This window comes from Rhipicephalus sanguineus, chromosome 10 (genome assembly GCF_013339695.2).
Source record: "Rhipicephalus sanguineus isolate Rsan-2018 chromosome 10, BIME_Rsan_1.4, whole genome shotgun sequence".
Taxonomy (NCBI): Eukaryota; Metazoa; Arthropoda; class Arachnida; order Ixodida; family Ixodidae; genus Rhipicephalus; species Rhipicephalus sanguineus.
This window is the reverse complement of record NC_051185.1, coordinates 13,863,700-13,978,470: the sequence shown is the minus strand read 5'-3', so window position 1 is coordinate 13,978,470 and position 114,771 is coordinate 13,863,700. Positions and strand designations below refer to the sequence as shown.

At 44.9% G+C, this 114,771-nt stretch overlaps 1 protein-coding gene and 2 long non-coding RNA genes across 4 annotated transcripts; all 3 read right to left on the bottom strand.

Annotated features, from left to right (window-relative positions):
• Positions 1-44,503: 44,503 nt before the first annotated feature.
• LOC119372609 (uncharacterized) lies at positions 44,504-47,272 on the bottom strand. Its single transcript, XR_005179592.1, has 3 exons — positions 47,186-47,272; positions 45,854-45,905; positions 44,504-44,671 (listed from the first exon to the last, which is right to left on the bottom strand). It is a non-coding gene; the product is annotated as an uncharacterized LOC119372609 (long non-coding RNA).
• A 15,219-nt stretch (positions 47,273-62,491) lies between these two features.
• LOC119372468 (uncharacterized) lies at positions 62,492-72,695 on the bottom strand. Its single transcript, XR_007417733.1, has 3 exons — positions 72,579-72,695; positions 66,925-66,976; positions 62,492-62,871 (listed from the first exon to the last, which is right to left on the bottom strand). It is a non-coding gene; the product is annotated as an uncharacterized LOC119372468 (long non-coding RNA).
• Positions 72,696-86,887: 14,192 nt separating this feature from the next.
• LOC119372467 (uncharacterized) lies at positions 86,888-114,551 on the bottom strand. Of its 2 annotated transcripts, XM_049419798.1 has the most exons (5): positions 114,355-114,551; positions 112,761-112,834; positions 111,536-111,581; positions 92,910-92,946; positions 86,888-87,030 (listed from the first exon to the last, which is right to left on the bottom strand). In XM_049419798.1, the coding sequence occupies exons 1-5, from the start codon at positions 114,490-114,492 to the stop codon at positions 86,975-86,977; spliced, it is 351 nt and encodes a 116-aa protein (XP_049275755.1). In that variant the 5' UTR covers positions 114,493-114,551; the 3' UTR covers positions 86,888-86,974. The 2 variants fall into 2 exon arrangements, 1 of the variants encoding a protein (XP_049275755.1); XR_005179543.2 differs by lacking the exons at positions 86,888-87,030; positions 92,910-92,946 and adding an exon at positions 109,179-109,349 and having other exon boundaries at positions 114,355-114,548.
• Between the last annotated feature and the right edge of the window lie 220 nt (positions 114,552-114,771).

The following is a 114,771-nucleotide window of genomic DNA, read 5'->3' as shown; positions in this document are numbered from 1 at the left end:
CACTGTGCAGATGTATATTTTCGTCACCTGCGCTTCGCAATCATTGTTCAACTGCAAATAGAAACATCAATGTCAGTCCTTATACACTGCGATTGCTGCTCAGAATGATGATAGAGTTGCGTATGACTTGACGTATGTTGTGCGCGTTGATATTCTGACACAGCTGACATATTTAGCTCAGGCAGATGAGCATTTAGGGATGGGGCATTTTGTTACCAACGTTGTCTTTCTGTCCTCGTTCGCTAGAGCTCAATATATTACGCCTTATGACGTGTTTTTTTTTTTTTCATATAAATGTGTGGCTGTGAATAGCGAGATTGATAGGTGCCCGCTCCGAAACTCTATATGGTTCTTCAAGGTTGTCATTGAAAATTATTTCGACCTATTATGTATTTATTCCGAAAGCGGTATCCACAGTCACTGGTGCTTAATTTTCTTCAGAAGCCTATTCTTGCCCCTATATTAAAGTGGGATGAACACTTTAGTGAAATCACGTATGTGCACATACGAATTGTTCATGTTATGGAGCCTACTGCGTGTGCATGACCATCTCCGTGTCATTTATTCTGAACTGCGCACACTTTGACCGTCTCTTTAAGTTACAGGGTGTATCATTAGTATGGCAGATTGTTGATCGGAGGCTTAGTTTTACACGTTCCGGTGGGATACGCGAGATATTAACAAAATATTGCGCCGCAGGTCCGTGGTTAGCACGTACAATTTCCAAGGTCAGAATGCAGCAGTGACATAGAGTTCTGCTTTCCTTTGCGCCGTCTTTGTCAACGGCGAATAACCTTTGGCGAAAAAAAAAAGACGCCCGAAGCGACCGCGGTTGTCGTCAGCGTAACGTATTATGTAATAAAGGTAATGGTTCGGGGTTGATGTCCCAAAAACGATTATATGATTATGAGGGACGCCGTAGTAGGAGGCGCAGATACGCGCACCAAAACATAAGCACACATCTAACATTATGTCCCCATCGCCATACGGCTGCCGCGGCCGGGATTCGATACCGCGTCCTTAGGGTCAGCAGTAAAACACCATAGCCACTACACAACTGCGGTGGGTCAGCATAACGTATTGGACGAGTGGCACGGAAAATGAAAACGCAGTTTCCAGATTTTAGCTACGTTAGTGGTGAAATCGTGCCTCTTTTTCTGTTGCAAAATGATCAAGATACATGGTGATGACTAACCGGAGCGCTTCCTCTAAAGATGGGTTATGACGAGCATTTCGTGACGCGTTTGTTCCATATATAATGTGTTGGCGTCATAGTTATAGGCGTAGAGGCTCCTCGATCACTTATTTGCTCTGGCGTGTGTGCGAGGTTTATTAGTCATCGCCGCAGAATTATGGCTCCTAGCAAAAACACATTTCTTAGAAACGCAAGGCGCGAAAACAAAAAAAAAAATATTTGCAGTGGCTTAGCTCGGCTATGCCAGGATACACGTAGAGTTAGCAAAGGTTCAGCTGATTATTCTTAGCTTTCCAGATTCTCTAGGGTTATTAGCCTTCTTTTGTTCATTCTTCTTACGCTGAACCGCTAATTGCCAGGCAACTACTTCGAGATCCGATGAGATAAGCTTCTCGGCTCTTCTGCGCCGTCGAGCAGCATTTGCGCTCTCCTTCTCCATGGCGTTACTCACCTGCAAATGCCAGTCAGAGGCGCTATCAAGCGGCCCCAGCGCAGTGTCAGACGGTGAATGCACAGCGAAGGCCAATAGCTGCGCGCGCGCTGGCGCCACTGTGTCTACGACGTCACTCCTCTCGAATGCGGCGCAGACCAGCAGCGGCGAGCCGCGCGCGGCGGTGTCGGATTGCGCGTGAGATGCCAGCTCCAGTGACCCAGCTCTGTGACACCACTGATCCTCGCGCATGCGCAGCACGGCTCATGACGCTCCACGCAAAATCGGCTCCAGCTAGGAAAGTGTAGCTAACGCTACAAAACGCCGACATTAGCCACATGATGAGGCCACTCGTCCTGATTTAACACGCAAGTGTTTTATGTCGGGGTCCACCACGGCTCCACTGACGCATTTCCGTAACGGATATGACGTTGTAAAATATAAATACTGACGTATGGCAAAGAAAAAAGCTAGCAGAACAAGTTCTGTCACCGGGAATCGAACTTACGACTTCTCGATCCCCAGCGCGCAGCGCGAAATGACTCCGCCACAGACGGCACTTTTTGTTTTCTTTTTCTTGGTCATACTAACGTCGTGCTATTTATATACACCATTTGTCAGTGGCGGTACTCAGAGATCGGGGTACATCAGCGTGTTTTCGTTATCGCTAGCGAGATGGCGCGAACGGCTCGAAGAGCGCGCTTTAAAGGTTGTCGCCCCACGCGTTGAGATGAGCGTGTGCCTCTACAGGGCTTGGTCGCTCCTGCACGCGCGCTTATCTTGTACGTCTTGCGCTCTCACCGCAAGTTTGCGTTCAAGTGAAAGAGAGCACGAAGGTCACTTCGCTCACTGCAGCGGCCGCTTTTGCGAAAGGAGCGCTATGCTCACAAACAAATGAGTTACGACTGTGACAGTTCGGGCTCATCCTGTGTATACATGTGCGTTCGTTTCGTTCGTCCTCCTTTGTATTTGATCAGCGCCCTTTAACTGTCGAGCTGTGACAGTTAGTTCGCGGTCATCCTGTGTATGTTCGTTTCCTGCGTCCTTCCTGCTTGGGCAGCGTGTTGCAAGTTTCGAGCTGCTTGCCGTTCATTGCGTGACATTACAACTTGTTGCTATAGCAGTCATTCCTTCGCCCTAGGGGCGAAACAATGCGCAACAAACGCTCAACTACGTCTGTGAAGACACGTTTTACTTTCGTGTTATACCGATTCCTCTGACAGAGGGATCGAGCAAGCTTTTTCTTGTCTGTGTTTTTTGTCGTGTCTTCCTTATCTCAGAATTGTGTACCAGCTTGTCCAGGAGTACATTTTAGCAGAAAGACAAGCTTCAGTTTAATTTCAATGCTACCATCCACAATATGAAGCTGTACTTATCTGACAGCTTGGAGAACATCACTTGTTATTGTTATTCACGTCGGACCTTCGAGGTTGATTTATTGCGCCAAATGTTTAGGAATTAGGCCAATTAAAAACGTGAAAGCGCACTGCACGTATCCGTATTTTTTTGTTTCTTAAGAAATAGTATCGCTCAGTGCTTCTAACACTTCACGCTACGCACAGTCTGTACATTTTCCCTGGCCCGCAATGCCGATCGTACCGCTGACCTTTGCTCGCCAGTGTCGACTAGTATTGACTAATGTTGACAAATTTCTGCGAAATTATGGATAATTCCAGCTAGTGCTGGTGAATGTTGGCTAAATGATCGTTAAATATTAGAATTCTACGGACGCTTAGACATTATCTCGCAATTTCGCCCTAGTGAAAAATTGTGGTGGAACTAGGAATGTGACTGAAAGCAACGTCTTGACAAGCGGATTGTCTTCGTCAAGCTAGCTCTGATGAAGACAATCCGATTGTCATGACTTTGGCTCCAGTGAGATTCTTAGTTCAACGATTTTTGATTAATTCAGCCCTCCACCTTCCCCTGAAATTCTGTCTTGTTTAAATTTTCCGCTTCAGGCCACTGGTACAACGATTTGAATAGCTCTGGTTTCGGTGTTAGATACTATAGATTAGAGACTAAAATAAACTCTTTGAACTTTGAGTGTACTGCTTGCAGTCACAGCCTTGTGAATCAAAGTGATGCAGCATCACGAGTTATGAAATTTTCTACTTACTATTATCAGCGTCGTTTCCTCTTCATGACCAGAAGAAACAAAAGAAAAAAAAATGAATAAAGGGAACATGAAACAAAGAATATGAAGTGGAAAGTTCATACGATTGATTCCGAAACCGTGTTGTCATTTCCTTAACTACGGCTGCCTCTGGTGGCGGCTTCTGGAATTACTAAAGTTCTCGGCAAGTGTACCGGCACAGGAATGTAACGCGAATAACGCAAAGATAAATATCACGACCCGACTTTAGTAACATTTTAAACAACGGCGTACGAAAAATGTTAGTAGTGAGCTCCTAGCTGCGTCCATACCCCTACATAGACAGTTGCTTACGTTAAAAGAACAATGTAAGCAGACAGCACTAGGATAGTGTTCGGTGCGTTACGTGCTGTTCTTACCGGGCTACTATTCCTGTAACACATGGCTACTTCAACTAGTACGGTCAGCTAGCATTCCAAGCTGATGTTCGCACAGAACGAACATCAGCTAGTCAGGCGAACGGCACGAAGAACCTGTCCTCTTTATTATAAGGTGAGCGGAAGCACAATATAGCTTGTCGGCTGCACAGGTGGTGCCACGCAGCAAGGGAACCATTTCTTTCAGAGGCGCATTGTCTGGGGGCGTTTAAGGACATCTAAGGTACTGTGGAATGTACGCAGCGTTTCTGGTTCTAAGATTGGCAGCTTCGCCACGCCTACGCCCACAGTTGAGTCACCATCGGAACTATTGTTAATGTGGAGCATTTTAGATACCCGGGCTGTCGTAACGCAGCAAAACTACGTACAGCGTAGCCATCTTATGTCGCTGCTTGGCGTCACGCACGCATTACAATGTATAGCATAGCCATGTATAGCAAGGGGGACGGGAAACAGAAGTGAGAGTGAGGAGAATGCAAAGGAGGAAGAAAGAGAGCGAGTAAAGCATAGCAGAGCCATGTGTGGTGTCACACAGGCAAAACCGTATATACATAGCCATGTATAGCATAGCCATGTGTAGCAAGAGTGTGGGAAGGGAAATGAGGGAGAGGATAATGGAAAACAGAATGGGGAGGGTAAAGCGTGCCATCTTCGTCTATGATGTCACTCAGGCGAAACCATGTAAAGCACAGCCATCCATAGCAAGGTGGCGGGAAAGCAAATTCAGGTTAAAGAAGATGGAAAGGAGGAAGTGACAGGGTGAAGGGTAGCCTAATCATATTGAGTGGATTCAGCGCGATACGACGAGGACCGAGGTATAGAAGGGACACGAACACCAGCGCTGTTCTCACAACTAAGTTTATTAGCGCAGAAACACATATTTCAAAGCACAACCTCTAACCACGCAACCACACACCAATGACGTCAAGCTGAGAATATATGCAAAAGATTAAAGGTGCACTAACCATGACTAACCATGAACAAACTGTATCAGGTGGCAAAACCATTCAAGGAAGAAATTTCTCTGCTATGCGGGGCTATAGAAAGCACGCTTACACAACAAGGGCCTTTTTTGTGTATGTAAAAAGCTTCCATAATTTCTCTGGTAGCCTGATCTGCATGCGGAAATATAGACACAGTTTCTGCGAATATCGCTGTACACCCATGTTCATTACATTGTCCAGACAGATGTGAATAAAGATTGCCTACTATAGTGAGCGTTTATTTTCCAGTAATCTAATATTCAAATAGCGGCCCATTTTGTCTATGTAAACGTGGCCGCACGAGAAAGGCACCTGGTAAACAAAGCCCACTCTGCATGGAACTATCACGGACATATATTTTACCTTGCAACTTCTCTTATTTACACCTCTTCTTTTTCAAACAACTTTCTATAAAGTATTCCACAAATTTCTTTCATTTTATTTGGGGCTGACGAGAGAATTTTAACATTAAATCTTCCTGCAACATTTCTTAGCCAATGTGACAGTTTATGTGCATAAGGTAAGACGACAAATTTACCTTTTTTCCGTTGAAACTGAATTAGTCTCATGGTGCATGGTGTTACCTTAATTCGTTTAATGAGCTTCTGTACGTTCATCCTAATGACATATTCTGAAAACCCTGCCGATCTGAAACTCTCACTGTGTTGTAAAAAAACTTTCCATGATTAAATGAATACACGTTTTAAACCAAGCCTAGACAAGCAGGAAAAAAGCAATACCATTTTTTAAAACCTCTTGAAAGTGCAGAGTTGACATTAAATATTGGTGAGGTCATTCGGAGATTACTTGGGAAACTGTTGCACGGACCCTTCAAGAAGGAAGGACAAGCCCCGTACAGATGACCAAAAAGCTAGAAACGGTTGCCACCATGACTAAACAAACAAGTACAGCCCGTGCGCTCCGACAGTTTGGCTCGATCATGTCACTAGGTCACCGGCTGTCAGGCTAACGACATCAGTGCAGAGCGCACACCCATTTTTGCCGGGTCGTATTCATCGGCCTTTGAGGTGATGCTACAGCCTTCTAAGTTTGTACTGACTATACATGGAATGAACATCTTACTCGGAGAAAGAAGGAAGAAAACAATTTTTGTAGATATTAAAACTTAGTCAACCTATTGTACAATACTTACGGATTGAAACTCATAAAAGTTAGGGTTAAGTAATGCACGCACTTTCGTTTCCAGGGTAACGTTCGAGTGTTTGCAGCATCAATTTGAAATCGGCATAACGGTGACTGGAAGACTTGCATCAGTGCCAACATTAAATTTAGTGCCCAGATTTGCAGAGACCAGACGCGATTATCACGAGGAATTACTCATAGCAGCCGTTATACCGAAAAAAAAAAGATTTCGTGTTTCAATCCGTGAGTACTGCACATATGTTGAGCTTCAAAACGAACGCTTCTCGCCTGAAACCGCCATGTCGGCGTGATAAGAAGTCGCGTACTAAGCACAATGGCTTGCTATCCAAATGATACCGTAGCCACTGCATTGCGATGTTGATGCAATGGGAAAACAGTTATTTCCCGCAAATCCCGTTCACGGCAATGAAACCCGGGTACCCTGAATTTTTTCCTTCTACCGCACTACGGCGTAACCTAATAATTGCATTGTCGCATCGGCCAGTAAAACCGTACAATTCAACCTATTTTTTCAACGCCTTGACTGCACCTGCGGACGAAGAATTCACACGGACTTTTTTTGAAAAGAGATAGTTAATTTTATTTTGCGTAGATTGTCCTGTAGGTAAGGTTATGCCATCCTACAGTTTAGGTTCATCGTCCCCAGTCATTGACTAGGGCACAGTGAAGTCCTCTCCTGGTTTGGATGCATTGGCACTGGGGATGGCACCTGGGGTCGCCTACTCCACGGCAAGGCTAGAAACGTAGTAAGAAAAATGTTTAGTATTGGTATCAATGCTTAATAATGCCATTGTATTGTTTCCTCAGTTCTTCATTTCACCTTAACAGGCGTAGTTTAATAACTTATCCTTTCAAGCTCTTTCAATACAGCTGTATTTGCATAACAAAAGGTTTTGATATACAATTATTTGGTTCGTGTTAAATTTTTCCGACCATTTTGCATCTCTAATATGTCCCAAATATATTTGCGTTTGGTCGTAATATTGGGGCCAAATTTCTTTCGTGTAATTTGTGATGTCACGTTTATGAAGGCTATGTCGGCGCTACCCTCCACGAGACTTAATTTCGAGCGAATCATGGCCCACTGAGGCTCTTTCCTTGGCTAGCTTGCAAATGCTAACGGGTGTGAGGAAGACGCGCAGCAACCACAGGAAATAACTGAGAGCAAAGGAACGTTATTTTCTCTCCTCTTCATTCTCGGCCTGTTTGCCCTTTTTTCACGCTTGTTCGAGTAAAATATTGGTGCAAGTATTTGAAAGCGGTCTAGCATTATTACGCATAATGCTTTTAATGATCTGAAACAGTTCCATGTAGCGTAGCATTCACGTTTACTGTAAATGTCGGTATGCGGCACCTCATGGCTAATATTTTATATGCAAGGCATTCCTAATCAATCTCTATGCAATGTTCCATGAGCTCTCGAGTTGTATTTTTAAGTCTCGTCAGGTGATTGAAAGTTGATCAGATTTTCTTGTTAACCTTATAGAACCATACTTTGCACAATAATCCGGTAAACTATCATTTCATTGGTTTAGTTAGTTTGTTTGTTAGCTAGTTAGTAAATTAGTTACTTATTTATTTATTCATTTATACGTCCGCACTCTGAGCACTTTCCGGACTGTCGCATGGAGATAATATTAGACAACAATGCAGAGACATGCGCAAAAAAAATTATTCGTTCACACAAACACTTTTTAAAGAAAGTACAGGACCTGCATACCCTTCAACTATGCGAAACAACAATTCCAACTTTCTTTCAAAGGAAATGCACTGAGCAGTTTCAAACACCTCTGAACTGAGTTTCTTCCGACAATGGAGAAATGGGGAGTGAAGACAGCATAAGCATGAAAGGAAGAATGCAGTATAGGCAAGACATAATCGACGGCTTTTTCACACCACAAAAACCGGGGATGGTAGCGCAGGCCAGCCGCCAGTCCAGATATGAAACAACAAATATCCCTTTCTTCACAACCAAATGCAGTAGCGTACAATGAACTTTGAGGATGCTCGCCGCATATATTTTTTTTTTCTACCTAGAAGTGGACTTTTTCTGGAGGTCTGTGCCTGTTACTGGAAATGGCGTGCTTTCTACATTCCCAAACCAAATTCGCTTTATAGACAGTGCATGCTCCGTAGTGGATATTTGTCGTTCATTGTTCTTGTGAGCGATTGACCGACCCCCTTATGAGATGTATGATATTGTAAGGAGCATGAAAACCTTAAACTTCAATTAAAACCATAACAGAAAATACTAACAGGGGTATATGACTCTAATTAAAAATATTTTGTAACTTACTCGACCAATACAAGCTACGCCACGAATGGGGTGGATTTTCACACTTGCCATATTCCTGGAAATGAGTCAGAACAAGTGGTAAACTTTGATGAGCATCGCATGCATTGTTGAGCTTTGGTGGTGCGTTAGGAGAATTCAAACTGTCGAATACAGGCAAGCTCACGATAACCCTGTAGAGCAGGGGTCTCAAACACGCGGCCCGCGGACGTTTCGCTTGCTGCCCGCGGCTTCGCAAGGAATAAAATGTTTGTAACTTTGCTAAATGATACTCCCATTATTTACTCGCATGTTGTGAATAAAAACGCTTTGTCCAGGTAAGCTAGAGAGACGACACTGTTCCCAAGGATTTTTTTAACACGAAGGTGTTTTATGCCGGGTCCACCAAGACTTCAGTGACGTATTTCCGTCACGGAAATGACGTCGAAAAAAATTACACAATCAGATGGAAAAGAAAATGTTCCGTCAATGGGCATCGAACCCACGACCGCTCGGTCCGCAACAACAGATGCAGGGTACGGTATCCACTGCGCCACCGTCACTATTTTTTTTCTTTCATAATATTTATTATAATGCGTATTTGAAATTACTCTAGAGGCTTTACAAACGCACCTTTTATATCTACCCCTCTCCCAGTCGGCGGGGTGGTGTTGCCCTCAGGAGAGGTAAAGTAATTCGTCATTACTGTGGCCTCCGCGATTAGCACCTGCAACGCGTTACACGTCCCTCCCTTTCGGCGCGTTTTCAACAGAAGCTTTTTGTGAATGCCTTAACACATCGCGAGGTGGCGACCTTAGCCAAGCGTCGTAAAAGCGTTGGCCTCGCTCATAGCTCTGCGACGCTCGCCTGCCTCACATGGCTGTAACACCGCGTTCCCCGCTCACGCGCTCGCCCCTAGAAAAATCGCGGCCGGGCTACCGGGACGGCACGACGCGCTTTGCGTTTCTCTCTAGTCCGGCCGTGGTTTTCAATCACATTTTACATGCCGCGGGATGGAGACCAAGTTCTGCATCCAATATGCGACGCTATTCTGGTTATCACACCTAGTCTTCTGATTACGCTTTCACAGTTAACTAGTACAGCTACCACAAGGGTTTGTTTAATCATTTAGCAGTGACGTTAGTCATCGAGATGGAGATGTGCCACCAATCATCAAAGTGGGCACATCCACGTTAAACGGTGCTATAGCTGCCAGACGTCAATACACATCGTGCAAACTCTCTTATATCAATGTACAGTAAACATTGTTACTTCTGTAAGGGCACGCATTACTTACGTGTTATTCCGATTCCTATGACAGAGGGATCAACCATGTTTTTTTTTTGTGACGCACCGCACGCGGTCACCATGTGTTGAAACATAACCACAGAACAAAAAAAAAAAAGAAAAAAAAACGCCAGGCCCGCTTCAACGAGATCACCCGCGACGCAGCGCGCGCGCATACCGACCGTGCCGTCACAGGGAAACCTCATCTTGCTGAGTTAGAGGCCAACCGGGATGCATCCATTACGTATAACGACACCACAAAACACGTTTACCTTGGATGCCGCATTTTTCCACTCCCGCATACTAAACTTAACAGGCCGCAGGCCCTAGCCCTACGATTACTGCAAACGCACACATATCCAAACCTCGCCAAGCTTCACGTTTTCTATCCCGACGCCTACCCCAGCGACACGTGCCCCTCGTGCGGATACACGGCGACACACACGTGCTCAGGAAGTGTAGAAACGCTCATCCCGGTTCTACCTCAGACAAGTGGGAGACGTCCCTCAGAAGCTCGCTTCTCGTCGACCAGCAATGGGCTGTCCAGTAGGCCTATGAGACGGCCGCCAGGTATTCTCTGTCGGTCCCTGCGTGGGAGACGCCCGCTACGCGCTAAGCGCGTCCTGCGGGACATGAATAAAGTTTTTCCAATCCAATCCACGCCTGCGCGGAGCGCGCAGCACTCACAGCGAAAGCTGATAGAGTGACCTTTCTATAGGCCGCTCTAAACTCTCCTGGCGAACTAATACGAATACACTTACATGGTATGCATTGCGCCACAAGTGGGGAAGCGCCCACTATGCCGTTATTCGTCTTTCTGCGGATAAGCGAGGTGGCCACTACACAAATGTAAGGCAATATGCGCACTTCGTTGATGCTGCACCTGGCTGATGACGATGAAGAATTATGTTTGAGTCCTTTGTAGTGGGTGGGAAGCTTTAAAAACACAGACTTATTGCGCAATTAGCGTTTTGTGACGCCTGGTTGTAATTTAACTCTTCTTCCACGCTATATTACACATGTTAACGCTACTTCTTGCCCGATATGACGCCTGAATAGGGTATTTTTCAAAGGAGTTTCAAGCACCAGCGTGGCTCTAGCTGTGGTACAATACTCAACTGTCGCGCAGAGGGCACGGGTTCAAATCCCTTCCGATCCTCAATATTTTTTATCCGTTTCATTCTTTTTTTTTTCTTTTTTCGCGCGATAGTGTTTACGGACATCGGCGGTGGCGGTGGCGGACAACTACCCCAGGGCCATTGTGATCTGGTAACAGCTTTCGCTGTAAAAAAATCTATATTTTACAATCGGCGTGCACGTGAAGTGGACGATTGGGCCAGTTGGCGATTCCTCATCGAGGTACGCTGCGCGGAAGAAAACAAAGACGACAAGCAGACGGGGACAAGCGCAGTATACCTGAGCTTGTCCCCGTCTGCTTGTCGTCTTTGTTTTCTTCCGCGCAGTGTACCTTGGTCATGCAGATTTCAGTCATTTTGGAGATCAGTATCGGCATGTTTCTCGACCCCTGACGCCATAACAAATCCACTTGAGGAATGATTTGTATATGGTATATGGGAAATACCTTCTTTTAGTTTGCAGCGTTAGGTGACCAAATCACCAAAAGTGTTGAATCGCGCAAACAGTACCACGACTGAAGGAAGAGTCAACGACACACAGAGCTCAAACTACCAATAGAAGTTTATTTCTTTGAATACGCCGTTTATGTACAACAGCACAGCACCAGCACACACGTGTACTAACAATCAACTTCTTAGGAAAGCAAGATCTTTGCTAGATAAGTTAACAGACGGTTGTGATACATTGTTGAACCCCCTTCGGAAAGAAACATATCTGTGGAAGTGATGGAGTCGCTGGTGCTTGTTCTGGTTGCTCATAGTTGTATTGTGAAGCAACGTTTAGGTCGCAAAGCAACTATTCTTTTTATTCACCGAGCGAGAGCCCCACAACCCAGGCCAGAGTAGTGATGATGAGTATATACAGATGAGAAGATGAAGCGCATGAATAATGCTCCCACTAATTTTCCTCCCCGCGCGCGAGCGGCCAGCCCGGCCGCGGCTTAGATGGAAAAGGGACGTCGAACGAATGGCTTCAAACGCGAAACAGCGCAAAGGGCGAGGACGTGTTCGATGTACGAAGTGTACGACTCACCAGACTGTTGGACACGCTCAGCAAGCTTCCGTTTAGCGGTGTCTGAACGGACAGAAGGGTTCGCAAAGATCTGACGGAGCTGCTGCCTAAAGGTGGTCCAGTTTGCGAAATCCAGTTCGTGGTTGAAAAACCAAGTCTTGGCAACCCCTGTCAGATAGAAAGGGACGCGGGACAGTTTCGCAGAAGCGTCCCAGTGGTTAAGCGCACTCACGCGGTCGTACTGCTCCAACCAGTCCTCAACATCTTCCCCGCGAAGGCCAGCGAACATCGGTGGATCCTTTTGAGGGGTGGTGACAGTCCAAGAAGGGATTCCCACGGGCGCAGGCGGTGTTGATGGAGTCGCGTTGGTCGGGTCGTCTCGAGACATGGCCGAGTGCTGGTTGTATAGGCGGCGACCCGAACGTAGCTCCAGGGATGTTTTCTAGCTGAAGGTGACGAGGAACCGCTGGAGGGAGAGGACTAGGGGACCGGACAGCACTCTCCACCACTTGTGAAGCAACGTTTAGGTCGCACAGCAACTCTTCTTTTTATTCACCGAGTGAGAGCCCCACAACCCAGGCCAGAGTAGTGATGATGAGTATATACAGATGAGAAGATGAAGCGCATGAATAATGCTCACAGTATCATACTCATGTAGCGCTGCCCTAAGAACTCTCTTCCCCCTTTCCTAACACGCTTAATTTATAGTGAGGCTGTCTTGTGCAGTTCGAGGACCGACATTCAGGAAGCCATCCTGGAGTGGGCTGTGAGGGTAGAGGAGACCTACTTCAAGTAGTTCCTCGCCCCACGCTCTGTCCCATTGCCCCCTTCCCGTTAACTAGGGACAAATAAAGTTGTGCATTCATTCATTCCGTATACAGGAAGGAAGAAAGGAAGGAGGAAGAAATAGACGGAAAGGCCGGTTACTTAACCAGACTGGCTGGCTAACATGTGATGGACAAATGTGTTTAAGTAAATAATATTAAAGAAAGTTGCAAAAGAAAGTAAATGAGAAAGAAGGAAAGAAAAACGGAAAGAGAAAACGACACTTGAAATCCGTCTCTAATGTCACCTGCCCGTATAATGAGCGCAACAACGTTTTCAACGCCCGTTGAGCTTAGGACGGTCTGAGTCGGTGTCTCATGACGTTTTTCTTCGACAAGGGGCGATCCTAGAGTATGTGTAAACGACTGTCCACACAAACGGCCCATCGTATGAAGTGAATTTGGTTGATGTACTGAAATCTAAAAAAAAATAAGAACCCTTCCCCTATCGGGAAAATGGGAGCAAACGAAGCTTGGAGTCTGAATGCCTTTCTTTCTTTTTTTCTTTCTTTCTTTCTTTCTTTCTTTCTTTCTTTCTTTCTTTCTTTCTTTCTTTCTTTCTTTCTTTCTTTCTTTCTTTCTTTCTTTCTTTTCTACTTTCTTTCTTTCAATACTGCCGTCAACTTCTTCCTTCTTCTATTCCAGGAATCGGACCTTCACCCACGTGCATTACAGCGCAGCAGTTCTGTTGATACAGGGAATGAAGATGGTCGCGCGGCTCCGCCACGATGGTCTAGTGGTTATGGCGCTCGACTGCTGACCCGAAGGTCGCGGGATCGAATCCCGGCCGCGGCGGCTGCGTTTTCGATGGAGGCGAAAATGTCCGAGGCCCGTGTACTTAGATTTAGGTGCACGTTAAAGAACCCCTGGTGGTCGAAATTTCCGGAGCCCTCCACTACGGCGTCTCTCATAATCATATCCTGGTTTTGGGACGTTGAACCCCAGATATTAATTAAATTAAGATGGTCGCGCGTTAAACGATGAAATACAACGACGAAAGGCAACATTGAAATGTGGTCACGTTACATTGCCACATTCCACTGAAAACAGTGGATGTGGCAACCTGAAATGACGAGCAACCTCGATAAATCATCAGATTTCCATATCAGATGCGGCTAATCGATTACAAGCCCACTATCCAGAGAGCATGATTTATCGGAAAACGGCACATAAAAGTACGCAAGTGACCGGCGCATCTTCGAGGGCTGTTTGTGTACACCCAGATTTCTGTACACTCGCCGGGGCCGGATTTTTTGCGAATTATTCCACCCCCGCCACCGTAAGCTGTTACTCATAGAAGCGTCGTTTAAAATCCACTGTACTGAAACCTCTACAAAAGAAAAAAAAAACGCCAGGCCTGCGCGGAAAACGCAGCAAAGCCACAGCGAAAGCTGGAAGAGTGGCATATTTTTAGAGCCCGTTGTAAAATCTCTCGGGGCTACTAATGCAAGTACACTTGCGAGGAACCCCCAAGGAATTTTTATGAAATAGGGAAGCAGCCACTATGCCATTTTTCTTCATTCTGCGGAGAACCATGGTACAGGCTAAACACCTCTAAGGTGTTATGTGCACTTTGTTGATGCTGTGCCTGATGACGATGAAGAATCATGGCAGAACCCTCTGTAATGGGTTGGAAGCATTCAGCAAGCCTCTCGCTGCGCAATTCGCATTGTGTGACACCTGGTTACAGAATTCACATTGTGTCACGGCTAATTGTTTTTTTACTCTTCTACCACGCTATATTGCATATGTTAATGTGGTTCCTTCCCGACATGAAGCCTGTGTAGGTTCGGCAGCGGCGGCAGCGGCCGTGGCAGCGGCGGCGGCGGCGGACAACTACGGCGCCAAAAACGGCCGTTGTAAAAGCCATTAAAGCAGGAACAGCTTCGAGCCTGGCCTCAAGGCAATGAATAATAAATCACATTTCAAAGAAAGTCTGTATGCAAAATCGCAATAAAAGAACAGCCATTAGGAAAAGTGGACTTGAGATGAGAATAAAGTAGAGGAAATACTTAGGAAGGTATACGAAATTAAAAAGTTACTTACTCCACCATGACTGTCAGTGCGAGCACTAGGACAAGTGTGAACTTCACGGCAGACATCTTATTCCTGTAATGCTTCACGGCTGTAATTCTAATATCTTCGATTGAAATCTTAATATAACGCAGATATTCTATCCATATATACATGCAAACTGTTGTGCAAGGATCACAATTGATATCATAGATCTCTTCTGAGTGCCCTGATAGTACGCCAAAAAAATAAAAAATAAGAGACAGCCTAGTATTTCGCATCACTTCCTCAGGGATGTAATTGTGTTTAAATACATAAGACCATCAAACATCCGTATTTAAGCATAAAGTGCAGTGGAAGCTTGTTGAGCCTTTAAAAATAGAGAGAAAAAATTGGAATAACATTAAGATTTCGAAATGAATGTTAATCATTATGTATACCCTTGACCATCAAATAAAGGTCGTCATACCTGTCAATCATTCGCATTAATGAGGTCGATTTGATTCACACTTGGTCATAAATTATTTTTGGATGGTGTCGTACTTTTCAGGAAGTGACGATACCTCTTCAGAGGCTTCATTGTTCTCAGTTTTGGTTGTCAATGTTTGTAGCTTTATTAAATGCGTGAACGTCGTAGAATAATGAATTATATGAAGATTTCGAGAGACTCGACACTTTTTCCTTACGTGCTTATAAATGTGTTTGTGGCGGCACAACTTAGATGATTTCGGATATGCACGCATTTGCAATGATCAGAAACGCTTGTATTGGGATTTTCAGAAGTGCTTATGTGAAAATTCAACGAGATTTATGCTCGCCAGCGAGCGTCAGAATTTTTATGCTTTTCTTTGTTTACCTTTGCGCTTCCAAGCTGTTTAATGTCTTAAGGTATTTTGATGTTTAATGGGGACTCTTTGTAAGTCTTGCTGCTTTACATTTAGTTGTAATTTTGTTTCGCTATCGCGCTGAACTTACACTGAGGCCAGAGTAATGTTTTGGTAAATTCCGTCGAACATATTTATTATTTGCATCATTCAGCTAGACGATGGCACCTCGGGAACACGGCCTTCGTTTTCATCGTATTGGGAAATTACTGGCTATGTTAAGCAATGATTGGCTGGACGTAGTGGGGCAGTTTGAAGATAGCTTGCTCTTTCATACTCGGCTGTTCTGATTGAACCGGCTGAACAGTGATAAGCTCTGACGCGAAATGTTCTTCAACAAAAGTCAAAAAGGGAAAAGACGCTTTGTCACTAAAAAGAATTGAGCAAAATCACTCTGTATAGTGACTCGCCAAGTCGTACGAATTTTCTGAGATGCCATATAGGTTATATGGCATTACCGTTGCGTATTATAGCTGTACTAATGACGCGGTTCATTATTCTTGGGGTTTTGTAGCGACCACCTGATTCTTATTTTGAGAGTAAAGCAGAAGAGAGCATCCTCTATTTTGATTATTTGTGAAATTTCTTGTGATCACTGTCACGTGCATTTCTGTGAAAATGCCTGCATTGTCTTCGACAAATAGTCATTGTACGCGACGAATGAACAAAGAAATAACAAGTTGTGCGGTTAGCTCTACCAAGTTACCTTGCCGAAACTCCTAGCGCAGAAAGTTCAATTGATCGAGAGTTCTGCATTTCTTTAGGCACTCGAAAAGCAGAAGCTTTGACCTCCACGACGGCATGATGGCCATTTAAGATAAGAGGTCGGTGATGAGAACGGTATCAGTCGTCATAACGGATTTCACAGAAGGAAAGGGCATGACTAATCCAATTTCAAGCGCCTAACTTGTGTTCTCTTAAAGCAATGCCTGTCTCTTCGTTAGCGAGTGATCGAGATGCAAGACGAAAAGGAATTATTCATCTAAGAAATGCGTTTTGCGACTACTTTGTGACTTGTGTATGCCAGACATAACGTGGTTACGCTGTAAAAATATCGATACAGGCTGCTCAATTACTATAACCCACTCTGCCAAATGCCTCCGGTTTAACAGTGATCACAAGAGGAACATGGCTGCATATACAATATATTCGGCTTCGTTAAGGACTCCGCTTAGTGATTCGAAGCCTATTAGTTACGCGGCTGCATTAACAGGGTAGCTCGGAGAGTATGATATTTAATTGTTTGTGTATGCGTAGCACTTTGGAGGGCGCCTTCGCTTTGTTTCGTAGTTCTTACGTATAGCGCCTAAAAATATTACACCAAAGAACATGCATGTTAATACGGAATGCGTGCACACGATGAGTAAGACATTTTTTATGTTGCAGATATGGTTGGAAGCATGCAAATGTAACTTACTGTAACACAAAGAACAAGAAGCAATTAGACCCGGCATCCTGTCACCCGCTTTTTAATGCTAAATTGCCCACATGCGAAAGCGTATGCTTGTCGAGGCACGCTGAGTCCATTTGACGTCATTCAATTGTTTCATTGCAATGTAGTTTCATTTGCTTTATTATTTTAAAGTTGAATCTCTCGGTTTTCTTTAATGTGGGTTGATTCATTCAAGATTCCCTTTAGTATACGTAGAATAACATTTAATTCAGCCTTGATTCCCTGTTTCGCTCTATGATAGGGGAATAATTGACAACCACCCACTTATAGCACGAAGTTACAAGAGAATCGGTAGGAATTTCTTGAAATGGTAAGCTTCTTAGTTGTAGAAAAATTAGTCGTGGCAAGGGCATCGAACTTCGCACCAAAGCCTTTCCAGGACAGGCGCACTAAAGATTGAGCTAACCAGAATGCTAGCTATTGGCAGCGCGAGGGTGAATTAGTGAACAACTCGAAGCACATGGGCGCAAATTATTGCAAATGAGTTTAACGGAATCCCGCAAGGCGGCGAACGGGTGCTTCAAATGGGTGGTTGTCAATTCTCCCTATCATAACTCAACCCTTCCGGCATCTTGCGGGATTCAGCAGAACTTATTTCCAATACTTTAATTAGCTCTAATTCACGTTAGTTGACTATGTGTTCACTTTTATGGCCGTTGACTCACCCTTCGTCCACTTTAATCTTCGGTAATTCAGTTTAAATGCACTTTGAATTCACTTTAATTCAGTCATAATCAGTTGCAATATTACATCCGCATTCAACGTCACAAAAGCTTTGTTGGTGTCGGCGTTCTGCGTGCGGGCGGCCCCAGATTTTCCCACTCATGAGCCACATACGGCTGTGCCCTTATATACACATTTTGGGCCAAACTAGGCGCTGGAAATATGTGGCAGCATGCTTGACAGGCTCTAAGATTGAATACTGCTAGAGAAAGGGTAAGAAATTTTATAGCTAGGGTGAAATGCTGTTATAATTATTTACAGCTCTTATCATAATCTTTCTCACCATATTCCATGTACACTGCAGGTCTTAAAGCATCTCCCTATCACCTCCGATTTGCTCAGTCTTCAGGAAGCTGATTCCATTTTATACCTGCAAACTTCTTAATTTCATCTTTATAACTAGCTCTCGGCATTTCTTGGCTGGGTCTCTCCTCACTTCGTATTTATTCCGTTGCTTTACTGGACTACCGGAGTTTTGTACTGCGCATTAGGTAGCCGGCCCAGTACATATTGTATGGTTGATGTTAAATAGAGTATATTCTACTCCAGTTTGTCCTTTACTCATTCTGCTGCCTTACTATCTCTTATGTAAGGCCACGGCGTGGTTCTTAGAATTTTTCAAGTTCGTTGGTCATCCCGCAAGTTTCAGCTGCCTATGTTAGTGATGGCAATCAGCAAAGAGTGTACACTTTTCGCTTTACGGACAGTGGTAGATTGCCTGCGCGTGGTTCAGGAATGTTTGCCGCACGCCCTCCATCTCAACCGTTTTCTGCAGTCAGGAGAAGAGTCCGCGCGTGAAGTAGGTGCCATGGGCGGACTTTTGTTCTATGTCAAATAAACGCCTACGATACATGTTTGTGCTGAGCTTCTGGCTACGTCAACTATTCGGTACATATAGTGGCACACGTTAAAATTATTAAGTTAGGAAACAGCTTCAAAGCATCATTTAACATCTTATGCACTGTATTCGTCGTTTGACATCTTATGCACTGTATTCATTGACATGTGCATTCATGCACATGTCTATTTAATCTAGTGCACCCAGCATACATTCTATTCTGGTTACCTGAGCCTGCAATGGGCACCGTCCATTCAGTTGCAATGAAGGACGAGGAACACCATATAATTGTGCCAACTGGTAGAATGCCATCTCGCTAAAATTATGAGACTGGGTAAACCACAAAACTCGGCCTGTCGGCATAATGACTAACAAGTTGCGTAAATAAGGAATATGATCTGGAGCTTGATTCCCACCCCAGCGAACGCTTCTAAATACGGGTTGACTTCGAAAACTATCATTTTCTGTGCCTTGGGTGCACGATAATAAAACCAACGTCACCATAATTATTCCTGCCTATCGCATACTGAGTCATTATTGCGCGCCCGGTAATCGTATCCTGACATCGTGCAGAAAAAGCCTACAATTCCGTCTACTTGTCCAATGCCTTGGCGGCTGTTGAGCTCGAAGAAATAACACGAACCTTTCCAGACGAGGGATAGTAAATTTTATTAAGCCTAGCTCTCCTTCGTAGAAGGGCCATCTCATCGTACGGAGTAGGGTGCAGTTACGCTTGCCCCCCGAACAATACATGAACGCATTTGCGGGCAGGGCTGCATCGGCAACGTACATCGCACCTAGGGTCATTTGGTCGCCTGCAACGCTGGACAGGCAGGAGAAAAAAAAACGTTACGTTTGCCGTATCTAGCTTCTTCAGCTACATTTGCTAAATTTTGCGACACCGCCATATTTAATGAACCTATGTTTTCAAAATCATTCGAGCCTTTAAGCTTGCGTATATCGACCGTCCGTTACACGTTTACACGTTCGAGTTGAATTGTTCTGAACATAGTGTATCTTTAATTTTTAGTATACTGACGCTGCTTGATTTTCTCTCTCCTGTTCTGGCACAATGGCGTTAACATCTCAGCCGACCAGTTTCAAGAACATTAGGAAACAGGCAACAGTATTTCAATGGAATGCCTGCAGCCTCCGCTGTCGTCTCTCCGACTTCAGACAGTTTGTATATAAGCACCGGTTTCCGGTGATCGCCATCTCAGAGTCCCGAGTGCGCACCGGCATTCGTCTTTCAGGATACACCATCACAGTTTCTTCGACGGGAATGGATACCAGCAGAGTTCTCTTGGCTGTTCGTAATGATTTAACTTTCAATGTTCACCACATATCAGCCGATGCATCCAATGAATATGCTGCAGCGACAGTGAAGTGGGACACTTTGGCCTTTACGGTGATTGCGGCATACATACCACCTCGTGCTACATTTGATGTGGACAGGCTGCAGGACATAATAGATGGCACACCTGGGCCTCACATACTAACCGGGGACTTCAACGCGCATCACCCTGCCTGGGGCGGTCGAAAGACTTCAGTCCGCGGTAGACGCCTTTTTGATATCGCACATCGAAACAACCTGGCGATTCTTAACGATGGACAGCCAGCCTTCTTCAAGAATGACCGGTGCAGCGCCCTAGATGTCACCATGATCTCCGCGCACCTCATGTCCACGGCAACCTGGTTTGCTGACATCGAAAGTCATGGTAGTGACCACGTGCCAACCTACATCTCCTTGGGCTGTCCTAAGCAGTACACGCAACGGAGGGTGGTTCGTTGCACTAACTGGGAGTTATACAACGCTACAATCGAAGATTCAGACCCATCTGGAATGACGTATGAGGAGTTTGTGGCTGTGCTCAATCAAGCAAAACAAAGTAGCACCAAACGCCTAGAACCACCTCGAACTCATTCAACGGTTGACGTTGAGTATGAGAGGCTCCGGGCCATTCGCCGCCGATCTGAAAGACGTGCTCGTAGGACATTGTCTGCAGATGACATTCGCGATGCCAGGCGAATGCAAAAACAAATCCAACGTCACCTGGATAAGCTAGACAGGAGGCAATGGCGGGCCTTCTGTTCTAAACTGGACCCAAGAAAGCCGCTGTCAAGAATATGGGGTATCGTCCGCAGCCTAAAAACCACACCGACTCAACTGCATCCCTTCAGTTCAGTTGCTTTATCTCGTAACAGCAGCGAGTTGGACGTGGCGGAGGCTTTCTGCTCTAAGATAACTGCAGTAGCGGCGCAAGCAACCTTGCCTCGTGTAGCACAAGAGGTTTTAGCGATGACGAGCACCACAGAGGCGGATGAACCTTTTTCGATCATGGAACTGCTTGGAGCATTGGCACTGGTGAACAAGGCATCATCTCCCGGACCTGACTGCGTTAGCTACGCTGAGTTAACGCATTTAGGCGACAAGGCGAAGATGCACCTTCTTGCCATATTCAATGCCAGCTGGGAGAGTGGGCGTCTTGAACCTTGCTGGAAACGAGCTCGTGTCATCCCTATTCTCAAGCCTGGCAAGTCTCCATTGGACCTTAACTCCTATCGTCCCATTGCTCTTCTCAGTTGCGTAGGAAAGCTTATGGAGAAGATGGTATTGATGCGCCTGGACTGGTTGCTGATGAACATGAATGCATACCCTCCACAAATGTCAGGGTTTCGAAAGGGCCGCAGTAGCATCGACAATGTGATTCGTCTCATTAACTGCGTAAAACTCAACAAAGCTACGGGCAACATCACTATCGGCGTATTCCTCGACATCAAGGGAGCGTTCGATAACGTGACTCACGAGTCCATCCTATACGCCCTGAAGTCTGTCGGAGTTGGCGGTCGTATGTACCGCTGGATCTTGGACTACCTTACTGATCGGTCAGTCTACATGTCCACAAGAGAAGGTGACACAGCCCCGCACACAGTGCATCGAGGAGTTCCCCAGGGCGGTGTTCTAAGTCCAACCTTATTCAACATCTCTCTCATTGGACTGGAGAAGTGCATCCCTGCATCGGTCGAAATCTCTCTCTATGCAGATGACATTTGTATATGGAGCAGTGGTCGCAACAGACGTGTCCTACGAGCAAGACTACAAAAAGCTCTCAATTCAATCGAAAAATTCTTACTCGGGCGAGATCTAATGATGTCACCAGAAAAATGTGCCGCCGTTGCTTTTACGAGGCGTGATGTTTCGCGCTATACGTTAAAGGTAGCGAATTCTCCCATTCGGTATGTGCAAAGTCATAAGTTTCTGGGAGTTACAATCGACAGGCTAATGACATGGACGCCCCAAGTTCGAATACTAAAGGAAAAAGTTGCATCATACGCGAGCATCTTCCGCATGTTATCGAGCAACGCCGGGGGCTGCTCCGTAAGTGCCCTGCTGCGAATGTATACGGCTCTCTGTGAAGGTCTTCTAAGATACAGCCTTCCTGCGTTACATGGCATTTCACAAACCAACATACAAGCGCTGACTGGAGCTCAAGCGAAAGCCCTGAGAGTGTGCCTTGGCCTACCAAAAAACACATCAAGTATTGGAACCCTTGCCGAAAGCAGACGCCTATCAGCTGCAGTGCTTCTGCAGCAGGAGTTTCTTCAAGTTCACTTGCGTTATGCCACCAGAGTGCCGGGTCATCCGCTTGCTTCAGACAGCGGTCTTGTGGTGCGGAGCTTGCTTCCGCTGCATTATCAAAGCGCATCAATGCCTACGGAGCCATCGTGGAAAATTCCTTCGTGGTCAATAATCACTTTTGTGCCTGGGTTCAAGAACAAGAGACGTACATCCGGACCAGCACTAACATATTTCACCCTACAGCACGTGGAAAATAATTACAGGGCTCACCGTCATATTTACACTGATGGCTCTGTTACACCTACATCGTCTGCAATTGGTGTCTGGATTCCATCTGCCAATGTCACCATCTCTGCCACTCTTAGTCACCGCACTTCATCTACAGCGACTGAACTGGCTGCACTACGGGCTGCTTTTATTTACATTGTAGATCAGACAGCTGAGTCTTGGGTCATCTTCACCGACTCAAGAGCGGCGCTGCAGTCTCTGAAGTCTCCACGCACGCAAGACCAACTCGTCATGGAGATCAAATATCTATGCAACAAAGCCTGTGACCTCCATCACCGCATTGCTCTGCAGTGGATACCTGCCCACTGTGGAATGCAAGGCAACGTCCAGGCTGATGACGCTGCCAAAGCTGGACATGACGCCTCGAGAGAAATCATCAAGATACCAGTCTCGAGAAAAGATGCCGCGACAATCGTATCGGCACACGCTTGGCGGCTCCAGCGATCCCTCTGGACAGATGCTAATTACCAATATGGACCACTTTACAAGATTGACCCATCGTGTAACTTTGACATGCCGCGAGACCTAAACAGGCAAGATGAAAAAGGCTTGCACCGCATCAGACTGAACGTCGCATACACCAACTACTTCAGGAGCAAGATTAAGCTGTCGGACTCACCAATGTGCGTCCAATGCAACGTCCAAGAAGATCTACATCATGTTCTTTGTGAATGTAAGCGATACGGATCAGAGAGACAGTCTCTGAAGGCAGCCTTGCATCTTCAACGGGGATCGTGCTTAGAGTTGCGACATGTTCTAGGCCCATGGCAAAGCAGCACCTGTGCGCTACGTGCCACGAAAGCGCTGTTGAATTTCTTGCGGGCCACGAGCCTGAACAAAACTTTGTAAACTTGTGTGACTGTATGCGTTATGTGGTTATCACTGTATATATCATAATCGTCACCCAGCACCTGGAGTTAGCATGTCAGGCGAACAGCCAGGCAAACATCTCCAGCTTCATTAAAATGTTTATCTCTCTCTCTCTTTAATATACAAAAAAGGCAATCTTAATATCGTGTCCAGATTTCACTAATAAATAATCTGACGCCTCTTTTGTTTTAGCAAAGGTATGCAGTATGCAGTTCGGGGTCTCCAAACTTATATACGCAGGCAATCGATAAACAGGCACAGCAGTTATGTGGCTTCACTGGTCATCCTTTTCGTTGTATCTTTCAAAACAACATCGCGCTTCGCTTAACATTTTCTATTTTTCGCACGAGGAGCGCCTGGATACTGCCAGATAATTAGTACCTGAAGTGTCGTAAAAGGACGTTAAGTGGAAACCGAAACTATATTTCCCAGTCAGAAAAGGAACGAAACGATCTAGTGTGCTCTAAATAGCTAAATAATGCGAAGTGATTCTCTTTATCTGCTGTCTGAAGGCAATTCTTATACGTTTTTGGAATCATCGTGACAGCAGGATGAATAAGATGCATAGCTAATGCTCCATTTGGATGGTCGCTTTCCAACGTTTCAAACTGCTCTGCCGGCGCACGTCACGTTGAAATGAAACGCTAAACAAGTTATCTGCTCATCACCCAGCGTCCACCGGGCATCTGACGATCATCCCATGTCCACCCAGCATCCGCACGACATCTAAAGTCCACCCGGATTCTGGCTATCACCTAATATCCACCCGCCATCTGATCATCACCCAACATCCACCTGCTGGTGCCCATCATCCAACGTCCACCCATCATCTGCCCATCACCAAACATACACCTGAGTGGCGCCCATCGCCCCTTGTCTACCCATCGTCTGCCCATTACCTGATATTCACCCATCACCCACCTTTCACCCATCACTACTCACTACCATAAGCCAGCATTATGATGGGTGATGGGTCCCATCATGCCCATCATTGGGCAAATTTTCAGAAGGGTGGTTCTTTTAGAGCACCGCGCTCTTGCTGAGAACGCCTTGAACAGGTCTCACCACGAAACCTCGGAGGGTGACAGAGGCGTGATCACGTGCGTGCTTCAGGTTTTTAATATTACTTCTTGGGGTTTAACGTTCCGCAAACGCAATATAGTTATGGAGGACGCGGTAGTGAAAGGCTCTGGAAATTTCGACCACCTGAGGTTTCTTATCATGCAACTAAATCGAAGTACTCCGCGGCATGTTTCGTCTTGGCAGGGCGTCAGCCGCGGCTGCGCGTGAGGTTGTTCCTCGGAGCCGTCGTGCCTTCTTTGTTTGCAAAAGAGGATGAGGTAAGTGTTTACTTTTCCTGCCTCCAAATGTTCTGGCGAGTACGTTCGTCTCGGACACGCTTTCCTTGGCTCGTATCAAGATCGGGCTCGGCACTGTCGCCAGAGCGCGGTGGTGACCAGCCAAATGTGCCTTAAGTTCCTCAATAAGTCGCTCATGAGAAAGGTCACATGGCGAGAAGCCGGCGTGTAGTACAAAAAAAAGCACACGAACAAAGAAGACTTGAGGGGCTTGCCTAAAAAATTCTAGGAATGTGAAGGTGAAAACCTTGTCGGGCCTGTAATGATGGAGAAAAGAACCTCTGAACCCACGCGGTGACACAAAGGCGCAGCGATATTAAGTTTTTTTAATGCAACAGCTGCGCACGAACCCATAGCCTAGCGAGCAGAAGCAGCGAAGTTGGGCTGCTGCCCTTGCAAAAGGTGCAAATATGAAATGGACGCGCAGATGGCACTGTCACGTTTTGTCGTTTATTTTTTCACGTTTTTTCCTCACGAGAACACCGGAAAGATAAAGTGGACAAAGTGCATTCGGAGTTGCAGGACCAGACTGCTACAAGACCTGATGCATTGCGCTGCTGATGCAATGCGAAACCCCCGAGGCCATGTGATTTTTCGCCGCGCACTGGATGCACGGCAAAAAACTCACATGGCCAAAATCATTGCTGCGCACCGCACTACAGCGCACATAATAATTGAATCCTGACAAAGCCAACATATTCCTATAATTCCCGTCGATATACTCAACATCTTGCCTGTGTCTCGCGTGAAATAATTCGCATGAATATGTTCTGAAGAGTTGTGGTAACTTTTATTTTGCTACGTTTTCGTGCTCAAATGGGCAATGCCATCATGTGGTGCTGAGTCGAGTTGCCCATGCCTAGGTATGCACACGTCTTCTTGGAAGACATACAGATCCAACGCAGTTGCAGTGATATCCGCACTTTACATCGCCTGGTTGCCTGCAAGGCTAGAAGAATGGGAAGGAAAACATGTATTATTCAATTCAATGGTTGACTATGCTGTTCTGCCGTTTCTGGAGTTCTTGAATTTGCCTTTATCAGCGCACTGAAATAAACCGTGTTTTTACGGTACCTTTAAGACTTCTAAATTTACGTAGGTAAAGTGTCCGTTATCAGTAAAAATTAACAAAAATTCACAAAAAGACATAACAAACTATAGGCGTATATCTATCCTTTGTCACTAATATGAAGCTAATATGTCACCAATATTTTCACGAAGCGCATAGTACAGTACTTAACATATCTTAATATCAAAAACTCCTGATACTTTGGTTTCAGCCGAGTACGCTCCGCTGAAGCGCATCCATTTGTGAATTTATTCTCCGCCCATCGTTTTTTCAGCGTTGCGCACCTACATCATACCAATGATATTCTAAGGAGCATACTAACTATATATATATATATATATATATATTTAATTGGAAACTGAAAGAGAAATGCAAAGGAGCCGTGCGGAATTCATTTCATATGACAAAGCATGACAGATTCCAAATGCTGAATGAACTGCTATAAAACAAGCACTTTTTACTCACTCTATAAGCACAATATAAAAAACAGGGGTTCCCAGTACCACTTAAGGTATACCTGCGTTGAAGTAAAGAACAAGTAGTAAGCTTAAATTAGCACACGTGCCTTTTTGCCCATTAGCGCTGCGATCCAGCAAATCATACTGTCGAAGATCTTCAAGCCCACAACGTTCATAGGGAATTCATGTTTGGTCATGTTTGGCGAATGCATAATGCATTCGCCGAACCTGACTTGGAAGCAAAAGCAATCCGATGTGGCTATATCACTGTGCCATTTATATCGACGTCCACCATTTTCTGAAAAACTATCACTAATTAGTGAAAGAAGGTAGTAATGAGGGCTCGTATCTTTGTTTGGCACAACACTAATGAAAACCAGCAGATAATGAAGCCAAATGAGGTATAGGGGACGTTAACTGTGCTGTTTTAAGTGTGTTGTAGTGATTGTGATATAGATGTGAGTAAAGCAAAGAGGACGAAAAGACAATGCCGCCAGCAGGGACCGAATCTGCAACCTTCGGATTACGAGTCCGGTGCTCTTACCCAGTGAGCTACAGCGTCGGTCGTCCCTTCAGCCACATTATCGGGTATTTATGTGCGTGAAACTTGGGGGTTTTAGTCAGCGCCACTCGTAGCCATGAAGGAGAGTGTGTAACACTCTTTCTTTTTGCCAGATTGCATAACGTAGGACGTGAACCTTTAACGAGCGGAGTGCTGACTACTAAGCAATCGCATACTACCTGAAGGCATCAAGTCTGCCGGAACGAGACCCTCGCTAATACTCCCAGGTTTAATGCACACACGTAAATACGCGATAATGTGGACGACGGGACGACAGCCGCCTTAGCTCAATTTGTAAGAACATCGGGTGCATAGTCCGAAGGTTGCAGGTTCGGTCCCTGCCCGTGGCAAGTTGTCTTTTCGTCCCCTTTACTTTCTTCGCATCTTTATGCCGATTACTACAATACATTTAAAACAGTAGAATTAACGTGCCCAATACCTTCCTTTGCTTCATTATCTCCCGGTTTTCATTAATGTTGTATCACTGATTAACTCTCACTAATATCGCTTTGATTAATTAACTCATGATTGACTTAATTTGTTTTGATAATCATCATATTTATGCGCAGATATACTGTCACCCGCTCAGTTATCGTTTTCGCTCACAGGTGTCAGCAGGGCGAATCACGCGAACGCGGCTTTTTTAATACTCCCCCTAGTTGATGCTACGCGGGAACTTTGCATGACATCTTCTGCGCCAGGAATCGTCTTCCTTATTGCCTCGGTATCTCGCTTTCACAAAAATGAAGTGATCGAAAGTCACGCGATCGCCATTTTTCATATATTTATTGCAATTGGAATTATAGGGACACACTAGGCACAATATTGCCGTTGCCATGAGATTCTGTTTAAAGTCCGGATCGATAACATCACCCCTCACATCGTATATTTTATGTGCGAGTGAACTCCTGTGATAGACAGTCTAGGGTGTTCCTACGCTATATAGGATAATTTAGAAATACTTTACTAATAAATTACGTTGAAGCATAACACCTATCAATATTTAAAAGTGATTTTGAAGTGTTTAGAAGAGTTGTGTTTGCTTCAGTTTTTTATGCGTTTACGCCGTAAATTTGCAGTGAACGGTGAAGCCCACCCATGTTGAAAAAGCTTAACTGCGAAAAAGAGAAATTCAGGTGGTGTTCTTTCTGTTATAACGTAATGATCATTCCTTGATTTTTTTTTTCTTCAGATAGTTCTGGACTTTCAATACTCAAGTGAATGTTTTTACTGGTTTCTACATACACTGAACGGCTGCAACCGGTCATCTATTGGACGCATTCGGTTATTGACTGGAAGAAGAGGTCATTATACAACAATGTCCAAAGTATTCCGATAATAGCAATAAATTAGTCAGTACCAGCAATGCGAAGCCCGCTATCGATACGCAAGGAAAACGAACACTAAATTATTTTTGGCAAAAGGTTTCAATGTAACATCGCTGCAAAGAAACAGACACTGGAAACAAAGAGAAATGAGGACGGGAGAAATAACGCAGGAAGTTTAAGTGATGGAAGCAATGATAACATTACTTACTCCACCATGACTGTAAGTACGAGGATTAGGACGAGTTGAAACGTCGCACCTAGCACTGCAATGCTAGTTGCTGCTCACGTTACCTCGTTGAGATGACAATCATTCTGTAAAATATTCATTCTCTGATTCAAAGAAACAAGCGTAAAGATGACAAACAATCCTACACATCTCTTCAGTTGCACGATATTGCAAAATAAGAACAACCGAGTAATTCATATCGGTTTACTAGAGGGTAACGTTGTGTATTACATTAAAGCTTCCAGTTCGTGTATCTTTGAAGCAATTTGGCATTGAGAAGCAAATCTTGAGAAAACAAAATAGAAAACACTTTTATAATATACAAACGACTCTTAATCACTACATAGACCCTTGAGCGTCAAAGAAATAGAAGCAAAACTGTGAGTTATTTCCTTTCGTCATGTACTTCTGATTGAAAAAGAGCAACAAGTCACTTTAAATGAAGTAGTACTTTGCAACAGTTCGCTGAAGCATAAATATGGCATCATTGTTCTCAAGTTTAAATGCCATGATGATCCGACTTTATAATTACTTGAATATAGTGGAATAGTGTATGATATGGAGAATTGGAGGAAGAAGAGAATTTCAGTGGAATATTGCTTAGGTGGTTGTAAGCGTGTTTGTGTACAAAACGGATTTTTATTAGCGACACAACCTAGTTAGTTGAGCCGCTGTCTTTTTACCGTAATCCTTTTCAATGTTTTCTGGTAATGAGTTTCATTCATATATAATGCGGGCGGATTTCACACTCCCAAAGAGGCACATATGTAAAATTTATTTTAACAGCGAAGCTGATTAGCAAATCGTTCCTTTTGAGTAGATCGCGGAAAACTATCATCATCATCACGGGTATGTGTCACCGTGCGGCTACCTGAGAACGAGTACCTGAGAAAGAGAAGAAAGAAAGAGGAAGAAACAGAGACGAAAGAAAGATATGAAGAAAGAGAAATTCCTGCCAAAAAATTCTTCACGTGGCAGGATTCACACCCGCGTATCCTCGACCCGAAGGCGAGCGTCGTAACCGCTCGGCTATCTAGGCACGCTAGCGGAGCATAGCATAGCCTCGTATAGTATAGTGTAGCAAGGGGATGAGAAAGGGAGGTGAGCGTGAGCAGGAGGGAAAGAAGGAGGGGAGAGAGTAAGCCCTTAGCACAGAAAGAATGAGAAATAAATAAGTAGAAAGAAACGCAGAAAGAAAAAGAAAGAGAGACAGAGAGAACATGAACGAAAGAGCGAGAAAGAAGTAGAGAGAGAAAAAAATATATAGAAAGAAAGAGGAAGCAAGCATTGCGTTGTCTAGCGGCCAGATACCGCACCACTTGGCCAAGCCGAGCATGCGCAGTAGCTAAGCCACTCCTGCTGACGAAGACCTCGCGCGCAACGTCCACTCTATATTGCATGGCCTGGCTGCGTACTCTCGAGGACGAAGCCGCGGATCTCGAAGTTAGACTTGTCAGTCGACGGGGAGTACGGGCGGCGACAGGTCGTTGCTGCGCTGTGCCAAGCTTTGCGCGACTTAGTGCAAACTGCCGTCAATTTTTTTAGTCACTATTGTGTAAATTTGAAGACCGTTATATCCGGCATCCAACGGCAAAAATCTGAACGCTTTCGAGCTTTCAGCGTATCCTTCTTTTATTCAAAGCTAACCAACGTCTTAATATGCCGTAAAGATGCGTTCAGGATATTGACAAATCAATGTGCGTCCCGATCGTTTTAGCATTTCTGTTATCATGGCGAACTTATCTTGCGGCTGGAAGTACCGTTTTAAGAAGCTGCGTGGAACATTATTTATCTGGAACAATATTTAGGCAACGATTGATGGGACATGGTGAGCGAGTTGAAAAACTAGCTTGCTCTTTCATGCTGAGCTGCTATCATAGTAGAGGCTCGACAATGATAAGCTGTGACGCAAAATAATCTTCAACGGCTTTCGAAACAAATAAATAAATAAAATAAATAGGTAAAATACAATAAATAAAAGCACGAAGCCACAAAGAAACCGCACACGGGTTTCTGAGAAAGAAAACGTCCTGGTCTGAGGATCAAACCAGGCGCCAACGCCTTTCCGGGGCGGTCGCTCTACCAATTGAACTAACCATGCAAGAAGCCAGAAATTTGCAGGACCAGGGCGAATTGATCGACAACTCAAAGTACATGGTCACGTATAATTGAAAATTACTCCTGCGGAATCCCGCAAGGTGGCGAAAGGGTTGAGACTGGGTAATTGACAACTGCCCATTTTTCGCCCGTTTGTGTTTTTTCTTGTCGCTTCGCACTACAAACGGGTGATTGTCAACTCCCCTTTCTTAACCCTTTCGCCACCTTGCAGGATTCTGCAGAACTGATTTGCAGTTGTAAGTAACTGGGTTGAGCAAAATGCCTTTTTGTATAAGGTCACAAAGTCATGAGAATATTCAGAGCTACTATATGTGCATTAAAAGATATGTGGTACAATTATACTGGTATTCCAGCAGCCGCGTGATTCCAAGTGCAGAGTATATTACGAGCACTTGTCGGATTTAGGCATATGATTTAGGTTATTATGTATATTTCTGAGGAGCTTATAACACTTTTAAAGAGAAAGGTTTATTGTATGCAAGAAACGAAGAGCACGGACCATGGTTGTGCGTTTAGCTCACCCACGTTATCTTGCCCAAGTTCGTGAAGCGACAACTTGCAGCGATCGACACTGTTACTTTTCTTTACACAATCGCAGTGACGAATTTTTGAGTGCCAGGACGGCATGGTGACGAGAAAAGTAGTCGATGGCGTCAGCAGCATTCATCAGCGTAATGATTTCGACAGACGGAAAGGGTACGAGGAATTCGCTTTTAAGCACTTCTCCTTTTTAAAGCAACGCGTGTATGCTTGTTAAAGAACGGAAGAGATGAACTGCGGTAACTAACCAGAACAAATGCTTTCTTTGACATAAGCCTTTCACGATGATTTGAGGCCGCCTTAATTTGTTGTACATTGTGATAGGCCGTAATATATATTCTCCCTAGAGAGCACTCGATTCCTCTTGACTCTATCCGGCAAGCGTTCCAGATTTATTAGTCAGCACTTTGGGAGTATAGCTCTGTAGAGAAAAAAGATTTGCCTCTTTGGTGTTTTCTTTTTTCATATTTCTGCGCAGACTTGTACCTTATGCTGCTATATTTGTAGTGTAACTCGGAGATTAGCACCTCTAATCTTGCTTATTTTGAGCGCAGAACTCTTAGTTTAAATTGTGCTGCATAATAAAGCGTTCAGTGATTACAAAATCTCATTCAGAAAGGCATCAATGTAAAAAAAAAGATGAGTGAATAGATGCATTAGGCGATTGATCTGATGTTCGCGCACGTTAGAATACGTAGCTATGGTAACTGTAGGGGCAAACTATGTACTATCCAGTACGAACTCAGAAGCCAAAAATGGTTTGCAGTCTAGTCCGTAGAATTTATCAGTCGGTGCTCAACCAGGCAGAAGCGGTCGCTCACCCAAACTCCATCCCGATCGCCTGATGCACTGGGGAGGTATTGATTAAATAAATTTGAACCTACACCTTCTACGCATGACCTGTCTCTAAAAAATATTATGAATCTCCAAAAGTTCAGCGTCGGCAGCATCACTTCTTAATCTTATGAGCCAATCATAATAGCTTTTTTGTTGTCAGGAAAATCTCGATTGGCCGGCACTGATAACTGCGGAGGAGGATGAGAATGTCTTGCGAATAAGATTATCGATGACTTGTGTATCCACAACAAATGCAGGTACAGGATCGTTACGTACCATCTCACCATTCCCAGTAAGAAATAACCACACTTCGTGCAAACTCCACGGGTATGTGTGCAGCTAAGTTTTTCTTCCGCTTGAACCATGTGCCAACTGAAAATTTTGTAAGGACGTTACTTGCATGCATTGGGTTTTTTTATGCCGCTACATGCGTTTTTTACCCTTACGTGTACTCCCTGTACACTGAAAAAGATATATCGTGTTTCAACGTCAGAACAGACCGTAAGAAACACAGAGTATGATTTGTTTCTTGAAAAATGGCGGAAGTGGACGTTTAGAGCACAAACTGTGCTGCGTCTTTTACGAAACAGCGGGACTGGACGTAAAGGAGTAGTCGACGTTTCCGTTCCGTCGCTCTTTCCGTAAAACATCAGAAAAACGTGTCTTCTGTAATTCAAGAACACGCATGTAGTGTGCTTCCGTAATTTGTATGCATGGCGGACACACTGTCTGAACTTGGACCATCGACTCCGTTCGACAATGATACATCGAGCTAGAACAGTTAAGCAACAGCCGTGTGCAGCGCCTTGAGAGAGCTGTCGCGGCGCGTGGCAAACGTATAGTGGCAGCACTGTAGTCGCCGACTACGCTGAGGTGTCCCGCATAGGGTTAGGGTTCCGCCTTAGGAAACTCTAAGGCGGAAAAGTGGGGAAAAAGGACAATTAAATGGCATGAAAACCAGGGAGCTGTACCGTGAAACGCCTTTTTTTTTCCACAGAAACAAAATTTTTCCTTAGGTATACACAAATAATTAGACAGAATTAAAAAAAAAACTTATGGCTAACAGGTCAGCGTGTCTGTTACAAAGGGGACGCTTATAATATCCATCCATACATGCATCCTGAATTCCATCCAACACCATGCACCCCTTGACAATTAAGCGCAAGAGATTTGGTGTGAGCAATATGTTTCAGTGATTAGGTATCTTGCATGGAAATGCAACTAGCATACTTACACGAGAGAATTATAGAAAGCGATTGTTCCAAACATGCCACTCGGGAAAGATGGTACACGTAATTTTAGCCTCTAAATAGCAGCGGATACATCGTTCAGAAGAGGTAAAACCCGCACTACATCTAGATCTATGGTCTTCGTCGAAGGACTGCACTTCGCAGACACCTGCAAGATTGAAAACGAACAGGTACTTGTACTGCGTCTACGAGCCCTTATTGACAAAAAAAAAACAAAACAAAACAAAAAAAAAACATACCCGTCCGAGGATCCCCGCATATGTGAATCTCGATTGTGCGTATAATAGTTTACGTTTTTTTTCTTCATGACATCGTGAGAATGCACGACCCACAGGAGAACAGACAGTGTACGCGTTCTCCTGTTTTCATCCCTTTTATCCGTGCTAGCACGCCTTTACTTCTTTTGTGAAAACGTTCTTAACATCGCAGGTGCGTTGCGTATTTAGCACACTAATCAACACGCCATCAATGAAACACAGTAACGAAGGCACGCGCGATTAACTTACGTAAGTTAGTACAATAATGAAATACTCTGAACTATAAGGCGAGAACAATATTCTTCTGAAGGCTCGTGCAAATGTTTGTTCTTTTATGTATTAATCAGTCTGCTCGGTGAACGTCCACGAGGAATACACTTCTTCACCGAAGAATTCGTTGGTTGTTAAAATGTTCTCACTACCTGCGATAAGAACATCCATTCTTGAGAACTATTTACCATTCTACCGCTTCCCCTGAATAACCAATAAAGTTTTTCCACCACCATAACTCTTCGCAACAGGCAAAAAGAAAAAAGCGCGCAGATGGCCACACATAATACGCTTGAAAAATTCATCATCGTACCCTAGAAATGCGTAATAAACGGTAAGATGCGTGTTTCTGTTATAATGGTTGTTTTATTCTTACCTGTCCATTGTGCAGATTTGTAACGACATATCAATTAATACGACTGCTGTGGTGTGTACGGCCGTCAACGCCCCATAGAATTGGTGCATCGCAGTATAGGCTAGAACACAGAAATAGTGAAAGGCAGGCGCTAAAGAAGTTAGTTTGACTTACGTAGTGCGTCGCGAGTGCGATTAAAAGCCGCGCCGCCGGTGCCGCCTTCGCTGCGCGCTTCCCATCGCCGCCGATCACAGCGCCGCCGTGACTTTCGCCACCGCAATGGTAGTGATGGTAGCTCGGTTATGGCTCGAGCTCGGTCGCAACTTTCAAAATCGACATAGAAAACGTGTGCGTCTGAGGGGACGCTGATTACTTTGCTTACGTGAACTTTTCGTCCATCCATCGGTTTAGTACGTGCTTCGCATACCACCACAGGGGCGCGCACTGCGTAAAGGTTGTTGGCGCGCTGTTCACCGTGTTCACATTGTTGTTCGTGTTCTCCGGCACCGTACGTGGTTTTCGTCAGCGCTCTCGCAACTGCCTGCCAAGTCTGTCACCTCGCACACATCACAATCAGGTAAGCAATACTTCACTGTTTCGATCATTACCTACTCACCAATAGTCTCATGAGCAGCTAGTTATAAGGCGCACTCGCATGCCGCAGGTCATAAAGATTAAACACGTGTTTGCCATGCTTACTAGGGATAAGATTAAACACGTGTTCGCCATGCATGCATTGCTCATACATATCTTATTACTAAATTAGGTGCAGGAAACGGTAGAGGCAGTAGCTGTAATTTTACTGTGCGTAGGCATATTTCAATGCATTCTGTTGATTCGGAGTGACTGCCTTGAGGCACGACCATTGTGCTCGCACGCTGTGTTGCGTCTTCTTTATTGAGCTGCACATTCAGGAAGGAGTGTAGCGAGCAGTTGAATTTTTCTGAATTCAATGACGCGTTGCTTGCGCTCAGCAATAACGTGATTTCACACGTCACGTAACCGTTTTACACAAACGTATTGCGGTGAAGCCTGATGCTGGGCTGCATCTCTGTAGTTTGAGAATGTCACAGCTCAGTTTTGGCACGCAGTCATTAGTAATTTCACCAATACCCAAACATATGGCTGTTATAAGGTGCACTCGCAAGCCTGAACCGCAAGTCACATGCACCAAGCTTGTACCTGTCTTTGTTGTCTTATCGAGGGCAGACAATGCTTTCCATGCTTGCATAGCTTGCAAGTCGTACGTACTGTACTACAAAATAAGGTGAAGGAGACCGCAGGGGCAGCAACTGTCACGTGGCTTTGTTCATGCATGATCAGGACTATTAAGTATATTTCTGGTTGTTGTCAAAACATACTCCTATTATTTCACAAGAGTCGACACATGAAGGCGAAGTTTTTGTTCTACTCTCAATCGAGATACTGTGTATTGCGCGAAGGATATAGCATGAAGTGAAAAGAGAAAAATTGAAAGTTCGACCTTAATTTTCTCCTAGTAATCAATCTCACTGATGCTTATGTTACATGGGGTTGGGAAATTCATCCACCTAATCAGGGGCGTAGGCAGAAAATTTTTAGGGGGGGGGGGGGCTCCTTGATCTGAAGGTGGGTCCGGGCAGGCAAATGGTCATTTTGCGCTATGTATGCATGTCATGGAGAAAAAAAAATTTCGACGGGCCCGGTGTGCCACCCCTTAGATTCGCTACTGATCTAAACCACTAAGTGTAGTCTATATTCACATATGTTTCTTAGTTGAGGTCAAGCTTTTTCAGTTTTTAAAGGGTTCCTCAAACACCCCTCCGGCATAACGAAAAACACATTCTATGATCAATGAACACTGCTAAGCAAAGCTCAGCCATATTTTGTAGCAGTGTGTGGCACATAGAGCTTAACAGCCGAACGTACAGTTGGAGATCAGTATATATAGTATTTCTGAAAATCTTGCTGCTCACTCTGAGCGTGATCAGAGCCAGTTGGGAAATGTCTTAAGTGCACTGCCCCTACTTTTTGGATATGCGCATCAAAGGCCATATACACGTGCAGAGAAGGAATTATAAAGAGTGTACGTTGTTGCTTCTCGGATGTGTTTTGATCACTTGTTTTTAACATTCCTTTCAGACATAAACAACGTGCTGAAATGGCAGTCTGTGGAAATGTCACTAGCTGGTTTGTTACACTTGTAAATAAATTTTGTGTAAATAAATTCATCCATGTTTTGTTAAAGGTGCATTATTATTCATATGGCATTCTGCAGCAGAGGTGGTGCACGCATGCACAGTACATGAAGACAGCACTAGTGTAGGTTAAAATAGTGCTGTCAAATGTACACGCATGTGGTGTAGAAATAGTGATGTGTAATTGAATATGATAAAACACCCTACTGTGAGAATTTAAGCAGCTCCATAAACATTCCTATGAAACGTCGGCTTTTTTACAGTGTACTGACGTTTCACACCTCTCCACAATTCAACAAGGGCTTGTGTTAATTTTTCACAAACTAAGTTACTACCGAACCTAAGTTTACTTAATGCTCAGTGAAACAACTCTTTCCTTCAAGCTAAAACTTAATCCTTCAGGACACAAAACCTTAATCAAGCACAGAAAAGCCATTAAATTGAACCAACCGTTTTACGAGAGCTTCAGTTTTCGTTCACAATAACAGAATAATTCACTGGCAGACCGTTATACGGCAACCTTCGTTTTTCTCTTTTATGAATACCGCAAATGCTGTATTCCTAGTAACAGGGTCATGGTGTGTTTGAAGTAACAGATTTGCTGTATTCCTAGTTACAGGGTCATGGTGTGTTTGGGATGACAGATTTGCCGTGTTTGGGATGACAGATTTGCTGTGTTTGGGATGACAGATTTGCTGTGTTTGAGATGACAGATCTGCAGTGTTTCGGATGACAGATCTGCAGTGTTTCGGATGACAGAGATATGTCGTGCACTGTGAACGAGGATACAGAAAAATGAATAACGGAGTCTCTGTGATACGGAGCCTGCTGTTCCTTATTAACAGAATGCCTCTGGCACCGATTTACCAGCAGCTTCTGCCGTGAACTGAGATATTTTTTTTAGAGTGTATATTGAGAAGCGAGAAACAAAGATTTCATTTGATTTAATATCTATCTGAGGGTTTTGCCTGCTGTGACACTATATAAAGCGTCTAAATTTTCAGCTCCTGGTCTTCAAGCTGTTACATCCCCGCAATGGTTGACCGAAAACACTGGCCATGTGGCTTCATTGGTTGTCCTTTTCGTTGTACATGTGAAAGCAACATCGTGTTTCGCGAAAGGTTATCTATTGTTGGCAAAGGGACCTGGGATTGCCAACCTAAAAAAAACGAGTTTGTTCAAGATAGCGCATCAATTCCAAGTGATTATTTTTATATTGTGGATCAAGGCAATACTCATACTTTTACGGACCCGTCGTGTCGACATGGCGCATAGCACGTTGTGTGAGTAAGCAAGAACTTCTGGGACCTGATTCCTACAGCAGTTGACGCATCGCAATGCGGATGAAATGTAAGCAGCAGCCTTTTCAGCGCATTGGCTACACGATAATTTAACCCACGTGACCAAAATGCTCTTCTAAACAATTCTGCTAAACCAAAAGCATTTTTACGCACCACACTGCAACGCGCAGCATAATCGTATCCTGACATCGGCCAGTAAAACCCTGCAATTCTGTCTACTCCTTTGACAGCGTGGTCACAGGTAAGCTTGGTGGGCTGGTTGTATCACATTCTCATATAAAACTTGGGGCGCAAATAGACGACGCAGCAGGAAGAAGGGAAACACAGACCACGAGCCCTCACTCGCATATGTATGTATGTATGTATGTATGTATGTATGTATGTATGTATGTATGTATGTATGTATGTATGTATGTATGTATGTATGTATGTATGTATGTATGTATGTATGTATGTATGTATGTATTGTCACGTGATCGTGACGTCGACGAAGAAAGCAGTCGGCGTTTGCAGAATGAAACTGTTTATTTGGCCGAACTTGTGGCCGGGAAAATGAGAACTAGAACTACAGCAATACACGCTGTACAATGATAGCGGCGAACAGGGCGTCGTCCGTCGATCAACTGACAAGCGGTGAAGCGCGTCGGCATTTAAACATGTGCCGTCGAATATTCCAGCATTATCGCTGGCTGTCGTGCAAATTCTAGAATAAGCTCGAGTGTGCGCGTCTTGCGCGCAATCTTAACAAAACGATCTACAATGATCGCGAAGCCTCTCGAACAATGAGGCGCGGTTTGCGCTGAGCGTTGTTGACAGTCTTTGTGGGCGAGAAACGAATAAACCAAAAGTGATAATAAGAAACGCCCGTGGCAATGCCCCCCTCTGAAAAAGCATCGTCCCGATGCTTAAAACAGAACAGGCCAATGCGTGCAACAATAAATAACAAGAATAAAGCAACAAAGTACAATAAACAATAAGCACAAGCAAGAAAGTACAATAATAAAGCAAAATGACAGTCCTCAGATTCGCTAACGCGTGTAATATGGTTTGAGGCGCACGACATGGACGACTTCAGGTCGTGCACGGCGCCGCTGAGAGTTCGTAATGCCGTCAGGGACAACCTCGTAGTCGAGTGCGCCGAGGCGGCGAAGTACCCTGTACGGTCCGAAGTATCGTCGAAGAAGCTTCTCACTAAGTCCCCGTCGGCGTATTGGCGTCCATACCCAGACACGGTCGCCGGGCTGGTACTCGACGAAGCGTCGTCGAAGATTGTAGCGACGACTGTCGGTGCGCTGCTGGGTCTTGATGCGCAGGCGGGCCAGCTGTCGAGCTTCTTCGGCACGTTGTAAGTAAGCGGCGGCGTCAACATTTTCTTCGTCGGTGACGTTGGGTAGCATGGCGTCCAGCGTCGTCGCCGGGCTCCTTCCGTAGACCAACTTGTACGGCGTCATCTGCGTCGTTTCTTGGACGGCCGTGTTGTAAGCGAAGGTCACGTACGGAAGGACGGCGTCCCACGTCTTGTGCTCAACGTCGACGTACATGGCCAGCATGTCGGCGATGGTCTTATTTAGACGTTCGGTGAGGCCATTGGTCTGCGGGTGGTAGGCGGTGGTGCGGCGGTGGCTCGTCTCGCTGTATTTGAAGATCGCCTGAGTTAAGTCCGCAGTAAAGGCGGTACCTCTGTCTGTGATGAGGACCTCTGGGGCGCCATGACGCAAGACGATGTTCTCCACGAAGAACTTGGCTACCTCGGCGGCACTGCCTTTGGGCAAGGCCTTTGTCTCGGCGTAGCGGGTGAGGTAGTCAGTTGCTACGACGATCCACTTGTTGCCTGAAGTCGACGTGGGGAACGGCCCCAGTAGATCCATCCCAATTTGCTGGAACGGCCGGTGAGGTGGTTCGATTGGCTGCAGAAGTCCCGCTGGCCTAGTCGGCGGTGTCTTCCGTCGCTGGCAATCTCGGCAAGTCTTAACGTAGTGGGCTACGTCGGCAGCAAGGCGTGGCCAGTAGTATTTTTCCTGTATTCTGGCGAGCGTGCGGGAAACACCGAGGTGTCCAGCCGTCGGGTCGTCGTGTAGGGCCTGGAAGACTTCTGGTCGCAATGATGAGGGCACGACGAGAAGGTAGTCAGTTCGAAGTGGCGAGAAGTTCTTCTTCAGGAGAACGCCGTTCCGTAAGAAAAACGACGGCAGTCCTCGCTTGAATACCTTCGGAACAACGGCGGTCTTGCACTCGAGGTACTCAATAAGGCCCCCCAGTTCCGCGTCGGCCCGTTGCCTTTCGGCGAAGTCGTCGGCACTTATGGTTCCGAGGAAGCAGTCATCGTCGTCGTCTTGCGGCGGCGCATCGACGGGGGCACGAGACAAGCAGTCGGCGTCAGAGTGTTTTCGTCCGGACTTGTACACGACGGTAATATCGAATTCTTGAAGCCTCAGACTCCATCGTGCGAGACGACCTGAAGGGTCCTTCAAGTTAGCTAGCCAGCATAAGGCGTGATGGTCACTGACAACTTTGAAGGGCCTGCCATAGAGGTAGGGGCGAAACTTTGACGTAGCCCAGAGGATGGCAAGGCATTCCTTTTCTGTTGTGGAATAGTTTGCTTCTGCCTTGGATAGTGACCGGCTAGCATAACTGATAACCCTTTCAAGCCCGTCAGTCTTTTGCACAAGGACGGCACCGAGTCCTACGCTGCTTGCGTCGGTGTGTATTTCCGTATCGGCGCAATCGTCGAAATGCGCAAGTATGGGTGGCGTCTGCAGGCGTCGTTTAAGTTCTTGAAAGGCTTGCACTTGCGCCGTTTCCCACCTGAATTCCACGTTATTCTTCGTGAGAAGCGTCAGTGGTTCGGCGATCCGTGAAAAGTTTTTGACGAAGCGTCTATAATAGGCGCATAAGCCGAGAAATCGGCGCACGGCCTTCTTGTCAGTGGGTGGCGCGAAGTCGGCGATGGCAGCTGTTTTCCGCGGGTCTGGGCGCACTCCAGACTTGCTGATCACATGACCCAGAAACAAGAGCTCGTCGTACGCAATCGGCACTTTTCTGGCTTCAGGGTCAGTCCAGAGGCCTTGATTGCTTGGAGTACTGCCTCAAGCCGCCGGAGATGCTCGTCGAAGGTTGAGGAAAACACGACGACGTCGTCCAAATACACAAGGCACGTCTGCCACTTCAATCCGGCCAGTACGGTGTCCATGACACGCTGGAACGTCGCAGGTGCCGAGCAAAGACCGAAAGGCATGACCTTGAACTCAAAGAGGCCATCGGGTGTTATAAAGGCAGTCTTTTCTCGGTCTCTCTCGTCGACTTCGATTTGCCAGTAGCCGGTCTTGAGGTCCATCGACGAAAAGTACGTCGCGTTGTGAAGTCGATCCAGGGTGTCGTCTATTCGTGGGAGGGGGTACACGTCCTTCTTCGTGATTTTGTTCAGGCGCCGATAATCAACGCAGAAGCGCAGTGTCCCGTCCTTCTTCTTCACTAACACCACGGGTGACGCCCACGGACTCTTGGACGGCTGGATGATGTTGTCGCGTAGCATCTCGTCGACTTGTTTCTTTATCGCGTCGCGCTCTCGAGTAGAAACTCTGTAGGGGCTCTGACGGAGTGGTCGAGAATGTTCTTCTGTTATAATGCGGTGCTTCGCAAGGGGTGTTTGTCGGACCCGCGATGACGACGAGAAACAGTCCTTGTATTGCAGGAGAAGGGTTTTCAGCTGGTCTTGCTTGGCCTTCGGAAGGCTCGGATTGACGTCAAAATCCGGTTCGGGAACTCTATTCGTCGAAGCAGGTTCGGCAGCATCGAAGAGGGCGAAAGCATCGCTGGCGGCTAGACATTCGTAGATGTAGGCAACCGTCGTACCAAAGTTGAGGTGCCTATATTCGTGGCTGAAGTTTGTCAGCACCACCTTTGCTTTACCGTCACGCAGCTCGGCTATACCTCGTGCGACGCAAATTTGACGGTTCAGGAGTAGGTGCTGATCACCCTCGATGACGCCTTCAAGGTTCGCAGGTTTTTCGGTGCCGACGGAAATAATGACGCTGGAGCGCGGCGGAATGGTCACCTGCTCTTCTATCACATTCAATACATGGTTACCTGGCATCGCGTGGGGCGGGAGCGCTTTGTCTGAGGTCAGTGTTATCGACTCAGACCTCAGGTCGATGACGGCGCCGTGGTCACTTAAGAAGTCCATTCCGAGTATCACATCCCTGGAGCAGTTTTGTAGGATTACAAAGCTCGCAGGATAAGTCCGGTTATTGATGGTGACTCGCGCCGTGCAGACACCAATCGGCGTTATCAGATGGCCTCCAGCGGTCCGGATCTCGGGGCCTTCCCAAGCAGTCCTAACTTTCTTCAACTGTGCTGCGAACGGCCCACTGATGACGGAATAGTCGGCTCCAGTATCGACGAGAGCAGTGACGTTGTGGCCGTCGATCAGAACGTCGAGGTCGCTAGTCCGCCGTCTTGCGTTGCGGTTAGGTCGCGGCGTCGGGTCACGGCTACGTCGGTTTGCACCGCTGCTTCCGCGTTGCGTCGTCAGGTCTGCTTCCGGTCGCAAAGTTTCGTCTTCAGGGCGTCGTTCGGCGTGCGGCGGGGGCTCGGAACTTCGTCGCGGCGTGGTCGTCGACGGCGGAGGATCTTCAGCATTTCGTCGTTCAGCAACCGCACCTCCATCGGTTGCTGCCCTTAGTTTTCCGGATACGGGCTAGGCGACCGGCCCCGGTTTGGGCCAGTGTACTGCCGGCGGTGCGGTGACATGTAACGGCCGGGCGACGGCGAGCGGGAAGGTCGTCGTTCTTGCCGCTGTGCTCCGGTGAGATAGTCGTCGATGTCGCGAGGCCGTTCGCCTGGCTGCGGGCGCGGCGCGTTGACGGCGAATCCGCGTAGCCCCATCTGTCGGTACTGGCAGCGGCGGTACGTGTGGCCGGCCTCCCCGCAGTGGTAGCAGAGCGGGCGGTTGTCAGGGGCGCGCCAAACGTCGGTCTTTCGGGGGGCGCAGCGTTGTCCTGTCGGCGGGCGGTATGGCGTCGGTGGTGGTGGCGGCGGTGCCTGGCGGCGGAACTGCTGCGGCGACGCGGCGTCTTGACGTGGGCGAGGGGGTGGGGCGTTGCGTCGGGCTGCAGCAGCATAGCTCATTCCTTCCGGCTGAGCCTGCGGTGCTTCGGGAATTCCAAGCGATTGCCGGACTTCCTCGCGGACAACGTCGGCGATTGAATGCACTTGATGCTGCGGCGAAGGTAACAGTTTGCGCAGCTCTTCCCGCACAATCGCTCTGATGGTGTCACGCAGGTCATCAGACTGCAGCGCCTGAACCTCCCCGTAGGTCGTCGTAGGAATGCGGCGGTTGTACTGCCTAGTGCGGATTTCTAGTGCCTTTTCGATTGTGGTGGCCTCTGAAAGGAATTCCGAGACCGTCTTCGGCGGGTTGCGCACAAGTCCGGCGAAGAGTTCTTCCTTCACTCCCCGCATCAGGAAGCGAACTTTCTTTTCTTCGGACATGGCTGGATCGGCATGGCGGAATAGTCGAGTCATTTCTTCGGTGTACAGCCCGACGTTTTCATTGGGGAGCTGTACACGGGTCTCGAGAAGGGTTTCAGCCCTTTCTTTCCGGATGACGCTCGTGAAGGTGTTGAGAAATCCGGTGCGGAAGAGGTCCCATGATGTTAGCGTGGACTCTCGATTCTCGAACCAGGTCCTTGCGCCATCTTGAAGGGCGAAGTAGACATGGCGTAGCTTCTCGTCGCAGTCCCAGTTGTTGAACGTGGAGACTCGGTCGTATGCCTCCAGCCAGCTTTCTGGATCCTCGCATGGTGATCCGCGGAATGTCGGCGGCTCCCTCGGTTGATGCATGACGACCGTTGTAGGCGCCACAGCGGTTGTCATTGTGGCTGTTGTCTTCTTCGTTGTGATCCTGGTCTTGTCCGGTAGGGGTCCGTATTGTGGGGGTAGTCCTTCCAGTCTGCGGCTGGCTCGACTGCCGCTGATGGTGTCGGTGTCTTCTTCGCGACGTGGGCTGGGTTCAAGGCTTGTCGGGGGCGTCCGGAACATGAACGAGCAGCACCTCCACCAGATGTCACGTGATCGTGACGTCGACGAAGAAAGCAGTCGGCGTTTGCAGAATGAAACTGTTTATTTGGCCGAACTTGTGGCCGGGAAAATGAGAACTAGAACTACAGCAATACACGCTGTACAATGATAGCGGCGAACAGGGCGTCGTCCGTCGATCAACTGACAAGCGGTGAAGCGCGTCGGCATTTAAACATGTGCCGTCGAATATTCCAGCATTATCGCTGGCTGTCGTGCAAATTCTAGAATAAGCTCGAGTGTGCGCGTCTTGCGCGCAATCTTAACAAAACGATCTACAATGATCGCGAAGCCTCTCGAACAATGAGGCGCGGTTTGCGCTGAGCGTTGTTGACAGTCTTTGTGGGCGAGAAACGAATAAACCAAAAGTGATAATAAGAAACGCCCGTGGCAGTATGTATGTATGTATGTATGTATGTATGTATGTATGTATGTAGTAATTGCGACATAGATGTCAAGGAACTAAAGTAGACGATGAGACAACTTGCCGCTCGCAGGGACCGAACCTGCGACCTTCGTATCCGTCCACTTTACTTTCACATCTACATTACAATTACTCCAATACACTTAAAACAGTATAATTAACGTTCCCCATCCTCTCTTTGGCTTATTATCTGCTGGCTTTAATTAAGGTTGTAAAAAAACAAAGAAACTAGTCCTCGAAAATTCCTTTCCTTCATTGTATGTATTTTCTTCCGTTTATAAAGCTACAGTTGCGAGTGACCGCTTGTGGTGTGTGTTTCTCATGTTCGTCCCTCGTCGGCTACTTGCGTTCAAAGTTTTCTATGAGGCTGTGGTCACCAATGAACCTAAATAATTGACACGAACTTTTTTTGAAGGGTGGCGTTAAATTTTATTTAGCTGGATTTTTCTTTGCAGAATAGTCATACAATCGCACGGTGCAGAGTCTTTATCCTTTCCTCCAGAACAATACTCGGACGCATCTATAGGCGGGGCTGCATCTGCACTCTGGAAAGCATACACGGTCACGTGGTCCACGGCAGGGCTAGTTAGGTGGGAGGGAAAATATATATTGTTAACGATAATCGTCGGGTTTGTGGCTGTATTCTTTCTTAGTTCCTTATTTTATCGCCACCGCCGACGTTAAAAAGCTGGTCTTTCAAGATTATTTAACGCTTCAAAATTCGCGTAAATCAATCTTCCGTTACAAAATTATACTAAACGTATCGTGTTCTCAATGTCTTAATATCCAGAATATTCAATCTTAATATTCTGTTCAAATTTCAGTTATAAAAACCTGTAATATAGCATTTTTGTGGTTACTTATATTTCTCACGTTCTCACATTGTATCACCAAGTAAATTTTTGTTGCGCTCGTAGAGTTTGCATATCCTTTATCCTTTCATAAATGTCGTCCGGCTTCATATCCAGCTTTCCAACACTCTGCAAAGTTATTTCACTTTTTCTGCGGCTTCATTGATATATTCTTTGGATTCTACACTCCATTGTGCTATTCATATCTTCATAACGAACGAATTACGTATAGAATGTTATGTAAGCTGTATTGGTTTCAATTCCTTTTCAGGAGTGTCACTTATGCTCAGGGATGAAAGAGACGTCTATCTCACATGTAAATAAAAAGTATAGAAATAAAAGAACATCGTTTCCGTCTTTACAGTAATATGCCTGAAGGCGCCTATCTGATGCTTATAAATATTTCTGTGTCCGTGTCTTCCAGCGTAGTACTCCGCCATTTGGTATTCTCGCCGTTCTCCGTGAATGCAACAGCCGCGTTGTGGCCGCATATGCAACGCAGAGCCCAAGATTTATTCTACAGATTTGGGAGGAAAAGGCGCCGATGTGGACCAGTGCAGAATGTGGTATGGTGTGGTATCTTGTCGTGTGGTGTGGTGTGGCCTTTGGGGTGCGCTTTTGTGTGCCTGTACTGCACGAATTTTAAGATTGTACCTAGTATCAACATCAACCAATTTGCTTTGCCAGTAGCCATTTCATGCTTACATCTACTCTCAGTTAGAGCAGCGCTAGTCATTTTGAATAGCACTCAACAAATCATATTATCAGCCTGACGATATTTCAGAACTACACAAGCTTGTTGAATTACATTGAAACCATGACAGATCTACAAATAGGCTGCACGTACAACTGGCACCACTTGAAAGATTCCATTTGCTCAAATGACTGCAGTTAGGAATATTTTGTTACTTACTAGACCAGGACAAGCTGGGTGAAAGGGGTTACATTTCACACTTGAGATATTCCTGCAAGAAGGTTCATATGAAATGGTAAACATTGATTATCGCCTTGTGCACTGTTACACATTAGCTGTAAAATTAGAAAGCACGAAGCGACCTTCGTGCTGTCTCTGGCTTCAACGCGAAATTTAGAATGAGAACACAACGTGCACTAAGGTGACAGCCATCTTCTCATTAGTGTGAAGTTACAGCCCTCGCGACTGCAGGCGACCACATCCGCCCATTCAATATACGCAGTTCCTGCAGGAGCCACGCAGGCTCCTCTCCGGGACACCTTCTTGCGCCTCTCGTACGACGGAGACAGCCAGTGCGTTGTACCTCGCTTCAGAGGCGATCGGCTACCCTCGTTCACAGAACATACGACGCTCAAGGCGACGTTAGCGATTTGGACTTTATACGGGACCTCACGGCGGCACCGGCACCGACGGCAAAAGTTAGCCGACAGTGTCCCTACAATTTCTGTTACAATAAAAGTTACGAAGATCATTTTTGAATAAAGGTTGCTTAGACGCTGTTTGAAATTACTCACTCGCAGGGAAAGGATCCCTATTGGAGCAATCAGCTGAACATTCACCAACGGAATTAGCATTTTAACTTTAAATACTGATGTATCCGAACATTGCCTTTAAAACATGTACTTTACATGCGAACCGGTGAGATAATCTTAAAATAAATGTCGATTTTTCTATCATGCGCACGGGGTGCGCACGGCAGAGAAGCAGCCAGATCGGTGCAGTGTCGATGAATGTGTAAAGAAAATACACGGTATCGCAAATGCGGGGAAGTTGTTTTCATTTACCGGATCTAAAACAAATTTCCGCGAAGATAGCATAACAGATCCTAGCATACTATACATTATTTATTGCTGTGCTCAAATATCTGTCACGCGTACATGTTCTTTAAATATAGTTGCCAATCTATACATTGTGGTACTGACATAACAATGCTTTTAGGCGCTCTCTCGCACATCTTTTGGAATCTAGTTTGTAAACACACCTTTATGGACACATATGCTCACAAGTCTTGTTATATTAAATGGAACTGAAATAAAAACTATGAAATATAGCTGCGCTTTCTCAAACATTGCGATCAAGAGAATGAGCTACGGTAAGTGGCATGAGTATGAATCGTGATCTCCATAGGCAAACAACATTAAATTATTTCGGATAAAAAGTCTTAATGTGAAATCGCTCAAAAGAAACGAGAATTAGAAGAAATGGAATGGGAGAACACAAGAAACCACGTAGGAACGTAAGAAATGGAAGCAACGTCAACCCTGTACTTACTCCATCAAGACTACAAGCGCAGCCATTACAACTGCAAATTTCACAGTCGACATTATAATGGCAGTTACTGCTCGAGTTGGCTCGTGAATATTGCAACATGGCGTTGGAATTCCCGCGTATATATGAGACAGGCTCTTGATTAACGTTACATAACCTGTCTACCCGAAACAATTGCTGACGCAGGGCTGTTCTTAACCACTTCAAGACTCCCTGTAACAAAGAACCACGCATCGTGAAGAGAACACACATCAGCTAGGCAGGCTTTGATAGCTCTTGAAGCGGGCATGAAGTGAGACCTTTGTAAGGGAACTATTTGCATATCGATTTCGCCGTGTTACCCGGTACGACACAATTGAAGATGAACATTTGCAATCCAGTGCCTTCACGCTCATGCATGCACGCTATGTTTGAACAGCCCAACGCCAACGTGATTTTATTCGGTGTCCTTTTCGTTTTGGCTTTGGAAGCAACATCGTGTTTCACGGATGGTTTTCTATTGTTATCACACAGGACGCCTGGAGAATGCATGAAGTTTCCTGAGTGAATCACTGCAAAAGTGATGGAACTGTATAGGCACAAAATATCTTCACCTATATACTCCAAAAAGAAGAAAGCGAGTTTCTGCTACGTAATTAAACAATGCGAAATTTTACTTATCTTGATTCTCCAGATAAGTATATTCATTCGTTTATGAACACGTTCTGTCAGCATGATGAATCAGATATTTGGCAACTAAGAACAATGTTGGGAATTCTAACTCCAGCTGTGGCGAAAACATCGCGATGCGGTTGAAACGTAACCACAATTTTCCATGTATTAGGCGCTCCTTATTGAAGGTGAGGCGGCTAGAATTACGGGGTTGTGCACTGCGAAACGGCGTGCCTCAGAGCCTTTCAATAAAACTCACAGGGTGCATTCCCTTATGCCTTCGCCTAAGACGACTTGAAGGCGAAAGCAGTCTTCTTTTTCTTTTCAGTCGATGTATTCATCCTCTCCCGCCCCCTTCCGAATGCTTTCTGTACCTTGACGTGGCTTGGCACTGACTCCAGGATCGAAGGCGTTGCAAGCTTTCTGCACCTCACCTGCTTCCACATTTTCTTCTGAGCGGCCGAGCTTTGACCAAGCAATTATGTCATTAGGTGGTGTCACGTTATTGAATATCACGATGACGTCAAAAATTTTAAAGATTTATGGCGTCACGATGACGTATTATGTTGACGCCATCACGGGATTATTTTTTTTGCGCCACTCGTGTTGACGCCGCCGACGCGGGCCACGGACCGTCAATTTTCACGTTTGACGAGGCATCCAAGGCTTGCGGCTTAATATATTACAATTCCACCTGTTTGTTGAACGCCGTGGCCTTCGGAGAGGTCGTAGAATACGCACCATCTTTTTTATGACGTGTGGTAGTGAATTTTATTTCGCTTCGTTTTGCTGGGTCGAACGCCATAATCCATCATGGCCCCGGCATCCAAGTGAATCGTAGGACACAGCGCAGCCGGAAGCATTCGCAGTGCACTCCGCAGATTGGGTCATTCGGTCCTCTGCAAGGCTAGAAATGTTGAAGGAAAATACTTATATTGGTTATCCATGCTCAAGGATGCCTTTATATCATTTCATCAGTGCTTAATTCCGCCTTCACCGGGCCACAAACGGTATATTATGGTCCGCCGATTTACTGTTTGTAGTCCGTGTCGTAAGGAAACGAACGACTATGCGCGTAACGTTATCCGTTTCAAACTATCTTAGAATGCCTACTGCAAGTACAGTTGTTTAGTGCCCATTACGCCATAATTCTTCCTTTTGCTAATCAGCGAAGAGCACACTACGGGTCCGTAAGGGAACATGCGAACCTACGCAGCTGCTCACTTTGTTGATGCTTTCGCAGCTGATGATGATTAAATATGTATGAGCGCGTTATAATAGGCGGGCCTTTAAAACACCCACTCGTTGCGCAATTCACATGTTCTTCCGCCAGGCGCGATTCTACCCTTCTGCCACGCAATGCTACATGCGTTAAGGGGACTACTTCCACTACATGAGATTCATATAGTGTTTTTTTTTTTCGATGTGATTTTGAGAAATAGCGTGGCTCCGTGGTCGAACACTTACGTGCCACCAAGACGGCCTGGGTTCGATTCTCACTCGAACCGAAGTTTTTTGTTATTCATTTTATTTGCATGTTTCTCGAATTTCCGCTTACGGACAAGGTGATGATTTTTCGCTTACGAACAACAGCGCCGACACTCACGCCGACACTCACGCCGGGATTTCTGAAGAAAAAGAGCGAAAAAAAATGAACAGGAAAGAACGTACCAATATTTTGCGCAGATACAGGTTAGGAATTACATCACGCTCCCTACAGGTGGCATTTGATGTCTCGCTGTCGGCCGAGCCAACGCGACTTTCGTGCATATGTTTCAGTCATCATTGTATCGGCCTGAAGGTCGATGCATTGAAGACTGAAGTGTACCCTGAAAATGTCCGACAAGCCGTTTGCATCGTCGTGCCTAATTTCTTTCTTGTCGAGCCTCCTCCGTGCATTCGATACTTTTACAGCCTGCTACATAATCCACTTGGCCCTGGCTCATTGCATTTCATCGCGTGCCCTTTCCGCGTTCCTACTCTGCCGTCAGTAAGCCGAGGCACGCGAACGCCGTTTTTTTTTAACCCTCTAAGCGGCCGGCGCCACTCCGCGGAAGCCTTCTATGACACTTGCTCTGCCACGGGATCGTCTTCCTTATCTTCTTTTGTATCGCCTTGGTGCCCCGCTTTCACAAAGAGGAACTTACCGCGCAGCTCGTCTCTGTAAAGCGCTCAGTTATTCGCATGAATTGTATAAAGCTTTTGCTTAATGAAGCATGAAGGCGTTGTCTAGGCATGAAAGCAAGAATGCAGCATGATCATGACATAATCGAAGAGTATTAGCTACATTAGAAGAAAAGGGGATGGTAGCGTCATTCAACCACCACTCCAGTTGTGCAGGGCATCGGATACGAATTTTTGATCGGGACGGGCGGCATGCGTATGATAAAAAGCTTCTATGGTGCGCAGCGCATATGTTTTTTGTCCGAAAGTGAGCTACTTCTACGGCCTGCCATCTCGTTGTCTCTCCAAAGTAAAATTCTGTCTATTGTAAGCGTCTGCATCCGTGTATTTATTATTTACCCATTTCCCTCTTTTCGGGAGCTGCAAAAACGAGATTATGAGACCTATGATACTGCAATGGGCTTAAAAGCTTCAAAGTTAAATAGCAGAAGTACAAATAGGTGATTCAGAGGACTTCCACTAACAGCGCACAAGATTCTAAATTCCAAAGTAACTCCAATCAGCAATATTTTAATACCTACTCGACCAACACAGAAACGGTGGCCGACTCTCCCACTTGATATAATGCTGAAAGGAAATGAAAAACAAGTGATCATATTTGATGCGCTACCGGCATTTTTGTGCAGTAGTGGGGCTATTTAAGAATTCCAACTGTCGATGACAGCCCAGCTCGCACTAAGCCTCTAGAAGAAGTTTGATGGAGGTGTACCTGCACCTACATTTACTAATGGTCACACGTGGTTGTTCTGGTTCCTCATAGTTTTCTCATACCTACTGCGGAGGTTGAAGGGGAAGAAAAGGAAAAAAGATATGTAGTAAAACAGTCACAGTTTCGCCGCAAGGCCGAAGCAATGAATGCGATAGCAAGAAACTAATGCTATAAGAAGTGAGGCTCGCCAATGGATACTCTTAGTTTGAACAGCACTCCCATTACTCCCGTTGCAAAGGCGGCCGAAGCAGCGAAGGAAACTAGCGTGCTTCAAGTGTCGAGCTGTGACACTTGATAGTTCGCGCTCACCTTCTGTTTGTTCGTTTAGCGGCGTCCCTTGAGCTCGAGTGACCTTCGTACGCTCCGTAACATGAGCGCGGACATCACGGTGAAAGATCGGAACATCCCTCTTCCCCTCACCACGAGAAAACCGCGCGAGCAGACAGCGGAAGGGCAAGGTTCTCCCTGCGCAAATATAAGAAGAAGCGAGCGAGCTCGCCGACGACCTAAATGCTCCCGTAGCGCTCCTAGCGCCATCTCGCTGGTAATGAAGAAACGCTTATACGCGCCTGCCGTCTCTGAGTCCGTCCAGCGGTAAAAGGTGTGTATATAACGCTCGCCCTCAGCTACGTGGAGGATCTGCGTTTCGTGGCGCAGTGGTTAGCGCCACTCGCTGCGTAGCAAGAGGTCCCTGGTTCGATTCCGCGCTTCGGAAGCATTTTTCTGAATTATTTTTCTTTGGGGATTTTACACACACACACACACACACACACACACACACACACACACACAGAGACATATATATATATATATATATATATATATATATGGTGCATGACGGCGGCTACGGTGACGGCGACGGCAAAATCCAGCCGAGGCTGTCCATATAATTGCTATCGCAATAAAAGCAAATAGAATTGCGGCATTGTCGGAATCTGTTTCATGCGAAGCACTCAGAGAGGAGCGGTGTATACGCGCATTTTCTGCTTTGACTCGGGTCTTGCAAAATGGATCGACGTCTTTGGTAAGTTGAGCAGCTGTGTCCACTTCATGCGTTTAAAAGACACGTCCATTACACTGGGTGTAACGGGTACCTTTTGATCAGACGTAACGTGGGCACTCTCACTGCAGCACAGACAACACTTTTGTGAAAAGCAAGTGTAAGCAGCGTTCGCTGCCATATTCTTGCGGGGACGAGCAGCGCTATAATATAACGTTCCGAGTGAGATAGATATGTATCATTGATTACATTGCTATAAAGCGGATAGCCCGCACTGAACTCACAATTGTCGTTAAAGAAGCACCGGACCACAAATGCTTCTAGGCAACTCTTGATGGAACGCATTTATTCACGCTCTGCCCCGCGTGGTTGCTGGCTAAATGACGTTGCAGCGTGCTTCTCAGAGTTTGCTGCGTTAAAATTGCGAGCTATAGCAAACTATATGCCGTTCTTCTTTAGCCTCCGCAAAGTATATTATAAGGTTTTGAAAGTCTATTTTCGCTATTCCTAGGTTGATATAGTCTGTGAGTCCCGTGTGACGTATATCCGCACAACACTGATCGTGGTTGGCGGGATGGGCTGCTCGTGATAGTGTGAAAGGGTTTCTTGACGTACGCAGCAGACGCCACCCCACGGGCGGCGGAAAAGAGCCTGCTAAGCTCGAAATATTTCTGACGGAAGACGGAGCTACAGATTCGGATGAAATCTATGGAGACGAGCGTTAGTGAGTTCCGTATAGTTCCAATGCGTAAATATAACTTCCCGTGCTTGAAATGTTGCCTTCTTGCTGCTTTGGTTCTAAATAACAGCATAGCTATCTGGTGGATGCTGTCATTCGCAGACCAGCTGGCCTCATCTGCATGGTTTGGACTGTAGATACCGCAACGGCGTGGTATCCACTAATACAGGTGGATGCAATGGACTCGCGTCTTGCGCATTTGTTGGAGGCTAAAAAATCGCTGGTTGAGAGATGGCGCACACAGAAGCTCAATAGGAGGCTGCGTAAGCGCATAGCGCTTCTCAATAAAGAAATCGAGGACTACAGTCAGGAGTTATCTAGGCAGCAGTGGAATGAAATTTGCTCAAAAGTAGACGGGCAGATGCGCACAGGAGGCAAATGGAACCTCTTGAAGGTACTCCTCAATGAAACTAACTCGAAAAGTAATCAGAGGTTGGCAATTGACCGATTAGTACAAGCACAGAGGAGCAGTGGAGTCGATGACACGACTGTACTTAAGGAATTGGCAGAACGATACCTTCCGATTGGCCCCTCCGGGGACTGGGACTACCCGGACTACCGGGGAGGGCCGCTGGAAGAAATCGACTCGCCCTTTACGAAACTTGAGATCGAAGAGGTGCTTCATGCGCTTAATAGTCGCTCAGCCCCGGGTCCTGACGGAATTACGAACAGGCTGCTGCGTAATCTCGATGATAGGTCCATCGATAAGTTAACCGAGGAGGTCAATCTCCTATGGGCAGAAGGCCGAGTGCCGGAGGCCTGGAAGACCGCCTCGGTGGTACTCATTCCCAAGCCGGGCAAGGCACTCGCCAAGGAGAACCTACGTCCCATCTCCCTAACATCTTGCGTAGGGAAAGTGATGGAGCATGCGGTACACAACAGGGTCTCTCGGTATGTCGAGGATAAAGAGCTCTTTCCACACAACATGGTAGGCTTCAGGCCGGGTTTGTCCACTCAGGATGTGATGCTTCTGATTAAGAGGCAAATTATCGACCGACGAACCCTAGATATTCGAGGAATATTGGCCCTAGATCTCGCCAAAGCGTTTGATACTATTTCACATAAGTTCATCCTGGAGGCGGTCGAGAGCATGGGGTTAGGACCAAGGTTCCACGCCTATGTTCGCGCCTTCCTCAGGGACCGCAAAGCAACCATAAAGATTGGGCAGTCAAAATCAGGAACCTTCACCCTGGGTGCGAGGGGCACGCCGCAGGGTGCGGTAATTTCGCCTCTCTTGTTCAACATAGCCATGAAAGGCCTCTCGGAGCGTCTTTCCACTGTAGCCAATACAAACCACGCCCTATATGCCGACGACATTACTGTCTGGTGCATGGGAGGTTCGGATGCTGAGGTGGAGGAAGCGCTCCAGATGGCGCTGTCTATCACAGAAAGTTTTTTGGAGGGCACGGGGCTTCGGCTTTCACCCTCCAAATCGGAGTTGCTTCTCTACAGACCTGTTAGCCGTGGGAGGAGGCCCCACTCACCGCTTGATCAGGTACAGATTGCGCTAACCACAAGGGACGGGCAAGCGATTCCCAGAGTGAACTGCATTCGGATATTAGGTTTCCTTCTTGAATGCAACGGCAGAAACACACAGGTTCTGGCCCGCATCACCTCCAAGACGGAGAACATGATTCGGCTTATTTTACGGGTTTCAAACCGCAGGGGAGGGCTGAGGGAAAGTAATCTCCTTCGGCTCTACCACGCGTTCCTCATGAGCCATATTATTTACGTCGCATCATCTCTAAATTGGTCTAAACGCGAGGAGAATAAACTCGACACTTTAATGCGGAAAAGTATTAAAAGGGTGCTAGGACTCCCCATGAGTACCGGCACGGACAGGCTCATGAACCTGGGCATGCACAACACCCTCTCGGAGGTGATTGAGGCACAGCAACTAGCTCAGGTCGCGCGGCTCTCCTCCACCAAGGCTGGGCAGCGTCTCCTACAGTCGCTTGGATGTCATCATACGGGCAGTGCGGAACAGAAGATATTTTTATCACAAACAATGAAGGGTACTTATGAGGTGGAACCCTTCCCGCGTAATGTACATCCGCGGTACAATGTTGGCCGGCGAACGGCACGGGCCAAGTCTCTGCTTGACTTCGTAGGTAAATCCCCGGGAAAGGTGGCTTTCGTCGATGCGGCGCAGTATGGCCGCTCGGACAGCTTTGCGGCCGTGGTTGTTGATCATCGCGGTCGCGTACTAAACTCAGCTTCCGTTAGGAAGGTGTCTGCCTCCGTAGCAGAGCAGGTAGCGATAGCTCTAGCTATGAAGGACCCTTCGCGTCCTGAGATATTCACCGACTCTAGGGCTGCCCTCCGGGCCTTCGCTTCGGGTGTGGTCTCAAGAGAGGCTGCCGCTATTCTCAGTTCGAGGGCTGTAGGAGGCTTTCACACAATTACCTGGTTCCCGGCCCACATGGGCTCAGGGGTTCATCCGACAGTTCCCAACGTCAACGAACTTGCCCATAACCGTGCGCGAGAAATCACGTGCCGCGGCGGTGCGGGCGGGTCCGGAGGCGGCTTCACGGAGAGCTTCAGGGATCCACTTGGCACCTTCAACGAAGTTACTTCGCACTATCAACTGTCAAGGCGGCGATACCCCCTCCCGCATTCCAAGCTTACTAGGCCGCAGTCGTCGGTTCTCCGGATGCTGCAGGCAGGTTCCTTCCCGTCTCGCAGCACGTTTAGCCACTTTGCTGAAGGCATAAATCCAGGATGTCCTAGCTGTGGGGCGGATAATTGCACACTCGCTCATATGCTCTGGCAGTGCCCGGCGTTACTTAGCGCAAAGTTCAGCACAGAAGAGGACTGGGAGAGGGCTCTTAAAAGCAACGAGCTCTCAGTCCAGCTGTCGGCAGTCCAGGAGGCCTGCGAACGGGCGGAGGGCCACGGTCTTCCAGTACCGGCGTGGGCGCGGCCAGCAACTGCGGCGGACCCCCCTTCGGGGGTTGTCTGATCGGGGTTCTCCAGGACCAAATAAAGTTCATTTCATCATCATCATCCACTAATACGTGTGGTGGTTTTTTTCTATAGTGTAGGGCAAGGACGTACTTTTTTGTTAGCAACTCATTCTTCAGTATGTCAAGTACAACATGGGGATATAAGACGCTGGACAGCTCGAACAGGATTGACCATGCCTGTTAGGGTTGTTTCAATAAGGACTCAAGTGTAGCTCCGATTGCGTTGAGTTTAATTCCTTGAATTTTAAATGCGAAGAATTTCTTAGTGACCCAAGTGCACGTTCACCATTTCTATCTATCTATCTATCTATCTATCTATCTATCTATCTATCTATCTATCTATCTATCTATCTATCTATCTATCTATCTATCTATCTATCTATCTATCTATCTATCTATCTATCTATCTGTCTGTCTGTCTGTCTGTCTGTCTGTCTGTCTGTCTGTCTGTCTGTCTGTCTGTCTGTCTGTCTATCTATCTATCTATCTATCTATCTATCCATCTATCTATCTATCTATCTATCTATCTATCTATCTATCTATCTATCTATCTATCTATCTATCTATCTATCTATCTATCTATCTATCTATCTATCTATCTATCTATCTATCTATCTATCTATCTATCTATCTATCTATCTATCTAACGTAGTTGCCTATATCTGGGGAAATGCGACATGGTCATCGACTCGCTAAATACTCCTTAAGTCAACTCACGCATTGCGTGAAATCGGCCAAGAGATTTCCTTTTTTTCTTATTCTTGTACACTTTATATACATAAATGAAGTCTCTGCAGTCGTTGCTGTGCCTACATCAGCCAGCAAAACCATACCGCTTCCACACGCGGCTACACAACACGCTCAATGGACAGTGCCTAATAGACAAATTTGGTTCATGCTTTAGAACCATACGACAGGCCATTGTACTATGCTCTGCAACATATACAGATCATGGCTAAAAACTGCAGCAAGTAGCAACACTTTTCATACCAGTCTTCATAGACAAGGTAGATTGTGTTTGATCTAAGGTCTAAATGCGATGTCGGTACAAAGAAACAAAAAGTTTGAAAATCAAGAGAAGTGAGGATTGAGGAAACCGTGTTAAAAGCTTAAAAAGTAGAATCGTTGAGATCACGACTTACTCCACCATGACCGTGAGTGTGAGAATTACTACGAGTCCAAACTTTAAGGCCGACATATTGGTGCTGCTTTCTGCACAAAATCTTACATTGAGATAACAAAGTTGCGCGGAAACTTCCATATATAAATTTACACGCATGATGTGGTGTAGGAATTACAAAGAATGACATACATCTTTTTTCAGTGATGGGATATTTCCCAAAATAGAGCTGTCATAAAACACGTATTGGTGTCTGCGGGACGTAATCATATTTAAATACAACAAAAGTGTCAAGTTTATGTACATTTTAAACACTGCACACCGCAATGGTAGCTATAGTTAGTTATTCATTGCGAAGTAAAGATAAAAACAAAAAAGAACTTTCATGTATGGAAATGAATAATGACCATTTCATAGAACCTTGGACATGAAAGACTGATTGGCAAAGATGTCAATTATTCGTTTCACTCATATCCACCTGATTAAACGAGGCCAATAAGTCATGTTTAATGACATTGGTATTTTCATCAATTAGCTGATGCCCAAATATATGCTTACTGTTATTAACTTTAATTATCATAATGATCCGCTATAATAGTTACTTGAATATCACAGGGTAATGCAGGATAGCAAGAAATTGAGAAACAAGAAAGCTTTAGTAAAATATTTATTAGATGGTTGTAAATGTGTTTCATAGAGAAACTGGTTTTATTAGCGACAGAACATGGTAAAATAGTAAAAAAGTCGATGACGACAGCGGCCTTGATAAGCATGACGAATTTTTACGGAAAAGGAGCGCACGGCAAATCCACTTTCAAGCGCTTAACTCAATTGTATCAGTTTAGAGGAAAGCTTATGTCGGGTTTAGAATACGGCCGGGATCCACGGCGACTACCAGCCATTACGAATGCTGCCTTTAACAAATCTGTTTCGCGATTGCTTCATGGCGCGTTTATGTCAGATGAAATGCGATTACTCCTTAAAGATATCTGTAAGAACTGATCATTCACTGTAATTCACACTGGTGAAGGTTCGGTATGCACATACCGAATTTTAATCGTCTCGGTCATAAGAAAGCATGCGGCCCAGCGCAGGAGCGAGATTATTGAGACCTTCACCATGATCAAGCGGGTCCCTTCATGCGTTAGTTCATCGTCCATCCAGTTGCTTGACAAAGAAATAAAATATCTGCGCTGTTTGAAAAACTACAAAGTACAAGTACACATGAGAAGTATCCACTACGCCACAAATAATAACTTTTGTGACGTAGGGATACACCCACTATGCAATTATTCGTCTTTCTGCGGGTAAGCGAGGTACCCGCTGCACTTCTGTAAGGCAATACTATGTGCACTTTGCTGATGCTGAATTTGGCTGATCACGATAAAGAATTATGGTTGGGCACTTTGTAGTGGGCGGGAAGATTTAAACCACACCCTTGGTGCGCAATTCACCTTTTCCAGAGCGGTGGCGCGCCTCTAGCGGTGACTGCCAGAATCACGACTTGTGGCTCTCTCACCTTCCTCCGTCCGCGTTTCCCGGCTGTGAATGCGTGTTTGCGCGCTGGCGTGACTAGCCGTGTGTCGCATGGGAAGTGTAAAAGAAAAATAGGAGTGAACTTGTAGTGTGCTGTTCGGTCGTAAGTGCAGCGAAGCATGAGTAGCAGCTTTTCTGCGGACGAGTTGAAGAAATTTTTATTGATTGACCTTTCAAAACGCCCAACAGCATCACGGCGGCTCGCAGGCTTGTGCTTGAACACAGATGGGACGTTGTCGGGGTGGTCTGGAAACCTCGATGGTTCTCCTGCAAGTAGTGGGAAAAGAAAGTGTTCTTATATTGTTCAACATTTTCCCCCTTTGGTTGACAATCGCGGCAGCTTATCACACATGCAGAGAGATTACCTAGCTTTATATCCGGGCTAACCCAAGTAGTTGCTGAACTAAAACCATTCAGAGCATTTACATGAAACGTAAATAAGTGGGTCGAGTGGGTTTGTCGGGCAGAAATGTCTGTCGAGTTCATGTAAACGCCAGTCGGTCGGGCTGGGCCAGCCTGATTGCAGGGGTTAGGATGATCCAGCACGACTGACTAGCGTTTCCATGAACTCGACAGACATTCCTGCCCGACAAACGACCCAGCCGACCCGTTTACAGCATGCGTGTAAATGCGGATTGGTCGGGCCCGCCAGCGCCGAGGCTTTTGGAAACGGCAGCGGGGACCGGAAGCCCAGTTCGAATGTGCTGATGTCTCTGCTGGACACTGCGTGTCGTTTTTTCTAGAGTCGTCAGAAGCGAGTTCATGTAAACGCGGTCACATCGGGATCGGTCAGCCAGATTTCTGACTCGACTCGCTCACGACGTGAGCGGGTCGTTCATGCAAACGTAGCCACTGCAATGATGTAAACGATTTCACTACATATCTCGCCGCTCGCGCTTCGTCATTCGCATTCGCTGTGATCGCACCCCGCCCGCGTTATCGTTAACACCGTGCTGTCGTCTTAGCGGCTGTACGCCACTCTTATCAGGCATCCGATCCCACTGATGTGACGAAGCTCGAAATGGAACAGCATAGGAAAAGCATCGCTGCAAAACGCGGCGATGGTCAACGCTGCGCACCGTTTCCTCAACGTGAATGCCATCAAGCAGAGAACCTTACCTGATATGAAATGCTCGCTGCAAACGCGCGAGTTGGCTGTAGGCGTCCACGTAGACCCGTCGACGTTCATTCGGCGCATCGCCTGAATCCACCTTTTCCTTTTGCTGCGTGTAAAGATGCTGCAGGGAAGCAAAAAAACCTAACCTTGGGGAGCTTATTGCTGGCATTTGTGCAACCTACAGCGGCGCACCTCTGCAGCATAACTAAACCCGGACACGAACGCTTGCCAGTGGGGCGACGCACAAAAGCTAGTGCAAGCCAGCAGGAGAGCCTCAAAAAAACATGGCGCCCGCATATTTCCCGTCGTACTCCGCGCGGCGCTCGCCGCGCATGCGTAGAGGACCCCCTTGGAAAAGGCGAATTATCATTGTGGGACGCCCAATTGTTATTTTACTCTTCTGCCACGCTATATTACACATGTTGACGCGATTGCTTGCCTGACACGACGCCTGTATAGGGTCTTTTTGCAAAGCCATTTCAAGTACCAGCTTGGCTCTAAGGTTAAAATACTCGAATACCACGCAGTCACTCCGGGTTCATATTCCATTCGATGCAGTATATTTTTTATTTATTTCATTTTTCTTATTTCGTGCGATAGCGGTTCCGGACACCGGCGGCAGTGGCGGTGGCGGCGGACAGCTACCCCACTGCAGCTGTGATCTAATCAGAGCTTTAGCTGTTAAACAAGAAGATACATTTCGCCTTGGAGTTGTCTTAGGAGAATGCCTAAGGGACCCTGTGAGTTCTTTGATTGCGCAGTGATTGTGTAAACCTTTGGTGGCGGCTTAACTTTGATGTATAGTTCTGTCGTACACTGCTTAAAACATATTACTCCCAGATTCCTGAGTGTTAAAAGTAAATGTGTGCACGTGACACATAAGGCGTGGTTTTCATGCTCCAGACTTCGTTGGAAACGTGTAGTTGTAAATAACTATGGGCGCAAAAAAAAAATTTCATCGGCTCCCTTTAGCTAACGCTAATTTCCTATTTTCCTTAACGCTTTATTCCTATTTCAATTGAATGATTCGGTGCTTTACTTTCCCACACTTTGATTCACAATTGTGTCAATTGGTTCAATATTGGCGCAAACATATAGGTCGTTTCATTTACTTTTCGTTTACTTAAATCGCTCTTGATTACTAGATCCATTTTAATCTACGTTTATTCGCACTTGCCACTTAATTCTTGTCACTTGAAAAAGAAGGCGAATTGTGTTCTGGTAGCACATAGTTCCAAGTGATTATACTTACTTATAGACTGAAGGCGGATCCTGAACCTCTTATATGAGCCCTTTGCGACGGAATGCTGAATAACATGCGTTACTAATTGTACATTCGGCTGTTTGTTTGCGATCGCTTTGGAGTGCTCTGCCGACACGTTCGCCACATTGGACGGGACGAAATTGTGCACTCTCGACCTGTTCCTATAGTGCTTTCAGAACACTATGCTCCAGCTTGAAAGCCTCTTAGACGCTCTCTCCTGCGAACTCTGAGAGTGAGAGAAGTATGATCACGTGACTGCTGCAGGTTTCGTTCTGGTTTGACGTGAGCCTCGGCTGCATGCACGGTGGTTGTTTGGCGCCTTCGCGCCTTTTTTTTTTTTCAACTGAAGACGCGGTAACATGTTGCGCCTTCTTGCCTTCGATTGTTCTGGTGAACGGCTGCACGTTCGGCTCAGACACGTTTTTTGTCGCTTCTATCAAGATCTGGCTCTGAATTGTTGAAGTCCGAGTAACAGGAGGGGCATGAAACTTCGCGGTTTTTCTGCCCCGTGACCGCAGCGATCCTAATGTTTGGGGGCTGTACTACCTACGAGCACAAATGAACGTTGTTGTTCTATTTTATATTTATTACCAGGTCACTTATTAACTCCGGAGTTTTAAATACGCAAGTGAACCTAAAGGTTGCAGTTCGATACTGCGAAAATACGAGTGCCAACCGGAATGGAAAACGGGAACTTCGCCGTCCTACCTCTCACGGCGAAAAAGGGGAGTTTCTTCTCGCGCACCCATGTATGCTACGGCCTACGGTGTCCCAAAGGCCCCTTTCATCACTGTCAAGTTTGGTTCAGCGAAACCCTTGCAAGCTTCAGCGAAACAGATGCATGAATGAATTCGCACCGTCATCACAATTGTGCTGTGCTGTGTGGTGCCGAAATTCTACACGCCCCACCGGCATAAAATTCTTTCGGATTCCGGCGGACGAAAGGTACGATCTGCGTGCTGCTCGTTTTGATTTTCTATACTTGCACGGCATATCAGGATGCGACTTTTTTATGCGACTAAAAACGTAAAATATTCAAGTTGTGTTTTTACTGTATGAATGGTAAGCTTAGGCAATAAAAAACATTCAAACCAACTCTGCTCTTTATTCTTGTCTAATTTATGTGTACACGTAAAGAAAAACAGTCGTACTTAGAATAAGCGGTGCGAAAATAGGGGGATGGGCAAACCTTCATCAATCAAAACGCAATGCCTGCTGTTTTGATCATGTGGCGGGTTGCGTAACAGGAAAAAGGTCGCGCGCTTGCCATCTGAATACCTTCCACTCTCTCGCTCAATTTGGCTTGCTGGTGCATCCCAATTGAATTTGATGCTAAGTCGCGGACCCCCCCTCCCCCCCCCCCCACGATTCGAATCCTGAGTCCTCATTAAGATGGCGAACCCCAGTGCGTGTCTGCGATGCGCCGCCATTTTTTAGTGCCGCCCCCAAACACCAGGCGTTCGTCCGGCGCGGCGAGCGAATATCGTGTTCCATGGATGGTATAGGAAATTTCACTCCCCTGGTAACAGTGTGGTAGCGACCAGCCGATTGTACAATAAGCACGATGTTGCAGGATGATTTTGCTCCAAGACCGCGTGCACTTCGACTGTAGAGGAACGCAAAAATTAGCGCACCTTGCACTAAGTCGCGCCAGGTTGGGTCACAGAAGAGCTGCTGGGCACTTTTCAGCTTCTGTTGTCATTAATCTGTACCAAATGCTTGGGCGGTAATTGAGAGCGTGCCGCTTCTTGAAGATGATGATTTTCTATCCATGGTTCACGCAAAACCAAGACCATAACAGCTCTGCTATAAAAGCACTGTTTACCGCGGATTGAGTGCACGATAATAAAATTCACGTGGCCAAAATCATTCGCAGCACTGCATTATATAGCATACAGTGCGCTTCATAATCCCCCTACTGACCTCGGCGTGCGATACAATTGAATCAAATATAATAGTTCTACGTCTTAGTCGTGGCTGACCTCGAAGAAGCGACACCAACTTTTACTGAAGAGTAGCAGTAAACTTTATTTTTCTTATTTTTTCAGCAAAAACAGGCCATAGCATCACTAGCTATCGGCTCTAATTACACGTGCTTCAACATTCCCTATAGCACGAAGGCACCAATACCCGTTGCCTCTATTTGCCAAGAAACCCGTACGATTCCATGTACTCATTCAACGCCATGGCGACCATTGAGCTGTGTAAATTGACACGAACTTTTTTCTGACTGGAGCTTGTAAATTTTAATTTGGTCAGTTTTGTAAGCGCATGGACATGCAATCATACGGTGTATTTTCGAGTTACCCGTCACCTGGTTAATACACGTCGTCTTCCCAGGCAAAAAATTCCAATGCAATCGCACATTACTCCGCACATCTTGTCCCCTGGTTTCGTGCAGCGCTAGAGGAACGGAATGGAAAGGAATATATGTATTATTGAAGTGGCTGGATAGGCCGTTGTACGGTTTGTTCAGTTCATTTTCTATTCATAAGCGCAGTGAAACAACTTATTTTTTACGATTACCTAAGAGTTCCCGATTTTGCGTGAATAAACCGTGCTTTTAACGCTTGTTTGGTTCAATTTGTTCTGTTAAATTATTTTCAATTTCGATACTGTTGATTAAGTTGTGCACTAAGTATCATCATTGCGTTTAGCGCGACTAAACGATAGAAGATGACCGGACACAGCGTTTCTGTCTTTCTTGTGTCGTTCTGCTGCGCTAGAAGTTACTATAGGCAAGCACCAACAAGTTCTTCAATAAAACGGAAAGGCGGGCTAGTTGGTTTGGCTGCATAATGATAATATTGCGCACGCAACACGAAGACACAGACGAAAAGTTCACAAGGACCAGCGCAGACTATCAACTGGCCTTTATTCAATAAGAAACAACAATATATACTCGCTACACGCACCTCATGATCACTGCGCATGAGCAAAACGGGATAGCGTATTCTTTTACATTAAGAACAATAAAACATTTAACAGACACGTTGCGCTATCACATCTTGTTTAGCAAGTCAATTTCGCTATCATTCAACGCTACGGATGGATGACTGACACACATGTCTTGAAGTCTAGAGATATGCCAAGCTTCTACAATCTCTCTTGTTGTCTGATTAGGATGAGTATACAGAACATCAGTTTGGTTAAACAAAGGACTACACGAACCCGAAGAACAACCTGCACAATGCATTGCTAAATGTGTTAAATGTTTTATTGTTCTTAATGTAAAGTAATACGCTATGCCGTTTTGCTCATGCGCAGTGATCATGAGGTGCGTGTAGTGAGTATATATATTGTTGTTTCTTATTGAATAAAGGTCAGTTGATAGTCTGCGCTGGTCCTTGTGAACTTTTCGTCTGTGTCTTCATGTTGCGTGCGCAATATTATCATTATGAAGTTCTTCAAGGCATTGTGTTAAGATTGTACGTTTTTAAGCTCCTTCCTATATTTTTCATAGTTACACTTTATGTTTTAGCCAACAAAGTTTTATTGCGCACGTAATATTCACAACTCATTTATCGCCTCCTAAATATCATTGTAGCTGTGCAGCACTTCCCCCAATAATTTCACTTTTTCTTCGGCTTTCTTGGTTTGTCCGTACTTGCTCTGATTTCGTCCCACTATACGCTGCCAGCAATCCAGTGTTTGTGCGTAAATTTGTTGACTATCTGGTGTTTATAAATATCTGTATCGCCATTGCTTCCCCGCGTAACACAACGTTGGTTGGTAGTCAAAATGTCCTACGCGAACTCTGTGGGGTAACCAGAATCTGTGTTGAGTCGCGCAAGGCTGTGTCAAAGCAGAGCTGGTGGGCACCCAGCTGGTCCTGAATTGGTTAGGATCTTACTTTATGACCTGTCTCTTTCCCCCCATCCCTTGTTGCACCAAGCGATACATGGCTATGCTCCTCTTTTTTTTTATCTTTTTCTGAGTGTGTGTTTTTCTCTCTTTCTCTTTCTGTAAATTTAATTCTCTGTCTTTCTATCCCTTTTTCTGTATTTGTTTCCTTTCTTTCTCTTTCTTTCAACGCTTTTCTTTCTCTCTCTCTGCAGTCGTTCTCTCGCGTTCTATTTTTTACTCTTTTTTTTTTCATTCTCTCTTTCTCTTTCTTTCAGTGCCATGCTCTACTCTCTCTGCTTCTCCTTTTCTTCCTTCTCACCCTCACTTCTATTTCCTACCCCCTTGCTAACTGTACTATTGAAGGATATAATATGCTCTGCTAGCGTGCCACGATAGCCGAGTGGTTACGACGCTCGCCGTCAGAGCGTGGGGACGCGGGCTCTAGTACTGCCTCACCAGGAAACTTTCCATCTGCCCCACACGACGAACCACGACCATAACAACTATGCTGTAAATCTTCTAATGCGTGTATGTGCCACAAAAAAATGTTCAGTTACCGCTGCTCACCACACAGGTGCAACAAAAGGCGCCAAAACATCTATTAAGATTTCTGTACAGACGCAGGCAATAACTGAGGGAGACTTAAACAAACCGACGGGATTAAACCAGCGATAAACACCGCGGTCGCAGGATTCGGCCTCTCTCGTTAAACATCTCTAGTGTGTGCTTGGGCGGCGTTCATCGTGTGCCGGTTCATGATGACAATTTTGTATCTTCGACACACAGGGAACATGGACCAAGACAGCTCTGCTGTAAAGTGAACTGGCATTGGGTTTAGTAAAACTTGTTGTTGGGCTAGTTGGTGCATGTTACAAGAAAATTCGACGACGCAAATTCCACGACGACGAAAATTCGACGCTCTTTCCTTTCGCCTTCTTTTCTCGGTGGTTTGCGTGCTCGAATTTTCTTGTGGCATTGGGTTACGTGTTGGCATGGCGTAACGTTTGCAGGTTCGCTACAATTCGACAGTAAGGAGTGCACGAGTACGAGCACAGAAGAGGATTAAAAGGGAGCTGGGCCAACCATGTCGAGAGCTGGCTGATCCAAAAAGCTACAGGAACTGGCCGAGCCCAAATTTTCCTAAAATAGTGTAGTATAATTTCTTAAATCTAGAGCAAGTAGTTTTTGAGGTGCTTGAAAGAGATATTGCGTCAGTATACGCTGTGTTTTCAATTGTCTGACAGAAGGGAATATGATGCGAGCTTAAGTTTTCTGGAAAAGCTGGATCGGGAGCACATGAAGGGTTATATGTTTTATGTATCTATTCTATGCGAATCGATGCAAGGTCAGGCGAGCTCTCTTTGTGGTTTGCCAGGCCATTCAATCTTGCCTAGATTTTCGGGCCAGCTTAAAAACCAAATACGGCAAACTATTTTTTAGACTTTTGAACTGCGTCATGTGATGTATTACAGGTGAAGACGATGCGCTACATCTAGTATTTATTAGCGACAATTAAAGTAATATTCACAATGATTTTGAATTACAGTTTTATTAGTATTGTGTGCCGGTAGACTAACTTAGCTTTTTATAATAGTACATCTGCAAATTATGTGACGTGGATAACTGTTTCTCATGAAGAGTTCCCGACTATCTTTAAAGATGCGCCAGGCGAGGTATCTGACAAAGTTTCGCAATAAGTTTAGCCGCAGGGGCAACCACACTAGAATGAGTCAGAATAATATTTAAAGAAATAAACAAAAAATATCAATTAATTTATATTTTAATGATTACAGACGTAGGACCACGCCTAATGCACGAACGGAAGTCCTTCATGCAAGAATGCACGCGCTCTTCAAGGTTAGCTCTTCAAGGTTAGCGCAATTCCGACGCAGCTAATTTTCACGTGGTTGTAATGTCCGGCTTAATTCGTGCTGAAAACCGAAACTTAAATGTCAACATGCCCAATTGCCCTGTCATTTGGTGATGGTCATTGTGACACCTTTGTGTCCTTCGGATTTCGATGCGATGATAAGCAGTCATAATTATACTACGCCGACCGCTGTCATATTGTTGCCGCGCCTGGTGCTTGCAGGGATTGCATACGTGAAATGCAGGAACTGCTTTGTCTCCTGGTGTTGTGTTATCTGTGTTTCCATCCTGATTCTTGCGGAAGGTTATTTTCAGGGCTCACTAACCGCTGCAAATGCCTTGTCCTCTGCTAATAAAGATAATTAATCAATAACAAACAGTGGACATATATTTGCCCTTCATTGGTAAGCAAACTAAATGATAATTTCATGCGAGGTACGTAGTATCGTACGCAAGAAAAGTTTGTATTAAAAATCACGACAATTTGCTTTCAGCCGAGCATACTCCGTTGCAGTGCATGTCCGTGTGATGTTTTCTTTCACACATCGTCTTTTGTTTTCAGGGCTGCAAAAGCATGTGAACGTCACGCGAAGGGTGCTATTGTAACAATTAAATTAACTTTAGAGTTATATGGGAGCCAAAATAGAAATACGAAGGACTCGTAGAGGGGAACACCAGTGACAGTACGTGAAAGATTTCATGTGCAGAAATAACTGCATTAACAAATACGTTGTTACTTACTCGACCTTCACAATAGAGACGGAGGGGAGTCTGACTCACACTTGAGATATTCCTGCAAAGGAGTGGAGAACAATTGGTAAGCTTTGATTAGCACTGCGTGCATTGCTTCGTATTAGCACGGCGATCGAAGGCATCACAGTGTCGAAGATATTCAAGCTCGCAACAACTCTGGGGGGCAAGTGTGCGCACCTACACGCGCAGATGCATCTGCAGCAACCTTCATCAACTCTTGCACGGGCCTGTTTAGTTTCTTCATAGATGGCTCAAACTCGCTGCGGGAGATTGCAAGACAAGTAGAATGTTTTAATAGCGGAACTGTTCTAGAGCTGAGCCTGACGAGAGATCAGTGTCCGCGTCGCATGGCACGCTTCCGTTTCCAGATACACGCATAGATTGCGTAACAACCTAAGTAGTAGTAGTACAACTTTATTCATAAGGGTTGGGATAAGGAGTCATGAGCTCGGTGGGTGGGGCCCCCAGTAAAGGGCTCCACTGGCTACTGCTGTCTGCTTGACGTGACCCAGAAGCGCAAGCTGTACCTCCGGGTCAGAGCTGGCGAGCTGGGCCTCCCATTGCTCGAAAGTATTAGATAGGTTGTACTGGCCTAAAAAGGCATCTAAAGTTGGTGGTCGGTTTAGGCATGCCCACGAAATGTGATATAGAGATGGCGAGCCGCCACACCACGGACAGGCGTGCCCATACAGCGTTGGGAAAATTTTGTTCAATCTTTGTAGATTGGTAAGACCCCCGTTTGAATCCTACGGAGGTCAATCGCGTCCTCCCCTTCTAATGATTTGTGGGGGGCGCTGTATTTTTGTCGAGTGCCTCGTTGGTGAGCCAGAATTTCGCGAGGGGCCATTCTGGATGGGTCGTTGTCCTCCTCGTTAGTATCCTCCTGAAGTGTTTGAGGTGATTGAAAGTGCGCTCGAGGCTCTGCTCGGTTCGTGAGCCCTCGAGCAAGAGCGTCTGCACTCTCGTTTCCCTCCAGGCCTGTGTGTCCCGGACACCAGATCAGCCTGTAGTTGTTTTTAAATCTCCCGCCTAGGAATTTCCTTAGCTTTATCGGGAAGCGGCCTTTTAAAAATAAACGGCACGCTTCCTGTGAGTCGGAGATGATAATGGTCTGTGGTTCCTCCCTTCGTTCTTGCTCTTTGATCGCAAGGGTAATTGCAAAGCATTCCGCCTTGGCGATCGAGGACGTGTACAGGGATGCAGATGTCATCATTCTATTGTCGCTGCTAAGTACTGTTGCAACGGACCGTTTAAAGTTATATGCGGAAGCGTCCACATACAAAACATTTGTTTTGTTTTTTAATGTTTTACGGAGTCATCGCACTCTCTCCTCTCTGCGCTTTTTGTTTGTATTTACGTCCATGTGCTTGGGCAGGGGAGCGATCGAGATCTTGCCGCGGGCGGGTTCCGGGATGTCTACAAGAACGTCGTCCAGGTTCTGGGGGTACAGTGGGAAGCCCACCCTAGCGAGTATCTCTCTCCCGGCTTTCGTCTCACTTAGACGATTTCTCTGCGCGGTCAGTACCGCTGTCTTTAGCTCAGGATATGTGTTATATATTCCGAGTTCTAATAACTTTTGGGTTGGTGTGCTTACCGGTAGTCTTAGGGCTACTTTGTAGGCACTCCTGATTATAGACTCGATGTTCTCTTCTTCAGATTTGTTTAGTGTGTGGAAAGGTAGACTCTACGTTATCTTACTCAGTACGAGTGCCTGTACTAATCTAATTGTGTCTCCTTCCTTCATTCCCTTTTTGTGGTATAAAGGCACCCCTCAAGGAGCCATCATCTCCCCCCTGCTCTTCAATATCGCCATGATAGGACTCGCGCGAGTCCTGGATGACGTACCGCAGTTGAGATACGCCCTATACGCGGATGATATCACCCTATGGGCAACGCGTGGATCCCTGGCTAGCAAAGAGCAGACACTTCAAGAGGCTGCAACAGCAGTTGAAAATTTTGCCAGGGCCAGCGGGCTCAGCTGCGCCCCAGAGAAGTCTGAAATCATCAGGATACATGGAAAAAGATACAGAAGCAATGGAAACATAGATATACACATTGAAGGCGTAACAACCTAAGTCGCGGAAGAAAGCTTAGCCACACAGTGCAACGGGAAAGGCGGTGTGCGCATCAATATGCCCTAAAGTCTTCTCCAAGAGAACGGTTTCCAGGTACACCCATTGATGGCATAACTGCCTCCGTTGCGGAAGAAGCGGTAGCCGCTTGCACAGTGAAACTTGGAAGGCAGATCGAACGTGAATAGGGCCTAATGCACGGAGCAAGAATTCTTGAGGAGGCGAAACTGCACCTGCTCGAGCGTCCTAATAAAGTCACGGAATAGGGCACTGCACTGACGCGCCCTCTGTCGTGAGAGTCCGCTAGCGGAGAGGGCAAAAACACGCGCGTCGCGCTCTCCAACGAAGCTCGCCGGTTCAGGGCTATTCGGTGCCGATTCGCCGTTCGCGCTTTACGCCCAAGTGGGTGTGTTTTTAAGTGTTCTCGCCGGCTCCGTATTTTTCGGTAAATTAACGGAAAAAATGGCGTCACATACAAGAAAATTACCTGAATGAGATATCTTCTAGGACGCGCAATCTATAATTTTTGGTAACGTGAACTCGATAGGTTAGGTATAATTTTTACGGAGTAAGCCATAGATGCCTCATCAAACGTTAAAATTGACCATCGGTGACGTCAGCATGAGTGATGCAAAAATCATCCCGCGATAACATCACCACATGACATTATCATGACGTCAGAGATCGCAAAAATTTGTGACATCACATGACGTGACGTCATGACATGATATCGTTGCTTTGCCCTAGCGGCCTCTGTGATCGGACCACCGATCATGGAGGCAATGCAAAATCAGGTGACGTGCAGAAAGCTTGTAATGCCTCCGATCCTGGAGGCACTGCAAAACGACGTTAGATGCAGAAAAGCTTTTGCACAGGGGTGGGGCAGGATAGAAGCATCGACTGAAGGAAAAGCAGAAGAAGAAGATGGCTTCCGCCTTCGAGTCGTCTTAGCCTAATGTAAAAGGGACCCTGTCAGTTTTTTCAACGAATGATGCGACTTGCTCTCCGAGAAGTGCTTCTCGCAAACATAGTAACGAGGCGTGAGCTCTTGATCTTTCCTTGGTAAAGCACGAGCCAACGCTTCCAACCTCGCCGTGTCACTAGGAACATTGTAGGTTGCGTATCGACTCCTTGCAGCATGCGTACCCACTGTTGCAGTTCGGCACGACACATTTCCGCCCCATCCTAAAGGAGCACTGGTGTAAATCTGCAAAGTGCGCTCCTTTGTTCCCGGAGCGATACTTCTTTCTACGTGCCTTTGTTGCACCGTGTAAAGTGCGAGCAATGTTCAAGAACAAAGCGCCGCCTGCGCAACGCGGAAGCCACTGAGCGCGCTGAAGTGGCAGAAAGCCTGCAAACCGCGAAGGATTGCGCGACAGCTTGCGCGCGCGAATTGGGAACTTTCCCTTCCAAGACCATCTGCGCAAGTATGCGCACAACATGCGAACGAGAAGTGAGGGGCCATGCATGCAGCAGACGTCGTCTGCTCAGGGGCCACAACTAGCAGCTCGTTTCAAGCGCTGTACGACCTATGATTCGGGCAGTATCTATTATTAACTGCAGCTAAAATATCGGTCACATCGATCACTTGATATCAGAGGCAAAAATTTGAGAAGTCTTACAATGTACGAGGTGGTATAACGATCTTTATGCGTCGCGTCCATAGAAGAGCATGTAAACGATGCCAACACGCCGGAAGCGTCGTTTGTCGCGTTACGGCGAAAACCGCATTTCCTGCGTGACGCTACAGCGCTGACCTCGCGCGCTGCGGCGGCCGAGCAGTTTCTCCTCCTCAAGTAATTCTTCCTCCGCAGCCTAATGTCACTGTAGCAGGGGCAGGTGTGGCAGGGGCTGCCATATGTCCTTTGTCGGGAATCTCTACTCTACAAATAACGTGATCGCAGACACCTATACAATATCACAAAACATCACAGATGGTTACAGAAAATAATGAGAGAAGTACAGGAAAACCACAGCTCAACTGTTCCCGCGGTTTTCACGCTGGGTGACACATTGGATAAGTTTATTTTTTGTATTTGAAATCAGTGACAATGGGCATTCGTTTGTTTTCTCAGCACATGTGGCTCATTGTCACTGTAGTGGACTGCCCACGAAAAGGAGGGAAGTTTAAATTACATTTTGTTCTAAATAAATGGCACCTGATACAGAAAACGTTGGCAAAAATAAAGGCATAAAAGTGTAGTACCACCAGTTTTGGTATGTATTGTGGCGAAGGCCTTACAATTTCTACGAAGCCTCAGCAAGCATGCCTGTCGCAGTGACCAAATGCGGCGGAAGCGAGTGAACGAAGGTCTGCAATTGAGAAATTCGTTACTGTTTGTCAGAAGGTTTTTGGGGGGTCAATTTTTATACGAACTGGGGGCGAAATCTTAAGAAGGTATTTAATAACTGTCTAGTCACCACCAAATTATCGCCACGTACAGTAAGCTATGTCATTCCTGGGCTGAAAAGCCCAGGAAGTCTTATATCACAGACGTGTGAGAGTTGTATAATTCCTTTAAAATGAAATTTCTGCCCTTAGGAAGGACCCGAGGACACCGGCAATGAAGGAAACGAGGTGACTGCGCCTTGACTTTCCCTTTCTGAGTAGTCGTCTACTGTACATGCATTAGCGAACACTTTGTCTGTTCTTACGATCCCTCAGCAGAATGCGTAGCGCAGAAACGAACACATGAGAAGAAGACGACAGGACGAGCGCTAACTTGCAATAAAACTTTATTGCCGATCGTGCGCATATTTAAGCACAATAACTTAATATGCAAAAAAAAAAAAGAAAAGTAGAGGCTGCAGAAGAAACAAAGAGAAGTGCCGCACGTGCAATACGCCAAAATTCAAGTTCCTTTTTTGATAATGCTACTGACGGCATACTCCCACACTCATCTCCGGCCCGAGCTATTTCAAACGCTTCGACTATCTTCCTGATTAAACTGTCAGACTGTTGGAAGTTACCGCTTGTCCCGTCGTCTTCTTATCCTATGTTCGTTTCGGCGCTCGTAATCTGCTTAGCGGTGACCAACCAACAAGCCCAAACCCTATCCCTTCTGGGTTGCATGTCCGCTGAATGTGTGATGGCACTAAACGTCTACCTCAGAGCGGCATGCTACAAGATGTATTCAGATGAGTTCTGGAGATCTGAATAAAATTTTCCTTTCTTGGATTGTTGGACTATTTACATGTCATATACATAAATGAATTATTTGCACTTGTTGCGATGTTCACTAACGCACAACGCCTACCCAACTCGGCTACAGCGCTCGGTTACCTGGATACCAAACCGCGCCCTTCGCACCAATTCGGCTGATGACATGAAATCTCTTTAAAGGGTCATTATGCTGCTCTTTCCATATAATATCGTTCATGCCAATTAGTTACAGTAAGCACCTATGGTTAATAGCCTACGCTCGATATGCCGAGGACGTTAAATTATGTTTCAATGAAGCTTTGAATGCGATATTGCTAGAAAGAAACAATGAATAGGAAAAGTGGTAGTGAGGACAGAAGAAGCCAGGTGAATAACGCAGGATGCAAAATCGTGAGAGCATTACTTACTCCACCATGACTGCGAGTGCGAGGATTAGGACGAGTCCAAACTTCACGGCCGACATATTGCTGGCTGTTGCTGGACAAGGTCTTCCATTCAGATCGCAATATGGCGCTGAAATTTGCGTATCTATATATACGCACAGAACGGGGTGTACGGATTATAAATTATGTCATACGTTTTTTTCGTAGGGTGATATCGACAAAAAGAACAGTCGAGAATGGCGTAGCGGTTCTTCTCGATTGCAATTATCTATCAATGCATTCAAGTAGCAAAATATATTTCACATATACTGCAGCGTAACCTTGTTTATCCCTTGGAAATAGATATAGAGAAAAAACGCCAGGCCTGCGGGAAAGCGCAGCACAGTCACAGCGAAAGCTGGAGGAGCGGCATTTCTAGAGTCCGTTGTAAACTCTCTTGGGGCTACTAATACAAGTACACTAGCAAGGTACACACTACGTCATAAATCACAATATTTGTGAAGTTGGGAAGCACCTATTATTCGTCATTGTGCGCAGAATCGAGATTCTAGCTACACATATGTAAGACATTATGTGCACTTTGTTTACGTGACGACTGATGACGATGAAGAATTGTGGCTCAGCACTTTGTAATGGGTTGGAAACTTTAAACGGCCCACCAGTTACGTAATTCGCATTGTGTGACGCCCGGTCGCTTTTTCACTCTCCCGCCATCCAATATAACATGCGTTGACGTGAGAAAGAGAGACATAGACAGGGGGAATGAACTTTATTGAGACCCTGAGGAAATGGATGATGGGCTTATGGGCTTCCTTAGCAACCTGTGCAAGTGCACTTGCGAGGAACCCACTAAGCTATAAATCATCATAATTTCTGTGAAGTAGAGAAGCGGCAACTATGCGATTTTTCATCATTCAACGGAGAGCCGTGGTAACCGCTAAAAACATGTAAGGCATTATGCGCACTTTGTAGGTGTTGTGCCTGATGACGATGAAGAATTATTGCCCCTTGTAATGGGTTGGAAGCATCCAACAGCCCACTCGTTGCGCAATTCGCATTGTGTGACGCCTGGTTACAGAATTCGCGTTGCGTGGTGCGTGGTGGTTATTTCACACTTCTACCACACTAAATTACATATGTTAATGTGGTTCCTTCCGAACGTGAAGCCTGTATAGCGTCTTTTTGCATGGCAATTCCAAGCACCGGCATGGCTCTGAGGTACAACACTGGGCTCCCACGCAGAGGGCCCAGGTTCGAACCCTGTTGCATCCTGGAAATTTTTTCTTATTTCGTTTTTTTTCTTATTTCGAGCGATAGTGGTTACGAACACCTGCGGCGGCGGACAACTGCGGCGCCAAAAACGGCCGTTGAAATGATCTCATAACAGCTTTAGCTGTAAAAACGGGAAATAATATGTAGATATGCAAATGACAATTATTTATACGTATATGCTAAGCGTGAATGAAAGCCCAGCACAGCTGTCAATTACTTACTTTCGTGGTGTTCGTCTGATTGAAGTATGGCAATAATTCTTTATGAATGACGTCGCACTTTTCAGCATGTGGCTGTTACCTAAATATAGTCCAAGTGTACTCAACTTTGACTGCCACGACGATTAGCTTTACGTGAATATCATAGAGTAATGTTTGATAGGAAGAATTCAGGAAATGATAAAGTTTCAGTGAAATTTTTATGAGCTGGTTGTAGATGTGGTCGGGCATAAAAACCCTTCAATTAGTGACACTACTTGAAAATGTGATTTCTAGTAATGACGGGTTTCCAATTCTCAGAAACGGTAGTATATTAGATTTTAGTTTAAGCTGAATATCTAAATTTAAACAGCGCTTTTTTTTCAAATCAAATCTTTATTTTGCATATTATGGTTACAGCGTTAAGGATATACAGAAGAGGGTCCCAAGGTCAGAAAACCGTACCGGAACCCTCTGTGCATGATCATTAGAAAAAAATTACAAAATAAGCACGAAAAATGAACAAATGAAATATCAAGTCAACCTAAAAACAAGAGTACAATAGTTATACAGAAGAAATGCTACGATAATCGGAGACATCATCATTTTTAAGCGCACAGATGAAAACATATAAATGAATACAGAATGAACTGTAACAATGGATTTCACGTAATGTTCACTTATAAATATAGAGGAAAGGGAGAAAAAAAAAACAGTACACGCTTTGAATATTTAGTATAATTATTGGTTCAGGAAATGAGCTTTGAGTGTTTTTTTTCAATGCAGTAAGAGATGGCGATGTTTTGATGGGGTGAGGAAGAGAATTCTATGCTTTGATAGCACAGAACGATGCTGTCATTTTACCATAATTAGTATAAACTTTAGGCAGCAAGAAGTTATTTTTTTGAGCAAAACGAGTAGGGTTATTATTCTTCAAGGAATCTAAGGAAGTAAACTCGTGGGTGAGATCTTTATTAATTAACCTGAAAAGCAAGGTAATTAAGTTAAGTGCAAATATATCATTAGTGGTGAGCACTTTATTCTCCATGCGCACGATACTAATGTTATCGCGACTAAAGTTAGAAATAATGCGCAGAGCTTGATTTTGTATATGTTGAATGGATGAGAAATGACACTGATATGTGTTGCCGTAGGCAGCGATACCGTAATTGATATGACTATGAATGAATGCGTGATAAAGTGAAAACAGAGCAGGAGTAGACAGACAATGTCTAGCTTTTATTAATGCTCTTATGCCGAAAGAAGTTGTTTTCTTAACTTGTGAAATGTGATTGTGAAATTTTAGTTGTTCATCGAGATAGACACCGAGAAATGAAACAGTCGTTAGTCGAAATGAAGTGGGATTCGAGGGTCACCCGAGGTGAAAATTTTAGTCGTCTTTGAGGAGAACGGAAAACCATGAATTTAGTTTTGTTTGGATTTAAAATCAAGTGATTATTCTGGCACCAGGTGGCAATGTTAGCCAATGCACTGTTTAATTTATTAGCTAACGTTGTTAAACATACATCTGAGTCTGAGACAGTAGTGTCATCAGCGTATAACATGCACTGTGAGGGTGAAGCGTGCGGGGGAAGATCATTTATGTAGAGAATGAATAATAATGGTCCCAAGATGGAGCCCTGTGGCACCCCCTGATTAATTGTTTTAGTGTCTGAAAACTTGTCAGATAAATAAACTGTTAGCTTTCTGTCACACAAGTAGTTTTCCAGAAGGATTAACGCTGGCCCTGTTATTCCATAGGCTTCTAATTTTTTTAGTAACATACGTGATTAATTGTATCAAAAGCCTGGGAAAAATCTAATACGGAACCAACAATAAGTCCTTTGTCTATGGAACTCTTAATGTAGTCAGTTAATGTGATTACCGCCAAGTCGGTTGAACTACCATAACGGAAACCGAATTGGCAGTTGTTCAAGAGATTAAACTTTTTTAGGTAACTATTCAGGCGACTAACAAATAATTTCTCAAATATTTGGCTGACGGATGATAAGATAGAAATAGGTCGGTAAATAGAAATAATTGACCTAGCCCCTTTCTTAAAAATGGGTATGACTTGTGTTCTTAAGGGTGCGCGGAAAAATTCCAGTTATAAAGATGCTGTTAATTATGATGGCTAGTGTTGGAGAGATTAAATGACCTACCATTTTTAGGTGGCGCGCATGAATATCATCTAATCCAGGAGAGGTATCTTTAAGGTTCTTAATCGTGGTGAAAGCTTCTTCTGATGTTACAGGGAAACGAAAAAAACGAAAAATTAACTCGACTCATGCTACATTCAGCTCCCGTGTGATCCTGATTGTAAATTTCGAAAAAGAAGTCACTGAAAGCATTAGCGATTTCAAGGGCTTCATCGTGCGTAGTCATTATACATGATTTTTGAGATTGAAGTGCGACACGTTGTTCTGTTTAGGAATGTATTGAGCAACTCCCATTTTCTTTTAGAATTGTTCTGGCAACTTACAAATTCTTTTTCATAATAATTTTTCTTAGCTTTCTTGAGCAAAGAATTTAAGACGTTGCAGTACTTTTTGTATCTTGATGCCAATGTTAGATTGAAAGGTCGCTTCTTTGTTTTTTTTGTATAAGTTTTCTTTTTTACGCATACTTTTATGAAGACCCTTAGTTATCCAAGGACATCGAGGTGAATTGTAACGCCGTTTATATTTGCTAATAGTTGTATTCCGAGACACGGCTTCCCGAAAAAGATCGCAGAAACTTTTGAGTGCATATTCAGGGTCTTGCACCTGATCAATTTCAGACCACTCAATATTGCTCACATCTTCTATAAAGCTGTTCTTATCGAATACTTTGGTTAAGCATCGTGTACTGTCCGAGCTGTTCGACGAGCTAAAGATGACGAAAATAGGATAATGATCGCTAATATCAGTTTTAATGACCCCAGAGTTAGGTGCAGGAGTGATGTTAGTTAATGCATGGTGTAGAAGCGTTTCTGTTTCATAAAGAGTACATCTTGTTGGCGACGTTATGAGTTGCTCGTAACCAAATCCACTAAAGCAATCAGTATAATTTACACACAGCCTTTTGTCGATATCTAACAAATTGATATTCATATCACCCACTATGAGAACATGTTTGTTCTCTGAAGCTAATATGTTGAAAATGCGATCCATGTGAATCATAAATTCAGAGGAACATGATGATGGCGAACGGTATATACAGCCCAAAACAAATTTTTTTTTAATCAACGGACAAGAACGAATGATCAAGTTCAATCCATACCGACTCACACTGCGCAATAGGTATACTAATGTCACGCCTTCTAGTGTAGGGGATGGCCAACATGGCAAAAACTTTTATGCTTTAGGTTGGTTTATGGGATCTAACGTCTCAGAGTAACCGAGGCCATGAAAGACGCCGTAGTGGAGGGCTTCAGATAATTTCGACCGCCTTGGGTTCGTTGACGCGCACTGACAGTACATATGCCTCTGGCATTTGACCTCCACGAAATGCCGCAGCGGTGACCGGGGTTGAATCCGCGTCTGTTGGGTCCACAGCTGAGCGCCGTAACCTCACGGCCACTGCAGTAGCTTTGAAGAGCGGAGCTGTTTGAAGGAGCAGCGACATCAACTTTACGCATGTCGCGTTTTTTGCGTCCACGTCTAGTTATCGACCCCCTAGTACCGATTCACCACTGATAATGCCAAGGGGGCTGAATAAATATCTGTAATATTGGTTAGTATGACCGGTAACGAGCGCGCTTCAAAAAGAGTGCCAAGCCCGCCACTTTGCGGAGCTGGCAGCGCTGCCACACAGTCAACACGGCGGTCACGCGCCGAAACGGCCACCAGCTGACCGCATGGCCACACAAAACGGTGACACCAGCTTCAGCTGTCATTCCGTCTGCTAGGCGCACACGTGTAGTCATGTCTTCGTCACCACTGCCGTCGTCACCGCCGTCATCAGAAAATACTGAGGGATTGGAAATCCCTGCGATTCGCGACGCCGCGAATCATTCTCGCTTCGATCCTCTGCAAGGAAGCGACTGAAATCGACGCCGGTCCGAGCAGCGACGAGTAGGCACCTGGAGACGCACGCTTAGGCCGTGCTGCCTGGCAAGAACACAGAACAGAAAGAAACGTTTTGGACAGGACAGGTGCTCCTATCCCTTGAATCAACGTAGAGCACAGCTGCGCCTCTAGCGGGAGCAATGAGAACTAGCGTACACGACAGGAGGGACGAGAGACAACCCCCAAGCAAAAGAATCAAGCTCCTAAAATGTAATGCCTGACTCAAGAAGCGAATGAGGAGCCTGCATTTCTAAGGCAGCTTATTTCTTATAGTTAGGCAAGACAACTAAAACACCGTTAGCCGTCACGGTAATACAGTGGTTACGTGCTCGGCTGCTGACCCGAAAGTCGCGGGTTCGAACCCGGCTGCGGCGGTCGCACTTCGAAGGATGCGAAAAGCTAAGCCCGTAGAGTTAGTCTTAAGTGCACGTTAAAGAAACCAAAAGTGGACGAAATTTCCGGAACCCTGCACTACGGTGTGCCTGATAATCATGTCGTGGTTTTGGCACGTAATACCCCAGTTATTGTTATTAGTGCTATAGACACCGTTCTTGTGCAGACAAGGATGTACACTTGGACTCCTCTCGAATAGAAAGTAGAGTTGGGCCTTTATGAGTGCAAAACTTTCATGCCATTCCCAGCGCGTTACCTTCTGTTACGCACTATATGTGACTACCCGATTCAGGGTGCACAAGCATAAAGTAGTACGCCAGCTATACGACTTCATTGGTCGTCCTTTTCGTTGTAAATAGCTTTAAAAGCAGCATCGAGTCTGAAAAAAGGTTATCTATTTTGTGGCACAACCAGTCTAAATGCTACCTGATGTCCGGGAAATACCGCAAAGGGACCTGGGGTGCTATGCAGGATGGCCCGAGCTTCTCGGGCACACGAGTTTGCTCCGAGCCCGCCCTACGACAGTCATGATAGGAAGACAGTGCGGAGAGCGCGATAGAAGCGTTGATAAAAACGGCTAAAAGAACGAGGATGGCGTCGCAAACGCATGCGGGGCATTTGCGGCGGTTTTCAAAGGAATACCGCGTGCGAACGCGTCAGCGCCGCCACTCAGTCAACATTTTGACAGTGCAGCGACGTCAGCGTGATTGTCGCGCTATCTTTTTGCCAACTGATGATCGCGCCTCCCACGGGCGTGTTCGTGGGCGTTTGTCCTCTTTCGGAAAATTCTTTCTTTCCACCTAGTGCATGGAAATTTCCACTCTCGAAGGCAACAAGGGCGACCACGCAGCACTCTGGTGCACCTCGTTTCGCTTCTCTGGAATATTACAGATAAATAAATGGACAGGCTACTGCTATACTTACATTACACGTATGAACATTTTTTTGTATTAGCGAATCGGTAGAAATAGTGTCTCCGCAAACAAGTAATAGTAACATTTCTCGCCGCAAATCCCACCAGGGGCACTTGCTTCATAGCTGTGAGTGGTACGTCGTGAGAGCGGTGAAATTGAATGCGATCGAGGCACCGTAGCCACGTGATGATATAACCTTTAGTTCTTCGTGCGTGTGTGCATAGTCTGTGCGATTAAGCTCATAGATGAATCGTGCCGCTCGCTGGCGTTGTTGCGTGAGCACTGCTCCTCGGCATGAGGCATTAGTCACAGCAAAATGACTTACTGCAGCGGGATTATAAGTATGACCAAGACGACTAGTGCAACCTTCAAAGCCGTCATTGTAGTGTTCATTAATGCTCGGGTTACCTAGTTTATTTGCCATACCGCGCTGCACTATACGTGCATTTATACAAGGAAATAAGTGCAAAGAATACAAATGATCTCATTCCTCTTTCTTTATTGACGGGGTGTTGCTAAAAAAAGAAAAGTCGAGAAATGCCTGTCCGTTTATCTTGGACGTACTCGTGTTTAGATACATTAAAGCAACAAACATAGGTATATTGGAAAACAGTTTAGCACTGGGAAGTAAATGTTCTGAAAATATACAAAACAACACAACGTTAAGCTCTTTTAATACTAATCAAGTGTACAAATGACTATTAGTTATTACATGGATCCTTGAGCATAGAAGAAAGGCCAGCGAAGCAGTCAATTACATGCTTTCATAATGTCCGCTCGATTCAAGCAGTGCAATATTTCATTTTGAATGACGTCGTACTTTTCAGCAGTTGGCTGATACCTAAGTATAGGCTACTGGTTCTCAACATGAATTGCATAGATGATTAGCTTGTATGCCTACGTGAATATTTAGTATAACGAAGGATATGAAAAATTCGAGAAAAGAGAACATTTTTGGGAAATAATTATCAAGTGCCATAATGTGCGCTTTAACGGCGGAGCCGCTTAAGCGGAGCATTGATCCGTCACGTGTGAACAGAAATGATCATCACGAACGTTCACGTGCTCACTTCGTCCTTTTAGTCCTCTTCTTCATCCTCCCTCCCGTAGCACGCGCCCCGATTTGTCCGGCGAGTGATGCAAAAACTGTGATGAGTGAGAGAACGCGTACAAAGAGAGCGAACGAAAGAAAGAGTGAGAGATAGAGTAAAAAAAACCAGAAGAATTCTTGACGAAGCGGGATTCTTGACGAAGCCGGGGTCCACCAAACTTTCAGTGACGTATTTCCGTCACGGAAATGAGGTCGAAAAAAATTACACTATCAGATGGCAAAGAAAAAAGTTCCATCAACGGGCATCGAACCCACGACCGCTCGGTCCGCAACAACAGATGCCGGGCACGCTATCCACTGCGCAACGGTCACAGACTTCAGCGGCTTTACAAACGCGTCTTTTATATCTACCACTCTCCCGGTCGGCGGGGTGGTGTTGCCCTCTGGGAGCGGTAATATAAAGCAATTCTTCATTACTGTGGCCTCCACGATTAGCACCTGCAACACGTTACACGTCCGTCCCATTCGGCGCGTTTTCGAGAGAAGTTCCATTTTATCAAGGCTTTAACACACCGCGAGGTGGCTATCTTAGCGCAAGCGTCGTAAAAGCGTTGGCCTCGCTTGTAGCGTCACGCTAATCCAAACCAAAAATAGGTGTGCGACGCGCGCCTGCCTCACCTGGCTGTAACACCGCGTTCCCCGCTCAAGCGTTCGCCCCCGAGAAATATCGCGGCCGGGCTACCGGGGCAGCACGACGCGCTTTGCGTTTCCCTCTAGTCCGGCCGCGGTGTTCAATCACATTTTAACATGCCGCGGGATGGCGACCAAGTTCTGCGTCCAATATGCGACGCTCTTCTGGCTATCACACCTCGTTCTCTGATTACGCTTTCACCGTTAACTACTACAGCTACCGCAAGGGTTTATTAATAATTTAACATGGACATTAGTCGGAGGGATGGAGATGTACGGCCAACCATCAAAGTGGGTGCATCCACGTTAAACGGTGCTGTAACTGCCAGACATCAATTTACATTGTACAAACTACACTCTTATATCAATGTACAATAAACATTAGCTACTTCTGTAAGTGCACGCTTTACTTTCGAGTTATTCCGATTCCTATGACGGAGGGATCAACCAGCTTTTTTAGCAGCACGCTGCAAGTATCGACTATGCACAACGAACTGTCCCTAGTTCGGCGCTATTACCTAGCAGTTCCCTCCTATTGCAAACGCGGCCGCTGCGGCGAGCGAAGTCAACTTCGTGCGCTCTGTTTTTTTTTATTAAATGTGTTTAAGGAGAGGTTGGTGGCTATACATGGCTCCGGCTACTCCTCTTCCCTTGCTTATTAATTAGCGTCACGAACTTATAAATAAAAGTACACTCACTCACGGCAGTGAGTTACTCACGGCAGTCTGTTACTTCAACGCAAACTTTGCGGTGAAAGCACAAGACGGGCAAATCGCCCCCCTCACGGGATACAGGTGGTGCAGGTAGTAGGCGCACACGCATTGCAACTCCGGCGAATACCGAGCGGGGCGACGACCTTTAAAGCGCGCCCTTCGCGCCATCTTCCTGGTGATGAACAAAACACGCTGAAGCAGCTCCGCGCTCTGTGTAGCGCCAACGGGAAATGTTGTATATAAATAGCTCGCTGTTAGAATGCTGGACGACGTATGCTTCGAAGCCGAGGCGTTTAACCCCGCACGCAGCGGAGCGAGTAGTCGCAGGTTCGAATCCCCGGTCGCACGCTTTGAAAAACAGTTCTGAATTATTTTTCTTTGTGGGATATATATATATATATATATATATATATATATATATATATATATATATACGGGACATGACGGCGAATACCAGCCGAGAGTTGCCATATCCTTGATTTCGCAAAAACCAGAGACAGAGAAAGAAAGAAAGAGAGCAAGGAAGAAAGAAAGAAATATTAAAGAGAAACCAAGAAAACCGCTCGTCTCCGCACTTCCTTCAGGCTTGCCACTTCTAGTCCGGCGCTGCCCTCAACTTTTTTCTTGTCGACGCCGTCTTTTTAAGATGATTTCTAAAATGGACAATTACCGACCCTTAGAAGCTCTTGTATGAGGATTGTACTTTTAGGCGCGCATGTGCACATTTCCAGAATTTTATGCTCCCCAGAATTGGGCCTGCCAAAGTGCCAAAAATATTTAGCCTTTTAATTATTTTATAAGTTTTAACAGCCCGTAGCCACTCAGGCTATTATTGATGCCGTAGGGGAGAGCTTCCGATAATTTCGACCACTTAGGGTGCTTCAACGTGCGCTGGCAGAGCACATGGTCCTCTGCTTTTCCTCTGCTTTTTCTCTCTGCTTTTGCGTCTCAATCGATATGCGACTGTTGCGACTGTGATCGAATCCGTGCCTTTCGAGCCAGGAGCTCACCTCCATGGCCATAGAGGGGCCACGGTGGCTTTTTGCTTTCTTTTTTATGGTTGTGCCTCGTTTATTGGAAGCTGAACTTCTTAATGTGCGACATTGTTTAATCCAGAACGTTGGTAAATCTTGGTGCATCATGCCTAGTTTATTTTGGCATGATGTTAGTTATTTTACGGCCAAAGTAACACATTAAAAAGTTGTGTAGAAGATGCTTCCTGGTTCTCTCATTCAGTAGAGCGAAGATGGTTTTAGAATATGGTATGATCTTTGGGCCAGATGCTTTTTCATCATATTGGGAATTAACTGTTTGTTTTAAGCAATGACTGGCCGGACTTCGTGAAGCATTTGAAAACGAATATTGCTTTCATGCTCAGCTGGTCTGATTGCAATGGCTGAACAATTATAAGCTATGAATCTAAATGTTCTTCAACAAGTCCCGAATAGAGACATGACACAGTGCCATTAACAGAATTCAGCAATACTGTCTTTATATAAAATCGCTGAATCGTGCGAATTTTCTAAGCGGCTAAATATAAGACGCAAGCTATGCGGTATAATAGTTGCGTAATTCCATCAATACTAGTGACATGCGTAATTATTTTATAGTTTTCTAGCAACCGCCTCATTCTAGGAGCATGCTTTATTTTGTGTAATTGTCAAGTTCACGCTGATCATCGCGATTGTTACCACAATTTTTGTGGAGATGCTGACACAGTCTCCAAGAAATAGTTCCACCTTACGTGCCGTATTCGCGACGTGCTAAATTTGGACGCCAGGATGGCATGGCGACTTGTAAAAACGGCAGTGGTATGTGTCGGCATAATAGCTTGCACCAACGTAAAGGATACGATTAATTAAGTTTCAAGCACTTAACTTTTCTTTCTTAGAGCAAGGTCTATCTCTTTGTTAGAGAACGAAAAAGATGCATGGTGTTAACTAATCGGAACCAATGGTCTGTCTGACAAGTGCATCTACACCATCTATTCATCACGCTTTTTATGCGATACGCAATAGGATGACGCAGTAATATTCTCCGTAGAGGCTGCTCCGTCCCTCTCTCTTGACTCGCTCCGGCAAAGAGTCTGGGTCTAATAATCATCATTTGTGGAATATGACTCCGTATCACATTTACCTGTTTGGGTGACTCGCATTATATTTCGGTGCCAATCTGTAGACCATGCTGCTATATTTGCAGGGTAGACGGGCAATATTACTTCCAATTGTTTGTGTGTGTAGACATTAGAGTAGTCCTAAATTTGCTTACTAGTTAAAACATTCAATGAAAGGAAAACACAATTCAAAATACATTTTTACATTATATTATTGAGAACTAACAGACAGCGTTACCAAGGAAAGTATAGGGGGTGTTATTTGTAGTAATTAGAATGTAAATGTGAAGAAAGTAAAGTGGACGAAAAGATAACCAGCCGGCGGCAGGTTATCTTTTCGTCCACTTTATTTTCTTCACATTTATATTCTGATTACTACAAATAACAACCCCTATACATTCCTTGGTATTGCTGTCTGCTAGGTCTCATTAATATTTTGTCTAACAAAGAAAAACGAGCCCTTAAAAGTGATCTTTTTTTCCTTCATTCATAGCGAGGGTTTCGTTCTGGCAGACATGATGCCTTCAGGTAGTATGCGAGGGATTATTGGTCAGCCGCCTGCTCGTGAATAGACCACGTGCTACGTGACGCCAAAAAGGCAGAAAAAAGAGTGTTCCACACTCGCCGCCATGGCTGCGACTGGCGCTGACTGACACTCCTAAGATTCAATCCACATATATACCCTACAAAGTGGACGGGGAGATGACCGCCGCCGTAGCTCAGTGGTAGAGCATCGGACGCGTTATTCGAAGGTCGCAGGTTCGCTCCCTGCCGGCGGCAGGTTACCTTTTCGTCCACTTTACTTTCTTCACATTTATATTCTAATTACTACGAATAACACCCCCTATACTTTCCTTGGTATTGCCGTCTGTTAGTTCTCATTAATATTGTGTCTAACAAAGAAAAACGATCCTTTAAAAGTAATCTTCTTTCCTTCATTTTTACACTATTGTGTGAATTGATGTATTATAAAGGTTACCTTGTGTTTGCGCATGTTACCGATATGTGGCTGTATCAAATGTAGGGGGCAGCATATGTACTCTGCTGTACGGCCTTAGAAGCCAAAAATGCGCGAAATATAGTCCCCAGAGTAGTCCAGTTGACGCCTTACCAGATGGAAGGGGTTAGTCGCATCAACTCTATCCTCCTCGCTTGATTACTGTGGAGTCATTGCTTGCGAACAGCTCAGCTTGCGGCTTCAATGCTACAGTGGTCTTCAGAGAATGTTTTACATACTGAAAACCTCAGCGGCGCGGCAACCTTTTGTTCCGCTAACACGCCAAACGTAACAGCTCCCCTGAGGCACCAAATATCTCGACTGGCCAACTCTAACAACTTCAGGGAAGAATGATCATGGCTTGTTATTAAGATTATTGATGACTTGCCTTTGCGCGACAACTGCATACTCATGACCATTCCCATGCATATCGCCACTTCTTGTAACAAAGGACCACACGTTGTGCGAATACCACAAGCCACACGTGCAAACATTGACTCCGCTCGAACCAAGCCTGAAAGAAGCTTTTATGAGTGCACTACTTGCACATCTTTTCTAGCGCTTTGCCTGCTGTTACACAATATAGAACATCTGCATATCCAGCTCAGAGTCTCGAAGCTTGTGCATGTACACAATGGATAAAGGTGGCGCCAGGTTTATAGCTGCATGGAGCGCCTTTTTTGTTGCGCTTTTCAAACAAACATTGTGTTTCTCGAAAGGTCATCCATTGTTGCCACTGAGGACCCTCGAGTCTGCAGTAAGACGTCTACGTAATGTACACCGGGAGGTGCGAAACTGTGGAGGCCAAAGATATCTAAACCTCCACCAAAAGGAAGGAAACGCGATTATAGGATAGTTTAACGATAAGAAATTATTCTGCTTAACCCGCGGCTCAGAAGTAGTGGTCAAGCTAGCGTGGATAGCCGTGTCGCTGTAATTTATGCGATGTCGCCAGCTAAGCGTAATGCGGCGGGATACCAACTCCAGCGGTGGCGAACGCATCACAATGCCTGTGGAATCCAGAAACCACCTTTCACCGGACATTAAATACACGGTGTTGCAACTCACGTGGCTAGAATGACTTAGGCAAAAGTCACAGATGCCTCATAAAACGCGAAAATTGACCATCGGCGTCGCCGTCCGGCGTCAACGGCGTCAACACGAGTCATTCAAAAAATAATCATCACATGATGACGTCAGAGATGAACAAAATGTGAGATGTCATCATGACGTAATACGACGTCAAATAACGGGACGTCATAGGATGAGGTCATCACATTATATTTTTGCTTGGTCAACGCTGGGCCGATCACGGAGGCAGTGCAAAAGCAGGCGAGGTGCACAAAGCCTACAATGACTCTGATCTTCGAGGCAGTGTAAAAGCAAGTTAGTTGCAGGAAGCTTTGGGAAGATGGCACAGAAGGGCCAATACATGCACTAAGAGGAAAAAGAAGACGAAGATCGCTTGGCCTTCGATTCGTATTCGATGAATGCATAAGAGACCCTGTGAATGTTGGTGGTGTTTCTCACAATTGCGTGCCACATAGCCGTATCTCGGCATCTCTCACGCAGTTGCCCCGCCACGGTGGTCTATTGGTTATGGCGCTAGACTGCTGACCCGAAGGTCGTGGGATCGAATCCCGGTCGCGGCGGCTGCATTTTCGATGGAGGCGAAAATGTTTGAGGCCCGTGTACTTAGATTTAGGTGCACGTTGAAGAACCCTAGGTGGTCGAAATTTCCGGAGCCCTCCACTACGGCGTCTCTCATAATCATATCGTGGTTTTGGGACGTTGAACCCCGGACATTATCATTATTATTATTTCTAAAGCAAACCCCGCAGTTTCACCTCTTTCTCCAATATCTAGCGTCCGCTTAGTTCGAAGATGACACGATATTTTTCTGAATTGTGGTAGCACACTTTATTTTGCGTAGTTTTCCGGCACTGAATGGCTATCCCATCAGAGGGTGTCGGCTCCAATTACGTTCGCCACCACCACCTCCTTTTTATGGCGCATATATGTGCGGCGCCGTTATTGATGCACCTGCATAATGGTCCGCGCACTCGATCGCGTGGTCCAAGGCAAAACTATAAAAGTGGAAGGAAAAAAAGTTGTTCCACATACGTTGTGCAGACATATACGTTCCACATACTAATCTCGAAAGAAAATTGGGAGGGGCGAAGCATGTAGTGTAGAGTGTTTCAACTCCACTGACGTGATACCTGTGGAGGGACGAAGCATGCAGTGTGCACCGGTGTCTCCTACAGCGAAATCACGGCTAATCCGCAATGAGAGACAGAAGACAGATTAGGCACAGAGACCCGCAGTCCGGTTTTAGTTAATGTGCACGCTGCGAAATTTTATTGTTCAACTACGCTGGTAGTTCAGCGTTTGTTGCAGAAAAATCGGCAGATCCCACGCAGTGTGGGAATCGAAGTAATGCGAAGCAGGTAGCAAACAGCTGCATACATAGTCTGGCTTGTCATTGAGGCTTATGAAGTCATTCATGTCGTGACATCTAGTTCGCTTTATATATCGCGAGATTGTCATACATGCATGCGTGTATAATCTGGTATATGCCATGCTAATGAAACATATATTCTGCTACATATATACGATGCGTGACCTGCTATTTATGTTCCTCACGCACTGTTGTCATGCCATAACAATTTAGGTATATATCCAGTAAACAAAATGGCCTGGAGTGCACCATGAGCGTGGTATCTAAATCATACCCTACATGACATGCATGTCACGATTTTCGTGTTACCACCTGTTATTTATGTTCGTCATACAGCCACGTCGCCAGATACCAATTTTGGTGTATATCAAGCTAGCGAAACGGGCGCCAGCGCACCATGAGCGTGGCACGTAAGTCATGGTGTACATGGCATGTGTGCCGTAATTTTTATATTAACTCCTGTTATTTATATTCGTCACACAGTCACGTCACGCGATACCAATTTTGGTGTATATCAAGCTAGCGAAACGGCCGCCAGCAAGCCATGACCGTGACATAAGTCATACTGTGCATGACATGCGTGTCATGATTTTCATGTTAACTCTTGTTATTTGTGTTTGTCACACAGTCACGTCACCCGATACCAATTTTGGTGTATATCAAGCTAGCGAAACGGCCGCCAGCAAGCCATGACCGTGACATAAGTCATACTGTGCATGACATGCGTGTCATGATTTTCATGTTAACTCTTGTTATTTGTGTTTGTCACACAGTCACGTCACCCGATACCAATTTTGGTGTATATCAAGCTAGCGAAACGGCCGCCAGTGCTCCATGAGTGTGGCACTTAAGTAATGTTGTGCATGACATACGTGTCATGATTTTCATGTTACCATCTTTTATTTGTGTCCATCACACAATAACGTCGCGCGATACCAATTGTGGTGTATATCAAACTAGCGGAAACGGCCGCCAGCGCGCCATGAGCGTTGCACGTAAGTCATACTGTGCATGACATGCGTGTCATGATTTTCATGTTACCACCTGTTATTTGTGTTCGTGACACAGTCACGTCGCGCGATACCAATTTTGGTGTATATCAAGCTAGCGAAACGGCCGCGAGCGCAACATGAGCGTGGAATGTAAATCATGCTGTACATGATATGCGTGTCATGATTTGCACATTAGGACTTGTCACTTCTGTTCGTCATACACTATTGTGACGCCATACCAATTTTGGTATATATCAAACTAACGAAACGGCCGCAAGAGTACCAAAACTGTGGCATGTAAATCATGTCGTTCATGACATGGATATCATGATTTTCAAGTTATGACCTGTCATTTATGTGCGTCATAAAGTCACGTTATGCCATACCAATTTTGGTGCATATCTTATTAACGAAACGGCCAGGAGAGCCCAAAGTCGTAGGCGGCTAGATAGATACGCTCAAACTCGCAGAAGTTCGCTAAGAAATGCTTCGCATTTAAAGAGTGTTTCCATAGTCAACGCACGCCGTTCGCTCGCTCTCGCTAGAGTGTACTAGTACACTGTACTCTCGCCTCACGGCCAACGCTGACGCGGTGGCGCCCTCTCTTGCGCTCAAGCAATTGGACCGCCCCGACAGCAGACGATGACGCACGAGGCACGCCGACACGCCGAGACCCTAAAGTGCTTCGCCCATAAAATATTTATTGCCGGTGCTAATTCTTAAGTAAGACATTGTACACCTTCATCAGTTTTTCATTTCGCCTTCATGGGCACATTGATGAAACCTATAGCTTCACCATTTTTTGAGGCTCCTAAATGCCCGAGGAAATTTAGGAAAATATAACCTTAGGCGTACCACTAGGGATCCGTGTAGTACGCCTTAGGTTATTTTTAACAATTAGATTTGCCACCGTTTATTTCAGTGTATTGTGTCCGACTTGTAAGGTATGAGCGGATCCATGTAAGAACTTCACAATTTATATTAATTTCAATTAGCTAACTCATTAACTTGGTATGCACGACACAGCCTAAAGGCTTGAATAAATCTAAACATATAGCGTTGATCTGTTTTCTCTTATTCAGTGCAGTTGAAAAGTTGTTTCTGCCAATCGTATAACAGTGGATATCTTGTCTTCAAGGCAACTATAGGCTGATTTTGATATGATGTGTTCAAGACGCTTGCAGCACGCACACGTGAATGAAATTGGCCGATAGTTTCCAAGATTCTTTTTAACACCAGATTTGTGTACCCGAACAACTTTTGCGACTAACCGATCATCTCGAATTCGTTTTTGGGCCAGCAATGCCGTAAATATAATCTAGAGATAGCGGGCTACCCATTCCACATACCTGCGTAAAAACGAATCTGATATCCCGTCTGGGCGTCTAGATTTCTTGATTTAATATTAGGCAAACGTTCTCCTGTGCCTTCATGTGATACCTCTATTTAGGCATTGGTAAAATGTACGGGCATTTCAGCGCGAAGGGTGACAAACCATCTGCTGAACAATCAGTCAAGACGGATTGCAAAAAACCAATAAATCGAGTTGCAATACGACATTACAGTCCGACACAACTTCGCCATTAATGACAATGTCTTTGGGACCTTCGTTATGCAATAGTTCCAAGCCTGAAGGAAATGCGCAGCTGGGTGGCCTTCCTTGTTTCGCGTTACTGCAGAGGGCATTCTTTTGATATTCTACCGTCAGGAAAATAGAACCACATAACAAAATTTTGAGTTGCCCCAAAATAGTTATTTACTAACATAAACACTTCCTTCAAAAGGTACGTGGCAGCCATACACTTACACTCGGCGAAAGTATTCCTGTTTATTTTCTTAACAAACACTTCCAGCGGTTTGAAGCACCTCGGATATAACTTCTCCAACCGATAATTGTTTTTACTAAGAAAGAATGTTCAGGTACAACCACTCTAAAGGAATGAAGAATTAAAACACAGAATAGGCATGATAGCAAGAATTTGGCATACGTGAGACATAATGGAAGTCTGGTATCGAAAAATGGGGATGGAAGATTTCGTCAACTATCAAGCCCGTTATGTCGCACAACGAATCTGAATTTCTGATCCAAATGTGCGAGCGTAAGATACGTACGTTTTGAAAATGCGCAGCAAATATGTTTCTGTGCCAGGAGGAGACGTACTTCTCAAGATTTTAACGTTTCACTGACTGCGAGCTGATTTCAATCATGTTTGCCAAATCAGATTTTGTTCATAAAGAGTGTCCTTATGCGTGGAATAATTCTTCGCCCATCATCCAGTGTGTGTGAGCTGCGCGAATGAGATCACGAGACTGATGATATTTTAATGTTATAGCGTTAAAGAGCTCAATTCGAAAAAACACCGCGGTCGGCGTCGATGGTTGTGACCTACGAAAATTTGAGATAGATGAAAATGTAGAAATAATAAAGCATATTCGGTGTGAGTCGAAATCGAATGCAGGACTTCTGCGTCGCAAGAAGGTACCGCAGAGCCATGCCTGTGCTCGAAATTCCTTCGGAAAAAGACGCTATGTGATTGTTATGAAGTGCGAGGAGTGTCCTTAACACATGTAAGATTGCGTGGCAGAAGTGTAGAATCACACAGTGCTTTAGAACATGTCAATAGTGCAAAGAGTGGTTGGTTTAAATGCCGACTAACAGGGTCCGATTGCGCAATCGCGTTCTACTCTTCAAGGCGAAGCTCAAGCGTCCTCCAAGTTTTAAATGCGAATCATTTCTTAGCGAACTTCGGCAACTTTGACCATATCTATCTATCTATCTATCTATCTATCTATCTATCTATCTATCTATCTATCTATCTATCTATCTATCTATCTATCTATCTATCTATCTATCTATCTATCTATCTATCTATCTATCTATCTATCTGTCTGTCTGTCTGTCTGTCTGTCTGTCTGTCTGTCTGTCTGTCTGTCTGTCTGTCTGTCTGTCTGTCTGTCTGTCTGTCTGTCTGTCTGTCTGTCTGTCTGTCTGTCTGTAATTTTGTTGACGAGATGTACAGCAAAATTCGTATGGCATGAAATCCCTGTATGAAGAGCATAAATAACAGGTCATATCATGGAAATCATATGCCTCTCGTGCACAGTATGATTTACATGCCACGCTCGTGGTGTGCTCACGGCCGTTTCGCTAGCTTGACATATACCGAGTTCTGTACTGGTTTGCGTGACTGTATGACGACCATAAATGACAGCGGGTAACGTGAAGATCATGACATGCATGTCATGTACGGTATGTCTTACACGTCGCGTTCATGATGTGCTGGCAGCCGCTTTGTTAGCTTTACATACAGCAAAATTGGTATTACGCGGCATGACTGTATAACAAACATAAGCAACAGGTGGCAACATGAAAATCATGCAATGCGTGTCATGTACGGAATGATTTACGTGCCTCATCGTGCTCGCGCGGCCGTTTCGCTAGTGTGACATATACCAAGATTAGTATGGCGTTACAGGGCTGTATGACGAACATATATATGAGTCATCGCAACAGAAAATTGAGAAATGCATGTCATGTACGGCATCACTTATATGCCGCGCTCATGGTGCGCTCGCGGCCATTTCGCTGGCTTCATATACACCAAAAGTTGTATAGCGTAACGTGCGTCTATGACAAAAATTAATGCAGGTGGAAACATGAAAATCATGAAATGCATGTCATGTACAGACCAATTTACATGCCACGCTCGAGGCTTTCGTTAATGTTATATGATGTGATATGTATCAAAATTCGTAGGTGTAACGTGAGTGTACACAGAACATAAATTACAGTTGCGAACGTGAAAATCATGATATGCATGTCATGTACGGTGTGATTTACGTACCAAGGTATTCGTGATGTCGCAGCCATTTCGTTAATTTGATATATACCACAATTGGTGTGGCTAGACAAGAGTGTATGACGATGATTGGTGGCAGGTTGTAAGACACAAGTCATGACATTTATGTCATCTACGGCTCGATTTACATGACATGGCCTTGGGGCGCTCGCGGCCGCTTCGTTAAACTGATATGTACCACAATTGCCATGATATGGAATGACTTCATGACGAACATAAATTACAGGTGCAACATGAAAACCATGACAAAAATGTCATATATGGCATGATTTATGTGCCACGCTCATGGTGCACTGGGGTCATGAATGCCTTGATTTGCCTCGAAAACAACGCAGTGTATGCAGCTCCTCGCTGACTGCTTTCAATTACACCGATGAGCTCAAAGCGTAGGATCTGCCGAATTTTTTTAAGCGGCATAAAACATTACAGTCAGAATAAAAACATAATAGATGTATTCCCAGCGCTAAAAAAACTTTCGTCGTAATAACTTTGGCCGTACAGGCGAAGCGATGAATCAAATGGCAACAAATAGAAGAAAGGCTAGCAGCTAACTTCTGTGGCATAACAAACTGGGAATAGAGGACTACTATTCACCAGAACTGAGGCATTCCAGATGATAAAAGGGCTCGAGTGAGAAACGCTTTGCTACTTACTAGAGCAAGACACTGATTTGAAGCACTTGAGATATTCCTGCAAAAGAGTACAGAACAAATGATAAACGTTTATGCGCATCGTGCTCATTCTTCGGGATTAGTGGTGCCATAGAACAATTTGAAGTGTCAAAAACACTGACTTTCATGAAAATCCCGTGAGCAAATTGAACGCTCTTGCTATGTGTAGCTGCAGCTACACTAATTAATCGTCGCGCATTCTTGTTCTGGTCCCCATAGTTGAGTAGGTGGAAAGACAGGGAGGCTAGACATTTTCCAAAGGGGTCGTGAAAGAAAATGAAGCTGCCCGGTTGTACTTTCTACTGCTTCCACAAGCTTCGGGTGTGCAGATTCCTGATATTTAGGCGCAATAGTTAGTCTATGTTTAATAATGGCCGTGAAATCCTTGCATTCTTACGCTCCTAAACCGACAATTAAGCTCCACCGTGCTCCATAGGAACTAAGAAGGCAGCGTCGTCTTAAGACTTTGTAAATCATAGACATATCGTTTGCTCGCTCTAAAATAATAGGTTTATTAAAAATCTATGAAGTAATAAAATGATACAGAAATTTTTAGCTCACAGTAGCGCTCAAATCCCAAAAGCCAACTGCGTTCTAACCCCGGTGGAGAAATATGATAGGTGTCTGAACTGCGCCCGCACCAGCTTCTTGCAGTCTGTGACAGATGGCGTGCACGTCTTGGACACTTTAGAGTTACTGCATACGCTAGCTTTAGGTACCAGAGTTGCGCATCTGTCTTCCAAACGCCGCTAGCAACCATATGTTGCGGAGAAGTTGACACTGGGGCCAAGTTTTGTATTTCTCGATGGCGCCGCTGCAGCGAACTGGATTGACACGAGTCATTCACATTAAAGTAAATCACCGGTCTTGGACACTCCAAACATGTCGACCGCTGACCCGGTAGGCATGTCGCCAGCAAAAACAGAGTGAGTCTTCGCGACAAAGCCATGGTTGCTAGCCAGACCTATGCGCAACTCTGCTACCCAAAGGTAGCATATACAGTAACTCTAGGCCACTTCAATTCAAGGCGACACATGTGGGCGAACGTAGCCAATGCTCGTTTTCTAATTTTGTATCGCAATAAAATTGCCATCAGGTGTATTAACGCGTCGTGTACCCTATCTTTCGTCGTCTTTCGGGGCGGAAAATGACAAGTACTTCTCCCGATACGACTTCTACGCCGTCTTGCAGCGCGAGTCTAAACATGTTTTGCCCATGACAGGTTCACAAAGCTATTCATGCCGCAAGAAACCATGCAAAATCAACACACGTGCACCAACAGAAAACACAGAAGTACTCGCAACTGCGCGTGACTTGCGTGAACGATGGATATCGCTATAGTTGCAGTTACTCTAGGCCAGAACATACAGCGCCACTCCTCGGAGTTTGGTCGATACGCACGCAAGTATAGTCAACGCGTTCTCAGCCCGCTGAAGGGCCGCCGTTGAGAGGCCTCTGAATTCCTCCACTGTGGTTCTAACATACGACGCTGCAGCTCGGGAAGGTTGGAAGGTCGGCACGGTTTCTGCACGTGACGACATTACGACGCCGCAGTTGAAACAGTACGATGCTCCAAACCTCGGTCAACCATGGCTCAGCAGGCCTCGCTGCGTTGCCATGTTTTGTCGACGACAGAAATTTTTGATTGGCTGACTAAGCTGACGTAAGCTGTAGAACCGATAGGAACGCGCGTTAGGAAATCGACATTGTGCTTTGATATCTATTATTTTGATCTCTACGGTGAAAGGCGTCGAGGAATATTATTGAATGGACGGTCAGGTTTCCGAATACACAGGTAGCTCATAATCTTCAAAAAAAAAAAAAACGTTTCACGACTACTTAAGAGTGCCTAGTTACCCTGTGTTGGGAAAAGGGAGCAAAAGGAAGAAAAGAAAATGAAGGTACGTTACAAAAAAAGAAACAAAACTTTAAAAGAGGGAGAGGAAAATGAAAGAATGCGAAACGCGAAGTCTTTCTTCCAGACCACTTGTTCATGAAACGCGACAACGCCTTCAACGTCTCCTTTTCTTAGGACGGCCTCAGCCAATGCCCAATGACCGTCTCCTCCGGCAAAGGGTGATTGTCAGGCATTGCTAAGTGTTAAATTATGTTTAAAATCTGGTATGAATTTAAAATCACTACAAAAAGACAGCCGTTGCAAAAAAATAGAATTGATGAGCGAACAAACCACGTGAAAAACTTAAAAAAAGTAGAAGCAATGGGATCATCACTCACTCCACCGTCACTGTGAGTGCGAGTATTAGGACGAATGCAACCCTCACCGCCGACATCGTTATGCTGGCTGCAGCACAAGTTCTTCCGTAGAGATTGGAATATGACGGTGAAATATCTGTGTGTATATATCCACAGAATTAAGCATAAGGCTTCCAAAAGATCTCATATATCTTTCTTGAGTGGAATGCTATAGACAAAAGAAGGGCTGAGAAATGCAAATAATTTCTTGCGTATGTAACCTTGTTTAAAAGCATTAATTAATATATCAAAATTGTGCATATTTTACACACAGAGCAGTGAACGCTTGAGAAGCATTGTGAAATAACTATAGAAGAATCGAAAACCAGTTTCATATGTGCGAATGACTGTTAATTGATACATAGATGGTTTAGCATCAAATGAAGGCCAGGAAAATTGTCGATTATTCTCTTTCTCCATGTCTGTGTGATTCAAGAAGAGCAATATTTCATGTTGGATGACGTAACGTTTTTAGGAATTCGCTTATAGCTTAATAATTGTTTCACGATGTGGAACGTTAATTTCTTGCAAGGTTTGCCTTATGCCGACTTCCATACTATAGAATACTGCGTGTTATGAAGAATTCGAGAGGAAATTGTTGTGAAAATTTCATCGTCACCCTGTGGCGGTTACACATCAGCTTATGGTTGTTATAGGCTTTTGCTATAAAAATTCTTAAATAGTAACGATTTGGTCTCGCGTTTATAGACATTTTCTATGTCACTATTTAGTTGTGTTGACGTCTGTGTTATTTGTTTTCCTTCTTTTCTGTTTCTTTCCCCCATATCTTCATTTCCTCTGTGTCATGGTCTTCTCTATGTATTCAAACCAAATAATAATCAATCAATCAATCAATCAATCAATCAATCAATCAATCAATCAATCAATCAATCAATCAATCAATCAATCAATCAATCAATCAATGATTTATTTAACGTGCCCAGGAACAACCGTAAGGTCTTTGTGCTGGCGCACGCAAAAAAAACAATAAAAATAAACAATACAATACAGACAGTTTTCAGAAATAAAAAGAGCAAAAACACGTAGACAAAGAGAACTGAACACAAAAGGGGAGGAGTAAAATAAGACAACACGAGAAATATTGACGGGGCATAAAAATTAGATTACATATATACAACTATGTGGAAAGACTGAGAAGGGAAGACTTTGTACATTGTGCCACACTATGTCAAAACAGTGCAAAGCTCGGATAAAAACAATGATTGTGGGCTTTGAAAAACGTCAAGATAAAGAAAATTAACATTATAGAGACTTTGTATTCTGTGAACGGTAGAGTGTTGGAAGAAGCAGGCGGGTACATGAAACGGTCTGTTCTCTCTGGTTAGCTTACGCGGAATTCGAAAATTTACACAATTGAGAAGTACAGGGCAGGATATGATACCGTGGACTAGCTTGTAAAGAAATAAGAGATCAGAGCGATTTCGTCGGCAGTGAAGTAATGGCAGTGATAATAATTCAGCAGTACTTGAACGAGATCCAGAGTCATTTTTAGCAAAGCGATGGTTATATATGCTGAGGAATTTTTTCTGGACTCGTTCAATGGTGTTACCGCTGGATTGAGCATTGCCATTCCATATCACGGACGCATACTCAAGTTGCGGAAGACATATTGCCGTGTACAATTTGTGTAGGGCCATGGGAGACCTGAATTCTCGAGATATTCTACAAACACATCCGAGAGAACGAAGGCCCCGCATAGCAGCACGTTTAACGTGAGAAGAAAAGTTTAACGCGCTGTCAACAACAACACCAAGATCACTGATTTCATAAACCTTGCATAACGGCACAGAATTCACAGAGTATTGAAATGACACGCTAGATGTTTTGCGAGTGATAGACATGAATTTTGTCTTCGAGGTATTCAGAGAAAGGTTATTACCGTCGCACCATTCGGAAAAAGAGCGCAAGTCTGACTGCAGCAAGCGACAGTCGTTAACTGAATGAATTTCCTTAAAAATCTTGATGTCATCGGCATACAAGAGGAAAGAAGAATTACGAATGGCAAAAGAAACATCATTAACGTAAATTAAAAATAGGAGTGGGCCTAATACCGACCCTTGAGGGACCCCACTAGTCACTTTATACAAAGAAGACGTTTGGCCATTTACGGCAACATAACAATATCTATTGAGCAGGTAGCTCTGCAGGAGATTCACAACTGACAAGTCAACATCAAAGTGCGCAAGTTTAACCATAATCAGCGTGTGGCTGACTACGTCAAAAGCCTTGCTCAGGTCACAGTAAATTACGTCAACCTGTCCTCTCTGAGAAATAGGTGTGGAGATCTGCGTGATGAAACTAGCAAGATTTGTGGTAGCTGAGCGGCCAGCGAGAAAACCATGTTGATTAGGGATCAATGAGTTTTTCACACTAAAAGACAATATGTCGTGAAGAGCCAGCTCGAAGATCTTTGATGTGGCACATAGTAGAGAAATCCGGCGATAATTAGAAGCATCTGTTTTAGAGCCCGACTTAAATACTGGAAAAACACGAGCAGTTTTCCACATGCTTGGAAATGAGGAAGTGTCCAGGCAGTTATTAAATATCGTGGTTAGTACTGGGACAAATATACTACCATAAGCTTTTAGCATGGCGGAGGGGATGCCATCTGGCCCACATGATAAGGATGGTTTTAAGCGCTTAATGCATTCGCAGATAAGATTTTCATCCAGCGACAATGCACTGGATGAGCTAACCGCCTTGGGCTGTTGTCTGATATCAGTGCTAGAGTCTGAGGCCTTATAAACGGATGAGAAATGCGTGGCAAAACAGTCAGCGACGGCATGCACTTCTACCCCATTTGAGTCCAGTAGTCTGAAGGACTCTCCGCTTTTGCTGGACCGTTTACGTACATACTTCCAAAACTCAGCCGGCCTGTCAGAGGCGCTTTTTTCTAAGAATTCAATATACGAACTATGATCCCGTTTATATAGGCGTTTAGAGAGAGTTCGAAGGAAGCTGAACTCTTCCTTCCACTCGCTGGATGGAGAACATTTAGATTTCCTGTGTGCGTGATCTTTATGCTTCAGTGCACTGATAAGTTCAGATGAGAACCAGTGGGGATATTTACGTTGTTTAGGTGTATATTGGGGAATAAAATTACGCATGCTGCTCAGTACAAGCTCCGTAAACCGATCAACCTGCTCATCAACATTTGGTTTGTCAGTAGCCTGTGACCACTCAACGGTAAAGTGATGATAGAGGCCCGTGTAATCACCTCGCTTGAAGGCAAATCTCGGAGATTTGTTTACGTAACTGCTGAAGCTCGTTGTTTCGGCTGATGCGGATAATCTTACGTTAAGTGGTGGGTGGAATTTGTCCGGACGTATAAGAGAGATGTCGGAGCGGGAAACTTCAAGGGGTTGATCGTTTGACACACACAGGTCTAAGACGTTGCCACTGGAATTGACGACTGAGTTATGTTGCAGTAGGGAATTAAACGCCAGAAAGTCCAAGAGCAGGCTGCACTTTTTCTCTATGAAATGATTGTAATGAGAAAAAGTAAGCGTGCTCCAGTCAATTCCAGGTGCATTGAAATCCCCAAGAACAATAATTCTGTGCCCACTATGAGAAGATACCACAAGTTCAATGGAAGGCATGACATCATGAAACGAGGCAGGGGACATGCTGGGCGGTAAATAGAAACATCCAATAATAATAATAATAATAATAATAATAATAATAATAATAATAATAATAATAATAATAATAATAATAATAATAATAATAATAATAAACATTTTTTATTAGCCTCTTAGTTCTGTCGTTGATGACACTGCAACTTTCGTGCTTTCGATGAGCGCTCACCTGCTACCTGCCATCTGTGGTGCGATCTTGTACGCGTTCCAAAATAAACACGGAGACGTGGCATTTCATCCAGCCGCACGTGACCGCACGCGATTGGTCAATGCAGGGCCGTGACGTGTGTCGCGGTTCAAATGGGCCATTCGCGTGCGGCTGGATGTAACTCCACGCCTCCGTGTTTATTTGGAATGCGTACAAGATCGCACCACTAGTCTGCCTTGACATAACCGGACTACCGCTACTAACGCGTGTTGCTCGCTGTCTTACTGCGACTAGGCTATGCTTTTCAATAATCGTTCTTGATTTTTCTCGGTTACGTACTGCTTCGAGGGTGCGGCGCTGTTGAGTGCTCGGCATGACTATGCTAGAGGTTCGGTATCTGTTTATACAGAACTCCTTCATGTGTTGCGTAGCACTACGCACTTTGTTGATTTCTTATACGAATCATTTTCAATTCTAAGAAGCGCCTTCATGCGTAGGTTTGAACTTCTTTTCGCTGTGTATGCATTAATTTATTCTATCCATGCCACTTTAATATGTCCTGTATGTTACGGTAAATGCAAAACACGTTTGTTTTGAATTTTTAAACTGTTTGCACAAGTTCGTTCGACGTACGTTCAATGTTCTTTATTTGTCTTGTTTTCTGTAATAATTTGTTGTGCCATTCCCAAAGGGAAACACTGAAAGTGATTCACACCATGCCGTGTTTTTCTTTTTGTTACATTTTGAGTAGTTAAGGTAGCTCCAAGCGGAAATGCTACAAAGCATTCTTCGACAACAAGTGCCTAGCTGTTGCTTAGAATACTTAACGTCCATTTCTACAAGATTGGGTATCCGTGCCATTTGTAATAATGCGTCACAGTCATGTTTATTGTTGACTTTTGGCATATTATTCAGACATGGATATAGGCTTCTACCAGAACATGAGCCTGTTGCTTGTGGTATGTAACGTGTGTTAGTACAATTGTTGATATTTCAACCAGTGATAGCAATACGTTCTAGACATCGCTATCGTTGACATTTCTGACATATCTTACTCAGCCATGCACGTGACCTTCTTCGAGTACAAGTGCGTGCTACTTGTGATATGAAATGTCCATTCACACAATTGTGGGCATTCCAAGTAGCGGCAATAAAACGTCCTCGTCATCGTTATTGTTGGCTTCAGTTTGTGATATCCATAGCTTGCCTATGTAGTGAGCAGACATGGACAGCCTCAGTGATGGTATTGTTTAGCGACAATTGAGGCCAGTACCATTACGACGTTCAATGTATGCAGGGCTGGGCAAAGATACTTTGAAATTGTATCGCGATACGATACAAGATACTCAGGCAAGAAGTATTGGAGATACAGATACAAGATACTGCCGCAATAATTGTATCCGATACGATACTTGGCAATTGTATCTTAAGATACTTCGATACATTATCAAATTTGTTATTAAAGATCCATATAATGTAGCAGCAAACGCCAATGTGCGAAAATGTCTGCTTGAAAATTTCTTAACTGTGACCTATTTTGTTTCACTTGAATGAAATGTCTGTTAGTATCTCAAGAGTTCTGCCCTTCTTGCTCAAAGTACATTAGTTTCCTTCCAAAATAACTTATTGGGGTTTGTTTTAGCTTCTTCACAGGGCAGTTCTTTATACACTTCGCTGACAGCGGTTCTTGCTTGTTATTTTTGCAATTGATGGGAGTCGCTGCTCAGCTTGCCGACCAGCTAGCGGGTAGCCGTATAATCACAATAACTTCAATAAGAAGCCTTCCCACGACGGCGCAAATACCGGTGTGGAATTTTACCTTGTCCGTAAAAGACAGTTTGCACAATACCGTATATCCGGACAGGTGTACAGCAGCAGCAGCGCTGGTAGCATTTTCTTTTTTTTCTTTTTCTTTTTTTCTTGGGGGGGGGGGGGGTGCAACGCATGGTGTGTACTAGGGGTTTGAGACCTTTCGCTAGCGGCCCGGCCCACACTCATGACCGTTTTCATCCCATTTGTTTTTATTTTCGAAATGAGTATGTCCGTGAACTGCACAGACATGACTGGTCTCAAGCATTCCTTTCGTAAGTAACATGTGGTCACCATGTGCTGAAATATAACCATGGAACAAAAACTCTATATTTCACAATATGCGTCCAGATTTCACTCGTTGTGTACATCGGTATCGATGTTTCTCGAATCCTGACTCCAAATCCCTTTCAGAAATGACCTATATATGAGACATGGGAAAGGCTTCCTTTACATCGTAATTTTGTTGAAACACTCTCCCACCATCTTCACCGCCCCGGCCCTTGGAACTAAATTTCGCGACGGCGGCCCGCTGGCTATAAGCTGAGTTTGAGACCCCTGGTGTATACGCAGATGACGTAAAACTGCAATGAATTTTCATATTCTACTTATCTGCTGGCGTAAAGAATTCTTTGTTAATAGACTCACTAACGTGCATGCGAGGCCCTACGTCACCTGTGCAACGGGAGTGGTCTACGAAATTCCGCTCTCCTGTGGAAGGGTTTACATCGGCCATACCGGCCGATGCATAAACGATCGAGCGAGGGAGCATGTTCTTCCGATAAAGAATAACCTTTTGGCACATTTGCCTATGCACTGCAGCACGTGTGGATGTGAGGCAAGATTTGCCAATATCACTCTTCTAGGTAGAAGCAAGGAGGTGATTGAGCGAGAGATGCTAGAAGCATACCTCATCCAAAAGAAAAAAGATATCTGTATTAGCGATACGTCGGTGGTACTGCGTTCAGCTGAATTTAATTTTTTGACAGATTTCTGAACTAGCTCGTGCATTGAGACTGGCCAAATGTTGGATGTGACGCATGGTGTGTTATTACGCATGTGTGGCATGGTATATATATTGCGGTGGATTTGCAAGAATAAAGTCAGTTGCGAGTTGACGCTCTTTCCTTTCGCCTTTTCTTCACGGTGGTTTGCGTCGTCGAATTTTCTTGTAATCTTTTAGCATTTTTTTTTCAACGAGAGAACATGTGCAACACAGAAAGGACGCCGCCGCTATTGGCGCTATTGCCGCTTTTAGCTGACATTACGTAGCGATTAGTAATACGAAAAATATTTAAGAAGGCCTAAAAGAGGAAAAGAAATATAAGCGAAATAGAGAGGTGGTTGTGTGTCAAACATTCACATTGAATGAGTACAGAAACACACTACAGAGGGCGTCCTTAATAGCTATGAGCATGAAGTATCGTCAACTTACCTGTTCAGACAATAGAAAATTCAGTGCCTATGGAAAATTGCCAGAAACGGCTCGTTGGGACGCTCATGAGTAAACGGCAGCATTCAGTAAAACAACGTTTCTCGGATCTCCTTCCTAATATCTTTAAGATGGCTTCTAATGATTTCCATTATTATAATGCAAAGTCAATTTCGCTATTTTCCTAAGCGGTAAGCAGAACGTTTTGTACTGTATGCTCAAGCACGCCCACATAATTATATATTTGTTTTCAAAATCACCTTGGCAACGTGTAAATGTGTTAACAGTAGTAGAAATAAAGCAGACAGAAGAATAAAGCAGAGATCTTATTTTGGGAGCGCGTTACAAAAGACCTACTGCAGTGACCAGACCGGACAAACAGTGCAGAGGACCTGGGTAATGTATGGGATGCAAAATGACAGCTAAGACAGCACTTGTGCAAATAATGACATAATGATTTCATGAATTCTTTGAACGAATGTAGCAGTTGGTACTTTGAACAAATGTAGCAGGAAGTGAAAAATACGGTACGCCAAGATATTTTCCCTTAGGTAAATGCTTGCTCTTTTAGATCTAGCTTCAGTACCCGTGGCGCTAAAGTTGTTAGAAGCTTATATGCATATAAGTTAATTCATTGCATGCAAGTCAAACTTACATCCACGAGATCCTTCCAATCGTTGATATGTAAAATTTACACGACGCAAACCAACCCCATTCTTGCACGCATCACATTTCGTTACGGAGCAAGACGCAAGACGCAAGAAAATCTTCAATATCGACACTGTAGCAATATCAAAATTTGCACGATAGACGCCGCACGCAGTGGAGTACGCGGCGCAGGACAGTTGCTAAGAGCAAGTGTCGCGGCAGTGGCGCAACTAAAAAGCAAAGAGATCGAGAAAACAAAAGGTACGTGGGCTGGGCGTAGACGTCCGCGCGCTTGTCTTCCTGATCTTCTACCCTCGCTGGACGACTCTGGCGTAAAAATAAAATAACGTCAGTGCCCTTAGACTTATTGAGATCGCTTAACGGCACCAGTACCACCTTGAGAAGCGGAGATTGGCCAGCGATTATTGTTTCGCACGGTTGTGTTGCGATAGAAGTATCTTGTATCTTAAGATACACGATACATTATCGAATGTATCGGAAATACAGATACAGATACTCGTCTTTCGAGACGTATCGCGATACAGATACAAGATACCCATAGAGTATCTAAGATAGTATCTAAGATACATGTATCTTCGATACTGCCCAGCACTGAATGTATGTTTATGAAATGGCCATGCTATATGGTGAAAAACTAAACTACTATCGTTCAAGGCCGCATAATTTTGAATGTGCAGGCAGAAAACTCATTCCCAGTTGTTTTCTACCATTGACGTGAAAGAATGCCTTCGGTTTGTCTTGCTGCTATAAGTGCTATAACAATACATATGCATTCAACTCTGCGTTAAAGCTCGTGCTCGCAAGCGTAGACAGCGCTTGCGAGTTGTGACAACCTCTTTTGTCCTGTCTTATTGTTTTATTCCGTCTTATCAACACCGTGATGTTTGTATAGCCGGCTCCAACATACATAGCTTCCCGACTTTTCACACACACACACACACACACGCACACGCACACGCACACACACACACACACACATATATATAGAAGAGAAGAGACACAACTAAGCGGTTATCTTAATTTTATTTGCCAACGGTTTCGACTGGTGGACCGGTCTTATATATATATATATATATATATATATATATATATATATGCATATTAGTCATTTCAATATAAACGACACATAACCATTGCTATCAATTATTTGATACGCAGATATAGGTTTGTGTGTCGGCTACGCTTCTGAAGATCGTTTGCCTTTAGGCATACTAGAATAATGCTTATGTGTGGGTGTATGAAACATTTCTTTAAACGCTACATTAGTCACCTCAGCTACTTTGACGTCGTGTATAAACACTAGGTCTGTACGATGTTCTTCATGCGATGTTATCCTGCGTGTTGCCTATGTTCTATTGTCTTTTTTGCCCCCTGTCTGATTGCCTGTAGAGTGCTGGGAGCACGCATACACACCAACTAATCAATGTATTTTTAAAAACAATGATTCTTTGCTGTTAACGTTTCCACGATGGTCAATGAGTTGTTAAAGAATGCATTTGGACCGAAGTAGTCTCTGCAGGGCCTCTTTGACAGGTTGAAGTTTGTCGACTGCCACACAGAGGGCCCAGGTTCAAATCACATGTGATCCTGAATATTTTTTTGTGATTTTGTTTTCCTTATTTGGCTCGATAGCTGTTAGGGACACCGGCGACGGTGGGGGGTGGACAACTACGGCACTGTTGTGATCTCATAACAGCTGTCGCTGTAAAAATAAAAAAAAGATCGCCGGGCCTGCGAGCCACACGCTCCACAGTCACAACGAACGCTGAAATAGCGGCCATTCACTGCCCGTTGTAGACTCTCTTATGGCAACTCATACAACTACATATGCAAGGTGCCCACTGCATCATAAATCGGAAGCGTTCACTATGCCAGTTTTTGTCCTTCCGCGGAGAACCGTGGTACCCACTCTATATCTGTAAGGCATTATGTGCGCTTTGTTTGTGCTGCGGCTGATGACGATGAAGAATTATGGCTGAGCCCTTTGTAATAGGTTGGAAACATTCAACAACCAGCTTTTACTTTTACCTAAGGTTCGCATTTACATTAACCGCCGGCTTTTTGGGCAATCCCCTGTTGTGGGTACGAGCCAAATATAAGGAACAAGCACGTAAGCTAGCAAGCAAGCGAACAGCCAACTCGGTGCACAATTCGCATTGCGTGACACCTGGTTGTTATTTTACTTTTACAGCGAAAGCTGTTATGAGATCATTTCACCGGCCGTTTTTGGTGCCGTAGTTGTCCGCCGCCGCCGCCGCCGCCGCCGGTGTCCGTAACCAGTATCGCTCGAAATAAGAAAAAAAAAACTAAATAAGAAAAAAATTTCCAGGATGGAACGAGGTTCGAACCTGGGCCCTCTGCGTGGGAGCCCAGTGTTCTACCTCGGGGCCATGCCGGTGCTTGAAACTGCGTTGCAAAAAGACCCTATACAGGCCTCTTGTCGGGAAGGAACCACATTAACATATGTATTGTAGTGTGGTAGAAGAGTAAAATAACAACCAGGCGTCACACAAACGCGAATTCTGTAACCGGGCGTCACACAATGCAAATTGCGCAACGAGTGGGTTGTTGAGTGCTTCCAACCCATTACAAAGGCCTCTACAATAATTCTTCATCGTCATCAGCCACAGCATCAAGAAAGTGCGCATAATGCCTTACAGGTGTTTAGCGAGTACCACGGTTCTCCGCAGATTGACGAAAAATTGCGTATGGGCTGCTTCCCTACTTCACAAAATGTATGATGATTTATAGCGTAGTGGGTTCCTGGCAAGTGCACTTCTATTGGTTGCCAAGGAAACCCATAAGGCTCCCATGATCCATTTCCTCAGGCTCTCAATAAAGTTAATTCCTTCTCTCTCTCGCTCTACGTTTCTCCGGTTAACGTATGTTATGAAGCGTGGTGGCACAGTTAAATAACGACCGGGCGTCACAAAATATGAATTACGTAACTAGTGGGTCGTTTAAAGCTTCCAACCCATTACAAAGGGCTCGGCCATAATTCTTCATCGTCATCAACCACCGCAATAACAAAGTGCACATAATGCCTCACAGATGGTACCTCGCTTCTCCGCAGAATAACGAATAATGTCGTGGTGGGTGCTTACCAACTTCCCAAAAATTATGATTTGTGTCGTAGTGGGTACGTTGCTAATGTACTTGTATTAGTAGCCACAAGATAGTTTATAACGGGCTCTAGAAATGCCGTTCTTCTAGCTTTCGCTGTGACTGTGCTGCGCTTTCCGCGCAGGCCTGGCGTTTTTTCTACGACGCTATATTACATATGTTAACACGATTCCTTGTCCAACATGATGCCTATATGGGGTATTTTTGCGACGCAGTTCGAAGCAGCAGCGTCGCTCCGTGACACTCGACTTCCACGCAGAGGGCCCGAGTTCAAATCCCAACCAATCCGATATATGTTTAAATGCGAGGCATTTCTTAGCGAACCACCGACATATTGAGTGTTTCTACCTACATATCTGTCTATGTAGGCTATCTAGCCGCCTTCGTCTGGGCGCTCTCGTGGTCGTCTCCGTAGCTTGGTATACACCAAAATTGGAATAGAAGGTCAGGAGTATATGTCGTACACAAATCACATGAATAACGTGACTTTCCTGCCGTGTAAGTCGTGACCCTTCTACCATTCACGAGTGGCGCGTACCCGCATAACACGGGCCGTGGTATAGGGAGTTCGCCACAGGTGATTGACAGTGCATATCAACCTATTTCGAAAAATTTGAAAGTACTGATGGTCATACCAGCGGAGCAAAAAAGAAATCTGAAATTATGGCATTATTGAATGCCATGCCATATTCGCTAGGTTTTTTCTTTAAAAAAAGGCTGCAATGCTGCAAGAAAACCAGACTTTGTAAATTAGTGGTTTTCATAGTATGCGAAGCGAAATTTTGGGACCAGCAGGTGTAATGTTTTTTTTTCTGGAATCTCGTCAAAATGCCGTTTTCGCGCAATTTGCGAACGGTGGTTCTGGCTCGTGAAGACTTCCGAGCTTCTTTTGGCGAAGCCAAAATCTTTTTTCGCGAAACTAAGAACGGTGATGTTCTCCTGGGGACTCGGACAGCAAAATATAATTTTTTCCAGAAATAATAAACGGCGTCGCCTGGCATGAACCAACGCTCATATCTGAATGCATCCAAATTATTTTGTGCACTTGTGCTTGAAGACTGAAGGCGGGTCAATGAAGAGTTGGAAAAGTTATGTGGTATAGCTTGGAGCTCTGTTGAGCGACTTCAAACACTAGGTTTGGTGATGAGAAGAGTGCTCGAGAAGTTAGAGCCTCGAACGTTCAGAAACGAAAAGATGGTCGAGGAAAAAGTGGCCGTTCTTTGAAAGAACGGCTCCGAAGCAACCGATACTTTCACTAGTGACCTGTCATAGTGCTATTCTTGCGACCCCGAAACAAAGTTTCACATACACACACAGCCCATTTAAAGCGGCCATCACAAAAAAAAAAAAAAACGCCGAGCGCTGGAGCTGATCTCACGGAAAAAATACTATACCAAGACAATGTTCCTGGGAGAATACACCGGGTGAAATGAATTCGAAAGGTGCTGCACGATGCTCGCCTAGCGGGAGAATTGCGTACTCTGGTAGCTTCAACCAACAAAGCGCCAGTCTGGTTACGTTCGGTGCCCTTCCTACTGCAGCTTTGAACTAAGATTTCGTCACATAACTTACATTGATAGCAGCATCACGTTGCTCTGAAAGTTACCTCCTGTTTAGTTTACCTGTGTCTTTTTTCTGAAATATTTTCCGTTATGTCTTTCAAAAATCAGTGAAGCAGTCAGCACTTTCGGGTGCTGTGGCTTTGGGTTTAGTGATAAAGTGATCCTTGATATTCTAACTTAGAAATAATTTCGATTGGTTTACGTCCCAAAAATACGATTTCATTATGAAGGACTCCGTAGTGGAGGGCTGAGGAAATTTTGACAATCTGGTGTTATTTAACGTGCATTCAAATTTAAGTAAACGGGCCTCTAGCAATTCGCCTTATATATTAACTTGACAAAGAAGAACTATTTATGAAGTATTTAGTAAACAGTAATACATTTTGAATTCATCTATAAACAAATGTGTTGTATCAGTTAGAATGTTTAATTTTACCTGCATTGTGCGGAACCTCACTTCTCTGTTACATGTTATTGCGTCTTACGCAATTCTGTAGAGTCAGATTTCGGATCTTAGAACTCTCGTGCTTACTTGAGTACCATAGAGTAATGCTAGATATGGATAAATCGCAAAAAGAACAGGTTTTAGTGTGATATTTAAACGATGACTGTAAGTTTGTTTCAACGTAAAATCGACGTTTTATATTGCAAACGCAACTTAGTAAGGCGATTTATAATATCCGCGAATTTACAGTTCGTAGAAATGCTTCCATGGTAAATTTTATTCTTAAACACTAACGTGCAAATTCAAAGAACGTTATGGTCTCCTCCGAATGGCAATTTTTTTATGGCGTCGTTTACGTGTGCTTATGATTGCCTTGTTGTCTAGCATTTTATTGTGTGATCATATTTAATCCAGAACTTTATTAAACAATGCTGTATAGGGCCCAATTTTCTTTCTGTCATTGTGGCGAAGGTGTTTTGCGACTAGAGGCTGCATAGCCCATAATTCGTGCTTCTATCATTCGGTAAGACAGCGACGTTTCTAGAAAATAGCATAACCTTTGGTATCAATGCCTTTTTTATCGTATTAGAAGATTACTGTTTATGGTAAGCAGTGATGGCCTAGACATGGTGGCGCAGTTTTAACGGTAGTTTTGCTTTCATGCTCAGTTGTTGTGATTGCCCCGGCTTATCAATGATGAGCTCTTAACCCCTACTGTCCTTCAACCAGTATTAAAAATTCAACTGACTCAGGGCCCCTAAAAATTGAGCAAAATGTGTCTTCATATAGGTTCACTTAGTCACGCGAATCATACTTATTTTGAAGTTTAAGGCAGATCCTTAACTTACCGACCCGTCCTGTCGGCATAAGGAACGACATGTCAGGTAACAAATCTCGATCTCGCGGGAGGTCCAACTACTGCCACGGCGAACACATTACAGTGCGGATGCAGTGAGAAAACCACCACTTGTGCATCCGGTGCGTGGTAATGAAACACTGCTGACGGAAACATTACTGCAGTGTTGTGCGCTACACTGTGCGTCATAATGCTGTCCTGACATAGGCTAGTGAAATCCTACGGTTCCGTCGATCTTTTTTTTCAACGGCAAGCAAGCTCGAACAATTCGCCCAAACTTTTTCTCAACAGTGGTTGCAAACTTTATTTTACTTAGTTTTCTGCGCAGATAGCCCACATCGTCATTTGATATAGCTTCGAGCTACCCACGCAAATTCATAAATCGTGGTGTGCAACGGCGCCCGTAGGCCGTCAGGGTGCACTCGCAGTACATTCCGCACCTTGGATCACCTGGTCTATGGCAACGCTAGAAAAATGGGAGAGAAATGTTATATTCAAATCCCTGCTAGAGTTCGCCCTTGCACTGTTTCTTCAGTTCTTCATTTTGCCTTAACCATGCAGCGCAGCGAAACAGCCAATTCTTTTGTGATAACCTAGCTAGGGCTCCCAATTTCATTAATAACTATACGTTATGCGCTTATATATTTCACTTTGAGCTGCTGTAAATATTTATATTTTTATTTGGTTGAATATTCCGAACATTCAGCTTTACTTTTGAATTCAGACTACGATAAGATACCTTGTGAATAAGACCACAGAGTTTTAGGCTCCTACATCATTATCCTCCTTGACACTTTATTTTTTAGCAAAAACATTTGACTGCACTCATGGTACTCAAAATTAATCTATAATATTATATTGCTCAATTTCATCTCCAGCTGCGCAACATTTTTCACGGTTACTTCAAATTTTCTACGGCTTTCTTGGTTCTTGTATTTGCTTCCTGACTTTTACAATTTCATACACGATATGTTTTCTTCATACAGAATTGATGACTATCTGTTGGTTATAATTATTTGTATCGCCCTTTGTTTTCTTTGTCTTCTGTGAAATATATGAGGTACCTATAATCCTGTTGATATAAAAGGGAACTTGTGTTCGGTGACGTATTTGCGCACTTCGTAATGATCGCACGTAATGTAATGTTCACAAAATACGCAAACGCAGCAGTATACACACTTCGGCAGGTGTTACACTCTTATAACACAAGAAGGCGAAAGCCTTGCTGCCCTCATATAAGTAAACTTTAGCCTCAAATTGAAGTACACGTGTTTCGCATTAAACCTGACCAGTGGAACGCTTTATGCAAGCCCCTTTCCGTGTTGTGCATGTGTCTTTGTCTTCCGCTCGTCGCGCGCATCCTTGTTGCACTTCTCGCTTCTGCAGTCGGGGAACCCCTTGTCTTTGGCATCGTGCTCGCACAGACGCAGAAGGAAGAGCAGTGGCAAGCGCTTCTGCCGCGGTGTCATACTTCCGTGTCCAGTCCCACGAACCGCGTGGGCATGCACGTTCCACTTCCGGTCCCTCCCCCCCCCCCACTCGAGAGAGCTGGGAGGCTGCCCTGCTCGGTTGCTCGACCCTAGAGCACCAGCGTGCCCTATTGGTCCGAGCGCGTGCTGCAGCAGAAGCCGCAGGGGTCCCAGACTAGGAACTCCTCCTAGATTTTGTAAGGGGCCGGCCCTTAAAGCCGCCACCAACTCTTTGCTGCCAACTGAGTGAATAATGTTTATCACCACCACCACGATCATCGATCGCCTCTTTACCGCCAACGCCCCACCAGTTGCGCCTAGTTGGACGCAAATGGTCTATGGGTCTGGCTAATGGGTCATGCGCGTCGGCTTGTAGTATGACTCACATGACTCTTCAAATGCTGCAAGGAAATAGCTTGGCTTCCAGAATGTACTCGTACGACAATTCGCTTCGCGCATACAATGAGATTGCGAATATTATGCCGCTACACCTGGGTGGCGACGGCGACGTGCATTTCAGGGCACTCTTCACCCATTCGCCATCCTCGCCTTACTCTGCGATCGCAGTCCCATGCGGCATTCCGCTTCCTTCCTCACCCTTTCACTGTTTTCTTCCGTGCTCCGCATTCGCTTTCACACTCCGCCGCGTTAGTTTTTTCGGTCATGAAGGACGAGGCACGCCAACGCTCTGCGCAGAAACTGAAGCCTAAGTGCTCGCTCTAAAAATTGAAATGGGTGCGTTTTTGGGAGCTCTTCTGGAAGCCCTGACGCGTTATTACCTACGGCCTGCTTTCAATCTTCTTGTTGTGGATATGCACTTCTACATGTAGTGAGCGCCTCTGTCATTGTATTCTTTATCGTCCATCGTCTCTCTTGTAAGCGTTGCGCAATCCGCATTACTGTACTGATTATATTAAAAAGAGCATGCAAACATAGAGTTCAATGAAAACCACAGCATAAATACAAATAACTGACCTATGTGAAATTGTATGCGAAATTTTGTGTATGTGTGTGCGTGTCCTTTCCTGTTGTCGTTGTCTCCTTCGCGCCGTTTAAAACCTTTTTCAAACGATGAATCGACTAGCTCAACAACCTCCCTTGCTTGATATAGAGGTCTGCCAGTGACAGCACATGAGATTCCAAGTGATGTAGTGATTGCAATGAGAAATATCTGGCTACTTACTAGACCAACACAGTGGCTGTTAAGCACTTTACCAGCAGACACATTCCTGAAAAGAAGTAGAATACAGGGATATAATTTTATGAGCACCACGTGCGTTCCTCCGCATTAGTGGTACGGCTGAAGAATTTCAACTGTCGACGGCAGTCAAGCCTACGTTAACCTTGTAGAGGACGTGGACACTCTTTTGGAGGTTCACCTGCAGTTACATTAATAACCATTGCACTAACTTCCTCAAGCTCCTGATAGTTCTCTGATTCTAATTGGGGAGCATGGAAGCAGGAATAATTAGACGGAAAGACAGGGAGGATAGCCAGTCCTTAGACGGAATGGCTACCGTGTGTTGGGGAAAAGGGGTAAAGGTAGTGAAAGATAATAGAAAAGATGTGTTGGGAAATAAGGAAAACGAAAAAAGTGCAAATGGGGAACAGGAAAAGGGAGTGTGCCATTAAAAGCCTATCTCTAAGACCAGTTATCCCTTAGAAGCGCAACAACCTTTTCCTCGCCTTCTATGCTAAGAACGGTCTCGGCCAGTGCTTCTTTTGTCCGACACTGGGAAATTTATGAAGTCTTTCTGGCGCATATAAACGCTTTGTTTTATTTTGCCGCACTTAAACGAAGATGCTCTCAAAAATATGGTCGAAGGCTTTTTGCAGCTACAAGTACCGCATGTAGGTTTGTTGGGCATTGCGATCCTAAGTGAGTATGCACTCGGGAAGGCAACGCCAAGCCACAGGCGACAGTGAAGCAACCCGTCAGCTCGAGATATTCCTGACGGAATACCGAACTCTAGATTCGGATACTAGCTCTGCTGGTGAGCACTGGTGAATCTCGCCCAGTTCCACCATGGGAGTGTAGGTTCACGTACTAGCGAACGAAGTATTGAGGATACGTCGGTTGTGGATAACAGTATAACAGCTTGGTGGATAACACCATGAGGAAATGGCGCGGCCTCATCTTCATGGTCCCTGCTTAACAACATGCCTTGCGGTGTGGTATCCACTGATGCACTGTTGTATTTTTTTTTCTTAATTGCGTTGCAAGGAAATAACATCATGTGAGTGATTATTTGTGTATTCTTGCCATCAATAAACACTTGCGTCACCTTGCATGCCTGTCTTCTCGGGCTGTTTTTCGTTTCGATATGCATCCAAGCCAACTAGCACCCCAACAAATATTAACAGAGGCGCTAAACTTAAAAGGTAGAACGAATGAGTACAGTACTTACTGCACCATGACTGTGAGTGCGAGCACCAGAAGTACAAAATTCACGAGGTCTTGCATTGGTATCTCACTGTTGCGCTGAAATACGGTTCGAGATATATATATATATATATATATATATATATATATATATATATATATATATATATATATATATATATATATATATATATATATATATATATATGTATATGGGTCATTCCATATCAAGTGTACCAGGTCAATTTTCGACAATCTCCGATCATGCTCAAAAATATTGGGCTGGTATGTGTGAATGTCAGAGGTAGTTATTGAGGAGTTATAGTTAGAGAAAAAAATTTGTGTTGCCAAGAGGGCGCTTCGAACTTGGGGCATGGAAGGGAAACTGTGTCGTACAAAACAATTTATATGAAATTACTGGTTTGAACCATTACTACGAAACATTCTTTTTCTTAATTGGAAGGCGCTGCTATTTCATGACTATGATAGTTTATTCATTTTTGTTTCAACTATCATTATTTTTGGCCTTAACGAATAGTAGGAAGGTCCTGCATGTTGAGCTTTTCTTAGAAAGAGCACCGATTTTTACGCGAGTAATATATTCACAATGAGGTATTTGTAGGTTCCTATAGTAAGTGGTAAAAATACTGCGGGATCGAAAGAAGTAGAAACGTTGCCACAATATTGTGGCAAAGTCGGGGAAAATGGTGTTTTGACCCATATTGCGGCTTCATTTAACAGAATGTAGCGGTCCAAGTAAAAATATAACTTTTGCATCGTTGTGTAGTATGCTTTGTTAGTGCGGCGTACAGGAATTTTGAAAAGAGTAGTTTTTCTTTTAAGCCAGAAAAGAAATTTTTAACTAAACAACCACAAGGTCGTACGAAGTTTTCCTTTGCCTCGCCTTCACTGCATAGCACGCCAGCGCAGGATTCCAGCGGGAGCCTTTTCGCAGCAAATAAGGCAAGTCATACAACTGCTTCCCAATTATTTTAGTAATACTGCTGTATATAACGTCAAGAATGGCAATGGTGCTAAAATTATGGAACAGTACTACCCCCTTGGACAATCAAAGGGCAGGTAATATTGAACCGCTTCGTCACCCAAAGAGGTAGAATTATAATGTAGTCAATGGCCTGTAGAGCTGTTCTAGGGCGTCGTGTTTGGCTTCTGATTACTAAGGTACATGGTCTTACGTTATAATTAATGGCATTATTACGCTAGAGTTTGCATAAGTTGTTCTTCTGATCTCTCAGGTATAGGGCACGCGTTGACTTATACATGAAAGATCATAAAAATAACTTAAACAAGCTATAGCTTAGTTATGCCATTAATCGTGGGATCTTTCTCAGCTGCTATATAGGTCACATAAAATATATGGTATATACAACCTTTGCCTCGTTGTAGTGGCACGAATCACGAAGATCATTATTAAAACATTTTGGAGCAACAACCTGATTACGAAAGCAGCTTATATTTCGAGTATTTGTAAATTTATACTTATCATCAAGGTCTATCATATGCGTTTCTGTGAAGCTGCTTCAACTGTCTGCGAAAAATGATTTCTGTGCGCGAGGAACGAACAGCAGAAACTACAACAAATTGTGGGACTAGCTCACCCTGTTAGCTTTATCAAGTTCCTTGCGCTGAAAGTTACACTCGTCAGCAGTTTTGCTTTTCTTTACACATTGGCAATGAGGAAGCTCTGGGTGCCAAGATGGCACGAATTTGATGAGTACATCGGTGTTCGTCAGCATAACAAATTGCACAGGAGGCAAGAGCACTACAAATCGAGTGTCAAGCGTTTAACATCTCTTCTTTTAAGACAATGCTTATCGCTTCGTTCAAGAACTGTCGAAATACATGATGATAAGCAAGCATAACGAATCCTTCCTCCAACAGGTGCGTTTCGCGATCACGTCATGACGCGGCTATGCCAGACACAAAGTGATTACGGTGTATTAATATCTGCAGAAGCTGCTCGATTACCGTGACTCACCATGGAAAATTTTCTTGGTCTATTATTAATCACCACA

Bases quoted from the DNA above. Each gene is read 5' to 3' on its own strand.
- LOC119372467 (XM_049419798.1), bottom strand. From the start codon at position 114,492: ATGCTGACGAACACCGATGTACTCATCAAATTCGTGCCATCTTGGCAC. The intron at 111,582-112,760 runs GTAAGTACTGTA...ACTTCTTTTCAG, and splicing joins GCACTCACAGTCATGGTGCA to GAATGTGTCTGCTGGTAAAG. The intron at 87,031-92,909 runs GTAAGTAGCAAA...CCACTTTTATAG, and splicing joins CAAATCAGTGTCTTGCTCTA to TTTTGCCTTGGACCACGCGA.